The sequence below is a fragment of the Mobula hypostoma genome, chromosome 8 (assembly GCF_963921235.1).
Source record: "Mobula hypostoma chromosome 8, sMobHyp1.1, whole genome shotgun sequence".
Taxonomy (NCBI): domain Eukaryota; kingdom Metazoa; phylum Chordata; class Chondrichthyes; order Myliobatiformes; family Myliobatidae; genus Mobula; species Mobula hypostoma.
The window spans coordinates 29,356,217-29,500,395 of NC_086104.1; the positions used below are offsets into that span (position 1 = coordinate 29,356,217).

Genomic DNA, 144,179 nt, shown 5'->3' on the forward strand with positions numbered 1-144,179 from the left:
AGGTATCTCAGTGATATAAATTCTGATTCTGAAGATCCTGCTCTACATATTCTTGATTACATAACTGTTCCAGTTGTTATAGCAGCTCAGAGGACATTTCCATCCATCAAAAGTGGACTGCTGGAAGGACAGATAAAGCTGTCATAATAAAAAACAGAACAGCAGCATCACTTCGCAAACTTGCCCTTTGAAAGGTAAATTACCATCATTGGTCACACAATTTACAGCACCTGCTAATTTAAAATTCTTTGACTTGTGCTTTTACTTACCGTACTTCAGGTCGTTTCTTTGTAAATACACGGACTACAAAGTCTCCATCTTTATTTGGCTCAAAAGTGGATGGTACAACAAGGTACTGTCCGGGTGGAAGAGCACATCGGATCATGACCTCTCGCTGGTGGGTGACGGTTTCTGATTCAGCACGGAGTGGGTGGGTTGTGAAAAATTCTTCCTTCAGCTGAATATTAGTTTGGTCTTTATTTTAATTCATATAAATGAAAGAAAAACGTGATTTGGCTATGCTTTTGAAATATTATTTCAGCATAGCATGTAAAATATCTCATATTTAAGACATGGGCTATAATCTGCAAGTCATCAGTATAATACATCAATCTACAATGACAGCATTACCAACAGACAAGAAACAGAACAGTACAGAAGACTGGCATTATCCTTGTCCTTCTCACTGTTTAAACTTGTCTTCTGTCGCATTGGAAAATTTAATTAGAGATGCACAAGAAAATGCCAATTTTCATCCAATTTGTGTTATAAATGCATGCACTGGACTGTCTTAGCAAGCATCTAAGGAGTTGACTTTTACTGCGGAATACTGGATTAAAAGAAAAAAAACATGGCATTTATAGTGCAAACTTTACTTAACCAGAACATCTCATGGTACTTTACAGTCTACAACATACTTTTGAACTGTATTAATTCTGTTAACACAGGGAAGAGACAAAAAAAATCACAGCAAATTCTGAATTGAATAATGTTTCAATAAATAACAGTATTGGGAATACTATTTAAAAAAATTAAAAAGACTATTAAGTGAAGTCATTAAATGTAGAATGTAATGTTGGATTGTCATGCAAAAAGCTGGTATTTCAGCTGTCAACGATACAATTTGTCTGACGCACAATTCTTTTCCTTCTTTCTTTTCAAATCTTTTTATTGTTATATTATACAGAAAAATTAACCTGAGTACATTTAAGTAACAACACTTACAATGTCTCAAAAAAGACATTATCTTAAAGATTGAAAAAAAATTCTGCGATAACAAAAAAAACCTAAGTAGAAAAGTGAGAAAAAAAAGAACCCATTAGCAAGAAAAGAAAATATACTAAAAAATTTACAATTAGATCGTGGAAAAATTATATCAATTAGCTCAAATGATAATAACGAGCAAATGAGCCCCATCTTTTCTCAAAATCAAATAAAGGTTCAAAGGTTCGACTTCTAATTTTCTCCAAACTAAGACATAGCATCACTTGAGAGAACCATTGTGACAAAGTGGGAGCTGATGTATCCTTCCACTTTAACAAAATGGCCCTCCTAGCTATCAATGTAACAAATGCAATAACATGTTGGTCAGACACAGAAATACCATGAATATTTTGAGGAATTATTCCAAAAAGCACAGTTAATTTATTAGGTTGTAGATTAATTTTAAGTGCTTTAGAAATTGTTGAAAAAACCGACTTCCAGAACTGTTCCAATATAGAACAAGACCAAAACATATGCGTCAGTGTAGCTATCTCAGTTTTACATCTATCACAATGACTATCAACATTAGAAAAGATTTTAGAAAGTCTCTCCTTCGTCAAATGATAACAATGTACAATTTTAGATTGAATCAATGAATGGCTAGCACAAATTGAAGAAGAGTTAATCAACTTCAAAATCCGCATCCAATCCTCCGTCATAAAAGTCAAATTAAGTTCCTTTTCCCAATCCTGTCTAATCTTAGATAAAGGACACTTATCCCATTGTAATAATAAATTATAAATTCTTCCAGTAGAACCCTTAATCAAAGGATTCATACTCACAATAGTATCTAACAGGTCAGCCTCCAATATGTAAGGAAAATTACTTAAATATTTTTATAAAAAATGTCTAACGTGAAGGTATTGCAGAAAGTGTGAATATGAAAGAGAATATTTATCAATTAATTGTTCAAAAGACATCAATCTATCTTCTTTAAATAAATCCAAAAAAGAATTAATACCTCTATTTTCCCAAAGTGAAAAAATTGGATCACTCGAAGAAGGCCTAAAAAGGTAATTTCGATAAATTAAACTACAAAGTTTAAATTTTTTAAGAATAAAAAATTGCAGAACCGGAGCCAAATTTGTAAACAATACTTAATCACAGGATATAGGTTTAAATTAACAACTTTAACTAATAGCATAGGTAAAGCAGCTTCCAATAACGAAGTTAAATAAAACTGTTTTACAACTTTCAGTTCCAGGTCTACCCAAATTGGCCGATCACTCTTATCAACCCAGTATAACCAAAAAGACATGTATCACACATTAACAGCCCAATAGTACATTCTTAGATTAGGCAAAGCAAGACCTCCATACTTTTTCAATTTTTGTAAGTGACATTTACTAATTCTTGGTCTTTTATTATTCCAAATAAAAGATAAAATAATAGAATCAATCCGATCAAAAAACTTCCTAGTCAAAAAAACAGGAATATTCTGAAATAAATATAAAAATTTTGGTAAAATTATCATTTTAACTATATGAATACGACCAACAAGTGAAAATGTAAGTGGACTCCATCTACCAAATAAATACTTCATAGAGTCTACTAAAGGAACAAAATTGGCTTTATAAAGATCCTTATATTTTTTTAGTAATTATAATACCTAAATATCTGAAAGAGTCTGTGACTTTAAAAGGAGTATTATCATATATAGAGGCAGAATCATTTAAAGGAAACAATTCACTTTTACTAAAATTTATTTTATATCCTGAAAAACCTCCAAATTCATTAAATAATTTTAGAAAGGCAGGAATAGATTCATCAGGGTTAGATATATAAACCAATAAATCATCAGCATAAAGAGAGATCTTATGCATGGTCTCATTCACAAAAATCCCATGGGTATTTTTAGCCTCACGAAGAGCAATAGCAAGGGGTTCTAATATTAAATTAAACAACAAAGGACTTAATGGACAGCCTTGCCTTGTCCCCCGTGAAAACTGAAAAAAAGGAGACCTACAATTGTTAGTGACAACAGTAGTAATAGGGGCTTTATATATCATATTAATCCAATTATTAAAATTAGCACCAATGCCAAATTTCTCTAAAACATTGAATAAATATTTCCATTCGACTTGATCAAACGCTTTTTCAGCATCCAAAGATACAACACATTGTGGAGTTTTAAAAGAGGAGGAATATATAATGTTAAGTAGTCTCCAAACATTTGAAAAAGAATAGCGACCCTTTATAAAGCCTGTTTGATCTTTTAAAATAATTTTACCCAAAATATTCTCCAAGTGATTGGCCATTATCTTTGACAGAATCTTAGCGTCGACATTCAGTAATGAAATAGGTCTATATGGAGCACAGTCAGTGGAATCTTTATATTTTTTAAGAATTAAAGAAATAGAAGCCTCATAAAAAGTGGAGGGTAATTCACCTTTCACAAAAGAATCCTTAAACATTTCCAACATATACGGAGAAAGCAACTTTACAAATTTTTTATAAAATTCTACAGGATAGCCATCAAGTCCCAGGGATTGCATTGAAAAAATAGCTTTATGAATTTCGGCTTCAGTGATTTGAGCATCAAGAGTTTTTTGATCCTCAGCCGAGATTTTAGGAAAAACAATCTTTCGTAAAAAAAGCATTCATTTCAGAGGAATCTAACAGACATTGAGATTTATAAAATTCGGCATAAAAACCTTGAAAAAGCATATTAATTTCTTCATATTCCTGAGCTAAGGTGCCATCTTTCCTACGAATTTTCATGATTTGCCTTTTGGTTGCAGCCATTTTTAATTGAGATGCGAGCAGTTTATTATTTTTGTCTCCAAACATATAAAATTGGCTCTTTAACTTAAGCAAATATCCTTCAACGGGATGAGTTAATAACAGGTTATATTGTGATTGAAGTTCCACCCTTTGTTTAAATAAATCAGTATTGGGGGAAATCGCATAGATATTATCTAAATCTTTAATTTGTAATAATTCTATCTAATTCTGTCCTGACAAAGGGTCTCGGCCTGAAACATCGACTGTACCTCTTCCTAGAGATGCTGCCTGGCCTGCTGCGTTCACCAACAACTTTGATGTGTGTTGCTTGAATTTCCAGCATCTGCAGAATTCCTGTTGTTTACGTAATTCTGCTTTAGTTTGTTTTTTAAGTTTAGCTGAATAAGAAATAATCTGACCACATAAAAATGCTTTAAATGTATCCCATATAACTAATTTAGACATACTCTCTATATCATTAAAAAGAAAAAAATCTCTTATCTGGGTTTCAATGAAACTGACAAAGTCAGCGTTTTGCAATAATGTCTGAGACATGCGCCAAGGTGGGCGGACAAGAATTACATCATCAAATTCAAAAGACAAACTCAGAGGCGCATGATCAGATATAGCAATAGCATCATATTTGCAAGTTTTAACACTAAGCAAGAAGTGGGGATCAATTATAATATAATCGATCGTCGAATATTTTTTATAAACATGTGAGAAGAAAGAATATTCTCTATTATCGGGATGGAGATATCGCCACAAATCAATCAACCCAAAATCAATCAAAAAGGAATTAATAAATGACGTGGATCGATTTGGAAGTCGCTGATTGATTGAGCTCTTATCAATCATAGGATTTAAGCAGCAGTTAAAATCCCCGCCCATTATCAGCATATATTCATTTAAATCAGGCAGTAAAGCAAATACCTTTTTAAAAAAAGAAGGATCATCTAAGTTAGGACCATACAAATTAACCAAAACAACTTTTCTGTTACAGATTGTTCCTTTAACAATTAAAAATCTACCATTAGAATCTGATTCAATATCCTCTTGAATAAATATATTAGGTTTAATAAAAATAGACATGCCTTTTGTTTTACTCTGAGAAGTACAGTGGAATTGCAAACCATTCCACTATCCAAAAAATCTATTTTGATCTCCCGCTCTGATATGTGTCTCTTGAGCAAAACTTATATCAGGTTGGAATCGGTTAATAATTTTAAAAGTCTTTTTTCATTTAATAGGATGATTCCAACCACGTACATTCCAATTTATTATATTAATCCATTTAAATACCATACTATAATTTTATTCTACTTTATACATGCACAGAGCACATACCAATACGGGATAATCAAAAATGGTGGCGATGAAGAATACAACCACATAAAAAACACGCATGCTCCGGAACCACCCAATGGGAAAAAACTCCTAACTCTAAACCCACCCACCCACACCCGGAAGCCCGAAAAAGGCAAGCGATCTACAATAGAGTTCAAAGCTACTGACCGCTCTGTCTGTGTTTTCTTTCCCTCCCCCCAGTTAGTAAAAAAGTAGAGTGACCTTGTGAAAAAAACAATAAAATATCAGCAAAAAAAGGTATTTACATTCCATCGACTAATAAACAAGAAAGAACCAAAATAATGTTATCTCTTAGAGAGAAAAACCAGTGCCATCTTTAAGTTTAATATTAATTTCCTAAAAAAGCTTTAAATTCAATTATAAAATGTTATAATAAAACATAAATAATATATAAAAAGCCCTATTAGTAGTTAAAAAACTACCAATTAGCTGATTAAAAAAAGAAACAAACCAAGTATTAAATTAAAGGAACAAATCCCCTTATCTTCTTCTCTCAGTTGAATGTTCAGATGATCATTTAGACAGACATACTTGAGCCATAAATCTTTCCAAAGGAAAACCAACAATATGCAATAATGAACAACTCTCCTTGTCTTCTTTAATTAGTCTCTCAATGAAATACACAAATGACCTTCATAAATCTTCTTTCCAAAATGTGAATAATATACAGATAGCCAAACAGCCTTTCAGATAGTTCATTCAGCAGCAGCATCAGTAACAGCGGCGGGTATAGCCTGAACAAAATCCAGTACAGCTTTTGGATCAAAAAAAGTACGAGGAGGAGAATTAGCAGGAAAAGCTTTAATTCTTGTCAGATATCTCAAAGAGGGAGAAAGTTTTTTATCATATGCTTGTTTCATTACCAGGGAAAATTTTGATCTTTGTTCCATTATCTCTCTTGGAAAATCTTCGTAAAAGCGGAGCTCAGATTCCATAAATCTAAAAACTCTCTGTTTTCTTGTCTGTCGTATTATTTGATCTTTAATTTTAAAGTGATGAAAGCAAACCAGAACAGATCTTGGTTTACTAGAATCCTTCGATTTCGAGATAAACGCCCTGTGTGCCCTTTCTATAGCAGGCGGCTTTGACAGAATGGTAGGAAATAAAGTATGGAAAAGCTTACCAAAGTAAGCAGTTAAATCTCCATCTTCAGCTCCCTCTTGCAGCCCAACAATTCGTATATTCTTTTGTCGAGACCTAGTTTCCAGGTCTATAATCTTATTTTGATACCTTTCCAAACGAGTTGTAGCTTCAGACAACTTTTGCTTAGTTATCTTCAATTTCTCCTCATGTGTAATAACTTGAGTTTCCAGATCTTGAAGTTTTCCCAGAAATGACTTCATTTCATTACTATTCTTTTTCAGTTGGTCTTTAACTGATCCATTCTGATCCTTAATTGAATTCAGTGTCCGAATGACATCTTCAGCCCGCGATGGCATTTCATCAGATCTTTCCTTTTGCACCTTTCCTTTCCCATTACCTTTATCACTAAGTTCAGGTAAATTCTTCCCACTTCTCGTAGACATAGACATATTGTTCCCCCTCAAGAATCAGCAAGTAAAAATTTTAAATTCAAAGTTTAAACTAGGGGGAGAGAAAAAAAACTAAGAGCAGCACAAAAATACTGCTACTTCATTTGCAGACAGGGGCGGTCCTCCCACATGATTCCATTGAACAAAGCAGAATTCTAGTCCTCAGTGATTTCTGAACTAATTAACTTTAACTTTAGAACTAAAAGATAAAAGTAGATGCTTAACAGAAAACCTCAAAGTTATTGGTTTCTTCTCACCCAAGGATATAAATTGCAAGTTCATGGACACAATCGCCCACACCTTTACTCCATCCACACCAACATTTACAGACATAGAGACTATCAGATCCACCCTCATGAACTGTCTGGCCAGTGACACAAGGAGCGTTACTGGAAAAAGGCCACTTACCTGATGCTTCATCCAGAGTATCATATGGAAGGGATATAATAATAATTCTTCAGTAGCCCTCTCAGGATCAGTTTGAATATCAATTGTGCAATATTCAATGAGTTATTATGAACTAACTGAATGGTGCCTACATGTAAAAATCTGGTTAAATGTGTATCTTTGTAACATAATCCAACGTACCTCATCAGGGACCTGCAAAATACAAAGACGGGTAAATTAGCATTAAGGCTTTCATAAAAAAGGCTACAAAAAGTGCCTGAACTATACAAATTAAGCACGACTAATAGTCCGTGAGCCAGTAGGGTTGGTCGGTACCATCTGAGGGGAATAATGCTCGTAGTGATTTTTGGCAAGGTATATATCTCTAGAGTTAGAAAATATGGGATAGTATTGCACCACTGGTAGCTTTATTACTTCAAATAAGTAATCACTTTTTGTATATATTCCGTATTAACATCAGTACAGCAGAAAATGTTACCTCAACCCCCAAAAGGTAAAAAAACCTCATTTGGAGAGATTTCTGGAGTTTCATCAATGTCATGATATTTTCCATATTGTTGTATCAAATCAAAACAATCTTAAGCTTTTGTCATAGCATATAGAATTACAGTACAATAGTTCAAATGTGGGGTTCCACACGGCCATAACCTAGGCCCCATTTGGTTGTAAAAATGAATATATTAAATCAAAGACTGGTTTCCATACTTTGTTTTCCATACTTTCATAACCTAGTAATAATCATAATAATCTTACAAGTCTTCCACATCTTCATCTGAGCTTTCCACACTCCTGAGGGGGATGCCTGGTTCTCACAGTCTGCCAGTCTACACATGTCAGTACTGTACACCTGAGGCCATTTGCAACACACATACATCTTGGGAGTGAACAATTTTTTGGACGGTTACAGGCCAGTAGATCCAGGATGGCATTGGGTGCTGGCTGGCCTTCCATCCAGTGCACCACTAACTGTTCAGCTTCCTCTTCTCTCTCCATCTTCCATCCTCTGCCAACAGGGCTTGGCACTTGTGGGTCCTTCTCCAAACATCTTCTCCATATACCAGCCTGGTAGTTGGCTCGCTGTGCATGTTTTGTTAAGCAGTCCTTGCATGATGGGAGTTGATGACTTTCAATTTCACCTTTTTTGGCACAGAAAAGCTCATTGACCTTGGTGGTTGATGCTTTTGGGGCATGCAGGAGACATGTAAATGCCTCCAGTTTGTCCATCAGTTCTGAGGAGAGGTCCCATTCCTGACCCAACTCTAAGAATGTGTCCTGAGTTTCCCTGTTGCTGGTCAGAAGTTTTAGGGCACTTGTCTTCCCTTTGCCTGCAAAAGTGCTTACAGTGTCACATCCTGTATATGCATGCAACTCGATGAGAGCCCTGCAAACCTCTATGCCAACAGTGGCAGCAACCTTCCTGATGTCTACAAGCCTTGTATGGGTTCTAGTGTCACACTTCTGGAACAATGGGGACTCAATCTTGTCACAAAATGCGAAAGACATGATAAAGACATCTGCGTCTTCTGAGCAGATCACTACAGATTGGTATCCCTCTCTTGTGGCATGGGCAGCATGGAGAAGTAGGCGGCCATCTGCTTCTTCTCGTTGACACTGAAGAGCTGACACCTCCTCACTGTCTTGAGATGTGATTCTGTAACATTTGTCATTCACAGTTGCACACAGAATCTTTTCCTGTAGCTTTGCTCTGTACTCCGCCTTCCCCCATTCATGGACTATGAAGCTAATGAGACTATTTTTGTTACTGACTTTGGTCAGGAAGCTCCTCCACTTCCTCACCATCTGTGTGCCTGTGATACCTTGCAACTCATGACCAGTCTCTTCACCCCGTAGAGATCTTTCACTATTCTTGATAGAGTTCTCTTTGTATGTGTCGAACACAACATCTATTCTGCTACCCTGACTGCCTTCCCTCAGAGTCATACCCAGAATTGTTGTGGCAACATCTCTGAAAGTAATTTGATCACCTTTCACTCTTTGGACCAAGTTCATTCCATCAACCACTGTAGCAGAGTTTCCTGGGAGTTGCTCTTCTACTGCTACATTTTTCTGCAAGGTTGTGGCTAAAGTAGCTTTATTTGTCTTTCTCAGCAATCTTTCTGGTGTGGACAGGGCCCAGGGCAACAGTCCAAGGGGATGAGAAAGGATATCCTCCATATGTAGATTGCGCCCTTGTGCCATCACTATGATGCGTCCAAACAAAGACCTGTTTGCTTTCAAGATGATCGCCCTCCCATTTGATTTCACTTCTCTCTTCTTACACATATCACTGAATGTTTTTAGCTTGTTGGTTTTCATTGGGTCAGGGAATTTCTTTGCTGGTGGGTCTTCCTCTAGTCTCTCATCCTTGAAGATTGCATAGCATTGCTCACCAATCTCATATGCCTTCATCAAGTCAGAGGCAATGTCCTTGGGGGCTGCCTTTGCTGTAGAGATGCTAATGAAGTCCCGCTTCTCTGCAAATGGGTTGACCCATTCCTGTATGAGGCTAACCACTCCTGAAACTGTTTCCTCATCTTTCTGGATTCTTGGCCACTGTAGCTCCGCATGACAAAGGTCTGATTTGTTGCCTTGCACCATCTCCCTTAACTGTCCCAGGAATGCACTGCGGTGCTCAGCTGTTGTGTAGTAACGCTTGATAGCTCCAGCGTGATGTGCCTCCAGGAGTCTGTGTGTCTTTATTCACTGTGGCTTCAATAGCCTGGTCCACAGGGACCTGCCCAAAGTGGTTGTTACTTGACAGCTGCACTGAGAATTGGCCTGTCTTGAAGGCCTCACACACAGAAGGATTCTTCTCTGGGAAGTTCATCATCTGAGCAAAGTAAGGGGACAGGTACCTGGCATAATTCATCTTATCATAGGAAAAGCACCATGGGATCATGGTTCTTATAGTATGGAGGCTACCATGTGAGTTACCACCACACAAGCTACCACCGCTGCAATGCTATTGCATATTTTCTAGCTCTAGGGGTGTATACCTTGTCAAAAATCACTGTAAGAATTATTCCCCTCAGGTGGTACCATTGGCCCAAATTTGGGGTTCTGGCTCACAATAGACAATAGGTGCAGGAGTAGGACATTCGGCCCTTTGAGCCAGCACCACCATTCACTGTGATCATGGCTGATCATCCACAATCAGTATCCAGTTCCTGTCTTGCGTTTGGCATAAGGCCTCAGTTCCTCCCCTTCCACGACTCTTAGCCAACCTTGTTAAAGAAAGTCTTGACTTGGGACAGGACTGGGTCCCTCTCTGTCCACTGCTTGATCTGGGTCACCTTTACAGGTGTCTCTGACAGTCTCTCCAGTTAAAACACAGTCTCTGGAGGCACATATGTTGTAACAGGCGTCTCAGGTAAAGGTAGTCGACTCAGTGCATCAGCATTTGCATTATCCCTACCCGCTCTGTACACTATAGTATACTGGTAGGCTGACAATGTAAGAGCCCAACGCTGTATCCTGGCTGACGCTAGCGGTGGGATGCATCTAGTCTCAATGAACAGGCTCATCAGTGGTTTATGGTCCGTATAAATTGTAAATACGCGTCCATAAAGGTACAGATGAAAGCGTTTGACCGCAAAAACAATGGCCAGGCCTTCTTTGTCCAGCTGTGAATATCCCTTCTCAGCAGCTGTCAGGGTACGTGAAGCAAAACCAATAGGCTTCTCTGAACAGTCCTCCATTACATGTGAGAGAACTGCCCCGACTCCATAGGGCGAGGCATCGCATGCCAGGGTGATCTCCTTGTCTGGGTCATAGTGAACAAGCAGCTTCGCTGAGTGGAGGAGTTCTTTCACTTCCTTGAAAGCTTTCTCCTGCTCTTCACTCCACTGCCACTTATTGTCATTGTGAAGCAGCTTATACAGTGGGGTCAAAACCCTTGAGAGGTCAGGAAGAAACTTGCCATAATAATTCACAATGTCCAAAAATGATCTGAGTTCCGTGACGGTCTTAGGGCTTAGGGCCTCCTTAATAGCTCTCACTTTGTCCTCCACAGGGCAAAGCCCCTCAGCTGTGATCTCGTGTCCCAGGTAAGTCACACTCGATGCCAGGAACACACATTTTCCACGTTTCAATTGCAGCCCTGCGTCTGAGAGCCTCTTCAGCACCCATTGTAAATTAGCCAGATGCTCCACCTCCGTAGCCCCCGTGATCAAAATATCATCAAGGTACACTGCTACGTGCAGAATCCCCTGCAGCAAAGTGTCCATTGTCCTTTGGAAAATGGCAGGGCTGGACGCCACTCCAAACACCAGGCGATTGTACTTGAATAATCCCTTGTGCATATTAATTGTGACGTACTCCTTTGAATCCTCGTCGAGCAGCAGCTGTTGGTAGGGGTGGCTCATGTCCAGCTTTGTGAACAGCTTACCCCCTGACAGGGTCGCAAACAGGTCATCCATCCATGGCAATGGGTACTCCTCCAGCCTAGAGACCTGATTCACGGTCAGTTTATAATCCCCACATATCCTCACTGTTTTGTCTGCCTTCAAAACTGGAACAATGGGAGCTGCCCACCTTGAAAACTGGACGGGCTCAATAATGCCCAGCCTCTGTAAACGTTCCAGCTCCTCCTCGACTTTGCCTTTCATGGCACAGGGCACCGACCTGGGCTTAAAAAAACGTGCTGTAGCCTCAGGGTCGACATGGAGTTTCACTGTCACACCCTTTAGTGTTCCCAGCTCATCCCTGAAAACGTCACTGTACCGCTGCAGAATGTCTTCCGTCATGTGTGCATACTTAATTTCATGCCAGTTTAGCCAGATTTTGCGAAGCCAATCGTGACCCTAAAGACTAGGCCCCCTGCCCTTAGCTATCACTAGCCTGGCTTCAGCCTCCTGACCTCCAGCTGAAATGTCCACATATAACACCCCTAAATGAGGTATGGGCTGCCCCGTATAGGACTTGAGTTTGAGCTTTGACAGTCTGATGGGAGGCAGGTTGGACCCCCATGTCCTCCTGTAGGTCTCCTCACCAATGACCGATGCAGTAGCCCCTGAATCAATCTCAAACTTAATAGACAATAGACAATAGGTGCAGGAGTAGGCCATTCGGCCCTTTGAGCCAGCACTGCCATTCACTGTGATCATGGCTGATCATCCACTATCAGTATCCAGTTCCTGCCTTATCCCCATAACCTTTGATTCCACTATCTTTAAGAGCTCTATTCATCTCTTTCTTGAAAGCATCCAGAGACTTGGCCTCCACAGCCTTCTGAGGCAGAGAGTTCCATATATCCACCACTCTCTGGGTGAAAAAGTTTTTCCTCAACTCCGTTCTAAATGGCCTACCCCTAATTCTTAAACTGTGGCCTCTGGTTCTGGACTCACCCATCAGCAGGAACACGCTTCCTGCCTGCAGCGTGTCCAATCCCTTAATAATCTTATATGTTTCAATAAGATCCCCTCTCAGCCTTCTAAATTCCAGAGTATACAAGCCCAGTCACTCCAATCTTTCGACATATGACAGTCCCGCCATCCCGGGAATTAACCTTGTGAACCTACGCTGCACTCCCTCAATAGCAAGAATGTCTTTCCTCAAATTTGGAGACCAAAACTGCACACAGTACTCCAGGTGTGGTCTCACCAGGGCCCTACACAGCTGCAGAAGAACCTCTTTGCTCTTATACTCAATTCCCCTTGTTATGAAGGCCAGCATGCCATTAGCTTTCTTCACTGCCTGCTGTACTTGCATGCTTGCTTTCAGTGACTGATGTACAAGAACACCTAGATCTCCTTGTGCTTCCCCTTTTCCTAACTTGACTCCATTTAGATAATAATCTGCCTTCCTGTTCTTACCACCAAAGTGGATAACCTCACATTTATCCGTATTAAACTGCATCTGCCATGCATCTGCCCACTCACCCAGCCTGTCCAAGTCACCCTGCATTCTCATAACATCCTCCTCACATTTCATACTGCCACCCAGCTTTGTGTCATCGGCAAATTTGCTAATGTTACTTTTAATTCCCTCATCTAAATCATTAATATATATTGTAAACAGCTGCGGTCCCAGCACTGAACCCTGCGGTACCCCACTGGTCACCGCCTGCCATTCCAAAAGGGACCCGTTAATCGCTACTCTTTGTTTTCTGTCAGCCAGCCAATTTTCAATCCATGTCAGTACTCTGCCCCCAATATCATGGGCCCTAATTTTGCCCACTAATCTCCTATGTGGGACTTTATCAAAGGCTTTCTGAAACTCCAGGTACACTACATCCACTTAATGTCCTTTCCCCTGACAGTGACTGTGGCATAATATGGTTCAGGTGGTTCCTCATCTGTTTCCACTCCAAACATGTTGTAGGCACACGCTGCCTCTGCATCTGCTTCTGCTAGATGGCTGCCTGAGCCTGTTGAGCTTTTCCCTGCCCAGGCTTAACCTTACCCTTTGAACTTCTGCACTTTTTTAGCTAAATGTCCCTTTTTGCTACAAGCATGGCAGACAGTGTCTTTGAATTTGCAATCATTTGTATAGTGCGTCCCTCCACACCGAAAACATTCCACCCGCTTTGCCTGTTTACCAGTCTCCCTCCTGACTTGGTGCACTGCCGCCGACTGCGACCCCACATGTCCTTTCTGGATATCCTTGACATTATTAGCAGCCATCTCCATGCCTTGGGCAATCTCTAAGGCTTTCTTGAAAGTCAACAGTGGGGTTTCCCCTAACAGGTGGCATTGTATGCCGTCATTATTAATGCCGCATACCAATCTATCACAGAGCATGTCTTCCAACACCACTCCAAAATCACAATGCTCCGACAGCTGCTGAAGCTCGGCCACAGACTGACCTGGCTTCCTGATACGGCTGTGAAACTTACACCATTGGACTATCACAGAAGGTTTCAGATTGTAGTGGTTCCCTACAAGCCTGATCAGTTCATCATATGGAGTGTCCCCCGGTTTCCGCGGTGTGGCTAAATTCCTTATTAGCTTTTAAGTCTTTGCCCCACACACACTCAAGAGAATACAGCGCTTCTTAGCCTCCTCAGTAATTCCATTAGCACAGAAAAAGTGTCCCAGTCTTTCCTCATACTCCAGCCAGTCTTCCATTGCCTCCACAAATTCAACGATAGTTGCAAACGTAGCCATCCGAACATGAGGCGCCTTATCAACGCTGCTGCTCCCGTTTGAAACGCGCCGACACGTCCACAAAACCAGTTCACCTCGTCGCCAAAAATATGTAGTAACTTCTACTTTGAAAAAGGCACACTCGACAAATTCATGCCCAAAGAAACCACTTTATCTCAAACGTCAAAACCGATATGTATATACGGAGGCTTTCACAACCCGTACGGCATGGCAGGAACACTATATACAAAGCACACCGGAAGTAAAAGGAACAGAAGTAAAACCCCACATTATCCTAATTAGTATTAACTTACTTTTAATAATGCTCACATTACAACAGGGTTAGTATAAATAGGTACTCAGACAGTGCAGGCACTGTAGACCCCGTTCCTGTGCTGTATGACTCCAAACCTCATTCTGGAATTTTGAGTGCCAAATACAACTGTACCAAAAATATATCATGGCTTAACGGTTTGAGACAACAACAGATCCCAGACACTTCATGCTGCATCACTGAATAAAGGAACCAATAAAATTAAAGTAAACTTCTTTGAATGATGGAGGCAGGGTAATAATAAAATAATCGGGTACAGACCAGTGTAATGATAGGTCCAATACAACATTGAAATTCAGACTGAAAACATTTTGAATATAGTTCTTCACTGTACAACTTACAAATATACAAATTAAGTGCAGGAGTAAACACTTGAGCCCATTTGAAAATTCAGTCTTTCATTATCAACACTAGCAATATCTTTGGTAATTTTTTGTGTTGAATTTGTAAATTCCAGAAATGTGTTCTATTGGACTTCATTCATCTTTTAATTTATACAGCAATACCAAGCAAAACGTTGAAACTTGCCTCATAGATAGCACCCCATTTTCTGTTGTTGCCGTCGACGATTCTTCTGAATCACCTCAACTACAAAACTGCACAACCCATCTTCACCTGGTTCATTCAGAATGATCTTAAATTGAGGATTTGTCCAAAATGTCACTGTGAATGGAAACCAGGAAAGATTGATAAGATGAAATATGCAACAACTGATGAATGTGCACAAAACAGAACAATGCAGATTCGCAAACATGAGAAAATCTGCAGAAGCTGGAGATTCAAAGCGACACACACAACATGCTGAAGGAACTCAGCAGGCCAGGTAGTGTCTATGGAAAAGAGTAAACAGTCGACCTTTTGGGCTAAGACCCTTCTGAAGATTAGTTTCATTTTCCACTCTAATCTGAAAATGTCTGGGTAACGTGGGATATGAAGGCATAATTATTATGTACTGGGATAGACTGACAATCCAGAGAACTGGGCTATCAATCTGGAGCCACAAGTTCAAATTCTGCAATGGAAAAAGGGAAACATTTCTGCAGATGCTGGAAGTCCAGAGTAACACACACAGAATGCTGGAGGAACTTAGCAGGTGAGGCAGTCTCCAGGGAAAGAAATAAAGACTCGATGTTTCAGGCCAAGTCTCTTCATCAGGACTGGAAAGGAAGGAAAAATAAACTAGAATAAGAATGTGGGAGAGGGAAGAAGAACAAGGTAGAAGGTGATAGGTGAAGACAGATTAGGGAGGAGATAGGTTAGAGAGGGAGTGGGGGATGAAGTGAAAAGCTTGGAGGTGAAACGTGGAAAAGGTGAAGGGCTGAAGAAGATGGAATCTGATAGGACAGGAGAGTGAACTATGGGAGAAAGGGAAGGAGGAGGGGCACCAATGTAAGGTGAATGGTAGGTGAGGAGAAGAGAAAAGTTAGAGGGGAGCTCGTATGGGGAATGGAAGAAGTGAGGGGGGAAGAAATTACTAGAAGTTAGAGAAATCAATGTTAATGCCATCAGGTTGGAGACTACCCAGATGGAATGAGTTCTTCAAAGTTGCTGGTGAACGCAGCAGGCCAGGCAGCATCTCTAGGAAGAGGTACAATCAACGTTTCGGGCCAAGACCCTTCGTCAGGACTAACTGAAAGAAGAGCTAGTAAGAGATTTGAAAGTAGGAGGGGGAGGGGGAGATGCAAAATGATAGGAGAAGACAGGGGAGGGAAGGATCTTTCTGCACTGTTTGATTATGTTTTAAATAATTGTTCATATTAATAGCTCAGCAAAGGGCCTTTTTCTGTATTAGGTTTAGAGAGATATGGGCCAAATGCAGGCAAATGCTGCTTGGATGGGAATCTTGGTTGGCGTTGACCAGCTGGGCCGATCAATAAACTTGACATCATATAAGACTATGGTAATAAGCCTGATTTAAAAGGGCCTATTTTAATGCTCCAAGAATCTAAGTAACGGGAGAATAGAAGTATTGTCTTACTAATGAGAAAATAGGATAAACAGGAATGTCATTTAATAAAGCCAACAAAAAAAAGCATTTATAAATAAACTGAGTCTTGAAACAGAAACCACACCAAAAAAATAGTTTTCTTGTCACTAAATTATCTTTAGCTGAAGCAAAAAGAACATATTAGCAAGTAGAAGTCTTTGCAACAGTCTGGTTCCAGGAAAGTGTTACTAAGGAATACACTGGATTCTACAGAATTACAATGATGAGGAAAATTGTAATTTTATACTCGGGTAGTATTGACATCCCCCTGCAGAAGATCCAGTTCTCCAGGACCCATTGTGAACAATCACGTTCCATTTATGAACTTCATCGCTGGCAAGTGTGTCAGGGGTGAGACTGCAGATTTCCAATTCAGAGAAATTCCATAGAAATTCGGAAAATGCCATCCTGGATTGTGGAGGTGTAACAAAACAAAACTGAAGCCTTCTCAGGATAAAGAATTTGCAGTGTTGTTAAAGAATTGCAGACATTTATGAATTGACTTGTTCCTTATGCATTAAACAAGGTGGATCGACATACATAAGTTACAACATGGGAATAGTTATTCCACCCATCTGTTCTGGTGCATGTTTGCCACATGGGCAATAGATTTTACCCCGTTTCCCACTCTGTTACTTATCTATTAATCGTCGACATGATGCTCTTTAAACTCACCAATTCCCACCCTGCAATACATCTCTTAGTTTGTCTATCTCCACTGTATCTGCTCTAATGACAAGAATTTTCCCATCACTTTTTTTAAGGTTTCCTTTTTTTTTTCATGCTTAACCCTCTACCACTGTTGGCAGGGCTATCAACCTCATCTCTACTTCCTGTACTTCTTCCCTCACCCCCTCTCAGCCAGAACAAGGATCAGAATATTTTGACTTTGCCTTCACATTCAATGGATCACCCTCCATAATTTCTGTCAGCTCCAACAGTCTGCAAAGGCAGCTCCCAGGGCTGAAATGGCGAGCACGAGTGGGCACAGTTTTAAGGTGATTGGAAGTAGGTACAGAGGAGATATTAGGGGTAAGCAAAACACACAAAATGCCGGTGGAACGCAGCAGGTCATCTATAGGAAGAGGTACAGTCGACGTTTCGGGCCCGAAACATTGACTGTACCTCTTCCTATAGATGCTGCCTGACCTGCTGTGTTCCACCAGCATTTTGTGTGCGTTGCTTGAATTTCCAGCATCTGCAGATTTCCTCGTGTTTGTGTCAGGGGTAAGTTTTTTTAACGCAGAGAGTGGTGAGTGTGTGGAATGGGCTGTTGGTGGCGGTGGGGGAGGCAGATACGATAGGGTCTTTTAAGAGACTCCTGGATAGGTACATGGAGCTTAGAAAAATAGAGAGCTATGGGTAACCTGAGGTAATTTCTAAGGTAAAGACATGTTTGGCACAGCTTTATGGACCGAAGGGCCTGTATTATGCTGCAGGTTTTCCATGTTTCAATGTTTCAAAATACCAGTTTTCTCCCAGAGAACTGCCGCTTACTGGATTTTTTTTTTTGTTTTTCACACCATTGTCTATAAACTCTAGAGAGTGCCGTGTGTGAAAATTCCAGAAGATCAGCAGTTTCTGAGAAAGACAAACCACCCTGTCTGGCACCAACAATCATTCCATGGTCAAAGTCACCAAAATTACATTTCTTCCCCATGCTGATGTTTGGCCTGAACAACACCTGAACCTCTTCACATTGTTTTTATGCGTTGAGTTGTTGCCACATGATTGACTGATTAGATGTTTTCATTAACGAGCAGGTGGACAGGTGCACGTAATAAAGTGGCCACTAATGTACCTCTCATTTGGCATGGACACATTGGGCCAGAGGGCTTTTCTCCATTCTGCACAATACTACAAATCCATGACATTAACTCATCTACTCACATTAGATCTGTTTCATTTTATTTCTGGCCTTCCTGAGTGCCTGTCTAAATTTCTATTAAGATTTGATTTCATCCAATTCCATCAGCAGCAGCAAATTCCAAATATAAACTCTCTGTACAAAAGACATTATTATCAAATCCCATTTTCAACTCCTTCCTTTCACTTTGAGCCAATGCCCTTTTATTTTTCATGCCCTAACTATAGGAAAACAGATTCCGGGATTCTACACCTCTCATAATCTGATACCCCTCAAGGAGAATCTCCTTGGATCAACAGAAAACAAGCTCACCCTAACCAACTTCTCCTCATAATTGATGTCCAAGCATCATCCTGGTGAATCTGTTTTGCACACTCTCCAGTACAAACCACATCCTTCTGATAAAGTGGCAAGCAGAACTAGAATGGCCTAACTGGTGTTTTAACCTCCCAACTTTTATATTTTATGACCCAACCTATGAAAGCAATTGTCTTTCATCTCCACCCTATCTACCCAAGATTCCACTTTCAAGAACTATGAACCTGAACCACAAGGTCCCTCTGTTAGTCACTATTACTCAGTGTCCTTACCATTTAGTGTATATAATCTATTTCTACTTCACTTCACATTGCACTTGTTGGGAATAAATTCCACCTGCCCACATTTCACTCAACTTTTCATCTCAGCTACTCCCTCCTGCAGCCTCAGACAAACTTTCCTGCTATTCACACCACCAAACACTTCAATTTCATCCACAGACTTAGTTATAATAATTACAAAATTTAAGTCTAGATTTCCACCCAAATTGTCATTTTTTAAAAAATGCCAAATAACAAGAGTCCCAACACTGGTCCCTGCGCTGTAAAATTGGTTGCAGGCTCTCAACAAGAAAACCATCCTTCCACAACTATCCCCTGCACCTTTCACCAATCCAATTTTGGATCTAATTAGCCAGCTTAAGTTGCATCCAATGTGCCTTAACCTTCTGGAACAGCCTACCACATGGGACTAGTCAGCTATAATTAAGATTCCTCGACCCAGAGCAAGGGATACCACGTGACCTTCAGAATTCTTTCAGCATTCTGCTTTTCTTTTATTTCTCTGTCATCTGCAGCTCTTTGTTCCTGCTACTATATCAATGTGGAAGCCAAGGTTTCAATTCCAAACCCTTTCACATGCTTCTTAAAAAGGTTTCTTTGGATCAGAGCTTTATAGCACTCACATTTAATCTTAAACTATAAAAACTCACTTGCTGGATTTCATGGGTCCCAGATAATCCAGCAGATTTGTAATCTAATATTGCCTCCATGATTCACCAACTGCCTTCCCTTCAGTATCAGTTACTGCAGTGTTCCTATTTGTAAAGTGCCCGAGAACCAAGGTTTTACTGTTCTTATGGCTTCTTGATTCAGAATCCTGAGTTAATAGCCTCACCAATTCCAACCACATCCACAGCCACCACCAACTACGGTCTTAAAATTATATAATTATACAACAGGGAAATAGGCTATTCAGCCAAAATTGCCCGTGCCGACCTGATTGTCTACTTGAGCTAGTTCCAATTGCCTGTATTTGGTCCATATCCCTCTAAACCAGGGGTTTCCAATCTTTTCCACTCCATGGATCAATGCCATTAAGCAATGGTTGGGAACCCCTGCTCAAAATCTTTGTAATCCATATCCCTATCTAAATGTCTTTTAAAATTTTCAATTGCTGCTTCTGCATCTTATTCTAATGCTATATCTACTCAACACAAGGAACAGTGATTTCCAGTCTTGTGACAATCATCCCCTCCACACATTCAGTCTAGATTCAAACTTGTGCTGGGTGGCTGTGATGAACCCCTAGGTTTATCTTACCGTGGACTGTCATTTTTAAGAGAGAATGCCTGAGTGACGTCAGCCGCTGGCTTTCTTGGCTCCTGTTTGATTCTTACTAAGAGAGCAAGGGGCAGAGCCATGGGACTCTGCAGCTTGTTTTGATTTAAGCAAGGACATTCACTCACACACAGTCAGTCGCAGTTGGAGTCAGACAATGGAAGGAAGTCAGTGACTAAGGGGTCACTGGTGGGAACTTTCGAGTGCCCACAAGGGTGGGTTGAGTATCGATCCAGCACATCGCTAAGTGGCTATCAGGTTGTGTGATTGGGGCAACCTTGTGGAATCTACCTATGTGTTAACCCTTGCCTGGGTGGTAGTTCCCTTTAAAGATGGTACCCTTGTGATAAGCTACTATTGGTGATAATTCGTAAGTGGATTTGGAACGACGATGGGTAAAACCTACGGTGATTGTTATCCTGTTTACCACTGTGGAACCTGTGGAATACAACATAAAGGCCTTCTCTCGACATACACCTTGGATTACATATATCTCTCTCACATCATTTAAACTGTGGATGAACTGAACTTTCATACCTTATCATCTCAAGATTTTAAGCCTGGTGCCCCACCCCCGCCGAGCTCAATAGTTTGGGAGTTATATTTAGTCATATGTATACTCATAACACTGTTAAATTTTGATTATTCTTGTTTAAGTTGCTGTATTAAGTAGATACTAATAAAGATAGTGGTTTTAACATCAAAACCAGACTCCAGGTGTAGTCTGTTGCTGCCGGTTCATTTAAACCATTACGGGTACGTAACAGTGGCCTTCTATCTTTCACTGCTCTTAAATTTAAATCTAATTTGCTTATACTAAATCCTGCACCAATTCCCAATTATTCATCATCCCAGTTCTTGGATTGCACTCAGTTCCGAATCTCTCAAAATTTAAAAATCCATTGCATGTTTAAATGCTTTAACGATCTTATTAATCATACTTGCAAAATTTCTCAAACTTCAAAGACCTTTCTCTTTCAAATCCACCCATTCACCCTTCCTCCTTCAGCCCTTTTGTATTCCTTCATCCTTTCCTCCAGAATACAAAGCTTGCATGTGCCTGTCAGAAGAAAACGCAAAGATAACAAGTGTAGGAAACCTTGGTTTTCAAGAGATATTCAGGCCCTGGTTCAGATAAAAAGGGAGTTATATAGCAGCTATAGACAGGTAGGAACAAATGAGCTGTTTATGAAGTACACAAAATGCAAGAGAACACAAGAAAGAAATCAGAAGGGCTAAAAGAATGCATGAAGCTGGACCCGCAGACAAGGTGAAAGATCCTAAGGGATCCTACAGATATGTTAAGAGCCAAAGGATTGCAAGGGACAAAGTGGGTCCTCTGGAAGATCAGATTGGTAATCCATGTTTGGAGTCAAAAGAGATGGGGAAGATCTCTTACTAACTCTTCCTTCAGTTAGTCCTGACAAAGGGTCTCGGCCTGAAATGTCGACTGTACCTCTTTCTAGAGATGCTGCCTGGCCTGCTGCGTTCACCAGCAACTTTGATGTGTGTTGCTTGAATTTCCAGCATCTGCAGAATTCCTGTTGTTTGGGGAAGATCTTAAACTTTTTTTTGCATCTGTATTTACTCAGGAGGTGGACACAGAAGCCATAGAAGTAAGGCAAAGCAGCATGAACTTCATGGACCCTATACAGAGGAGGTCATCTTTGCTGTCAGATCAGGGTGGATAAATTCCCTGGGCCTGACAAAGTGTTCCCTCAGACTCTATGGGAGGCAAGTGCAAAAATTGCTGGGGCCCTAGCAGATATATTAGAGACAGGAAATGTAGCAGCGTATTGGAGCATGGCCAATGTTGTTCCACTGTTTAAGAAAGTCTCTAAACATAAACGAGGAAATTATAGGCTGGTGAGTTTGACATCAGCTGTGGGAAAGTTTTTGGAAGGTATTCTAAGACAGAGGTCCCCAACCTTTTTTGCACCATGGACCAGTTTATTATTGAGAATATTCTTGCGGACCGGCCGACCGGGGGGGGGGGGTGGGCGGGGAGGTGGAGGTGGGGGTAGGATTACAAACGGACAAGAGTAGCAGTCAAATACGTTGTGTTTACCCCGAGAAAAGACTACCATGACCATGAAGCCTTGCGCGGGCACCAGTGCGCATGCATGACTTGTGCATGCATGTACGTGCCGATTTTTTTCTACAAATCGTTTTTGGCGATTCTGTTTGGGGGGGGGGCGGAGGTTGTTAATCACGGCCGGAATTTAGGTGATAAGTGGCTAATACACTCAATTTCGTTTCTAAAAGGGTTTATCTAACAAATTTAATATTAAACACACAGCACATATTTTCCTCGCATGAATATAGTGATAAGTCAATTATAAGTCACTTATAAGTCAATAGCATCATAACATTTTAAGTAACGTTTAGATATTAAACACACAGCACATATTTTCCCCGTATGAACATATAAGATCATTGCAACACACCAATATCACTAAATCAGTGGGAGCCCTGGGCTTGTTTCCCTGCAACAAGACGGTCCGATCGAGGGGTGACGGGAGACAGTGATACTCGAGGGGGGTTCCTTATGTCCAGTCTATTCCGCAACTTAGTTTTCGTTGCATTCATTGCAGAGATATGTTGGAAATGGAAGCAACGTTTTCAGTGCTTTCGTGGCTATCTCAGGATATTTAGCCTTGACTTTGATCCAGAATGCCAGCAGAGATGTTATGTAAACATACTTTTAAGCCCGCCGTCATTTGCAAGCTGGAGGAGTTGATCTTCTTCCCGCACTGACATGGATGACGCGTGCGTAATGACCTCGCGTGTGTTCAAGCTCAACAGTGGCCGTGACAGGGAATGAGGAAAGGTGCAGCTGACTCATATCGCCAAATCATTTCGTTTCCTTGCAGCCCGGTAGCACATGCTTTGCGGCCCGGTGGTTGGGGACCGCTGTTCTAAGAGACCGGATATATAAGTATTTGGATAGACATGGACTGATTAAGGATAGTCAGCATGGCTTTATGCATGGTAAGTCATGTTTAACCAATCTAAAAGAGTTTTTGAGGAAGGTACCAGGAAAATGGATGAAGGCAAGGCAGAGTTTGTTATCTAGATGGGCTTTAGCAAGGCATTTGACAAGGTCCCACATGGGAGGTGGTCAGGAAGGTTCAGTCGCTCAGCATTCAATATGAGGTAGTAAATTGGATTGGACGTTGGCTTTGTGGTAGATGCCAGAGAGTGGTAGTAGATGATTGCCTCTCTGACTAGAGGCCTGTGACTAGTGGAGTGCTGCAGGGATCATGCAGGGTCCATTGGTGTTTGTCATCTATATCAACAATCTGGATGAGAATGTGGTTAAGTGGATCAGCGGATTTATGGATTACACGAAGATTGGGGGTATAGTGGACAGTGAGGAAGAATATCAAAGCTTGCAGGGTAGGAGCATGGTTGAACAAAGGGATCTGGCAATACAGGTCCATAATTCTTTGAAAGTGGTATCACAGGCAGACTGAGTCGTAAAGAAAGCTTCGCCTTCGTAAATGAAAGTACTGAGTACAGGAGATGGGAAGTTATGTTAAAGTTTTTTTTAAGGCATTGTTGAGGCCTAATTTGGAATATTATGTGTAGTTTTGGTTACCTACCTACAGGAAAGATGGAAATAATGTTGAAAGAGTACAGAGAAAATTTACAGGGATGAGGACCCAAGTTATAAGGAACGATTAAATAGGTTAGGACTTTATTCCTTAAATTGTTGAAGATTGAGAGAAGATTTGATAGAGGTATACAAAATTATGAGGTGTATAAATAGGATTAATGCAAACAGGCCTTTTCCACTGAGGTCGGGTGGGACTACGTCCAGAGGTCATTGGTGGGGGGTGGAAGTTGAAAAGTTTAAGTGGAACATGAGGGGAAACGTCTTCGCTAAGAGGATTGTGAGAATGTGGAACGAGGTGCCAGCACAAATGGTGCATGTAAGCTCGATTTCAATGTTTAAGTGAAGTTTGGATAGATGGGTGGATAGTAGAGCTATTGAAGGCTATGCTCCTGGTGCAGGTCGACAGGAGTTGGCAGCTTAAATCGTTTTGGCATGGACTAGAAGGGCGAAAGGGTCTGTTCCTGTGTTCTACTTCTCCATGATTCTATTTGCGATGCTCCCTTCAGCTACCCAGCTCCATTTTCTGAAATTCCATTCAAAGCTCTGCTACTTTACTTTTTTATTAAATCTTTAAGACCCAATTTACAATCTACTTCACACAGTACACCCCCCCATCCCCGTGTTTCCTTCTTTGACTCACCATTTACTTTTGAATTACCATTCTATCAAGCACTTTGGGATATCTTGCTACATTAAAAACAGTAAAATCAATGCAAGCTATAGTACCCATAGTGTGTAACTACAATGCACTAATTCTATTTTTATACTAGTTGCATGGAGACAAACTAACACAGTGGTTTCTCTCTCTGTGGGCAGTATATTTTACATTATTGCATTGTCTTGTTATCTTCCACATTATAGCCTGTTCAACAGTAACATTTTCCAATTCTAACATGAGGTACATTGATCTAAACAATTAGCCTTACTTCCATCTCCACAAGCTGTCATACTGAGTACTTATAACATTTCCAGTTTTACTTTAGGCTTCCACCTGTTCGCTTTGGTAGCCACTAAGCAAGTTATACAATCAAGACAGGCAGAGGAAGAATTTCAATTTTACCAGAATTCTCCATTTTCCGAGTTGACATGAAGGTGCTTTCTTTCTTCATCGGGGATCTCTTTCCACTCTGGTGCACTGGAATTAGATGAAAAATGTAAAAGGGTAATTATGCTGTTGCTATTTACAGGAATGGCACATGAACAGAAACATCATCCTTTCTCAATGGGAGCTCCATTATTTTCCAAGATCTCAAAATTACCTAATTATATGCATAACAATTTAAATACCTAGGAACAACTTAACCAATCTTGCCAAATTTTCAGTAATCTACTTAGTTCCCTTAAAAACCAAGACTCAGACTTCAGTCTGGTTGCAATGTGTAACTGGAATTTCAAAAGTGGCTTGAAAAATGATTTGAAGCTACACAAAATGCTGCAGGAACTCAGGAAGTCAGGTAGCATCTGGGGAAATAAGTAAACAGTTGACACCTTGGGCCAAGATTCTTTTTCAGGAGTGAGAAGGAAGGGGGAAGATGCCAGAATTAAAAAGGTGTGGGGAGGGGAAGGAGGCTAGGTGGAAGGTTATACCTGAAGCAAGGTGAATAGTAGAAGGGTGGGGGGGGGGATATTTTATTTACTGGAAGCAGAAATCAACATTCATGCTATCAGGTTGGAGGCTATCCAGATGGAATATGAGGTGTTGCTCCTCCAACCATGAAGGTGGCCTCATCTTGGCACATGAGGAGGCCATGGACTAACATGTCAGAACGTTATTGGGAATTGGAACTAAAATATTTGGCCACCAGGAAGTCCTGCTTGTGGTGGATGGTGCGGAGGTGCTCGACAAAGGGGTTCCCCAGTTTACAATGGGTCTCATCATTGAAGAGGAGGTTGCATCAGGAGCACCGGACACAATAGACAACCCCAGAAGATTCACAGGTAGAAGTGCTGCCTCACCTGGAAGGACTGTTAGGGGCCCTGAATGGAGGTGAGGGAGGAGGTGTATGGGCAGGTGTGGCACTTAGGCTGCTTGCATGGATAAGTGCCAGGAGGGAGATGAAGCAGAAGGAATGAATGGAGGGAGTGGTTCCTGTGGAAAGTGGAGAGAAGTGGGGAGGTAAAGATATGTTTAGTGGTGGGATTCCTTTGGATATGGCAGAAGTTGCAGAGGATGATGTGTTGGATGCAGAGGCTGATGGGGTGGTAGGTAAGGACAAGAGGAAATCTATCATTGTTAAAGCAGCATTAAGATGGAGTAAGTGTGGGTGTTCAGGAAATGGAGGTGATACAGGTGAGGGCAGCATCAATAGTGGAGTGAGGGAAACCCCGTTCTTTGAAGGAGGACATCTCTGACTTTGCATAAAATTATATTTCCTTAATTTAGGTCTTCCATAACCCAATGAGCCCTTTTATAGAAGAAAATTATGTACTTCTGATGTCCTGGAGTGGAAAGTAGTGTCCTGGAAACAGATAAAGTGGAGACGAGAAAAGAGAATAGCATTTTTACAGCAGATAGGGTGGGACGAGGTATAGTCAGGAAAATAACAAAAATAATTTGTTGTTTACATCATTTATCAAAAGCTTCTCAGTTTGCACCAGGGAGAAACAGGAGAAAGGATACAATTAGAGACAAAGCAAAGAAAGAATAAGTTTGCAGTTGTTCACTTCGGAGTTCATAGAATGTAATCTGCATGTGTGTCGTACTTCATTATGCATGCAGTTTAAAACTACAGACAGTCCCCAGGTTATGTAAAGATCCCATTACCAAGAACCGTCTGCTAATCGAAATTTCCAAGTCAGAAATGAGGGTTGCTTAACAAGAACATTTATCATTTTCCCTACATAATTACAATGATACAGAGGTCCTACGTCCAATTGGCAAGATTTGATGATCTTTAAGCATGAAATATATTGTTTGATATTTTCCAAATATCAATTGAAGAGATTGTCTTGTTTGTTTCCATAGCAAATCTCTTATGCATGTGACCCAGGAGCTGCATTGTAATTACTGCAAGGAAGTTAAATGTAAGGAATTTGTTTGAAACTGATTGTCCTTTTCGATTATGGCTACTCCTATTCCATAATTCTTGAAGATGTTTGCATTTCTGTAGCTAGCTTTCCCATCTTGAAAAATGCTTTTTTTTGGAGAATATGCATAAAATTAGATTTCCATAAGTTAGGTCTTCCATAACCCAGTGAGCCCTTTTATAGAGAAAATAATGCACTTAGTTAATGCTAACAATTAGTCATCCACTTATTTTTGAGATAAATGTGATGAATCTCTGGAATTGTTGGCCATGGACGGCTGTGAAGATTACATTGTCCAGAACTCCCACTTGAATGTCAGCACAGTAATATTCACTCCAGGATGCCAAAGCTCCTCTTGATAACTAATCAGAGGCAGGTCCATTGCCCTGCTCACTTGTGGTTGAATGCTTCATGACGTCACTGCTTTTGGGAAGAGAGGTCTTGGCTTGTTACATAAATAACTATCTATTAACATAGGTCAGCAGAATTCAAAAGAATGTATTAAGGATCATAAACAATTGATAACCATCAACATAAAAATTACACAAAATAACCTACTTGTCAGACCAGCTTCCAGTCCACTTTACTTGACCCCAAGGATTCCTGACTCGGATCAATTTCTCTTTATCACCTTGATAGCTCACCTACAAGATTAAAACTACATCCTCAATTTGTTTCTACATTATTCATCTCTAAGGCCACAGTTATTCAGTGCATCTACAGCAAAAATCTGCATTCATTAAGTATCTATAATACAGAAAATTGTTTCAAAGTGCTTCAAGAATTTCAACGAATAAAACTTGGCATGGACAAAGCAGGTGTTACAACATTCATGCAAAACTTGTATAAAGGGGAAATTTTTATGAATCCCTTAAAGCAGGGGTTCCAAACCTGGGGTTCACGGACCCTCTGCTTAATGGTATTCGTCCATGACATAAAAAAGGTTGTGAACCCCTACCTTGAAGTCAGAAAACAAAAAAACAAGAAGCAGGAAAGCATTTTGGGAATGGGGAAGGGCATATCAGTGAAGAAATTTGGAAAAAGAAGTTTAAAATATACAGCAGGTGCTATTAAACTGGGAAGCAAATCATATTTTTTAAGATGAGGTGTGACTGGTGAAAAGAACTTACTGTGGGTCAGACAAAGGCAGAAGAGTTTTGGTTGACCCGAAGTTTATGGAGGATGGTAAATGGCAAGCTGGTCAGGAATGTATAGTTCTTTGTAGATGGGAAGATGACATGTTACTGTGGTCAAAAGCTCAGGGTCAAATAGGACACCAAAGTTGGTTCACCATGTAGGTTGCTGAGGACAGGGGCTGGGGAAGTGTTTGTTGCAGGAATTAAAGACAGTAGATTCACATTGTACAGTTAGATGAAATTCTTGATCCACATACTCTATTTACTACTGAACAAACAGGCTGACAATTGAGAGTGGCAGTGAGCGATAGTGTGAAATTGAGAATGAACATTAACATGCTCCCTGTACTAGAAATAGCACATAGGAGCAGAGTAAGGCCATTCGACCCATCAAGTCTGCTCTGCCATTTCCATTTCCCTTTCAACTAAGTTCTCCTACCTTCTCCTCATAACGTTTCACGCCTAAACTTATCAAGAATCTATCAAGCTCCGTTTTAATACACCCAATCACCCGGCTTCTAGAGCCCTCACTGGCAATGAATTCCAGAGATTCATCACCCTTTGGGTAAAGAAATTCCTCCTCATCTCCGTTCTAAATGGATGTCTATCTATTCTGAGGTTGTGCCCTGTAATCCTAGACTTCCCCACTATTGGAAAATCTTCTCCATAGCCACTCTATCTAGGCCTTTCAACATTCAATAGGTTTCAATGAGATTCTTCCCTCATTCTTCTAAGTTCCAGTGAGCACAGGCTCAGAGCCATCAAACGCTCTTCATATGAGGAGGGTCAGGACTGACCTTAGAGTTTTTTTTTAAATTTAAAAGTAGAGAGTAAAGGGGATTTGAGAAGCAAGTTTTTCCACCCAGAGGGTGGTGGGTATATGAAAAAAGCTGTCAAGAGGAAATAGTGGGGGTGGATATAATTATAACATTGAAAAAACATTTGCACAGGTACATGAATATTAATGTTTTATACAGCTGCAACATGACTTTCTGATTCTCTATTCAAGGCCCTGACTGATGAAGGCAAGAATGCCATATGCCATGCTTTACCTTTCACCTTTCCTACTTGTGATGTCGCTTTCAAGGAACTATATCCCAATGCACTTTACTGCTAATGAAATACATTTTGATGTGTACTCACTATTGTCTAAACTCTGAAGGCAATTCACATTCCCACCAAATTTCCTCAAACTGCAATATGGCAGTGACTAGTGTTGCTGATTAAATGATACAAATTGTCTGGGACACCCACGATAACTCCACTGCTTGCTTTCAACACAAAGTGATTTATTCTCCTTTTGGAAAGCACACAGAGCTGGAATACGTATCTGATCTTAAAGATGGCACTCTGATGGTGTAGTGTTCCTCGGTATTGCAAAGAAATATTAGTCTGGAATTTATACTTTAAGGATACACCTGATAACAGAGATGAGGCAGCTTCAATTTCATTCCAGGGTAGCCCCAGGACGTGTCGAGCCAGATCGAGCAACAAGTACATTCAAGTTTGTGACAGGTGGACCCAATGATATGATGCAGCACTGTAAGGGTTTTTCTGGAGAGAGGAATTTGCAAGTCATATGTGAAGGAATATATGAGAAAAAATGCCAGATAGATGAGAGAGTTTGCAGGGAGAGCTGTGCTTGACTGTTTTGGCAACAAATAGAATGCCATAGGCTCGCTGTACTTGTGTAACGACTTAAAAGGGAGAGGAGGATAAAACAGTGATTCCACTGGGAAACTGCAGAGAAATAGTGCCTCACCCTTTCAGGAAACACTAGAATTAGGAGTACAAGTTAATAGGACACTTGGTTTCAGACTTACTGTTTCTGCTCCAGTTACAGAGTATGTGTTTTGACCAGATCGTGCGAAGTATACTTCTTTTTTGCTGAGCTCTTAGTGTAATGCATAAAACAACAGTAAACAGACAAATAAGTCAGTATTAATTAATCGACATTCATTTAACATAATATCTTGTGCTACTTTATTCTTCCATGAGTAGTACCATAGATTTTTGCAAATAAAATTACACGAGGCATCTTATGTTTAAGAAACACCACAACAACTCATTTATTGCACTTCAAAAACTGAACATGAAGTGCAGTAACACGAACCTCATGTAACTAGGCCATCTTGTCAGACCAGCCTCTTAAAGTGAATCCCAACTGAATGTTGGTGGTTGTGAATTATGCATGTTTCCACCGGTTACATTACCCTACACAGGCCCATCCAGAAGGCTGTTGACAGGCTCATGGTCATGCCTTGACGGCAGGGGCATGGTAGCGGAATCCTTCAAAACTTGGTGGGCTAGTTTAAGGCAAGCTACCGAAACACATTCAGGTTTGCAGCTCTTATCTATGATAAAAATCTTTACTCTCTGTTCCGAAACGCAGGATGAGCCATTGTAAGGGGGCCTAAGGGGATGCTGGTGTGCATCGTGGCAGATGGAAACAAATAAGGCAGAATGCAAGTCAACGAGAACCCAAGAGTTCTGTACACCATGGTAGGAGGTAGGGACAGGTGCCAAGCAATTGAATTTACTGAGGAGGGTGGAACTCCGTTGATAGGTAGTCATAGCATCAGGAATAAAATCACCTGGCACTTGTAATGGCCACCTTTCTACCAATTCATCTGCAGAAGACTACAGGTCCTCTTTTGGAGCTATTCTGAACCCCAGCAGGGCCCCTAGAAGATGATTATGCCAACAGTCATCCACCAGGGAAGCCCTCAGAGCAGCCTTTAAGGATTGGTGAAACTGCTCACATAGGCCATTGGACTGTGGGTGATACGCTGTGATGTGATATAGCCCAATGCCGAGGTTCTGGGCCATCTCAGCCCAGAGGTCTGATATGAATTGGGGACCACAATCAGAGGAAATATCAGATGGGGTGCCAAACCGAGCAACCCAAGTGCTGATGAATGCCCGAGCCACTTCTGAGGCCATCATCGATGCTAGAGGGACAACCTCTGGCCACCTACGGTTCACCATGGTAAGGAGATGCATGAAAGCATATTGGGGGGGGTGGGTGGAAGAGAAGGGGACCAACAAGCTCCACATTGATGTGGTCAAACCATTGCTCCGGGACCTCAAAAGTTGCCAATGTCATGACGGTTAAGTTTTGCCTGCTGGCACTCCACAAAGGCTGCAATCCAATCACACACATCCTCATGAAGGCCACGCCACACAAATATTAGTGCAACCAGCTTCTGTGAGGCCTTCCAGCCTGGATATGAGAGGCCATGCATGGAGTTAAAAACAGTCCGTTCCAGTTTGTGGGCACTATAGGGCGATGGTGATCGGCTGAAGCTTCGCACAGGAAAGAAACCCCAGCTTCCCCAAACTTAACGTCAGCCAACCGCAGACCCACCATTGCTGTATAGTAAGCCTGGACCTCTGGGTCAGTAGCTTGGTTGGCTGTAATGCCGGCAAGGTCAACCCCTATGCATACAGCCTCAAAGGCTAGCCATGACAGGCAATCAGCCATGGTTTTATTTCTCCTTGATATGTTGTACATCAGTTGTGACCTCTGATATGTGGGCCAAGTGGAGATGCTGCTGTGCAGACTGTGGGTATTTTGGCCATCATGTACACAAGGGAGTTGTGGTCAACGGACGCTGTGAAGTGGTAACCCTCCAGAAGAAAATGAAAATGTCAGACAGGTAAGAGTCAGAGTAGCTCACAGTCAAACATACTATACTTCCTTCCGGTGGGATGGAGCTGCTCGCTGAAGAAGACGAGTGGCTGTCACACACCTCGAACCAACTGTTCATACACAGCACCCACAGCATGGTCCGAGGCATCTTTAGTAATGGCTCGAGGCGTGTTGCGAAGCAGGTGCACCAACAGGGTTGTGTTAGAAAGAGCTCTTTTGGCATCATCATATGCCCTGGTCATGTCTGCTGACCAGTCAAGTATGTGATTAGGTGTATTGTCTTTAAGTGCACTATACAGGGAAGCACAAGTTCAGCAGCTTGAGGAATGAAGTAGTGATAGGAATTAATCATACCTAAAAACTCTTGTGGTTTTTTTGTAGAGCGGGGCAGTGCGGAGAGGAACAACAACAATCTAAGAAAGGATGAGCTGTGTACTTGGATTTTCAGAAAGTCTTTGACAAGGTGCCATACATGAGGCTGCTTAACGAGCTAGGAGCCCATGGTATTACAGGAAAAATACTAGCATGGATAAAGCAGTGGCTGATTGGCAGGAGGCAAAGTGTGAGAATAAAAGGAGCTTTCTTTGGTTGGCTGCCAGTGACTAGGGGTGTTCCACAGCAGTCTGTGTTGGGACCACTTCTTTTTACGTTATATGTCAATGACTTGAACGATGGATTGATGGGTTTGTTGCAAAGTTTGTAGATGATATGAAAACAAGTGGATGGGCATGTAGTTTTGAGGAGGTAGAGAGGCTACAGAAGGACTTAAACTGATTAGGAGAGTGGGCAAAGAAGTGGCTGATAGAATACAGTGTCAGGAAGTATATGGTCATGCACTTTGGTAGAAGAAATAAAAGGTTAGACTATTTTCTAAATGGGGAGAAAATTCAAAACTCAATGGTGCAAAAGGACTTGAAGTAGTATTCTACAGGGAGGATGAGGCAACTATGGCTGACAAAGGAAGTCAAAAACAGCACAAAAGCAAAAGAGAGGGCATAGAATATAGCAAAAATTACTGAGAAGATTGAAGATAGGGAAGAGTCTAGAAACCTAACAGGAGGCAACTAAAGAAGCAATAAGGAGAAAAATGTGAGGCAAGCTAGCCAATAATATAAAAGAGGATAACATAAGTATTTTCCAGATATATAAAGAGTAAAAGAGAGGCGAGAGTATATATCAGACTACTGAAAAATGATGCTGCAGAGGAAGTAATGGAACAAGAAGAAATGGCAGACAAACATAATAAGTATTTTGTGTCAGTCTTCACTGTGGAAGATGTCAGCAGTATATCAAAAATTCCAGTTTCGGGACAGAAGTGAGTGTAGTTGCTATTACTCAGGAGAGGTGCTTGCAAAGGTAGACAACTCACCTGGACAAGATGGACAACACTTCAGGGTCCTGAAAGAGGTAGCTGAAGAGATTGTGGAGGAATTACTAATGATTTTTCAAGAACCACTAAATTCTGGGAAAGTTCCAGAGGACTGGAAAATTGCAAAAGTCACTCTACTTTTTAAGAGGGGAGGGAGGCAAATAAAAGGAAATTATAAGTTAGTTAGCCTGACTTCAGTGGTTGAGATGATGTTGGAGTCCATTATTAAGGATGAGCTTTCAGGGTACTTGGAGGTACATGATAAGATAGGCCAAGGTCACCATGGTTTCCTTCAGGGGAAATCTTGCCTGACAAATCTGTTGAAGACAAATGAGAATCAGTGCATGTTGTTTGCTTGGATTTTCAGAAGTCCTTTGGCAAGGTACCCCATGATGCAACTAAATGAGAATAAGAGCCCGTGGTATTACATGAAAGATACTAGATAGAGGATTGGCTGACTGGCATCGAGTGGGAATAACAGGGGCCTTTTCTGGTTGACTGCAGGTGACAAGTGGTGTTCTGCAAGGGTTGATGTTGGGACCACTTCTTTGTACATTGTATGTCAAATATTTGGATGGCGGAATTTTATGGACAAGTTGGCAGATGATACAAATACAGGTGGAAGGGCAGGCAGTGTTTAGGAAGTAGGGAGTCTGCAGAAGGACTTGGACAGATTAGTAGAGTGGGCAAAGATGTAGCAGATGGAATACAGTGTCGGGAAATGTATGGTCATGCACTTTGCTAGAAGGAATAAAGTCATAAACCATTTTCTAAATGGGGAGAAAATTCAGAAATCAGAGGTGCAAAGGAACTGGAAAGATCTCATGCAGGATTCTCTGAAGATCAATTTGCAGGTTGAGTCAGTGGTAAGGAAGGCAAATGTAATGTTAGCATTCATTTTGAGAGGATTAGAATATAAACGCAAAGATGTAATGCTGAAACTTTATAAGGCATTGGACAGACCACACTTGGAATATTGTGAGTAGTTTTGGACCACTTCTCTAAGAAAGGAGGTGCTGGAATTGGAGAGGGTCCAAAGGAGGTTCACAAGAATGATTCCCGGAATGAACGGGTTTAAGTATGAGGAGCATTTGATGGCTTTAGGCCTGTCCACGCTGTAGTTTCAAAGACTGAGGGGGTTCTCACTGAAACCTATTGGATCTTGAAAGGCCTAGATCAGGAGTCCCCAGGTACCGGGCCACGAGGAAACGATATGATTTGGGGATATGAGTCAGCGGCACCTTTCCTCATTCCCAGTCACGGCCACTGTTGAGCTTGAATGCACACGGGGTCATTACCCGCACGTCATCCAAGTCAGTGCGGGAAGGAGATCAACTCCTCGAGCTTGCAAATGACGATGGGCTGAAAAGTATGTTTGACATAACATCTCTGCTGGCATTCTGGATTAAAGTCAAGGCTGAATATCCTGAGATATCCACGAAAGCACTGAAAACGTTGCTTCCATTTCCAACATATCTCTGCAATGAATGCAACGAAAATTAAATTGCGGAATAGACTGGACATAAGGAACCCCCTTCGAGTATCGCTGTCTCCCATCACCCCTCGATCGGACCGTCTTGTTGCAGGGAAACAAGTATTCAGCCCAGGGCTCCCACTGATTCAGCGATATTGGTGTGTTTCAATGATTTTATATGTTCATACGGGGAAAATATGTGCTATGTGTTTAAAATCCAAACGTTACTTAAAATGTTATGATGCTATTGACTTACATAACCATATAACAATTACAGCACGGATACAGGCCATCTCTGCCCTTCTCGTCCGTGCCGAACGCTACTCTCACCTATTCCCACCGACCTGCACTCAGCCCATAACCCTCCATTCCTTTCCTGTCCATATTCTTACCCAATTTTTCTTTTAAATGATAATATTGAACCTGCCTCTACCACTTCTACTGGAAGTTCATTCAACACTTACTTCAAGCTACCCTGATAATTGACTCATCACTATATTCATGCGAGAAAAATATGCGCTGTGTGTTTAATATTAAATTCGTTGGATAAACCCTTTTAGAAACGAAATTGAGTGTATTAGCCACTTAATCACCTATATTCCGGTCATGATTAACACCCCCCCCGGACAGAATCACCAAAAATTTGTTTATTGGCACGTACATGCGCAGGTCACACATGCGCACTGGGGCCCGCGCAAGGCTTCATGGTCATTGTAGTCTTTCTCAGGGTGAACAACGTATTTGACTGCTACTCTTGTCCTTTGGCAACCCTACTTCCCCCCACCCCCGGGTCGGCCGGTCCGCAAGAATATTGTCAATATTAAACTGGTCCGCAATGCAAGAAAGGTTGGGGACCCCTGACCTAGATAGAGTGGATATGAAGAGTATATTTCCTATGGTGGGGGAGTCTAGGACCACGGGTACAGCCTCAAAATAGAAGGATGACCCTTTAGGATCAGATTCAGAATCAGGTTTAATATCACTGGCTTATGTCATGAAAATTGCTGTTTTGTGGCAGTGGTACATTGCTATACATTATAATACAAACTATAAATTACAACAAAGTATATATAAAAAAGAAAATTAAAGTAAATAAGTAGTGCAAAAAGAGAGGGTAAAAATAAACTGAGAAAGTGTTCATGGGTTCATTATCCATTCAGGAATCTGATACTGGAGGGAAACAAGCTGTTCCAAAATCATTGAGTATGAGTCTTCAGGCTCCTCTACCACCTCCTCAATGGTAATAATAAGAAGAGGGCATGTCCTGGGTGATGGGGTCCAGAGTGATGGAAGCCACTTTTTTGAGGCATCACCTTGTGAAGGTGTCCTCGATGCTGGGGAGGCTCGTGCCCATGATGGAGCTGACTGAGTTTACAACTTTCTGCAGCCTTTTCCGAGCCTGTGCAGTGGCCTCTCCAAACCAGATGGTGATGCAACCAGTTAGAATGCCCGCCACGATACATCTGTAGAAATATGCGAGTGTTTTGGTGGCATACTAATTCTCCTCAAGTTCCTAATCTGTCTCTAACCTGAATTGGAATTGCATTTTCGCCCTTAAAATAGACTTCTGTAGGTTGTACCTAGACTTCTTGTATAGGTCTGGATCACCGATCTTGAATCCCACAGATCTAGCTCTCAGCAGACTACAAATTTCCTGGTTCATCCATGGTTTCTGGTTTGGGTAGTCGAAGGCACACACTAATTCACACAGGTCTTGGTGAAGTCAGTGACAACCGTGGCATATTCATTCAGACTCAAAGATAAAGCCCTGAATATTGCCCAGTCCTTCGACTCAAAGCAGCCCTGTAAGCAATCCTTCGTCTCCCTTGACCGCAAAGATGAGGAGGAATTCCTGTAACTAGAGGTTGGTGAATCTGTGGAGTCATTGCCACAGACTGCTATAGAGGCTAAGTCAATGGGTATACTTAAAATGGAGGCTGACAGGTTCTTGAGTAGTACGTGGCCAAGTGGTTAAGGCATTCATCTAGTGATCTGAAGGTCGCTAGTTCGAGCCTCAGCTGTGGCAGCGTGTTTATGTCCTTGAGCAAGGCACTTAACCACGCATTGCTCAGTGTCTGTGCGAGGAGTGGCACCCCACACAGACTTCCAATCTGTGCCTTGTAAGGCATGAAAATGCCCGACGCAGGCCTCTCATGGTCTGAGTCAACGTTCCCTCCCCTCCCTGAGTAGTAAAGACATCCGGTTACAGGGAGAAGGCAGAAGAATGGGGTTGAGAGGGACAATAAATCAGTCATGATGGAATTGCAAAGCAGAAATGATGGACCTAATAGCCTAATTCTGCTTTTGTGTCTTATGATAATATGGAGTTGGCAAAAACTTTAAACCAAAATGTAAACCAAGGATGATGAGCTCTGGATTAAGATGATACTCACTTCAAGAGAACAGCCAAGTAGTGACCCACTTCTTAATGCCTTTTGTATGATCTTAAAGAGATTGCTTGGTGCTTTATTTAGTTCATACCGCTCTGAAATTCCTCCTGTAAAATCTTCAAACCCCTCAGTCACGAATCCCCCTATTAGTGCTTCGTAGGACCCATTTAACCCGGAAAATGAATATTACAATTAATCCTTCGTGAGAACATAAGACGACAAGAAAATTGGTGCAGGAATAGGTTCCTCAGCCCACAATCCTGTCCCACCGTTTGACATGATCATAACTGATCTGGTCCATCTCTTCTTCTATGCCAATTGAATAACTAAGACAGCATTTCACTTGCAAGGCTCAATCCAGCAGGAGAAACAAATTCCTTATTGGGGAAATGAAAGCTGCTGAGAAATAGTAGAAAAAAAACATTCAGACTTGGTGCTGGTGGTGGTGGCTAGGGACAGGAGCTGTGGATCAGTCTGCAAACAGGCATTTCTGGAGCCTGAAGACACACGTTCAAAGTTTTAGCAACAGCTTCTACTCTCCACCATTATATTTCTGGACCGACGATGAACTAACCGATGCACATTACCTCACTATTTTTTTGCTTTTTTTGCAGTACTTACTGAATTTATTTTAAATATATACTTATTGTAATTTACAGTATTGTACTGTAATGCTGCCGCAGAACAACAAATTTCATGGCATATGTCAGTGCATATGTCAGTGATACTAAACCTGATTCTGATTCCCAGCTCTCAGAGTGGATGGCAAAAATTCAACAGTATGAAGACCATAAGACCATAAGACAAAGGAGCAGAAGTCGGCCATTCGGCCCATCGAGTCCTCTCTGCCATTTTATTATGAGCTGATCCATTCTCCCATTTAGTCCCACTCCCCCGCCTTCTCACCATAACCTTTGATGCCCTGGCTACTCAGATACCTATCAATCTCTGCCTTAAATACACCCAATGACTTGGCCTCCACTGCTGCCTGTGGCAACAAATTCCATAGATTCACCACCCTCTGACTAAAAAAATTTCTTCGCATTTCTGTTCTGAATGGGCGCCTTCAATCCTTAAGTCATGCCCTCTCGTACTAGACTCCCCCATCATGGGACACAACTTTGCCACATCCACTCTGTCCATGTCTTTCAACATTCGAAATGTTTCTATGAGGTCTCCCCTCATTATTCTAAACTCCAAGGAATACAGTCCAAGAGCGGACAAACGTTCCTCATATGTTAACCCTCTCATTCCCGGAATCATTCTAGTGAATCTTCTCTGTACCCTCTCCAACGTCAGCACATCCTTTCTTAAATTAGGAGACCAAAACTGCCCACAGTACTCCAAGTGAGGTTTCACCTGTGCCCTATAGAGCCTCAGCATCACATCCCTGCTCCTATTCTCTATTCCTCTAGAAATGAATGCCAACATTGCATTCGCCTTCTTCACTACTGACTCAACCTGGAGGTTAACCTTATGGGTATCCTGTATGAGGACTCCCAAGTCCTGTTGCATCTCCAAACTTTGAATTCTTTCCCCTTTTAAATAATAGTCTGCCCGTTTATTATTTCTGCCAAAGTGCATAACCATACACTTTCCAACATTGTACTTCATTTGCCACTTCTTTGCCCATTCTTCCAATCTATCCAAGTCTCTCTGCAGACTCTCCGTTTCCTCAGCACTACCAGCCCCTCCACCTATCTTCGTATCATCAGCAAACTTAGCCACAAAGCCATCTATTCCATAATCCAAATCGTTGGTGTACAATGTCAAAAGAAGCAGCCCCAACACGGACCCCTGTGGAACACCACTGGTAATCGGCAGCCAACCAGAATAGGATCCCTTTATTCCCACTCTCTGTTCCCTGCCAATCAGCCAACGCTCTATCCATGTATGTAACTTTCCCATAATTCCACGGGCTCTTATCTTGTTAAGTAGCCTCATGTGTGGCACCTTGTCAAAGGCCTTCTGAAAATCCAAATATACAACATCCACTGCATCTCCCTTGTCTAGCCTACTGGTAATTTCCTCAAAAAATTGTAATAGGTTTGTCAGGCAGGATTTTCCTTTAAGGAATCCATGCTGAGTTCTGCCTATCTTGTCATATGCCTCCAGGTACTCTGTAAACTCATCCTTGACAATCGACTCCAACAACTTCCCAACCGCCAATGTCAAGCTAACAGGTCTATAATTTCCTTTTTGCTTCCTTGCCCCCTTCTTAAATAGCGGAGTGACATTTGCAATCTTCCAGTCCTCCGGAACCATGCCAGAATCTATTGACTTTTGAAAGATCAGCGCTAATGCCTCCGCAATCTCCACAGCTACTTCCTTCAGAACACGTGGGTGCATTCCATCTGGTCCGGGAGGTTTATCTACCTTTAGCCTATTTAGCTTCCTGAGTACTTTCTCTGTCGTAATTGTGACCGCGCACACTTCTCTTCCCTGCCACCCTTGAATGTCCGGTATATTGCTGATGTCTTCCTCAGTGAAGACTGATGCAAAATACTCGTTTAGTTCCTCTGCCATCTCCCTATCTCCAATTACAATTTCTCCAGCATCATTTTCTATCGGTCCTATATCTACTCTCACCTGTCTTTTACTCTTTATATACTTGAAAAAACTTTTAGTATCCTCTTTGATATTATTTGCTAGCTTCCTTTCATAGTTTATCTTTTCCCTCTTAATGACCTTCTTGGTTTCCTTTTGTAAGGTTTTAAAAACTTCCCAATCCTCTGTCTTCCCACTAATTTTTGCTTCTTTGTATGCCCTCTCCTTTGCTTTAAGTTTGGCTTTGACTTCTCTTGTCAACCACAGTTGCATCCTTTTTCCATTAGAAAATTTCTTCTTTTTTGGAATATACCTGTTTTGCATCTTCCCCACTTCTCACATAATCTCCAGCCACTGCTGCTCTGCCATCTTTCCCGCCAGTGTCCCTTTCCAGTCAACTTTGGCCAGTTCCTCTCTCATGCCACTGTAATTTCCTTTACTCTACTGAAATACCGACACATCAGAATTCGGCTTCTCTTTTTCAAATTTCACAGTGAACTCAATCATGTTATGATCACTGCCTCCTAAGGGTTCCTTCACCTCAATCTCTCTAATCACCTCTGGTTCATTGCACAATACCCAATCCAGTACAGCCGATCCCCTAGTGGGCTCAACAACAAGCTGTTCTAAAAAGCCATCTCGCAGACATTCTACAAATTCTCTCTCTTGAGATCCAGTGCCGACCTGATTTTCCCAATCCACTCGCATGTTAAAATCCCCCACAATTATCATAACACTGCCCTTCTGACAAGCCTTTTCTATTTCCTGTTGTAATTTGTAGTCCACATCCCTGCAGCTGTTTGGAGGCTTATAAATAACTGCCATCAGGGTCCTTTTACCCCTGCAATTTCTTAGCTCAACCCATAAAGATTCTGCACCTTCCGATCCTATATCACCTCTTTCTAATGATTTAATATCATTTCTTACCATTAAAGCCACACCTCCCCCTCTGCCTACCTTCCTATCCTTCCGATACACCGTGTATCCTTGGACGGTCAGCTCCCAGACACATGCATCCTTTAGCCAGGTCTCTGTGATGGCCACAATATCATACCTGCCAATCTGTAGCTGTACGACAAGATCATCCACCTTATTCCTTATGCTGAGTGCATTTAAGTATAACACCTTAAGACCAGTATTTGGTACTTTTCGCTTTGATTTCACTGCAACTTTATTGCACTGCAACTCATCCCAATGGCTACAAATTTGCCCCATCACCTGCCTGTCTTTCCTGACATCTTTAGTGCTATCTTAGATTTATTTCTGTTTTCCTCTTCCTCTGCTCTGTCATTCCGGTTCCCATCCCCCTGCCAAATTAGTTTAAACCCTCCCTAACAGCTCTATTAAACTTTCCTGCCAGGATATTGGTCCCCTTCGGGTTCAGGTGTAACCTGTCCTTTTTGAACAGGTCATACTTCCCCCAGAAGAGATCCCAATTATCCAAGAATCTGAAGCCCTGCCCCCTGCACCAGTCTCTCAGCCACGCATTCATCTGCCTGATCCTACTATTCTTGCCCTTGCTAGCACGTGGCACAGGTAGCAATCCCGAGATTACTACCCTGGAGGTCCTGCTTCTCAGCTTCCTTCCTAACTCCTGGAAATCTCTATTCAGGACCTCCTCCTTTGTCCTATCTATGTCTTTGGTACCAACATATACCAAGACAACTGGCTGCTCACCTTCCCCCTTCCGAATATTCAGGACCCGATCCGAGACATCCCGTACCCTGGCACCTGGGAGGCAGCACACCATGCGGGTATCTCTATTAGGCTCACAGATTCTCCTGTCCATTCCCCTGACTATGGAATCCCCTATGACAACTGCATTTCTCTTCTCCCTCCTTCTCTCCTGCACAACGGCGCCAGGCTCAGTGCCAGAGACCCGGTCTCCGTGGGCGTCCCCTGTCAGGTCATCCCCCTCAACAGCATCCAGAACAAGATATTTGTTGCTGAGGGGGTCAGCCACAGGTGTGCTCTCCACTATCTGGGCATTTCCCTTCCCTCTCTTGACAGTGACCCAGTTTTCTGACCCCTGTAGCCTAGGGATGACTACCTCCCTGTAGCTCCTGTCTATCACCTCTTCACTTTCCCTGATAAGCAGTAGGTCATCAAGCTGCAGCTCCAGATCCCTAACACGGTCTCTGAGGAGCTGCATCTCAGTGCACCTGGCACAGATGTGGCCATCAGGGAGGCTGGAGGTCTCCCAGGATTCCCACATCTGACACCCTGAACAAAGCACTAACCCTGCAGGCATGCTATCTAATTCTACAGGAATGAAACAGGAAAAATAAGACTTCATTGGACCCCAGGGAGCACTTGTGGCTCTTGTTGCTGAAGGAAATATTAAAAGTTGATAACAATGACACTTTTGGGCCTCATCATGTCTCCCACAGGTTTCAGCTTCATGGGAAGCTGCTGGGGCTTCCAGCTCAGGCCACCGAAATAAAATTGGAATTAGGATCAGACTAGTCCATTTAACTGCTACAAATCTAAAATGGTCAGCTCCCAACAATTCCAAAATGATGACTGAACAATAACACTACAATGCAAGAAATGTTACAGGAAAGGAAGATGAGCTTAGGGCATGGATCAGCATGTAGAGTTATGACATTGTAGTCATTAGTAACCTCCAAGAGGATCACAACATTATTATGATTTGGAAGCTTGTGTGGGACAATGACCAGGAGAGCTATGTTGGCTTTATGCTTTCGGTCCTGAGGGGACTACCCATGCCAAACAGGTCAAAGGGTAGAGGCCAGACGAAAAGTGGTCCATTGGTTCTCCAGGCTCAGGGATTCAGCTCAGAGTTAACAACCCTGACTGGTCAAACAAACCTTATGGAAACAGCAAAGACGAATCCTATTATATCTGTGCGTGATGGTATTCCTAAGTTTCCTCCCAAGATGTGCATGGCGAACAGCAGTGAAAACCAAGAGGAAGCTACTGGGCACAGTGAAGGAAGCACTGAACACCACCAAGTCGAAGATCAAATGGCCAAGGACAGACAGAGATGGAGGACCTTCACTGCTGCCCTAAATGTCAACGGCATAATGGGCAGCAAGTAATTAAGTCATTAGTAACACTTGGTTGCAGGAGGGGCAGGACAGGCAGCTCAATGTTCCAAGGTTCCATTACTTTAGGCACAATAGAGTGGGAGGGATTAAAGGGGGAGGGTGGCACCATTAGTCAGGGAAAATGTCAACAGCAGCAGTCAGACAGCACAGACTGGAGAGCTCATCTACTGAGGCTACATGGATGCAACTGAGGAGTAAGAAAGGGATGACCACCTTAATGCAATTCTCTTTTAGGCCACCCAACACTGTGAATGATTTCGAGGAGCAAATTTATAGAGAGATCACAGACTGTTGCAAGAAACATAAGTTTGTGATCATGGGTGATTTTAACTTTCTATATATTCCATATACTGGGACACCCACACTGCAAAAGGGCAGAATGGGAAAGAATTTGTCAAATGTGTTCAGGAAAATTTCTTTAATCTGTACATAGAGGTCCAAGTGTGGATTGGGAAGGTTGTTTTCTGGCAAAGGTGTACTTGGCAAGTGGAAGGACTTGAAAAGCGAAGCTTTGAGAGTACAAAGTTTGTATGTTCTGGTCAGAATAAAAGGCAAGGTTAACAGTATTGTAGCATGGATGAAATCACCGGAGAGACAGAGTCACTGGTAGACACAAAGCAGCTTCCTTATTCGACACAAGAAGGTACAGCAGGCATCATACGGATGGAGACGCTTTCGGTTGAAAGGTCTGCTAGCCCAATGTGGGCTCGATATTTATATACTAAACACAAAGGCAATCGCTACTTAAAAAGTGATAGACAATGCATAGACAATGCTTTCTTTTGAAGCTACCTACAAACATTACACCTTCTGGCTTCATCCTTTTCTTCCAATGCCAACATGTCTGGGTTGGTATTCACAGCCATTAGGAATGCAAGTTAAATCCACAATACATTTATTTGGCATTTTACGTGCTAACATAGAAGACAATTAATATTTATAAAGTATAGATAATACTGTCTTCGAAACTACAGCATCTGGTCAAACTACAGCACCAGAAGCATCTGGTATTCACACCTTTTTAGGAAGCGCATTGTTGTGGACTCAATCCACAATACTTTGTCAAATAGAAGTCTGGTGGCCAAAGTCATTTAAGTGTAAATGAATCATCTACCCAAAAAAACTCACTCTAGCAAACAGGTTTAGGGAGCCTTGGTTTTCAACTGATATCAAGGCGCTGGTTAAGAAAAAGAAGGAGATGTCTCACAGGTGTGGACAGGAAGGAGCAAATGAGGTACTTGGAGTATAAGAAATCCAAGACAATACTTAAAAAGGAAATCAGGACCGCTAAAAGACATGAGGTTGCTCTAGCAGCCAAGGTGAAGGAGAATCCCAAGGGGCTTCAACAGATATTCTATGTTTTACAAAGCAAGTACCTGGGTGACTATCAGGAGAGGGAAAGGAAATAGGCAGCCAGTGCAAAAGTGCCCCTGTGGGTGTTCCCCTCAATAATAAGAATATCGTATTGGACACTGTTCAGTGAGACACAATCTACCAGACGAAGCCGCAGTGACTGGGTCTCTGGCAACGAGTCTGGTGCTGTGGCTCTGAAGGTAAGGGTGGTGGGGGGGTGGGGGTAAGAAAAGGTCTGCAGTAGTTATAGAGGATTCACAGTTAGAGGAGTAGAGACAGGATTCTGTCCATGTGAAAGAGATGGATAGTATGTTGCCTCCCAGTTGTCTGGGTTAGTGTTGTCTTGGATTGAAGTTCATGGCATTCTAAAGGGAGAGGGTGAGTAGCCTGAAATCTTGTTACATATTGGCACCAATAACATAGGTTGAAAAAGGAATGAGGAACTGAAGAGAATATATAGGGAGTTGGTAGAAAGCTAATAAGCAGAACTGCCAGGGTTGTAATCTCTGGATTCCTACCTGTACCACAAATCAGTAAGGATCAGAATAGGGAGATTTGGCAGATGAATGCATGGCTGAGGAACTGGTGCAGGGGGCAGGGCTTCAGATTTCTTGATCATTGGGATCTCTTATGGGGAAGGTATGACCTTTACAAAAGGGATAGGTCAGACCTAAACCCAAGGAAGACCATTATCCTTGTGGGCAGCCTTGCTACGGCTTTTGGGGAGGGTTTAAACTAATTTGACAAGGGGATGGGGAAGTTGGTATACAAATAGCTGGAGTGTGCAGTTGAGACTGTCAGGAAGGACAGGCAGATGATAGGGCAAAATTGCAGTCAGTGGGATGAGTTCAAAAAGGTTGAGAGGTTCATTAAAAGTATGCATGTAAATACAACTCTGATATTTGTCTACTCCAGATAGCCATGAAATACAGAAAAACCATGGGTGCTGATGGAAGAAAATACATCAAATCCCCAACCCCACCAACCAGCACAAGAAAGAAAAGAAACAGAACTCACAGACCCCCAAAACCACCCTCCCTCACAGCAAAAATAGCAATAACAGTCCCCAATCCCCTCACTTGCAGAAAAATGTGACAGTAACAATCCCCAACCCCCTTGCATGCAGAAAAGAACAGCGACAGTAGCACCAAACCCCCAACTCCACCACCCCCCACACACAAAACTTAACAGATCACCCAACTGCCAATCCTCCACAAGAAAGGATACACTGAAAAACTGAAGGAAACCAATATACAGTACAGTCCAATAGTCACATGAATTTCAGAATATAAAAAACAATGTAACATAGCAATAAAATAAAAAAGGTGATGAATACGGACTGAAGGTGTTATATCTGAATGTATGCAGTATAGAGAATAAGGTAGACGATCTTGTAGCGCAGCTAGAACTTAGTAGGTAAAAATTTTGTGGGCATCACTGAGTCATGGCTGAAAGAAGATTATCGTTGGGAATTAACATCCAAGGATACATGTTGTTTCGAAAGGACAGGCAGGTAGAGAGATGGCGTATGTTGCCTCTGTTGATAAAATATGAAATTTAATCCTGAGAAAGATGACATCGGATCAGAGGATGTAGAATACTTTTGGTTAGAGTTAAGAAACTGCACAGTAAAAAGACCCTGGTGGGAGTTATATACAGGCCTCCGAACAGTAGCCAGGATGTGGACTACAAATTACAATGGGAGGTAGAAAATGCATATCAAAAGAATAATGCTATAATAGTCATGGGGGATTTCAATATGCAGGTAGATTGGGAAAATGAGGTTAGTTTTAGATCCTAAGAGAGAGAATTTTAGAATGAGTACGAGATGGCTTTTTAAAGCAGCTTGTGGTTGAGCCCACGAGGTGAATGGTTATTCAGGATTTGGTGCTGTGTAATCAACCAGATTAAATTAGGGACCTGAAGGTAAAGAAACTCTTAGGAGACAGTGGTCATAATATGATAGACTTCACCCTGCAATTTGAGAGGGAGAATCTAAACTCAGATGTTTCTGTATTATGGTGGAGTAACTAGAATTATAGAGAGAACAGCTGGCCAAAGTTGATTAGAAGGGAACATTCAACTTTAGCAATAACTGGAGTTTCTGGGAGAAATTTGGAAGGTGCAGGATAGATACATTCCAAAGAAGTAGTAGTATTCTAAAGGCAGGATGTTGCAACCGAAGCTGACAAGGGACAACAAAGCCAACATAAAAGCCAAAGAAATCGCATATAATAGAGCAAAAATTAGTGGGAAGTTAGAGGATTGGGAAGCTTAAAAACCAACAGAAGACAACTAAAAAAGACAAAAAGAAGGAAAAGATGGAGTATGAAGGTATGAAGGTATGCCAACCAATAATATCAAAGAAGATACCAAAAGTATTTTTTTCCAGATATAAAAAGAGTAAAAGAGAGGTGAGAGTAGATATCAGACCACTGGATAATGATGTTGGAGAGGTAGAAATGGGGGATAAGGGTTGAGCTAAGAAATCGCAGGGGTAAAAGGACCCTGATGGCAGTTATATATGGGCTCCAAATGGTAGTGATCTGGACTACAAATTACAACAGGAAATAGAAAATGCTTGTCAGAAGGGCAGTATTATGATAATTGTGGGGGATTTTAACATGTGAGTGGATTGGGAAAATCAGGTCGGCACTGGATCTCAAGAGAGAGAATTTGTAGAATGTCTGTGAGATGGCTTTTTAGAACAGCTTGTTGTTGAGCCCACTAGGGGATCAGCTGTATTGGATTGGGTATTGTGTAATGAACCGGAGATGATTAGAGAGATTGAAGTGAGGGAACCCTTAGGAGGCAGTGATCATAACATGATTGAGTTCACTGTGAAATTTGAAAAAGACAAGCTGAAATCTGATGTGTCAGTATTTCAGTGGAGTAAAGGAAATTATAGTGGCATGAGAGAGGAACTGGCCAAAGTTGACTGGAAAGGGATACTGGCGGGAAGGACGGCAGAGCAGCAGTGGTTGGAGTTTATGCGAGAAGTGAGGAAGGTGTAAGACAGGTATATTCCAAAAAAGAAGAAATTTTCTAATGGAAAAAGGATGCAACCGTGGCTGACTAGAGAAGTTAAAGCCAAAGTTAAAGCAAAGCAGAGGGCATATAAGGAAGCAAAAATTAGTGGGAAGACAGAGGATTGGGAAGTTTTTAAAAGCTTACAAAAGGAAACTAAGAAGGTCATTAAGAGGGAAAAGATGAACTATGAAAGGAAGCTAGCAAATAATATCAAAGAGGATACTAAAAGCTTTTTCAAGTATATAAAGAATAAAAGACAGGTGGGAGTAGATATAGGACCAATAGAAAATGATGCTGGAGAAATTGTAATGGGAGATAAGGAGATGGCGGAGGAACTAAACGAGTATTTTGCATCAGTCTTCACTGAGGAAGACATCAGCAGTACGCCGGACACTCAAGGGTGGCAGGGAAGAGAAGTGTGCGCAGTCACAATTACGACAGAGAAAGTACTCAGGAAGCTGAATAGTCTAAAGGTAGATAAATCTCCCAGACCAGATGGAATGCATCCTCGTGTTCTGAAGAAAGTAGCTGTGGAGATTGCGGAGGCATTACCAATGATCTTTCAAAAGTCGATAGATTCTGGCATGGTTCGGAGGACTGAAAGATTGCAAATGTCACTCCGCTATTTAAGAAGGGGACTAGGAAGCAAAAAGGAAATTATAGACCTGGTAGCTTGACATCGGTGGTTGGGAGGTTGTTGGAGTCGATTGTCAAGGATGAGGTTACAGAGTACCTGGAGGCATATGACAAGATAGGTAGAACTCAGCATGGTTTCCTTAAAGGAAAATCCTGCCTGACAAACCTATTACAATTTTTTGAGGAAATTACAAGTAGGCTAGACAAGGGAGATGCAGTGGATGTTGTATATTTGGATTTTCAGAAGGCCTTTGACAAGGTGCCACACATGAGGCTACTTAACAAGATAAGAGCCCATGAAATTACAGGGAAGTTACATACCTGGATAGAGCATTGGCTGATTGGCAGGAAACAGAGAGTGGGAATAAAGGGATCCTATTCTGGTTGGCTGCCGATTATCAGTGGTGTTCCACAAGGGTCCGTGTTGGGGCCGCTTCTTTTTACGTTGTACATCAACGATTTGGATTATGGAATAGACGGCTTTGTGGCTAAGTTTGCTGATGATACGAAGATAGGTGGAGGGGCCGGTAGTGCTGAGGAAATAGAGAGTCTGCAGAGAGACTTGGATAGATTGGAAGAATGGGCAAAGAAGTGGCAAATGAAATACAATGTTGGAAAGTGTATGGTTATGCACTTTGGTAGAAGAAATAAACGGCAGACCATTACTTAAATGAGGAGAGAATTCAAAGTTCTGAGATGCAACGAGACTTGGGAGTCCTCGTGCAGGATACCCTTAAGGTTAACTTCCAGGTTGAGTCAGTGGTGAAGAAGGCGAATGCAATGTTGGCATTCATTTCTAGAGGAATAGAGTTTAGGAGCAGGGATGTGATGTTGAGGCTCTATAAGGCACTGGTGAGACCTCACTTGGAGTACTGTGGGCAGTTTTGGTCTCCTTATTTAAGAAAGGATGTGCTGACGATGGAGAGAGTACAGAGAAGATTCACTAGAATGACTCTGGGAATGAGAGGGTTAACATATGAGGAACATTTGTCCACTCTTGGACTGTATTCCTTGGAGTTTAGGAGAATGAGGGGAGACCTCATAGAAAAATTTCGAATGTTGAAAGGCATGGACAGAGTGGATGTGGCAAAGTTGTTTCCCATGATGGGGGAGTCTAGTATGAGAGAGCATGACTTAGGATTGAAGGGCGCCCATTCAAAACAGATGCGAAGGAATTTTTTTAGCCAGAGGGTGATGACTCTATGGAATTTGTTGCCACGGGCGGCAGTGGAGCCCAAGTCATTGGGTGTATTTAAGGCAGAGATTGATAGGTATCTGAGTAGCCAGGGCATCAAAGGTTATGGTGAGAAGGCAGGGGAGTGGGACTGAATGGGAGAATGGATCAGCTCATGATAAAATGGCAAAGCAGACTCAATGGGCCGAATGGCTGGCTTCTGCTCCTTTGTCTTATGGTCTTATGGATAAGGAAATGGCAGATGAATAAATAGATATTTTGCCATGGGATCAATGTCCAATTAGAAGTCGGATGGCAGAGAGGAAGAAGCTGTTCCTGAATCGATCTGTGTGTGCCTTCAGGCTTCTGTATCTTGTTCCTGATGGTAACAATGAGAAGAGGCCTAATTTGGAATATTGTGTGAAGATTTGTTCACTTACAGGAAAGATGTCAATAAAATTGAAAGCGTGCAGAGAAAATTTACAAGGAAATGAGGATCTGAGTTATAGGGAAAGATTGAATAGGCTAGGACTTAATCCTTAGCATAAAGCATTGGAGAATGAGGTGAGATTTGATAATCATGGGTGATCCCGGGTCCCATTCAACCCCATACGTCTGCCTTCTCACCATATCCTTTGATTTCCTGACACATCAGGAAATGATCAACTTCTGCCTTAAATATACCCACAGACTTGGCCTCCACTGCAGTCTGTAGCAGAGCATTTCACAGATTCACTCTTCTTTGGCTAAAAGAATTCCTCCTTACCTCTTTTCTAAAAGGTTACCCCTCTATTTTGAGGCTGTGCCCTCCAGCTCTGGATACCCACACCGTAGGGAACATCCTCTCCACATCCACCCTAACTAGTCCTTTCAACATTCAGTAGGTTTCAATGAGATTTCCCCACATTCTTCTAAATTTCAGTGAGTACAGGCCCAAAGTTGCCAAACACTCCTCATGTGTTAACCCCTTCATTCCCAGAATCACCCTCGTGATCCTCCTCTGGACTCTCTCCAATGACAACACATCTTTTCTGAGATATGGTGCCCAAAACTGTTGGCAATACTCCAAGTGTGGCCTGACAAGTGCCTTATAAAGCCTCAGCATTATCTCCTTGCTTTTATATTCTATTCTCCTTGAAATAAATACCAACATTGTGTTTTCCTTCTTTACCACAGACTCAACCTGCAAATTAACCTTCTGGGAGTCTTGCACAAGGACTCCCAAGTCCCTCTGTACCTCTGATTTTTGAATTTTCTTTCCATTTAGATAATAGTCTGCATTATTGTTCCTTTCACATTATCATATACTGTATTCCATCTGCTACTTTTTTCCCCATTCCTTCAATTTGCCCAAGTCCTGCTGCAAATATTCAATGAAATTCGAAGGGCAGTGTAATCATAATTGGTACCCTGAGTAATGAAAAGGTTTCGGGGAGTTATTAAAAAATCATTTAATACAGAATATTCAATTTGTCTTCTCTTTTTTTTACCTGTAGTACAGTTAAGGTTTTCGCAATAGCGATCTGCAGGATATTGTGGAAGTGGAATTTGGCATTGCCGTTCAATGTGAAAGAGGATTGCCACTGGATATCAAAGTAAGATGGCCGAATTCTTTCTGACTGGATAAGGTCAATGCCATGCACCTTGGCATGCTTGAGTATTACTTGTCATCCATCAGGCATGGCCTGGCTCTTATCCAGGTCATTGTTCATACAACTGTAACTTCTTTGGTTTACCAAAAAGCTGTGCATGGAACTGAACACTACAGGGTGATAATATCTTAGTGTATTTTGAAACAACTTTTGTGATACAGGAGAGTAATTTGCTCTCCTATATGAAATATTGCTATTAACGGTGCTAGCAACAACAGTAGGCATTCTTGGATTTGACTTAGTAGAATAGCACACTGTGAATTTAATCCAGGGAGAAAAGACAAAGCTATTGATAAATAGCTATTAAAGCTGTTTTGTCAGGGTGTGAAGGGATACAGGGAGAAGGCAGCAGATTGGGGCTGAGAGGAAAATTGGATCACCCACGATGAAATGGTGGAGCAGACTCGATAGGCCTAATGGCTTAATTCTAATCCTATATCTTACAGTCTATGATTTATTCAGAGTTGCTGAACTCAGGGTGAGCTCATCAATTCAATCAACTTGTCTTTAGCTTCCAATCTGCACTTAAATTCAGTTGATCCATTTCTGGCACCTCTCTACTCTTTCTCATTCTGTCTGGCTCCAACTCTGGAGACAGGTTATCTACTGTTCTCTCTTATAAACTACTGACATTCACAGCTATCTTGACTACCTCTTTACATCCTGTCACTTGTAAAAATGCCATTCCGTTTTCTCAGTTCCTCTCTTTCTGCTATTCATTTTCCCAGGAGGCTTTCCTTTCGATCTGATCTAATGAGACATCCTCCTTCTTCAAAGAATAGGGTTTCCTTACCTCCATCATTGATGCTGCCCTCACTTGCATCTCTTCCATTTCCTGGACATCTGCCCTCATCAAATCTTCCCTCCACTATCACAGAGATTTCCTCTTGACCATGAACCTTTGAATCCAGTACATCATTCTCTGCAATCTCTGCCATTTTCATTGGAATCCTACCACCAAGCACACTTATACCTCCTACCCCCACTCTCTGCTTTCCATGGAGATCACTCTTTTCGCGATTCCCTTGTCCATTTGTCCCTGCCCACTGATCTCCCTCCTGGCAAATCGCTACAAGTGGAACAAGTCCTACACCTGCCCATTCTCTTGTCCCTCAACACCATTTAGGGCCTCATAGAGTGCTTCCAGGTCAGGCAATAGTTCACATGCTTGTCTGTCAGGGTCACCTATATATCTGTGCTTAGTGCGGCCTCCTCCACATCGATGAGACACAACATAGATTGAGGAATCCCTTTGTTGAACACCTTTCCCCACAACAAGGAGGAATTCCCAGTCGCCAAACACTCCCCATTCCCATTTTGACATGTCAGTCCATGGTCTCCTCTAGACCTGCGATGAGACCATTCTCAGGTTGGAGGAGCCTGGGTGGTAGGATTGCTTGGTGGTAGGATTCCAATGAAAATGGCAGAGATTGCAGAGAATGATCCAAAGGCTCATGGTCAAGAGGAAATCCCTGTTATGGTGGAGGGAAGATTTGATGAGGGCAGATGTCCAGGAAATGGAAGAGATGCAAGTGAAGTGAAATTACCTCATGTTCCTTTTGGGTATCCTCTATCCAGACATTGATCTCTCCAAAGTCTGGTAATTTCTCAACCCTTCCCCTTCTCTCCTTTTCCATTTCCCTTTGCTTCTCCTCACGAACCAATCATTCCCCCTCCGGAGCCCCTCCTCCTTTCTTTTCCCCCATGGTCGACTTTCCTCTCCTATCGGATTCCTTCTTCTTCAGCTCTTTACCTTCTTCACCAATCATCTCCATGCTTTTCACTTCATCCACCCTCCCTCACCCACCTACCTTCCCTCTCACCTTCCAGCTTGTACTCCCCCCTTCCCCCAACTTCTTATTCTTGTTTCTGACTCCTTCCAGTCCTGATGAAGAGTCTTGGCCCAAAACGTCAAGTCTTTATTCTGCTTCATAGATGCTGCCTGACCTGCTGAGTTCCTCCAGCATTTTGTGTGTGTCACACTAGATTTCCAGCATCTGCAGAATTTATTGTGCTTATGATTTATTCAGTGATTTTTGTGACTCTGTAATGGCAGGCATTTTGCAAGTGTTACAATGCAGGAAATGCAGGAGCCAATTTGTGCACTTAGAGCTTCCACACATACTTGGATAACCTGTTTTAGTTCTAGGCTAAGTATTTGACTAGCCAATGTTGGTCTTAGAAATAGTTCTCTATGTTATCAGCCACTTATGAGAGCAGTTATAGACTTGTGTTAACATTTCTTTAAATACTACCTCTGATAATGCAGCACCACCCCAGTTCCACCTGGCATGTCAAATCAGTCTTGAGATCAGCTCACTGGAATTTAATCCACAACTCCCCAATTCAGCCAGAAGAATCCCTGAACAACTGAGCTGTACAAATATTAAAAATGAACCGAATAAAGCAAAAAAGTTATGGGTTGTGGTAAACCATATATATATGTTGTAACTGGGTTACCTGTCTGGACACACCCCTCTGCTGACTGCCCTTGTGGCTCCTCCCACAGACCCCTGAATAAAGGCGATTGGGCCATGGCTCCTCTTCTCAGTCCAGGGGCAGACACTCAGCATGCTGGAGGTCACATTTTACTGCTAATAAAAGCCTTTCAGTATTTACTCTACTTCCAGTCTTTTGGAGTTATTGATGGTGCATCAATTTTATTAGCAGTAATTTTAAAGCATGGAACGTTCTCTGAGACTTGACAAGTTAGACCTCAACCCACAAACACCTGAAGCTGGAAACACTTTCGAACCCTGGCTGGCTTGCTTTGAATCATACCTAGAGGAGATTAAAGCGACCGACCCCGCAGTGAAGCGCAGAGTTCTCCTTTCCAAGGTCAGTCCACGGGTCTGCTCGATGATCAGAGACCAGCCGAACTACGACAGCGCGATGAGTGCCCTCAAAGGACAATATCTGCGGCCGGTAAACACCATCTACGCGCAGCATCGCCTAGCGACCTGGCACCAGCGAGTGCTGAGTTTGTCTGGGCACTACAGACGCTCATGCAGACCTGTGGCTGCCAAGAACTGACAGCAGAACAGCATGCAGGGCTCCTAGTGAGAGACACTTTTGTTACGGGGGTCAGTGTATGTGCGCCAGCGGCTGCTGGAAAAAGCTGAGCTTACCTTACGTTCTGCTATTGAGCTGGCCGACACGCTGGAGGCCGCTCTGCACAACTCTGAGGCTCTCCAGGCATGCGATCCCCCAATGACCTTGTGGGTGCCGCAGACCCCGCAACCCGCTGGCGAATCGACCTCGGCTGCTGCCAGTCGCGAGTCCGCGAAGTGGTACTTCTGCGGACTCGAGAAGCACCCTCAGAAACGCTGCCCAGCCCGAGAAGCTACCTGCTCCAGCTGTGGAAAGAAGGGCTGCTTCGCCAAGGCCTGTAAGTCCAAACAGCGAGCGGGATCGAGCAGCGCCACGTGCGGGGCATGGTGGTCGCCATCTTCCCTGCACGCTGCCACCACGTGCGAGACATGGGGGCGGCCATCTTGATCGGCACCACCTCCCACCGCCTACAACCAATGGGTGCTCACGGGGCACCCCACCATGCTGGACCAAGACAGCGACTCAACCCTGGCCTCCGTGACCCTTGACCAAAGTGCTCCCCACCAGCTCGCAAGGTCAATGATGGATATCCTGGTGGAGGGGCGCAGAACAAGCTGCCTGTTTGGCACGGGCAGCACAGAGAGTTTTATCCACCCGGACATGGTGCAGCATTGAGGATTCGTGATATGGCTGGTAAGTCAGAGGGTCGCCATGGCTTTCGGGTCGCATACAACAGACATCCGGGGGAGGTTGTGTAGCGACGCTAGTGGTGCAGGGCACAGAATATCGAGACTTTACGTTACTGGTCTTGCCTCAACTGTGTGCCCCTGTGCTGTTGGGGTTGGACTTCCAGAGCCACCTGAAGAGCGTGACAATGGAGTATGATGGGCCCCTCCCACCAATCACTGTTGGAAATCCTCAGTTTTGTAGGAATACGTCATATGCCCCGCTACTGACCACCCACACACACCAACCCGCACATCCCACCCAACACCATGCCAACAGCCGCACTACCAACACCACTTGTGTCCTCTCCACCCTCAAGATCCCTCCCCCACCGCTGTTTGCCAACCTGACCCCGAACTGTAAACCTGCGGCAACTAAAAGCAGGAGGTACAGCGGGAGGGACAGCGCCTTCATTAAGTCGGAGGTGCAGCGGCTGCTCAGGGAGGGGGTCATTGAGGCAAGCACAAGTCCTTGGAGGGCGCAGGTGGTCATTGTTCGGAACGGGGAGAGAAATAGGATGGTCGTGGACTATAGCCAGACCATCAATAGGTTCATGCAGCTCGAAGCGTACCCTCAACCCCGCATCGCGGATATGGTCAATCAGATAGCACAGTACAAGGTGTACTCGACCATAGACCTAAAATCCGCTTACTATCAGCTCCCCATCCACCAGGAGGACCGCCCTTACACCGCCTTCAAGGCGGACGGCAGGCTTTATCACTTCCTGCTCATCCCCTTCGGTGTCATGAATGGTGTATCTGTCTTCCAGAGGGCAATGGACCGGATGGTGGACCAGCGCCAACTGAAGGCCACGTTCCCATATCTGGATAACATCACCATCTGCGGTCACGACCGGCAGGATCACGACAACAACCTCCAAAAATTTCTCCAAGTTGCCAAAGCTTTCAATCTCACCTATAACAAGGACAAGTGTGTGTTCGGAACCACCCCACTTGCTATCCTTGGGTGTGTCGTGGAGAATGGAGTCATTGGCCCTGACCCCGACCGTATGCGCCCCCTGTTGGAACTCGCTCTTCCCAACACCCTCAGAGCCCTCAAAAGGTGCCTGGGCTTCTTTTCATATTACACCCAATGGGTCTCTAACTACGCAGACAAGGCCCGCCCCCGGTCAAGTCCACCACATTTCCCCTCTCAGCCGAGGCCCCCGCGGCCTTCAACCACATAAAAGGGGACATTGCCAAAGCAGCAATGCATGCAATGGATGAGGCCATTCCCTTCCAAGTAGAGAGTGACGCTTCCGAGTTTTCACTGGCTGCTACCCTCAACCAGGCGGGAAGACCGGTGGCGTTCTTCTCCCGTACCCTTCAAGGCCCTGAAATTCGGCACTCCGCGGTGGAGAAAGAGGCCCAGGCCATAGTGGAAGCTATTAGGCACTGGAGGCACTATCTCGCCGGCAAAAAGTTCACCCTGCTGACTGACCAGTGCTCAGTCGCATTCATGTTTAGTAACCAACAGCGGGGCAAAATCAAAAATGATAAAATTCTGAGGTGGAGAATCGAACTCTCCACCTTCAACTATGACATCATGTATAGGCCCGGGAAGCTCAACGAGCCCTCCGATGCCCGAGCCCAGGGAACGTGCGCCAGTGCGCAGATCGACCGGCTGTACGCCTTACATGTAGATCTTTGCCACCTGGGGGTCACCCGGCTTTTCCACTTCATGAAAGCCTGGAACCTGCCTTACTCCCTTGAGGAGATCAGGACGATGACCAGGGACTGCCAAGTCTGTGCAGAGTGCAAACCGCACTTCTACCGACCCAAAAAGGCACCACTCATCAAGGCCGCCCGCGCCTTTGAGCGATTGAGTGTTGACTTTAAGGGCCCCCTTCCCTCCACCGACCGCAATGTGTACTTTCTTAACGTTATTGACGAGTACTCGCGGTTCCCCTTCGCCATCCCCTGCCCCCGATACCAGTACCACATCATTTATAAAACCCCTGCGCAAGCTCTTCAGTCTGTTCGGATACCCATGCTATATCCACAGTGATGAGTGACGAGCTGCGCCAATACCTGCTGGCTAGGGGTATTGCAACTAGTAGGACCACGAGCTATAATCCCCGGGGGAATGGACAGGTGAAGAAGGAGAATGCCACAGTGTGGAAGGCCACACTCTTAGCCCTCAGGTCAAAGGGACTGCCGGTCTCCCGCTGGCAGGAGGTCCTTCCCGAGGCACTCCACTCCATCCGCTCCCTGCTATGCACGTCCACCAATGCCACCCCTCATGAGCAACTCTTTTCTTTTCCCAGAAAGTCGACCACTGGGACCACCCTACCAACTTGGCTGATGTCCCTGGGGCCAGTGCTGCTCCAGAAACATGCGAGGAGCAATAAATACTCCGCGATGGTCGAGAGGGTTCACTTACTTCATGCGAACCCCCATTATGCGTATGTGGTTTTACCTGATGGGCGGGAGGACACGGTCTCCATCCATGACCTGGGGTCCGCAGGAGCACCGGACCCCTACCTTGAACACTCCATGGTGACTATTAATCCCGTAAGCACCGATATATATATACCCACCTGACACCGTGCACTCCAAGCCCTACACAGACACCATACGACACTCCCATACCAGGCGCGATGCACACGCATGAGGGATTACCGACGCCTAACGTGCTGACACCTCAAGTCAGGCCGGAGCCAGCACAACCGCCATCGCCGGTGCAATCACCACCGGTGCTACGTAGATCACAGCGACGGACTCGACCGCCTGATAGACTTAACCTGTAAATATACTTGTTGTAAATATTGTCAGTCACTTCACCCCGCGGGACTCTTTTTAAAAAAAGGAGGGGTGAATGTGGTAAACTATATATATATATATATATATATATATATATATATATATGTATGTAACTGCGGCTGGACATGCCCCTCTACTGACTGCCCCTGTGGCTCCTCCCACAGACCCCTGAATAAAGGCGATTGGGCCATGGCTCCTCCTCTCAGTCCAGGGGCAGACACTCAACATGCTGGAGGTCACATTTTACTGCTAATAAAAGCCTTTCACTATTTACTCTACCTCCAGTCTTTTGGAGTTATTGATGGTGCATCAGGGTGAAAATGCAACTTTCTCTTGCTGCTCTTTTTACGATACTTACTTTGAATAGGCTTTCTCCAGAAGAGCACTCCAGAACACATTCCCTGTAGCTGACTTCGCAAACATCAGCTCATCGTTCTTTGTGGGAAGCCTGTCATCGATCACCACATCTACCCATTCTCCGTACTGCCAGAACTACACCGGAACATCAGAGATTACTAATGGCTTGCCACAATTTCAACAATGACAAAAAACCTCAAATTTCAAATAAATTCAGTTTTAAAAAAAATCAGGCCACTGATTATAACTTACTTTAGCAACATTCTACTTACTATGCACACATTGGAGAAAGTTTTGTTGGAAGAATCTTCAGTGTGTAAAACTATCACGTGATGAACAGAATAGACACAAGTTGTTATGTTTAATAACTCCAAAACACAACTAATTGAAAGAAAACAGAGAGTTGGGAAAGCCTGTCTTAGTTTCAGCTTAACTCTAATTGAGGCATGCACACTTAAGGCATTGTTGGGAGTAGGCCAGTGGTGAGAGTAGGAGTGTCAGGCTTTGACTCGAAAGAGGCTTCATCTTGAAAGGGGCATTGGCTCTGGGTAAGCTTTTGTTAAGATTCCTAGTGTAATAAATGGCTGTTGTGTGTTCTTCATGCTCAATGTTGGATTCCTGTGAGACCCAGAGTCTCCCAAGGAACTGCATCTGCATGAAGTTTATCTGGCTGCAGCTAATTCAAGACTGTGTTAGGGATCTGACCTCCCAGGAAATGCCACGGAGACTGGGATACGGGCACTGAGTATAGGTCCATGGTGCAGAAGGGTAAGAGGGAGAAGAGGGCAGCAGTAGTGATCGGGGATCCAATAGTCAGGGGAACAAACAGGAGATTCTGTGGATGTGAAGAGGACATGTGGATGGTATGTTGCCTCCCAGGTGCCAGGGTCAGAGAGTGTCTCAGATCATGTCCACAGTATTTTGGAGAGGAAGGGAAGGCAGCCAGATGTCTGGTATATGTTGGTACCAATGACATAGGAAGGAAAAGCAAAGAGGTATGAAAAGAGAATTTAGAGACATGGTAGAAAGCTGAGAAGCAGGATCTCCAGGGTAATAATTTCTGGATTGCTGCCTGTGCCACACGCCAGAGAGGGTAGAAACAGGATGATTTCACAGATTAATGCATGGCTGAGAAGCTGGTGCAGGGGGCAGGGCTTCATGTTCTTGGATCTTTAGGATCTCTTCTGGGGGATGTATGACCAGTTCAAAAGTGACAGATTGCTCCTGAACCCAAGGGGGATCAATATTCTCATGGTAGGTTTGTTAAGAGTTGTTGAGGAGGATTTAAGCTAATTTGGCAGGGGAGTGGGAACCAGAGTGAAGGGACTCAGGAGAGGACAGATAGTGAAAAAAACAAAGATAGCATGCAGTTAGACTGTCAGGAAGGGCAGGTGGATGATAGGATATCATTGCAGCCAGCAGGGTGAGTATCAGTGCATTAGGGATGCAGAATCAAAAAAGGGTAACAAATGCAGCACTGAAAGTGTCATAACTCCATGCACGGTGGATGATCTTGTTGCACTATTACCGATTGTCAGGAATGATGTTGTGGCCATCACTGAATCGTGACTGAAGGATGGTTGTAGTTGGGAGCTGAAAGTCCAAGGTAACACGTTGTATTTGAGGGATAGGAAGGTAGGCAGAGGGGGAAGCATGGCTTTACTGGTAAAGAATAGCATCAAATCAGTAGAAAGATATGACATAAGATTGGAAGATGTTGAATCCAATGTGAGTTGAGTTAACAAACTGCAAGGGTAAAAGGACCCTGTTGGCAGTTATACACAGGCCTCCCAACAGTAGCTGAGATGTGGACCACAGGTTACAACGGGAAATAGAAAAGGTGTATGAAAAGGGCAATGTTATGAGAGTCATGGGAGATATCAACATGCAGGTCAAGTTGGTAATTGATTTCAAGAGAAAGCATTTGTTCAATGCCTATGAGAAGGCTTTTTATAACAGTTTGTCATTGAGCTGACTAGGGATCAACTATACTGGATTGGATGTTATGTAATGAACTGGAGGTGATTAGGTGCAAACAACCCTCAGGAGGCAGTGATCACAATATGAGTTCAACTTGAAATTTGACAGAAAGAAAGTCAAGTGACATAGCAGTGTTTCAGTGGAGTAAAGGAAATTACAGTGGCACGAGAGAGGAGTTGGTCAAAGTAAATTGGAAGGAGCTGCTGACAGAGGTGACAGCACAGCAGCAATGTCATGAGTTTCTGGGAAAATTGAGGAAGGTGCAGGACAGTTGTATTCTAAAAACAATGAAATACTCAAATGGCAAAATAGTACAACCATGCCTGACAAGGGAAGTCAAAGCTAATATAAAAGCAAAGGAGAAGGCATACAACAACATACATACATAGAATAGTACAGCACAGTACAGGCCTTTCGGCCCACAATGTTATGCCGACCCTCAAACCCTGTCTCCCATATAACCCCCCACATTAAATTCCTCCATATGCCTGTCTAGTAGTCTCTTAAATTTCACTAGTGTATCTGCCTCCACAACTGACTCAGGCAGTGTATTCCACGCACCAACCACTCTCTGAGTAAAAAACCTTTCTCTAATATCCCCCTTGAACTTCCCACCCCTTAACTTAAAGCCATGTCCTCTTGTATTGAGCAGTGGTGCTCTGGGGAAGAGGCGCTGGCTATCCACTCTATCTGTTTCTCTTAATATCTTGTACACCTCTATCATGTTTCCTCTCATCCTCCTTCTCTCCAAAGAGTAAAGCCCAAGCTCCCTTAATCTCTGATCATAATCCATACTCTCTAAACCAGGCAGCATCCTGGTAAATCTCCTCTGTACCCTTTCCAATGTGTCCACATCCTTCCTATAGTGAGGCGACCAGAAAGGGACACAGTACTCCAAGTGTGGCCTAACCAGAGTTTTATAGAGCTGCATCATTACCTCACGACTCTTAAATTCTATCCCTCGACTTATGAAAGCTAATATCCCATAAGCTTTCTTAACTGCCCTATCTACCTGTGAAGGAAATTTCAGGGATCTGTGGACATGTACCCCCAGATCCCTCTGCCATTTACTTTGTACTCTGCCTTGGAGTTTGTCCTTCCAAAATGTACCACCTCACACTTCCCTGGGTTGAACTCCATCTGCCACTTCTCAGCCCACTTCTGCATCCTATCAATGTCTCTCTGTAATCTTCAACAATCCTCTACACTATCTTCAACACCACCAACCTTTGTGTCATCTGCAGACTTGCCAACCCACCCTTTTACCCCCACATCCAGGTCATTAATAAAAATCACGAAAAGTAGAGGTCTCAGAACCAATCCTTGTGGGACACCACTAGTCACAACCCTCCAATCCGAACGTACTCCCTCCACCATGACCCTCTGCTTTCTGCAGGCAAGCCAATTCAGAATCCACCTGGCCAAACTTCCCTGAATCCCATGCCTTCTGACTTTCTGAATAAGCCTACCATGTGGAACCTTGTCAAATGCATATAGATCACATCCACTGCACTACCCTCATCTATATGCCTGGTCACCTCCTCAAAGAACTCTATCAAGCTTGTTAGACATGATCTGCCCTTCACAAAGCCATGTTGACTGTCCCTGATCAGACCATGATTCTCTAAATGCCCATTGATCCAATCCCTAAGGATCTTTTCCAACAGCTTTCCCACCACAGACATAAGGCTCACTGGTCTATAATTACCTGGACTATCCCTGCTACCTTTTTTGAACAAGGGGACAACATTCACCTCCTTCCAATCATTTGGTACCATTCCCATGGACATCGAGGACATAAAGATCCTAGCCAGAGGCTCAGCGATCTCTCTCCTTGCCTCTTGGAGCAGCCTGGGGAATATTTCATCTGGCTCCGGGGACTTAACTGTCCTAATGTATTTTAACAACTCCAGCACCTCCTCTCCCATAATATCAAAATGCTCCAGAACATCAATCTCATTCATATTGTCCTCACCATCATCAAGTTCTCTCTCATTGGTGAATACCAAAAAGAAGTATTCACTGAGGACCTCGCTCACTTCCACAGCCTCCAGGCACATCTTCCCACCTTTATCTCTAATCGGTCCTACCTTCACTCCTGTCATCCTTTTGTTCTTTTTTTTATATAATTTTTATTGAGTTTTCAAAGTGATACATGAGAAAAAAGAATCTACCCTCCCCCCTCCCCTTAACCCTCCCCCCCGATATATACTCCTACCTAAAAAGAAAAGAAAAAAAGAAAAAAAAGGAACCGCTTGAATATTGGAAGGTTTGCACATGCTCCATGGGATAAAAATAAATTTAATATATATTTGTTACTTTCCCGCAAGGAACCAAGATCTTCATCATCGGAGCTATAAATAAGGGCTCCAAATATTCAAAAATGTTACGTATTTATCTCTTAAAATCTAAAACATTTCTTAGCTTCTCAACTCTCATAGTTCCCTGGGGCATCTCTTTGAACTTCACCATGTTGCCATGTGTTTCCCTCCCAATCATCCAGGCAAAAAGAAAAAAAAGATAGATAAGATACAAAAAAAGAAAAAACAAAATACCCCCCCACTAATGTTGTGAATGAAAAGATACACAACACTACCCCCCTCCATTGTGCGGGTCGTGGCTATTGCCACGCTTGCACACATGAATAACGTAGCGATTGGTCAGTGTTTCTTCCAGCTCCCCCATAACAAAAAATTATATATATATAGAAGAAAAATTAATGTTATTCCCAGCTAATATTCCTCAAATTTTAACCTTTCTTCCCCTCCCTCATATAATTAATAATATATTTATATATTCATCCGCCTAAAAATTCAACAGGCCTAATCCTTGATCCAGTCTTCATCTTCGATCCATCTCGCTCCCCTAAGTTTGTTCTTGTATCTGGTGAATATTCAAAGAATCTCGCACAAACTCTTCTGCTTTCCGGTAATGGTCAAAAAATCTTTTTTCTCCACCAGGCAAAAAAATCTTCAAGGTTGCAGGATAACGCAATATAAATTGATAACCGTGATCCCATAGGGCTTTATTCACTGGATTAAACTTCTTCCTTCTTTTCAAAAGTTCATAACTTATGTCAGTGTAGAAAAAAATTTTCTTCCCTTCTATCATCAGTGGCCCTTTTCTCTTCTTGGCAGCTTGGGCAGCCACCTGTAGAATCCTTTCTTTGTCTTGAAATCTTAAGAATTTTATTAAAATTGATCGTGGATATTGGTCATCTTGTGGTTTTGGTCTTAGAGCTCTATGTACCTGCTCAATTTCAATTGATCGGTCTTTCTCTTTCATTTGCAAGGTTTTCAGGATCCATCTTTGAAAAAATTCTATTGGATTATCTCCCTCTATACCTTCTTTAAGACCAACAATTTTAATGTTATTACGTCTACTAAAATTTTCCAACACGTCCACTTTCTCCAAGAGTCGATTTCTTTCCGTGTTCCAGACAAGCACATCATTTTCTGTTTTTTCCACTCTATCGTTAATATGCTCCATTGTTCTTTCCATCTTCTGAAGTTTCTTATCCATTTTATCCTGTCTTTTCATAGCTTTATCATAGCACATCTTCACGTCTCTAAGCTCTGTTCTTAATTTTCTTAGTTCAGCCGTTAATTGCAATAAAGCCTCTCTTATGTCTCCGTCGTCTCCTTTACTTCCAGTCTCTTCCAGTTCTTCCTCCTCTTCTTCATCTGTATTCTCTACGATATCCAATTCTGACTCTGAGTCACTTTCAGTTGCAGTGGCCGTCGGTTCTTGTAGTTTAAGTTGTGTCAATTTGCGCATGCGTACTTCTTTGCGCATGCGCAATTCCGGCATCTTCTTCTGAGAGACCACTACCGCCGCCATCGCTCCCTGTTCTTCTACGCCAGAGATAAAATGCGTCTCCTCTGAAGGAGATCCAACCTGAATCTGAGGCTCCATCGCTGCAGTAGGCCCTTTTTTCTTCCCATCTCGCGGCGACTTCACAACAACAGACTTTTTCTGTTGTGGTTTACGAGGCATATCGTAGAGTAGTCTTACGAAGTTTATATGTAGTTTTCAGAAAGTATTTATTAACTTTACTTTGTTTAAACGGTACTTTGCTGATTTTTTACGGGAGAGCTGGATTTACATGTCTCAATCCTACGTCATCACGTGACGCCCCCCCATCCTTTTGTTCTTCACATAATTGAAGAATGCCTTGGGGTTTTCCTTTACCCTACTCGCCAAGACCTTCGCATGTCCCCTTCTTGCTCTCTTCAGCCCCTTCTTAAGCTCCTTTCTTGCTACCCTATATTCCTCAATAGACCCATCTGATCCTTGCTTCATGCTGCCTTCTTCCACCTGACTAGATTTTCCACCTCACTTGTCACCCATGGTTGTCACCCTACCATTCCTTATCTTCCTCACCAGGACAAATTTATCCCTAACATCCTGCAAGAGATCCCTAAACATCGACCACATGTCCATAGTACATTTTCCTGCAAAAACATCATCCCAATTCACACCCGCAAGTTCTAGCCTTATAGCCTCATAATCTGCCGTTCCCCAATTAAAAATTTTCCTGTCCTCTCTGATTTTATCCTTTTCCATGAATATGCTAAAGGCCAGGGAATGGTGGTCACTGTCCCCCAGATGCTCACCCACTGAGAGATCTGTGACCTGACCTGGTTTGTTACCTAATACTAGATCTAGTATGGCATTCCCCCTAGTTGGCCTGTCAACATACTGTCACAGGACTCCATCCTGGACACACTTCACAAACTCTGCCCTGTCTAAACCCTTGGAACTAATCAGGTGCCAATCAATATTAGGGAAGTTAAAGTCACCCATGATAACAACCCTGTTACTTTTGCACCTTTCCAAAATCTGCCTCCTAATTTGCTCTTCGGTATCTCTGCTGCTACCAGGGGGCCTATAGAATACTCCTAATAGAGTAACTGCTCCTCTCCTGTTCCTGACTTCCACCCATACTGACTCAAAAGAGGATTCTGCTACATTACCCACCCTTTCTGTAGCTGTAATAGTATCCCTGACCAGTAATGCCACTCCTCCTCCCCTTTCCCTCCCTCTCTATCCCTCTTAAAGCACTGAAATCCAGGAATATTGAGAATCCATTCCTGCCCTGGTGCCAGCCAAGTCTCTGTAACAGCCACTACATCATAATTCCATATATGTATCCAAGCTCTCAGTTCATCAACTTTGTTCCTGATGCTTCTTGCATTGAAGTACGTGCACATTAGCCCTTTTACCTTATTACCTTTACACCCTTTATTCTGCTTCTCTTTCCTCAAAGCCTCTCTATATGTTTGATCTGGCTTTACTCCATGCACTTCTTTCACTGCTCTTTCGCTCTGGGTCCCATCCCCCTCGCAAATTAGTTTAAACCCTCCCGAACCATGCTAGCAAACCTACCTGCAAGGATATTGCTCCCCCTCGAGTTTAAGTGCAACCCATCCAATCTGTACAGGTCCCACCTTCCCCAGAAGAGATCCCAATGATCCAAAAATCTAAAAGCCTGCCCGCTGCACCAACTCCTCAGCCACGCATTCAACTGCCAACTCCTCCAATTCTTACCATCACTATCACGTAGCACTATCACGTAACAAGGCAAAAATAAGTGGTAAAACAGGATTGGGAAGCTTTTGAAAACCTACAGTAAGCAACTAAAAGAATCATTAGGAAGGAAATATGAAAGCAAGCTAGCAAACATCAAAGTGGATAGTAAAACCTTTCTCAAGTATGTAAAAAATAAAACAGAGATGAGAGTGGATATAGGACTGCTAGAAAATGAGGCCGGAGGAATAATAACGGGGAACAAGGAGATGGCAGATGAACTAAATGTGTATTTTGTATCAGTCTTCACTGTGGGAGACACTAGCAGTGTGCCAGATGTTGAATGGTGCTAAGGAAGAGAAGTGAGTGCAGTTACTATAACGAGGGAGAAGGTGCTCAGAAAGCTGGAAGTCATCTGGACCAGATGAACTGCATCCTAGGGTTCTGAAAGAGGTAGCAGTAGAGATTGTGCAGGCATTAATAACGATCTTTCAAAAATCATTGGACTCTGGCATGGTGCCAGAGGACTGGAAAATTGCAAATGTTACTCTGCTCTTTAAGAAAGGAGGAAGGCAGCAGAAAGGAAATAATAGACCAGTTTGCCTGACCTCAGTGGTTGGGAAGATGTTGGAGTCCATTGTTAAGGACGAGGTGATGGAGTACTTGGAGACACAGGATAAGATAGGACAAAGTCAGCATGGTTTATTTAATTTCTTGCCTGACAAACCTGTTGGAATCCTCTGAGGAGATTACAAGCAGGATAGATAAAGGGGAAGCAGTGGATGTTTTATATTTAGACTTTCAGAAGCCCTTTGACAAGGTGCCACACATGAGGCTGCTTGCCAAGTTAGGAACCCATGGTATTACAGAAAAATTACTGGCATGGTTAGAGCCCTGGTTGATGGTAGGAGGCAGCAAGTGGGAATAAAAGGATCCTTTTCTGGTTGGCTGCCAGTGAGTAGAGGTGTTCTACAGGGGTCAGCGTTGGAACCACTTCTTTTTATGCTGGAATATCAATGATTTAGATGGTGGAATAGATAGCTTTGTTGCCACGTTTGCAGATGATATGGAGATTGGTAAAGGGGAAGGTAGTGTTGAGGAAACAGGTAGGCTGCAGAAGGACTTGGGCAGATTTGGAGAATGGACAAGAAAATGGAAAATAAAATACAATATTGGAAAATGCATGGCTATGCACTTTTGTAGTAATAAATGTGCAGACTATTTTCTAAATGGGAGAAAATCCAAAAAATTAAGATGCAAAGGGATTTGGGAGTACTTGTGCAGAACACCCTAAAGGTTAACTTGCACGTAGAGTCGGTGGTGAGGAAGGCAAATGCAAGGTTAACGTTCATTTCAAGAGGTCTGGAATACAAGAGGAGGAACGTGATGCTAAGGCTTTATAAGGCATTGGTGAGGCCTCATCTTGAGCATTGTGATCAGTTCTGGGCTCCTCATCTAAGAAAAGATGTGCTGGCATTGGAGAGGGTTCAGAGAAGGTTCACAAGGATGATTCCAGGAATGAAAGGATTATAATACAAGGAACATTTGATAGCTCTGGGTCTGTACTCACTGGGAATTTAGAAAGATGAGGGGGATTGAGTTCAACTTTCGAGAGGTAATGTTACAGCTACATAGGACCCTGGTCAGACCCCACTTGGAGTACCGTGCTCAGTTCTGGTCACCTCACTACAGGAAGGATGTGAAACCATGGAAAGGGTGAAGAGGAAATTTAAAAAGATGTTGCCTGGATTGAGGAGCATGCCTTGTGAGAATAGGTTGAGTGAACATGGCTTTTTCTCCTCGGAGCAACAGAGAGTGAGAGGTAACCTGATAGAGGTGTTTAAGATGTTGAGAGGCATTGATCATGTGGATAGTCAGAGGCTTTTTTCCCAGGGCTGAAATGGCTAACATGAGAGGGCACAGTTTTAAGGTGTTTGGAAGTAGGTACAGGGGAGATGTCAGGGGTAAGTTTTTTTTAACGCAGAGAGTGGTGAATGTGTAGAATGGGCTGCTGGCGACGGCGGTGGAGGCAGATAGAGACTCCTGGATAGGTACATGAAGCTTGGAAAAATAGAAGACTATGCATAACCCTAGGTAATTTCTAAAGTAAGTACATCTTTGGTACAACATTGTAGGCTGAAGGGCTTGTATTGTGCTGTAGGTTTTCTATGTTTCTATGTAAGGGGGCACAGCCTCAGGATGGAGGGGCATTTATTTAAAACAGAGATGGGGAGAGCCATACCAATTTGATTGATTTTTTTGACAAGGTGACGAGAGATTGATGAAAGTAGGGTAGTGAATGTTGTCTATGTGGGTTTTAGTAAGGTGTCTGACAAAGACCCTCATGGGAGGTTTATCCAAAATTTAAGATGCATGGGATCTGCAGCACATTGGCTGTTTGGATTCAGAACTGGCACGCACATAGAAGACAGAGGATAGTGGTTTAAGGGACTTTCTTCAGCTGAAGGTCTGTAATTTATGGGGTTTTTTTTAAAAAGATCTGTGCCAGGACCTCTATCGTTTATGAAGTATATAAATGACCTGGATGAAAATGTTAAGGACAAGATCCTTAATGATGTTGCTGAGCAGAGAGATCTTGGGATCCATGTTCATAGTTCCTTGAAGGTGGCTACTCAGGTGAGAAGACTCACTGAATGCATGATTTTATTAGTTGAGGCATTGAGTTCAGCAGTCAGGAGGTTAGCTTGCAACTTTGTAAAACTCTGGTTGGGCCATATCTGGAGTATTGTATACAGTTCTGGTTGCCCCACTATAGGAAGGATGTTGAGGCTTTGGAGAGGGTGCAGAAGAGGTTTATCATGATACTGCCTGGTTTAGAGGGCATGTCTTATCAGGAGAGGCTGGATAAACTTGGGTTGTTTTCTCTGGAGTGCCGGAAGCTGAGGGGAGATCTGACAGAGGTTTACAAGATTACAACAGGTATAGATAAAGAGGATAGCGTGCATCTGTTTCCCAGGGTTGAAATGTCTAATACTAGAGAGCGCTGAAGATGAGAGGGGGTAGGTGCAAAGGGGAGGTGAGGAGCAAGTTTTTTTTTAACTCAGATGCCTGGAATGTGCTGCCTAGTATGGGGGTAGAGGAAAATACATTGGAGGCAATTAAGAGATGTTTGGATAGGCATATAGATGTAAGGAAGATGGATGGATATGGACTAGGTATAGGTAGGAGAGATTAGTATTTGGGTGTTTTTAATGTCCCTTTTAGCTGGTTCAGCAAAACGTTGCATGCTGAATGGTCTGTTCTTGTGCTGTACTGTTCAATGTTCTATGTTCTAATATCACATGAAGAAGAAAGTGACACTGACTGTTTTAGCCTGAATCCATGTTCTAACATCTTTATTAAAAAAAAATCCCTTAGATTGTTGTATGCCCCAATTGTCAACCTCCCTTCTCAACCGTAACACAAAATATTTTCTCAGCCTTTCCTGTCTCCAATGCCTTTCCTCTTCCCCTCCCATCAATTTCTTTATGACTCCTAGCACTTTTACCCCCTTATGTGTATCCAAATCCTGACATGCACTTTGACTAGACAAAGCTTCACATAACTTATGTTGCCTGGATTGGGGAGCATGCCTTATGAGAATAGGTTGAGTGAACTCAGCCTTTTTTCCCTGGAGCAACAGAAGATGAGAGGTGATCTGATAGAGGTGTACAAGATAATGAGAGGCATTCATCATGTGGATAGTCAGAGGCTTTTTCCCAGGGCTGAAATGGCAAGAACGAGAGGGCACAGTTTTAAGGTGCTTGGAAGTAGGTACAGAGGAAATGTCAGGGGTAAGTTTTTTTATGCAGAGAGTGGTGACTGCATGGAATGGGCTGCTGGCGATGGTGGAGGAGGCCGATACGATAGGGTCTTTTAAGAGATTCCTGGACAGATACATGGAGCTCAGAAAAATAGAGGGCTATGGGTAACTCTAGGTAATCTCTCAGGTAAGGACATGTTTGGCACAGCTTTGTGGGCCGAAGGGCCTGTATTGTGCTGTAGGTATTCTAACTCTTTGCTCATTGTAAAGAAGGATTCTTCAATTCAACCTGCTCCATTACAATAAAATTTTAAAGTAGAAGTCATTTGATTTACCCGGAAATGGAAAATTCCTTTATAATCAGAGCCAAAATCTTGTCCTTCAGGTACCACTCTGCTTAAAAGCTCTTTGTTCAGGGTCAGTGATGCAATAGCAGCCAAAAGCCAGCAGTCACCTATATAGTAAACAATAGACAACATCAATTCCACTTTTTCAGATATCAGTTTTATTTATCGCAAAGTTCCAGAGGCGTCCCTGTGTAAAAGAATAGGGTTTCAGGATTGGCTTATACACAATTGACTGAGTTGGGAGAACCTCTGGGTGAGGTGAGGGTGAGGATTGAGGATGGATGGAAGTGCTTGCAAGGCAGAAAAAGGCAATTAAAGACTTGTGAACAATCTCCTAATAAGAACATGAAAAAATAACATTCATAAGAACATATGTGATAGAACAAGTAGGTTTATCCATCACTTGTACCTGCTTCACCATTCAATAAAATAATTTTCTGAGTATCACCCTCCTACATTGATTACATTTCCTCCAAAATCCTTAATATCAAAAAATCTTTCTCTGTTTTACATAGATCAATCTTAGTCTGCCTTTAGACAGTGATCCATCCTTATCTACTTAAGTTGAATGTGATCAACTTACACATTTGTGTTTATATCATGCTCATCCTAGTGCAGGAGATTTTATTATTACGTGGGTAAACAGCACGGTGGAAAATGTGTTCTGTTCACACCTTGTCCATAGTTTTGCTTATACTGTATTCTTAAACTTTCTTATATCATCCATAGAGAGCAATCAGTATTTGGACAATTCTTCCTTTCAGATACTTACATAGCAAAAGCTATTAATTAACATCAATTAATTGTGAAATCTAATCCATAATTCTGTTCTTGCAAAGTGTGATTTTTGACACAATTCTATTTCTGATTTCTCTTTCTGTGCTTTCAGTGTCAACAACAGTTCTTACGCTTTCCAGGCAAAAGACCACAGGCTAATTAGATGGCCAGGTTTCTGAAACAAGAACAAGGGATGGATTTCTATCTGCTCTGTAGCTCATGGTTTTATTAAATGAACTCTGAGCTGCCACCAGAAGCACAGCTTTTATTCTTATTTTTGACGGAGGTTGTGGACATTAGCAATGCCAGCATTTGTTGTATGTCCACACAGGAAGCAGTTAAGAATTAACTATATTGGTATAACAGGTGCTACATTTGGGCCACACCAGGTATGTATGGCAGATATTCTACTCTGCAGGGCATTAGTCAAAGCTTTTACAAAATGCAGTAGCTTTATGGTCACCATTATCATCAGGCTTACCATTATCTCCTTTCCTTTTATTTAAATTCAAGTCATTACATAAATGCGTGTGTGCATACTAATGCCAGAGACAGAGAGATAGAGAGACATAGACTGCACCACTAAGTGCCATTCTTTTCTGGATTTACAAAGTGTCAATGTTGGACATGTAACTCTCTCACCAGAGGCTCATAATGCATTAGCTATTACTGTGAATACAATTAACAGGAACATAATTCCATAATGCTTGGGAATTATGATGTAAATACCATTACCAGTAAATAAACAAAGTCTATGATGGATATGATTTGGGCAAAAACAAAGCATTAAAGTTTGAATGCTTCTTCTGAGGGAAAATAAGACAATTAGATTATGAGGACACTCAGTCCTCGTTTATTGTCATTTAGAAATGCATGTATTAAGAAATGATACAATGTTCCTCCAGAGTGATATCACAAAAAAAAGGAAAAACCAAAGACTGACACTGACAAGACCACATAATTATAACATATAGTTACAGCAGTGCAAAGCAATACCATAATTTGATAAAGAGCAGACCATGGGCATGGTAAAAAAAAGTCTCAAAGTTCCGATTGACTCCTGATACTGTAGTCCCGATAGCAGGCGGCAAAAGGGGGAAACTCTCCCTGCCATAAACCTCCAGGTGCCAACAACTGCCGATGTTTTGGAAGCACCCGACCACAGCCGACTCTAGGTCCGTCCGAAAACTTCGAGCCTCCGACTAGCCCTCTGACACCGAGCTCCAAGCACCATCTCTGCTGAGCACTTCGACCCTGCCCCAGCCGCCGAGCAACAAGCAAAGCCAAGGACTCGGGGCATTCTCCTCCAGAGATTCTGGATCACACAGTAGCAGTGGCAGCGAAAAAGGTATTTCAGAAGTTTCTCCAGATGTTCCTCCGTTCTCTCACGTCTGTCTCCATCAAATCAGGATTGTGCATGGCACCCTACTTGACAGATTACAGATATCATTACTGGAGTGGCCGCTGTGCACTGCATCGCGCTGCCATCTTCTGTATGAATACTGGTAACCCATGCAAATTTACTGTTGGGCAGGAAGCAGTAATAAAGCTCACACCAGTAGGAACTCAGATTGAAATTTTATTGAAAGATATTTTAAACTATAACAAACAAATAAAGATATTTTACACACACACACACACATATATATATACTCGTTGGATCTCATTGTTGTGTAATTAATCCAGTTTGCTTCAGAATTATGTTTAATATATCATATATCATGAAATTTGTTAACTTTGCAGCAGCAGTACAATGCAATACATGATAAATATAGAAAAAAACTGAATCACAGGAAGTATAGACAGTATATATATATATTAAATCTGTAAATTAAGTAGTAAATAAGCAGAACTTTTTAAAAAATGTAGTGAGGTAGTGTTTATAGGTTCAATGTCCATTTAGGAATCAGATGGTAGAAAGGAAGAAGCTGTTCCTGTATCGCTGAGCGTGTGCCTTCAGGCTACCGTACCTCCTTCCTGACAGTAACAATGTGAAGAAGGCATGTTCTAGGTGGGTGATGTGGGTCCTTGATGATGGAAGCTACTATTCTGAGGCACAGCTCCTTGACGACATCTTGGATACTATGGAGGCTACTCAGTTCTTTTACTCACAGTAGCAAAATGGACCTGTCCTGAAGAACCAGTCCAAGCACAAGAAGAAGATCCATACAAAATCTAAGGAAAAATGCGTTGAACTTCCTCCGATGTTGTGTGCTTGCTGGCTAACTGCAAGTTATCTGCATATTCTCCGTGAAACCCATAGTCTGCATGAGGATTTTCGGACATCTGTATCTGTCCTTCTAAATTGGGTTCTGTGAGCGTTTCATCATCTTCTTCCTCCCTGTTTGCTGTCTGTTCTTTTCCTTTGGCTTTGTTTTTAGAAATTTCTTTGACCCTGTGCTCTCTAGAAAATGTCTATCTCTTTTCTCTGACGTCTTTTTGGCCAAAATGTTAACAAGGCAAATACCATAGGTTAATTCAACAAGCCTAACTTAATCAAATGATTTTTTAATTTTAAGCAGCAAAATAAAATACCAAAGTGAAACTGTATATTATCAAGTGTAAAATGCAATGAAAAGAACTCTTTTATAGATTTGCATTTTGAGATAATCTGCAAGAAAAATAAGTAAAATTCCCAACAGCTGAACTGTATTAATAAAATAAAGCATGGTCTTAAAACAGGGTATTATATGCAGATGAAAATGGATAGGAAAAATGGAGAAATTAAAGAGATGAAAGTCTAGCTCAACAGAATTACTGTACTTTGAGGATATATGGGTGTATGTGACATTTAGGGATAGAATTCCAGACAAAAGTCTGTATCACTAGTGATGGAAATGAGGTTTGGTGAAATTTAGAATGAAAACATAGAGCTGCTGTTATAAATTAAAACAGTGTAATGTTCAGCATATGTGGCATCATCCAATATAAGCCAACTCCTCAGATTTAACTACTGCTCAAAGAAAGTTGACTGAACTGCCCTCATATTCCTTACCAGATATTATTCCAGAACGAAACAGTATAATAGATTCTCCATTGATACAAAATATTTCAATCTTTCCTGTGATTCTGTAAAGTTAATATTCATTTAACCTACCTTTAAAAAATGATTTAAGCTGGTAGTGAGACTTCATTTTGTATTAGAGGTATGAGTAGAAACATAGACTAATTAAATGATGATGCTTCAAACTTGTATTAACGTACTTAGAGTCATAAAGTCATAGACACCACAGCTTAGAAGTAGACCCTACAGCCCTCTAGATCACGCCGAACCGATAATCTGCCTAATCCCATCGACCTGCATCCAGATCATAGCTCTCCATACCCCTCTCATCCATGAACCTATCTATATTTCTCTTAAATGTTGAAATTGTATACAGATCCAGAATTTACACAGGCAGCTAGTTCCACCCTCTCACCACCCTTTGAGTGAAAAAGCTCCCCTTCAAGTTCCCCTTAAACATTTCACCTTTGACCTCTAGTTGTAGTCTCGCCCAACCTCAGTGGAAAAAGCCTGCTTGCATTTACCCTATATATACCCCTCATAATTTTGTACATCTCGATTAAATCTCCCCTCAATCTTCTATGTTCTACATAATAAAGTCCTAATGTATTCAACCTTTCCCTATAACTCAGATCAACTCCCAGCAACTCCCTTATAACATTTCTCTGCACTCCTTCAATCTTATTTATATCTTTCCTGTATGTAAGTGACCAGAACTGCACACAATGCTCCAAGTTAGGCCTTATCAATGTCTGCAACTTCAACATAACATCCCAACTCAATACATTGATTTATGAAGGCCAATGTGCCAAAAGCTTTCTTTATGACCCTATCTACCTGGGACACCATTTTTAAGGAATTATGGAGCTGTATTCACAGATACCTCTCTTCTACAGACTCCTTAGTGTCTTACCATCTAAGACATACCCTGGCTAGTTCTCCCCAAGTGCAACACATCACACTTGTCTGCACTAAATCCCATCTGCCATTTTTCAGGCCATTTTTCTAGCTGGTCCAGATCCCACTACAAGTTTTGCCAGTCTTTCTTACTATCCACTACACCAACAATCTTGGCATCAACCGCAAATTTGCTGATCCAGTTTACCATATTATCATCCAGATCATTTTTATATATGACAAATGACTAGACTCACCACCCATCCCTGCAGCACACCACTAGTCACAGGCCTCCAGTCAGAGAGGCAACCATCTACTACCATTCTCCCACAAAGCCAATGTCTAATCCAATTTACTACTACATCTTGAATGGAAAGGGACTGAACCTTCTTGACTAAACTCCCATGCAGGACTGTAATGCAAGGGGTTGGTTTACTTGTTATTTGAAAGCTGCTACCACCATGCCAATCATTAATTAGCCTGTTCAAAGGACACAGCAACTCTTTCTCATTGGTTGCTTTGTGAGCCATGGCACTGGTGTCCAATTCCTGGCACCTCAGGCATATAAGAATAGCACTTTCTGGTTTACTGTTAAATTTTTAGGAATGTGGTTTGATAAAAGACCCACATGATCGACACATATTAAGGAAATAATAGTCAAAATTAAGAAAGTGCTAAATGTTATGAGGTGATTAACAGGAAGGGAATGAATGGGGAGCTGACAGAGAATCCTTGAGGGCAATTTATATAAGTCAACAAAATCAATACTGGACTATGGAAGGATGATATATGGATCAGAGAGTTGATGGCATCAGAGGAGAGAGGAGGGTTGTAGTGTTCAGGGAAAGTGGGGTGGAAGGAAGACCCAAGAAATGACGGTGGAGCCTGAGAGAGTGGTGGTGGGGGGAGGGGGCACGGGGGGCCCACAGCAGAGAGGAAAATCTCGACTTGGAGGTGCTGGTGGTTGAGGTCCAGGCTGGAACCAATGCTAGAGGCCATGCAGTTTGCAGTCTAAAGGCATCCGGGGTACAGGAACCTCCATTAATGATGGTGGAATCTGGGGTTTCGATCTGCTCAGGGTCAATAGAATCCAGGTTGGCACCAATTATATCACCAGTCCAGAGGGGTCCAGGGCCATCGGAGTTGGAAGGATCTGTGCTCTGGGGGCATCCAATTGAATCAAGGTCCAAGTGGGAGACAGCAGGAACTACGGTCTTGTGGTGTCCAAGGCCAAAGTTGGAGATAGCGAGATCCATGGTCTGGACAAAGTAGATTTTTAGATCTTTACTGGAAATGAGGAAGGTGAAGAACCAGCATTTGAAGGCATGGGTCTGGTGGAAGCTGAAGTGTCCGTGAGGTCCATGACAGATGGAGAAGTGAGAGGTCTGGAACTGTCATGGAGACTGAAATAATGTCACCAGGTATTTCTGCATAGCAAAGAGGGAGGCGCATTGAACTCGGAGGGAGATGCAGTCAATCAGACATGAGTACCCGGGATTCTTGGTGGGTCCAAACCGATAGACCTGAAAACGGATCTGGAAGACATGTGGAAGAAGAATTCCTAGGAAGGAGATGAGGCTGTGGTAGTAAATATAGGTGAGTACATGAGCGAAGAGATGGAGGGCGGCACTGATCACAGAGGGGGAGCAGTGAGAGAGGGTCTCACTGAACTCCTGTCAAAGAGAAGATTTAAATTTCTTCTGAGTAGGTCTCCCTCAAAGAAACTTCGCAGGAGAGCAGCAGATCACAAACACAAGCTGATGCTGGAAATCCAAACTAACACACACAAAATACTGGAAGAGCTCAGCAAGTCGGGCAGACTCTATGGAAACAAATAAACCGTCAACGTTTCAGGCCGAGAGCCTTCTTCAGGACTGAAAAGAAAGGAGGAAGACACCAGAATAAAAAGGTGGGGGGAGGGGAACGAGGATAGCTAGAAGGTGACAGGTGAAACCAGCTGGGTAGGAAAGATAAACAGTTGGAGAGGAAGGATTCTGATAGGAGAGGAGAGTGGATAATAGGAGAAGGGGAAGGAGGAGAGGATCCAGGAGGATCTGATAGGCAGGAGAGAAGAGGTAAGAGACCAGAGTGGGAAATAGAAGAGGAGAGGGGGCGAGATTTTTGTTACCAGAAGGAGAAATTGATATTCATGCCATCAGGTTGGAAGCTACCCAGAAGTAGTACAAATTGTTGCTCCTCCACCCTGAGGGTGGCCTCATTGTGGCACAAGAGGACGCCATGGATTGACATGTCAGAATGGGAATTGAAATTAAAATGTTTGGCCACCGGGAAGTTGAGATGTTCAATGATGAGGTCGCCCAATTTACGATGGGTCTCACCAATGTAGGAGGCCGCATAAGGAGCACCAGACACCAATCGACCACCCCAGCAGATTTCCAGGTGAAGTATTGCCTCACCTGGAAGAACCGCTTGGGGCCCTAAATGGAGGTGAATGAGGGGATGAATGGCAGGTATAGCACTTTGGCTGCTTACAGGGATGTGCCTGGAGGGAGATTAGTTGGGAGCGCTGAATGGACAAGGGAATCATGAAGTGAGTGATCCCTGCTGAAAGCGGAAGTAAGGATATGTTTGGTAGTAGGATCCCTTTGGAGATGGATGGATTGGAGGATGATACTGGTGGGGATGATGGCAGAACAGAGATGGCTGAGGTTTTTGGAAATAGTTCACAGGGCACAGGATAAATATGTCCCACAGAAGAAGTTGTTCTTAAATGGCAGGGATAGGCATCTGTGGCTGACAAAGGAAGCTAAGAACTGCATAAAAGCCAAGGAAAAGGGCATATACTATAAGGTAGCAAAAGTGAGTGGGAAGTTGGATGACTTGGGAGCTTTAAAAATCCAACAAAAGGCAACTCACAATCTATAAGAAGGGAAAAGATGATATGTGAGGGCAGATGAGGCAATAATATAAAGCAGGATACCAAAAGTTGTTCAGTTATATAAAGAGTAAAAGGGAGGTGACAGTTGATATTGAACCACTGGAAAATGATACTGGTGAGGTAGTAATGGGGGGCAAAGAAGTGGCAGATGAACTTAATGGGTACTTTGCATCTGTCTTCACTGTGGAAGACATTAGCAGTGTGCCAGAGGTCTGGGAGTGTCAGAGAGCAGGAGTGAGTGCCATTGCTATTTCAAAGGAAAAAGTGCTCGGCAAACTCAAAGGTCTTAAGGTGGATAAGTCACCTGGGCCAGATGGACTACATCCCAGAGTCGTGAGGGAGGTTGCTGAAGAGATAACAGATGCATTGGTCATGATCTTTCAAGAATAAATTGATTCTGGCATGGTCCCGGAGGACTAGAAGATTGCAAATGTCACTCAAATCTTTAAGGGAGAAAGGCCAAAGAAAGGAAACTATAGGCCAGTTAGCCTAACCTCAGTGGTTGGGAAAGTGTTGGAGTCTATTACTAAAGATAATGTTTTGAGGTACTTGGAGACTAATGATAAAATAAGTCAAAGTCAGCATGGTTTCTGTAAAGGGAAATCTTGCCTGACAAATCTGTTGTTCGAGGAAATAACAAGCAGGGTGGACAAAGGAGAGGCAGTGGATGTCATTTACTTGGAGTTTCAGAAGGCGTCTGATTAGCTGCCACACATGAGGCTGCTAACAAGATAAAATCCTATGGCATTACAGGAAAGATACTGGTATGGATAGTGGAATGGCTGACAGGCTGGAGGCAGCAAGTAGGAATAAAATGGGCCTTTGCTGGTTGGCTGCCAGTGACTAGTGGTGTTCCTTAGGGGTCAGTATTGGGACTGCTGCTTTTCATATTGTTTGTCAATGATGGAATAGATGGCTTTGTGGCAGAGTTTGTGGATGATATGGTGATCGGTGGAGGGGTAGGTAGTACTGAGGAAGCAATGCGATTGCAGCAGGACTTAGACAGATTGGAAGAATGGACAAAAAAGTGGCAGATGGAATACAGTGTTGGGAAATGTATGATAATGTATTTTGGTAAAAGGAACAATAGCGTGGCCTATTATCTAAATGGGGAGAAGGTTCAAACATCAGAAGTGCAGTGGGACTTAGGAGTCCACGTGCAAGACTCCCAGAAGGTTAATTTACAGGTTGAGTCTGTGGTAAAGAAGGCAAATGCAATTTATTTCAAGGAGAATAGAATATAAAAGCAAGGAGATAATGCAGAGCTTTTATAAGACACTAGTCAGGCTGCACTTGGAGTATTGTCAACAGTTTTGGCCCCCATATCTCAGAAAGGATGTGTTGTCCTTGGAGAGGGTCAAGAGGAAATTCACGAGGATAATCTGGGAATGAAAGGGTTAATACATGAGGAACAATTGGCAGCTTTGGGCCTGTACTCACTGGAATTGAGAAGAATACGGGGGGATCTCATTGAAACCTACCGAGTGTTGAATGGACTAGGTAGGGTGGATGTGGAGAGGATGTTTCCTATGGTGGGGGTATCCAGAACTAGACGGCACAGGCTCAAAATTGAGGAGCATCCCTTTAGAACAGAAGTAAGGAGGGATTTATTTAGCCAGAGAGTAGTAAATCTGTGGAATGCTCTGCCACAGATTCTAGTGGAGGCCAAGTCCCATGCGTATATTTAAGGCAGGTTGATTGTTTCCTTATCGGTCAGATCATCAAAGGATATGGCGAGAAGGCAGGTGTATGGAATTGAGTGGGATCCGAGATCGGCCATGATGGAATGGCGGAGCAGACTTGATGGGCTGAATGGCCTAATTCTTCTACTATGTCTTACGGTGGAAGCTGCTGAGAAGATGTTTTGCATGCAGAGGCTCATGGGGTGGTAGGTAAGGACAAGACAAACTCTATCCCTGTTAAGACAGTGGAAAGATGGGGTGAGTATGGATGTTTGGGAAATGAAGGCAATGCGGGTGAGAATAGCATCTATGGTGGAGGAAGGGAAACCCCTTTCTTTGAAGGAGGAGGATATCTTTGATGTCCTGGAAAGGAAAGCCACATCCCGTGAACAGATGTGGACATAGATGGAGACTGAGAGATCGAGAAAGGGAAGGGTGTTGTCAGAAATGGACCAGGTGAACTTAAGGGCAGGGTGGAAGTTAGAGGCAAAGTTGATGAAATTGACAGGCTTAGCATGGGTGTGTGATTCAGCACCGATGCAGACATCAATGTAGCAGAAGAAGAGCTAGGGAGCATTACCAGGGAAGGCTTGGAGCATGGACAGTTGCCAGCGATGCCAACGAATAGGCAGGCATAGCTGGAGCCCATGTTGGTGTCCATGGATACCCCTCAAGTCTGGAGAAAGTTGGGGGGGGGTAGCCAAAGGGAAAATTGTTGAGGGCGAGGACCAGTTCTGCCAGACAGAGGAGAGTGGTCGTGGTGGAGGGAAACTGGTAGGTTCTTTAGTTGAGAAAGGAACAGACAGCTTTAAGGCCTTCTTGATGGGGGAATAGAAGTACATAGGGACTGAACATCCATGGTGAAAATGAGGCGGTCTGGGCCAGGGAGTTGAAAGTTACTGAGGAGATAGAGACCATGTGAAGTATTGCGGATGTAGGTGGGAAGAGACTGAACTGAGTAGAATGGAATTGAGATATGAGGACATAAGTTCAGTCAGGCAGAAGCCGGCAGAAACAATAGACCTACAGTCAGTCAGATCTGACTGGAGGTAGAGGCAAGCAATGCGGGGTAAGGGAACTGTGAGTTTGGTGGGAGTGCATGCAAGTTCTCCTAAGTTGATGCAGATAGTGATGGTGTTGAAAGCAGTTTTCTGATGATCTGGAGTGGGGTCCTCTTCAACAGGTAGGTATGAGGAGGTATCTGACAGTGTCTGTGAGTCTGATGGTAAGGTTGGGATTGCTGCGGAGAGGGAGTAAGGTTCAAGGAGAGAGGTGTGCTTAAGTTGAGGCAGTTGATGTCTTGTCAGCAATTCAAGATGAAAAGATCCAGAGCAGGCAGAAAACCAGAGTGGTGTGTCCAAGAAGAGGAGGGTTGGAAACAGGAGACGGGGTCATCAGTGTGCCAAAGAATTGGGCTCGGAGACGGAGCCAACGAAAGAAGAAATTGACGTTGTGGTGGGTGCGAAATTCACTGAGCTGTGGCTGGAGGGGGACAAAGGTAAGGCTGAGGACAGAATATTCTGCATCAGAGAGGGAAAGGCTGGAAAGAATGATGAAGACAGGACAAGGATTTGAGTTGGGAGCAGAGAGGGGAAGAGCTGTTGGTGGCAGAGGGTAGAGAAAGGATGGGGTGTTCAGTTAAGGTGGGGTTGAAGAAGATAGAGGCTCCAAGAACTCAAAAGGTGATGGTGAATCCTGAGTGACACAGGGTTGGAGAGTGGTGGTGGGGGAAGGGGAGCCTGGAACGCCTGTGGCAGCGAGGAAAGTCTTGGCCTGCAGCTGCTGGTGGTCGGGGTCCAATCCTAAAATCCTAAAAGTTGTTATTTTTGTTATTTATGCCCAAGTGCCCAGTGACTAATCAGGAGCAAGTGAGTTTGTGTCTCCCTACAAAAAGAATGGCAAATAGTGGATGCTTACTGTGGTGATGATGACACTGAATTGTGGTGGGAGGTCCTATAGTACCTTCCTGCAGATGGTGTTTGAATATACAACTGGAACAGTATGTCAGATTGCTGGATTTGTATGATAATTCCTAATCACACTGCAGAAAGGATGCCATTAATATCTATCCCTTTTGATGACAAGGAAAAAGATTATTGGGAGAAATTGTCCAACTTCTTGGGTTTTGACTTCTGTTTTGGGGAAAGCTAGGAGGGAGTAATCGATTTCAGCCAACCTCGCCCCATAGTATAGTAACCTCCTAAGGAACTTAAGCATTAGTGATTCCTGGTGGAGAAAGTACCAAAAGGGCTAGTATTTCCCCAGGTATGATTTGTTTCGTTCAAAGACCTAAACTCTGAAAATGGTTCCCCAGCTGACAGGGAAGGGAAAGAAATGTTGGTGCAGGTGGGATACAGTGAATGTGAGCAGGAGCAGTATCCTGGGACAACTGTGTCTATGCCTTGAAGGTGGGCACTGCTTAGACACTGAACGGTACTTACAGGATATGCAGCTCCCAGTGGCGCCCCACGGAGAGGTACGGCTGCTGCTATCTGGCATATGCCGAACATACACCACCTCAGTGCCCTGGATGTCAGTCGAAAGCCACTTCTACCATGCCACTTGTCGACTGGCCTGTTCAAAGGATGTAGCGGCTCTTTTCCATTGTTTGCCTTGTGTACCATGGCACTGGTGTCTGGTTCCCGGCACCTCAGGGGTATAAGAATAGCATGGGCGAGAGACTGGCTGGCATTTCTTTGTCTCGAGCGGCTCATCTTCACACTCAGGTTGCAACCAGTGCTGAAGAACCATTGGGAATGCATACTGCAGATGTAGGAGGGTCCATCCCACCTGCACACTTAGCCAAGTATTTGTTGAACGTTTAGTTTTGTAGTTTTGTAACTTGGGGAAACTTAATGAAGTACCAGTTGAATTTCAAGTGTTACTGAATGTTTAGTGTTGTAGTTTCTATAAGTTAGGGTGACTTAGATGTTTGGTTGGAAGTACAGTTTGTTAGAAAATGTCTGTAAATAAATGGTTAATGTGCTTATTTGTCTTCTGTCTCACTTGCCAAATCTATGAACCTGCTTCCACAAAACAAGGACCTTGTCAAAGGCTTTGCTAAAGTCCATGTAAACAACATATACTGTGTTACCTTCATCAACTTTCCTGGTAACTTTCTCAAAAATTTCTGTAAGATTGGTTAGACAAGACCTACCATACATAAAGCCATGTTGACAATCCCTAACCACCCTCTGTCTATCCAAATACTTATATATCCAGTCCCTTAAAATACTTTCCGATAACATTCCCACTATGGATGTCAGGTTCATCGGCCTGTATTTTCCTGGCTTATTCTTAGAAGCTTTTCTTAAATAACAGATCAACAGTCCTCTGGTACTTCAACCATGGCTCAGGATGTTTTAAATATTTCTTCTAGGGCCTCTGCAATTTCTGCACTTGCTACCCATAGGGTCCGAGGTAAGACCTTGTCAGGTTGTGGGGATTTATTAATCTTAATTTGTATCAAGACAGCAAACACCTCCTCCTCTATAATCTGTATAGTGCTGCTTTGCCTCACTTCTATAGACTATGTCCACCTCCCAAGTAAATACAGATGCAAAAAAATCCATTAAAGATTTCTCCCATATCTTTCAGCTCCATGCATAGATTACCACTCTGATCTTCCAGAGGATCAATTTTGTCCTTTTCTATCATTTTATGCTTAAAATATCTGCAGAAGCCCTTGAGATTCTCCTTCACCTTTTCTGCTAGAGCAACCACATTCCATCTTTTAGCCCCTCTCTTGCATTTCTTATACTCAAGAATCTCATTTGTTCCTACCTCCCTATACCTGCTATGCAACTCCTCCTTTTTATTAACTCTATATTCTCAAGGTTTCACTTTTAAAGTCCTCCCACTTACCAAGTACCCCATTGCCAGAAAAATAACTGTCCCAATCCACACTTGCCAGGTCCTTTCTGATACCATCAAAGTTGGCCTTTCTCTAATTTAGAATCTCAACCCAAGGACCAGATCTATCGTTTTCCACAATTACCTTGAAACTAATGGAATTATGATTACCAGATGCAGAGTATTCCCCGACACAAATACTCGTTACCTTCCCACCTGCCCTGTCTCATTCCCTAACAAAGAATCTAGTTTCACACTCTCTAACTGGGACTTCTAAAAGATTCCAAGTTCAAAGTAAATTTATTATCAGAGTACATATATGTCACCATATTTAACCCTGAGATTCATTTTCTTGTGGGCATACTCAATAAATCCATTATAGAATAATAACCATAACAGAATCAATGAAAAGCTGCACCAACTTGGGCATTCATCCAAATGACAACATATTGCAAATACAAAAATAAATAAATAGTAATAATAAACAAAAAGACAATAAATATCAAGGACGTGAAATGAAGAGTGCTTGAAAGTGAGTCAATAGTTTGTGGGAACAGTTCAGCAGTGGGACGAGTGAAGTTATCCCCTTTCAAGCGCCTGGTGGTTGAGGGGTAATAACTGTTCCTGAACCTGCTGCTGTGAGTCCAGAGGCTCCTGTACCTTCTTCCTGATGGCAGAAGAGAGCATGTCCTGGGAATTGGGGTCCCTGATGATGGATGCTGCTTTCCTGTGACATTGTTTTGTGTAGTTGTGCTCATTGATGGACTGGAATGTGTTCACTACTTTTTGTAGGATTTTCTGTTCAAGGGCATTGGTGTTTCCATATTACGCTCTGATGCAGCCAGTCAATATACTCTCCAGTACACATCTATAGAGGTTTGTCAAAGTTTTTGATGTAATGCCAAATTTTCGCAAACTCCTAAATAGAGGCACTGCTGTGCTATCTTCGTAATTCCACTTACGTGCTGGGCCCACGATAGGTCCTCTGAAATAATAACACCAAAGAATTTAAAGTTGCTGACTTTTCACCTCCGATCCCTGGGTACAAAGGTGGTGATGAATCAGAAGTACAAAGGCTGTGCCCCTTTGTACTTCTAGGTACTGTACTGCTTAAGGAAACTTTATTGAACACATTTGACAAATTCTTTTCCCTACGGCCCTGGGAGTCCGAGTCAATATGTGGAAATTTAAAATCACCTACGATCACAATCTTATATTTCTTACAATAGTCTGCAATCTCTCTGCACAGTTGCTCCTCTAAATCCTGCAGACTGTTGGGTGGTTCATAATATAATCCCATTAACGTGATCATACATTTCTTATTTCTCATTGCTAACTATAAAACCTCACTGGATGAGCTCTCCAGTCCTGACCAAGCAGTGCTATGACATTTTCCCTCACTAGTAATGTTCCCTCTTTAATCACTCCCACTATATGACGTGTAAAGCAACAGAGCCCCGGAACAGTAAGCTGCCAGTCCTGCCCCTCCAGCAATCAAGTCTCACTAATAGCTACAATGCCATAATTTCACATGCTGATCCATGCCTTAAGCTCATCCAACTTTCCTACAATAACCCCTTCATTGAAATATACGCAGCTCAGAACATTAGTCTACCATGCTCAACCTTTTGATTCCTGATTTTGTATGTAGGTTTAACAGCATTTTTCTCCACAACCCCCTGCAATTCTAGTCTTAGTAACCCCCCCACACACACCTGGCAGCACTAGCAAATTTTCCTGCTTGGGTGATAGCACCCCTCCCCCCTCCCAGTTCAGGTGCAAACAGTTCCTTCTGTACAGGTCCCACCTTCCCTGGAAGAGAGCCCCATGATCCAAAACTCTGAAGCCCTCCCTGCACCATCTCCTTCGTTACCTGTTAAATTGTATGATCTTCCTATTTCTGGTTTCTCTAGCACGTGACGTGAATCTTGAGATCACAACCCTGGATGTCCTGTCCTTTAACTTAGCACCTAACTCACTGAATTCACTTTGCAGGATCTCTTCACCTTTCCTACCCATGTCATTGGTACCAATGTGGACCACAATCTCTGGCTGCTCACTCTCGCAGTTAAGAATGCTCTGGATTCCATCTGAGATGTCCCGGACCCTGGCAGCAGCAAGGCAACATACCACCCGGGAATCTCATTCTCAACACAGAACCTCCTTTCTGTTCCCCTAGCCAACATAAATCACTCTTCTTCCCTCTTCCCTTCTGAGCCACAGAGCCAGAATCAGGGCTAAAGACCCAACCTCTGTGGCTTTCCTCTTCTGGATCACCCCAGCACTTTTGTTACTCACTAGAAAATCTGGATTCTGTAAACATGCAACTCCTGTGTTAATTTAGAAGAAAAACACAATGAATGGAGTAATTTTAGGTATACAAAAATTGAATAGTTATAATTAAGGAATCAACAACCAAACCTGCCACTCGAATGGATTGTGTTTTTGTAATGAATGTGGAGTTTTGCAATTACAGAAGTTGGAGACCTTCAGTTAGAGAACAAAATGGCAAAATTAATGCCACATTCACTACAGATTTACAGTGGTGTTCTGATTAACATTGGACATTTTAAAATGATATTTGCAGAAATAACACTGGATTGGTAAAGTACCATTTTAATGTAATGGGGTGGGCCAAAAGAAAGTGACCAGTGAGTTATAGTGGTACTACTTTGATGTAACACACAGAAAGTGCTGGAGGAACTCAGCAGGCCGGGAAGCATCCATCGAAAAGAGTACCGTTGACTTTTTGAGCCAAGGGTGTTCAGCAGGACTGGAGAAAAAAAGATGAGGAGTCAGAGTTGAAAGGTGGGGAGAGGGGAGGGAGAAATACAAGGTGATAGGTGAAAACAGTTGGGGGAGGGAATAGGGTGAATTAAAAAGCTGGGAAGTTGATTGGTGAAAGAGATACAGGGCTGGAGAAGCCCTCCCTCTCCTTTCTCAACCTCTGGAGACAGTTTATCTACTAATGTCTATTATAAACCCACAGACTCTCACAGCTACCTGGATATACCTCTTCCCACCCTGTTACTTGTAAAAACACCATCCCCTTCTCTCAATTCTTCTGTGTCTGCCATATCTACTCTCAGGATAAAGCTTTTCATTCCAGAATGAAGGAGATGTCCTCCTTCTTCAAAGAAAGGAGCTTCCCTTCATCCACCATCAACTGCATTTCTTCCATTTCACACATGTCTGCTCTCACCCCATCCTCCTGCTACCCTACCAGGGAAAAGGTTCTTCTTGTCCTCACCAGCCTCTGCGTCCAGCACGCAATTCTCTGTAATTTCTGCCATCTCCAATGGGATCCCACCAAGCACATCTCCCCCCCACCCCCCACTTTCTGCTTTCCGCAAGAATCGCTCCCTACACAAGTCCCTTATCTATTCTTCCCACCCCACTGATCTCCCTCCTGACACTTAATTTTGCAAGCCGAACCAGTGCTACCCCTGCCCTACACATCCTCCTTCACTACCATTCAGGGCCCCGAGTAGTCCTTCCAGTTGAGGTGGCACTTCACCCTGTGAGTCTGTTGGGGTTATCTACTGTATCTGGTGCTCTGGTGTGGCCTCCTGTATATCAGTGAGTCCAGAGCAAATGGCTGAACAGGATGAAAGTTTGAAGATGGGCAGAAGAACTTTGGGTAATTACACGGTTTCTGGAGAATAATAAAAAAAATGGAGGCAACTAAAGAGTGTACAGGTGTCGCCTGCTTTTCGAACGTTTGCTTTACGAAACCTCACTGTTACGAAAGACCTACATTCGTACCCTGTTTTCGCTTTCAGAAGGTGTTTTCACTATTACAAAGAAAGGCAGTGCGCGATAAAAAATCAGCGTGCGATAAAAGGCAGCGTGCGCCCCGAGCAGCCGCTTTCTCCCGGATTCGGAACGGCATTGCTTTAACAGGTTGCATTGAGCAGCCGTTAGCAAGATGAGTTCTAAGATGTCGGAAAAGCCTGAAAGAGTAAGGGTGTTACACTTAGCGTAAAACTAGACATAATTAAGCGTTTCGATCGTGGTGAACGAAGCAAGGACAAAGTGAGTTTGGCTTGTGGAAGTTGACGAAGATGATGTTGAAGAGGTTTTGGCATCCCATGTCCAAGATCTGATAGATGAAGAGCAGATACAATTGGAAGAGGAAAGGATAACAATCGAAACCGAATGCAACCGAATGCAGAAAGTGAAGCAACTGCGTGAGATTTTCGCTGCAATGATAAAGTACGACTTTAATTTTGAAAGGGTACGTAGGTTTAGGGGATATTTGCAGGATAGTTTAAGTGCTTACAAACAACTGTATGATAGAAAAATGCGCGAGGCTCAGCAGTCACGCAAGCCTTCCACATCAGCCACAGCCACAGCAGACGACAAACCTCGACCTTCGACATCGAGGCGGGCAGTCATAGCAGAAGATGAGCTGTCTGCCCCGATCGACGATGAGATGACACCCCCGTGTCCCACCTGGGCCCTAGACAGATTCTGTACCGATTCGCGAAGAACGCAGCGGTAGCTGGGAGGCACACAGCACATCTTTAAGAAAAAAGCTGAAATAAACATGCTAATTAATTAGGTGCTGCCTAGCATCTAATTGTCGGCCCAGATCAGAGGCGATTAATTAGCATGTTTATTTCGGCTTTTTTCTTAAAGATGTACTGGGTGCCTCCCGCCTACCGCTGCGTTCTTCGCGGCAATGTATCGGGTCGGCGGCCCGGACGGTTGGGGCCACTGCACCACCCAGCCTGCGACGACTCAGTCTAACACACCATCATCAGTAGCTCAGGTTGGAGGAACAACACCTTATATCCGTCTGGGTAGTCTCCAACCTGATGTCATGAACATTGACTTCTCAAACTTCCGCTAATGCCCCACCTCCCCCTCGTACTCCATCCGTTATTTATTTATATTCACACATTCTTTCTCTCTCTCCTTTTTCTCCCTCTGTCCCTCTGACTATACCCCTTGCCCATTCTCTGGGTTCCCCCCCTCCCCCTTTTCCTTCTCCCTGGGCATCCTGTCCCATGATCCTCTCATATCCCTTTTGCCTATCACCTGTCCAGCTCTTGGCTCCATCCCTCCCCCTCCTGTCTTCTCCTATCATTTTGGATCTCCCCTCCCCCTCTCACTTTCAAATCTCTTACAAGCTCTTCCTTCAGTTAGTCCTGACGAAGGGTCTCGGCCCGAAACGTCGACTGTACCTCTTCCTAGAGATGCTGCCTGGCCTGCTGCATTCACCAGCAACTTTGATGTGCGTTGAAGGAACGGGCAAGACCAGTCCCACCCATCACCTTGACACAAAGGTAATTGATGCATTCAATCATTTCAACACCTGCAAGCTGAACAAGGAGGGATCGATTACCTTCATCACATTCACAGAATGGCTTTGATCAGCACCATTTATGTACTATTGTAGGTCTTCACAAATAAAATGGCAGAGGCGTTTTATGTTTCAGAAAAGCCATAGCAACTCATTTATTGAACACCAAAAAACTGAACTCAAAAGCACATCAAAAATCTTTATGTAACAACGTCATTGCGCCAGACCAGCCTCTTAAAGCGAAACCCCAACTCAATATCAGTGATTGCGAATTACGTACATTTTGCCCAATTACATGACAGGCTACCACATGGTAATTACGTACTCTAAATATAATTAATGCAGAGCAAGATAAAAATAAAAAAGATACTTAGGTCATTGAGGGTTGATGAAGGGTGGGCTAGGGTGCAAGCAATGACACACAAAGTTGTCCAAATGGCTCAGTTCTGAACTTTACATTGTATATTACTGTATCAAATATGCATCCCAAATAATCATTTGTAAATGTAACTTACCAAGCTTCCCCTGGCAGATATCTGTACGTGATGCTCTTATAATTATAAATTTAGGGTTTGCACATAGATTCTAAAAATAATAAAAAGGAGATGTAGAAAAGTGGAGAAAAGACCACATTTCTTTCTTTCTTTTTAAATCTTTTTATTGAGTAAGTATACAAAAAAGGTAAGCCATATAAACATTAATACAATGTTAAAGTACAATAAAATTCCAAAAGATAACAATACCAAAAAGAAAATACTACAAACAATGTAATTTAAGCATAAGAAACCAAGATAACATAATAGTATACTAGATTTTATATATATCAATGGAAAAAAAAAGAAAAAAGAAAAAAAAAACCCCCCAAAAAAAAACCCACCGTGCAACTACCTAAAAGCAAAGCAAAGCAATGGGCTAACTTGAAACCAAACAGAGTTAAACTTAAAATCACGTCCTCAATCCCGACCTCCATTAAAACAGTGAAAAAAAAACAAGAAGGGTAAATATTACATTAAATGAAAATATCGAATAAAAGGTCCCCAAATCTGTTCAAATTTAAATGAAGAATCATAAAGGTTACTTCTAATTTTCTCCAGATTCAAACATAAAATCGTCTGAGAAAACCAAAAAAAGGTAGTTGGAGCATTAAGCTCTTTCCAATGTTGTAAAATACATCTTTTCGCCATTAAAGTAAGAAATGCAATCATTCTACGGGCTGAAGGGGAAAGATTACTAGAAATTTTAGGTAGTCCAAAGATAGCAGTAATAGGGTGAGGAGAGATATCTATATTTAATACCTTAGAAATAATATTGAAAATATCTCTCCAAAAAGTTTCCAAAGTAGGGCAAGACCAAAACATATGAGTTAAAGAGGCTATCTGCCCCGAACATCTATCACAGAAAGGATTAATATGCGAGTAAAAACGCGCTAACTTATCTTTGGACATATGTGCTCTATGAACCACTTTAAATTGAATTAGGGAATGTTTAGCACAAATAGAGGAAGTATTAACTAATTGTAAAATCTGCCCCCAATCATCCACAGAAATGGTAAGCCCCAATTCCTGTTCCCAATCTACCCTAATCTTATCAAATGGAGCTTTCCTAAGTTTCATAATAATATTATAAATCATAGCCGATGCACCTTTCTGACATGGATTAAGGTTAATTATCGAATCTAAAATATATATAGGAGGAAGCATTGGAAAGGAAGAAAGTATAGTACTTAGGAAATTTCTAACTTGTAAATATCTAAAAAAATGTATTCTTTATATCAATCAGAGTCTCCTCGAGATTCTAAATATATGAATGATTTTTTAGATAAGTTAGACTTCCCTCAGATTTCACAGGATATGTCTTCTTTATTAGATACTTCCATTACAATGGATGAGATTAAGAATGTTATTTTTTCTATGAATCTGGGGAAAGCTCCTGGCCCTGATGGGTTTACCGTTGAATTTTATAAATGTTTTGCTTCTTTATTGATTCCTTGGCTCTATAAGGTTTTTGAGGCTTCTTTGAAACTTGGTAAACTTCCGGAATCTTTTAATAGAGCATCAATTTCTTTAATACTAAAGAAGGATAAAGACCCTGCTCAATGTGCATCTTATAGACCAATATCTTTATTAAATGTTGATTCTAAAGTTTTTTCCAAGTTATTAGCAAATAGACTAGAAAAAGTACTTCCTTCTATTATTTCGGAAGACCAAACGGGTTTTATTAAAGGTCGTTACTCTTTTTATAATATTCGTACATTGTTAAATATCGTTTATACTCCCTCACAAAATGTTCCTGAGTGTGTTATTTCTTTAGATGCCGAGAAAGCTTTTGATAGAGTAGAATGGCCTTATTTATTTAAGGTGCTTGAAATGTTTAATTTTAGCTTGAAATTTATATCCTGGATTAAACTGTTATATCACTCCCCTGTAGCCTCGGTTCGTACTAACTCCTTAAACTCACCTTTTTTTCCTCTCTTTCGTGGTACTCGACAAGGCTGTCCTCTTAGTCCCCTATTATTTGATATTGCATTAGAACCTCTTGCAATTGCTATTCGAGAATCTTCAAATATTACTGGGATAACTCGGGGATTAAAGTCCCATAAATTATCACTCTATGCTGATGATTTACTTTTATATATTTCTAATCCTGAGAGATCCATTCCTGCTGTTTTAGAGTTATTAGCACAATTTGGTCTTTTCTCAGGTTATAAATTAAATCTTAGTAAGAGTGAACTTTTTCCGATTAATAAACATCTTCCCTTATATTATAAATTTCCATTTAAATTGATTAATAATTACTTTTCATATCTTGGGATTAAAATTACTTGTAAACATAAAGATTTATTTAAGACTAACTTTTTACCATTAATAGACCATATTACTCAACTTTCATCTAAATGGTTTCCCTTATATTTAACTTTGATTGGTCGTATTAATGCAGTTAAGATGTTTTTTTTGCCAAAATTTTTATATGTGTTTCAGGCATTACCAATTTTCGTTCCTAAATCTTTTTTTGATAAAGTTGACTCTAAAATTTCTTCATTTATTTGGCAGAATAAGAATCCGAGACTGGGTAAAATACATTTACAGAAAGCTAAGAGAGATGGAGGTTTAGCATTACCTAACTTTAGATTTTATTATTGGGCTATTAATATTCGACATATGAAATTTTGGTTACTTGACCGGGACATACTATCTATTCCTAAATGGGTAGCATTGGAATTACAATCTGTTCAGGGTTATACACTTGGTTCTATTTTAGGTTCCTCTCTTCCTTTTGATTCGAAACGCCTTAAGCAGGTCTCTAACCCGATAGTTAAATATGCTTTGCGCATTTGGTTTCAATTCAGAAAATTTTTTGATCTTAATCAATTCGGGTTAGCGATTCCTATTTTAGGTAACATATTTTTTCCTCCCTCTTTTACGGATCGCGCTTTTCAAACTTGGAAGACTAAGGGTATTTTACGGTTTTTGGATTTATTTTTAGATGGTTCCCTTATGTCTTTTGAACAATTATCTAATAAATATAACTTATCAAGACCACATTTCTTGAGCAAAGCAAACTGACAGCACAAAATAGCAGATTACTGATTACATAGTCATTGAAACTGCACAGAGACAGACATTTCAACCCATCACATTCATACTGATCTTGTTGCCAATTTGCCCACAACAGATTCATATCTATCCAACCCTTGCCTATTTAAGTACTTGTATAAATGTCTCCTATGCAACATGATTGTATCTGATTTCATCACATCCTCTGACAGCAAGTTCCAGATTTCGACCATTGTATTTAAAAAAAAGCTTTCCTCTCAAATTCCATTTAAAATTCCTTCCACACATTAAACTCATGCCCTTTTCTTCTGATATGCCTGTTGTGAGAAAAGGATTCTAGACCAACTCATCCTCTATGCCTCTTATCAATTTTATAAACCTCTGTCAAGTTCTCCTCAGCCTCCTTCACAACATAACTAGAGAACACCAATCTTGGTGAACCTCTGCACTCTCTCCAGCTGATTAATTCCATTCCTCTAGTGTGGCAACCAGACCTGCACAGAATACTCCAAATACAATCTAGCTGGTGTTTTGTAATGTTACAGCATTGCCTCCCAGCTCTCATATTCTATGCCTCATCTATGAAGGAGGCATGCTATATGGGTTCTGCACCAGAGTTGACACTCTCAGGGAACTATCAACCCAAATAGAGGGACCTTGAAGTTCATTAGCATTTTGTAGATAGACCTTACCATTTCCATCTCTTCTCATTTGATTGCTTCACCTCACATTCGTCACAATTAAATTCTATTTACTAATCTTGCACACAGCTTTCCAGCTGATCCACATTCAGCTATAGCCTTAAACAATTTTGCAGTTCCACATAATTAATACACAAAATTACAAAACAGGGATCCTTCATTAATCCCTGCAGTACACCATTGGTCTCTGACTTCCAATGAAAAGCATCCTTCCACCAAGCCAATTTTGGATTTAATCAGTCAGCTCAATTTGGATCCCAGGTGCTTTAACCTTCTGGGGAAGCCTTCATGTGGGACCTTACTGAAGTCCATGAAGATAACGTTACCATCTTGTCTTCAATCAATCTTCTTAGTTACCTCCTTAAAATCACTCAGATTAATGAGGTTGAATATTACCTACACAGAGCCATGCTGATAGTCCATGCTTGGTCCTTGCATATGCACATGTATAAAACTTTATCAATTAGAATTTTTCCAATAATTTCAGTATTGTATATCAAATTTATTGATCATTGCTATCTAATATACACAATGCCAACACTTGAGCATTCCACATTAACCATAAAAAGCAACCTACTTTCGACATTAGTGACTCTGTGTAACCATGCTGTCAATTCTACAATTGACATTTTTGAAGTAAGTTAGTATTCATTAGGAATGCGACTGTGACAGCCTAATTTTAAATGGGAATCTTCTGGCTATCAAATTTTGATTCTGGGTTATTATATCACATCAGAAATATCATATGAAAAGGATCCAAACCTTACTTTTAAATACAAAATTGACTTCTAACATTAACGTTCAACATTCTCTTATCCAACATTGGGTTAACCTGTACTGGTTGGCCCAGAAGTTTCCAAGGGAAGAGCTGGCCTTCCATCTATTCCCACATACCTGGGATACAGCTTGACCTCTACAGTTCTAGACACAATACTTTTGCATCTGTCACTCCACATCATCACTGGATTCCCCATGAAGTCCAATGACAGAGTCCATCTGAACAGGTTCTTTGACTGGGGTATCAGCCTTACCAATTCTAGATACATATTAGACCCATGTCTCATTCACTTCAATTACATTATCTGCCTAAGGAATAGGCAAGGCCATTTTTGTTTAAAGTATTTTGTTTAGCTTTGATGTAAATCTTTCAGAATATTATTAATTATATCAAGATTTTTAAAATGTTTCAGAACACTGCCAACGTCTAAAAGTTGTAAGAAAACCTCAGTGGCTTTAGTGAGGAGATAAGGCCCATTACTCAATCAAAATCCCTCAGGGCATCCCAGGAACTGGTCCTCAGACAAGCACCATGCGAGCCCTCAGATTTTTCAGCATGGCAGCGAGTCAGCTTAATCAACCTTTAACGCATCCACAAAAATCAATTCTGGATGGGGTAATTTCAATGTAATCAAGGTAGTTAATGTGCTCTTGAACACAACAATTTTCAGAAACTTATACAACTCAGCAAGCTCATCAAGAATGCTGTCCTTGCTGGCACACCTGCAAAATGGAAAAAGAAAACGAAATCCCATCATTTTCCCAGTGCCCCACCAAAATGCAAAACTAATTTCACTCATACACATGGGTAAAAGTCTAAAAGTTTGGCAAGTGAAGTCCCTTATAATCCAATTACTGTTCAGAGTGGATAATACTGTGTGCTTACAAGTTCAGTTCTTAGTTAAAATATTTTGAAATAAAAACTCCTGATGTTATTGAAAACTATGAAGCTACATTTTTACTGACCATGAATCAGGGATATCTTAATCATTATTTTTTATTATGACTGCAATTTCAAAATTAAACAAAGAACTCCAGAAACAGACAGTGTGTTGCATGGTACAAAAGTCTGATTTGTGCAAATAGCTTATTAAGAGTTAAGTGAACATCATCTAATCAATTCACACCCCCTTGGTGTATTAATGTCACCAGTCTTCATTAAAAAACTTGTTGTTGTTGTTGTTCCTTTTTGCTCCTTGTGGCACATTGGGCGACATTTTTGCCGCTTCCTTAATATTAGTTTTTTTTAAAGGAGGTTGAGTGACCGAATCGAACACTCAACCCAACATGAATGGGAAGTGTGCAGGGTCTGGCCAGATTTAAACCTGGGACCATTCAACCTCACAGTCCAGTGCTGATGCCACTACACCAACGGCTGACTTCATTAAAAAAGTAGTCAGCACTTTTTATGAAGGTGAAATTGCATATGGAAATTCCCCTGCTGCATCTGCTCAAAACAAAAAGGCTACAAGACTGCCAGTTCTTTTTTTAATATATATTTTAGATGTCTTGTCTGATATTTCCACCATCATGCGTTGGAAGTAGGTACAGAGGAGATGTCGGGGTAAGTTTTTTTACGCAGAGAGTGGTGAGTGCGTGGAATGGGCTGCCAGCGGCGGTGGTGGAGGTGGAAATGATAGGGTCTTTTAAGAGACTCCTGGATGGCTACAAAGAGCTTAGAAAAATAGAGGGCTATGGGTAAAGCCTAGGTAGTTCTGTCACATACACCATGACGGGTTAAAGATCCAGCAGAAATGGAAAACACCTTGGAGTCTGGTATTGCTATTAACTAATACTCGTTTATTAGTAACTACGCAATACAGTAATAAAATTCAGATAAATCAAACAGGTTAGCAATGATTACATATATAAGTGTGGAAATATAAAAACCAAACTTCTTCAAGCCTAGGGGTAAATGATACAGTCTTACGGTGATGAGTAAAGTTCAGTTCAGTTCGTGGTATTGAGTTGAATAGTGATGGAGAGAGAGAGGGGTGTTGTGGTTGTTCGAGTAAGCTGATGCCGTCGATTCTTCCCGTTGTCCTCCGAAATCCTTTAGAAGTCACTGAATGTGACCACAACAAGGGGACCGTTTTATGTGGTGGAGTTATCAACCCAGGTGAGGGTTGGACACACTAATAACTTCCCACCGGTCACACCTGTTCCACACTGCGAGAGTCATTGATCGATTCTCCAGATCGATCCTCCAAAAGCTCACCTTTCTGAGGGCACAACAAAGCTCATCCAGTGTCCAAAATCATGAGTCTGTCTGTCTACTAGCTGACTTTGTATTTATCTCGCCATGCTGAACACCAGCTGTCCTCCTTTCTCTCTCTGAAGGAACTCAGAAGCCGGCAGTGTCCTTGCAGAAATTCCATACAAACTGTGAGCAGTTTTCACCTCCTTCTCTCTTAATAAAAAGCCGTTTGTGTTGTACAGCTCTCTCTCTCTCTCTTTAAAAGCACAGTTCATAAGGGATAATTCACGATCCCATCACAGTTCTGAGGTAGGGACATGTTTGGCACAGTTTTGTGGGCTGAAGTATTGTGCTGTAGGTTTTCTAAGTTCCTGTGCTAAGAGGATACAGTGGCACATCTGCATCACAGTTTTAGTGCCTGGGTTCTATCACTTACTCCAACTCAGTCTTCATTCTCCTTTTTTAAGAGTTTGAGGAGATTTGGTATGTCACCAAAGACTCTTTCACATTTCTACATAAGTATGGTGGAGAGCTTTCTGACAGGTTGCATCACAGGCTGGTGCAGAGCCTGGACGCACAGAATGACAAGAGGTTGCATTGGGCTGTCAAAATCAGCCTGATCCATCTTGGCCACAATGCTCCCCCACAACTCAGCACATCCTGGAGAGACAGCAATGTCACTGGGGACCTTCATCATTTAGTGTATTGTCTCCTTTCTTATCAGGGAGGGGGTGGCACACAAGCTTGAAGAGCCACACTCAAATGATTCAGAAACTGTTTTTTACTCTACACCCACCGTCAGTTTTCTGAACAATCCAAGAATATCAATCTCAATATTCATTTTGAATAAAAGAATCCAAGAATCTCAAAATTCATTTTTGTACTATTTTTTGTAATTGTATGGTTTTGTGCTGTACTGCTGCAGCAAAACAAATTTCTCGGCACATAAATCAATGATATGAAGTCTGATTCTGATCAGAGTGGAGTTTACATGTTCTTCTTATTACCAAGTGGGCAAAATTGAGCAGGTTAATTATCTATAGTGTGCAGGAAGTGATATATTTGGGGAGAATAAAGTTCCGTTAGTTAAATAAGTGCTTGGTGGTCAGGGTTGACCCGATGGGTCGAAGAGCTCTTTTCCGTGCGACATGACGGAATTGTCCCACATTAGACCAAGGCTCGACCTCTCCGCATCCCCAAAATGTCTGTTGGCTATAGCTGGCGAGAGGAGAGGTTACTGCAGTGGTCTGGGTCCAAAATTGAGTCGTCACTCAAGAATTCCCCACGCGTAAGTCATCCCAAGAAAAAAGTACCGAACGTATACGGTACAGTAAAATAATCTTTTATCGCGCTTTTATAATCGCCAACGAGGTACAAAGGTAACTATATCATATAAAAGTAAAATTGGAATGGAATGGGGAGTGGACAGGCACAGGAAACTCGAAACAGAAAGTGAAATTCTATTTTTTGCAGTTTTACCGATGAACTGCGAATTGTTTTATTGCAATATAAATTACTGCTGCACCTTGCATCAACCTCCGCTAAGTTCAGCCTTTCCCTGAAGTAGTTCAAGATTCAAGTACGTTCATTGTCAAAGAATAAATTATACAACCTTGAGATTTGCTTGCTCACAGGTAGTCACAAGAGGACCGATTTTAAAGAAAAAGAAAAAAATAGAAACTAAAGACTAACACTCGATGCGCAAGAGAAAGGGAAAATAAAATACAAGTTATGCAAACAATTGAAGCGACCAACAGCATTCCGAACCGAAAATGAAGCAGCAGCCGGGGCAGTCTTCGTGGCCTCAGTGCCATGGAGAAGACCATCGCGGAGAAGGAGGGAAATCAGTTCTTATACCGACCGACACTTTGTCTTTTCCGTCTAGCTGGGCCGGCGTCTAACATGACCCACGACGGAATAGAGAAAGCAGAGAATTTTGTAGTTATCATCACCCCCCGCCAAAGAATTTAGAGCAGGGAGCTGCTCCGTTCGTTTGATATCGGGATTGCAGTAAGGATAAAAGTTGAGCTTCCAGGAACACGGCCCTGCGAAGAAGTCACCTGTACATAAATGTACATTCAATTGTTCATGTTATAAATACGTTCAGATTAGTTTATCACATACACCGAGGTGAAATTAAAACTCTTGCTCGCACGAGTTCACAAAGTATACTTTGACATATACCTTGAGATTTTATATTTAAGCCTTTTACTGGCATTTATAAGATATCAAGTTTTTAAACAAACATAAAAAGTAATTTGGTTAGGGGATGAGAATCGGAGCGATAGAGCTGAGGATAGGGCAGCTGGTTCACAAACTGTAGTGAGGATGCTAGCAAGGGTTGGGCAAAATTGCAGTAGACTGGATGAGTTGCAATGTAAAATGGGGACAAAATCAAAAAGGGTTATGAACGTAGGGCTGCAGGTGTTATATTTGAATGCACTTAGTATATGGAATATGGTAGATGAACTTATAGCACAGTTGGAGATTGGTATATATGATGTTTTGGGCATAACTGAATTGTGGGTGGAAGAATATTATGGCTGGGAGCTTAACATCCAAGGATACACATTGTTTAGTTTTACATTCAAGGAAAACACAGGCAGGGAGGCAGAGGGGCTGGGGAGTATGTGTTGGCCAAAAAAATAAAATAAAATCCTCAGAAAGAGGTGATATTGAATCGGAAGGTGTAGAATCCTTGTGGGTAGAGTTAAGAAACTGAAAGTGTCAAACAACCTGATGGGAGTTATAAGTAGACTGCAGACCAGTAGCAGAGGTGTAGGCTACAACTTACAACTGGAGATAGAAAATGCATGTCAAAAGGATATACATTGCGATATTTATGGGGGAATTTCAATATGCAGGTAGATTGCGAAAATCAGGTTGTTGCTAGATCCCAATTGGGGAATTTGTCGAATGATTACAAGACAGCTTTTTAGAGCAGCTCATGGTTGTGCCCAACCAGAGTTTTGTAAAGCTGCAACATAACTTCCTAACTTTTGAACTCTGTGCCTCAATTAAAAAGGGCAAGTATGTGACATGCCTTCTTAATCACTCTATCAACTTGTATAGTCACTTTCAGGGAGCTATGAACATCCCTCTACTTTTCAACACTGTTAAGGATCTTGCCCTTAACAGTGCAAATCTCTTTACATTTGACCTACCAAGGTGCAAGACTCCACATTTGATTTATTCTTTGTTTATAGATTCAGTACGGAACAGGCCCAGAGGCCCTTTGAGCCGTGACTCCCAGCAACTAACCTATTGCAAATAGATTGGAAAATTCAGGTTGGTGCTGGATCACAAGAGGGGAAATTTCTAGAATGCCTGCGATGGCTTCTTAGAACAGCTCATGGTTGAGCTCACTAGGGGATCAACTGCTCTGGATTGGGTGTGGTGCAATGAACTAGAATTGATTAGAGAGCTTAAGGTAAAGGAACCCTTAGAGACCAGTTATCATAATATACAATTTCAAAGGGTGAAGCTAAAGTCAGATGGACCAGTATTCCAGTGGAGTAAAGGGAATTACAGGGGCATGAGGGAGGAGCTAATTGGAAGGGGACACTAGCAGGGATGACGGCAGAGCAGCAATGATTGGAGTTTCTGGGAGTAATTTGGAAGGCGCAGGATAGATACTTCCCAAAGAAGAGGAAGACAAAATGATGCAAACATGGCTGACAAGGCAAAATCAAAGCCAATGTAAAGGCCAAAGGGAGGGCCTATAATAGAGCAAAGATTAGTGGGAAGTTAGAGGATTGGGAAGCTTTTAAAAACCAACAGAAGGCAACTGAAAAAGTCGTAAGGATGGAATATGAAGATAAGCTAGACATTAAAGATAATGTCTATAGATATTAAAGAGGATACCCGAAGATTATTCAGATATTTAAAGAGTAAAAGAAAGGTGAGAATAAATATTGGACCAATGGAAAATTATGCTGAAGAGATAGTAATAAGGGACAAGGAGATGGCGAACGAACTCAATAAATATTTTGCATCAGTTTTCGCTGTGGAAGACACCAGTAATAGGATGGAAGTTCAAGAGCATTAGAAGTGAGTGAAGTTGCCATTATTAGGGAGAAGGTGTTTGGGAAACTGAAAGGCCTGAAGGTAAATAACTCACCTAGACCAGATGGCTTACAGCCTAGGGTTCTGAAAGAGGGCACTGATGAGTTTGTGTAGGCATTAGAAATGATCTCTGCAGAATCAATAGATTCTGCCATGGTTCTAGAGGAATGGAAATTTGCATGTCACTCCAATCTTCAAGAAGGCAGGCAGGCAGAAGAAGGGAAATTATAGCCAGTTAGCCTGACCTCAGTGGTTGGGAAGATGTGAGAGTTGATTGTTAAGGATGTGGTTTTGGGTTACCTGGAAGCACATGATTAAAAAAAAGCTGAAGTCAGCATGGTTTCCTTAAAGAAAATTCTTTCCTGACAGATCTGTTGGAATTCTTTGAAAAAACAAAAATCAGAATGGACAAAGGAGAATCAGTGAACCTTGTGTACTTGAATTTTCAGAAGGCCTTTGACAAGATGTCACACACCAGGCTGCTCAACAAGATAAGAGCGTATGGTATTACAGTAAAGATACCAGCATGGATAGAACTTGGGCTGATTGGCAGGAAGCAAACAGGAATAAGTGGAAGCTTTTCAGATTAGCTGCCGCTGACTAGTGGCGTTCGACAGAGGACTGTGTCGGGACAATTCATTTTTCATATTATATGTCAATGATTTGAATGATGAAATTGATGGCTTTGTGGCCAAGTTTGCAGATGATATCAAGATAGGTGGAGGGGCAGTGGTGCTGAAGAAGCAGAGTGGCTGCAAAAGGACTTAGATTCGGAGAACGGGCAAAGAGAAGGCACATGGAATATAGTGTTGGGAAATGTATGGTCATGTACTTTGCTAGAATAAATAAATGGAGAGAAAATTTAAAAAAAAACGTAAGGTGCAATGAGACTTGGAGGTCCTTGCGCAGGATTTGCTAAAGGTTAATTTACGGGTTGAGTTGGTGGTGAGGAAGGTAAATGCAATGTTAGCATATATTTCGGGACGACCAGAATATAAAAGTAATGATGTAATGCTGAGGCTTTATAAGGCATTGGTGAGGCCTCACTTGGAGTGAGCAGTTATAGCCCCTTTATCCAAGAAAGGATGTGCTGCCATTGGAGAGGTTTCAAAGGAGGTTCACAAAAATGATCCCGGGATTGCAAGGCTTAACATTTGAGGAGCGTTTACTGCCTCTGCGCCTATATTCACTGGAATTCAGAAGAATGGAGTGGGGGGGGGGAGATCTTATTGAAACCTACTGAATGTTGGAAGGTTTCAAAAGAAAAGATGGGGAGAGAATGTTTTTCCACTGGTGGGGGAGTCTCAGACCAGAGGACGGAGCCTCAGATTTGAGGGATGCTTATTAAAGACAGATTTGAAAAGGAATTTCTTCAGCAAGAGGGTGGTGAATCTGTTGAATTCATTGCCACAGGTGGCTGTGGAGGCACAAGTGGTTGGGTATATCAAGGCAGAGGTGATAGATTCTTGATTATTCGGGGCATGAAGGGTTACGGGGAGAAAGCAGAAGACAGGCGCTGAGAGGGAAAATGGTTCAGCCACCGTACAAAGCAGACTCGAGGGACCAAATGGCCCAATTCTGCTCCTATATCTTATGGTCTAAAAAGTTTTGCGGGTACAGCATTGTCGCAGTACTTAGCGGAACGGGGAATTCTCCGATTCTCCGACATATCCTAGAAGCAAACTCCATGGGTGCACCAGTTACGCATAATTTCTACTTAATGAGACAAACAAGTTGTAGTAAGTACTGTAGTCCTCTCGTATTAGATTGCAAACAGCAAAAAAGATAACTGAAACAAATTAAGACATTTAAGAGCAATAATGTATTTTAAAGGAAAATTCATACTCCCGAGCGTTTCCATTCCACGTCTTTCGTTTTGTCAGGTCCGAGTTTATTGTAGCCCAAGGATGAAGGACAAGCGGGGAAAGACTCATCACAGAACAGGCTTCCCGTCTCCAAGCACTGCTGACGGAGCGCTTCTTAATCTTATTTGAGAAATTTCACAGGTTGCTCCCAGGAGCCGATTTTGGCAGCTCGGTTCCTACACTTCTTGACACGAGACGCCATTCCTGACTTTAGGAGAGCCAATCTCCGGGGGCACACTACTCAGTTGGGAAATGCGTAGAAATCTGCCTTCACTGGAAGGAAAGTGAAACTTTTAAAGCCGATTTTGCAATATCTGCGGCAGTACCTGCAGCAATAACAGAGGTTCTTGCACTTTCGATTTTCATAAACCAACCTACCGCCCGTTGCCGAATATTATCTCAGCCCAATCAGAATGTGAAAAGAGAGATGGAATTAAAGCTTGGCCGGCAGGATGAATTCAATTGACAGGATGAATCTTCTTACCATTCATTTCACCCACCACATTGTCTTGCAAAAGAGATTAAAGTCTAATGCCAGAGACTAAAATAATTGTGGAAACCACAACAAGGATATTGCTGCCTGTGACACATGCCATTGAGGGCAAGAATAGGATGATTTGACAGAGGCTGAGGAACTGGTGCAGGGAGCAGGGTTTCAGATTTATGGGCCATTCTGATCTCTTCTGGGGAAGATATGACCGATACAAAAGGGCCGGTTTGCAGTGTAAAACGGGAACAAAATTGAAAAAGGTGACAAATATAGGATTGGAGGTTTTGTATCTGAAAGCATGCAGTATACAAAATAAGGCAGATGATGTTGTAGTGCAATTAGAGATTGGCGGGTACGATGTTGTGGGTATCACGCAATCTTGGCTGAAAGACGATTATGGGTGGGAGCTTCATGTCATGGTCCGGTCCGTGAAGTCCGCATTCCGGTTCACGGTCCGGACCATGGACTCAGGACTCCGGGTCTTCCAGCTGTCCTTGTTTGACTAAATCACTGGCTGCTGGCTGCTGGCTGCGTTTTGCTTGATGCGTGAATGTGGTTTGGAACCTGTTGAGGGAAAGAGAGTGGGGAAGGAACGGAAATTGCTGGGAGGGGGTCGTGTGGGTCCGGTAATGGCGGACAAGATAAGAGGCGGGGTTGAGGGAAAGAAAGTGGAGAAGGAGAGGGATAGAGACTTAGGACCAGAGGTAGGCAGCTGGGGAGAGGTGGATTATTGTGAAGGGAGAAATAAAGGGAATGAGGAGGTAGTGAGAGGTCGGATGAATAAAAACCGAGACAAAGGGAATAAAGGAGTAAGAAATGATAGTGGAGAAAGCTCTGAAAGTGAGGAAGATGAACAAGCTCAGAGAGGAGGTGTTGTTATAATTAGGTTTAATGAGAAGGCTCAGGGACATATGAAGAAAATTAACCTGTTTGTGCTAACAACAACTCTGACAAATAAGGTAGGGGAAATAGTATTTGCAAAAGGCCTTAATGATGGCAACTTATTGGTAAGGTGTGTGAATGAGGAACAACTTGAGAAAGCACTCAAGCTAAAAGAGATAGGAAAATGCAAGGTGGAATACACTGGGAGGGTGGGAGCACAAAACAGTGGTTGTAAAGGAGTGATCATGGGGATACCAGTGAGTATAAATATGGAGGAGATAGAGGAATATCAAAGGAGGGAAAGTAATGAATGTTCAAAGACTGAAAACAACAAAGGAGGGAGTGAAAAAGGAAAGTGGATCAGTATTGATTGAATTTGAAGAAGAAAGAGTGCTAAGGAAGGTGTTCCTGGGTTTCATGAGTTACCCAGAAAGGGTGTATGTGCCAAAGCCATTGAGGTGCTATAATTGTCAAAGGTTTGGACACGTGGCTAAAAGCTGTAAAAGGCAGAGGAGATGTGCTAGATGTGGGGGTGATCATGAATATGGAAAGTGCAGAGCAGGAGTGCAAACAAAATGCTGCAATTGTGGAGGAGCTCATAATGTTGCATATAGTGGGTGTGAGGTTGTCAGACGGGAGACTAAAATTCAAGAAATAAGAGTGAAAAGAAAGATCACTTATGCAGAAGCTATAAGAATGTCAAGAGAACAGAATAATGCTCCTAATGAACAGGGAGCAATAGGGATACAAGAGATGCAACAAAAAACAAATGACAGGATTTATGTAGACAAAAAGGCTCTAGTAATATTCATTGCAGGAGTGATTAATAGTACGGCTGAGGTAAAGTCAAAAAGTGACAAAATTCAGCTGGTGGTAAAAGCAGCAGTAAACCATTTAGGGTTAGTAGGACTGACATGGGAGGAAGTGAGGGAGAACCTCAGTAATCAGTCAAGCCAGGAAGTGTCATGTGTTGGTTAATACTAATTATGGTGATTCTTTTACAATGGAATGCAAGGAGCTTATTGGCCAATAGCCAGGAATTCAAGCTCTTTATCAAAGAAATGGTTGTAAAACCGGATGTAGTGTGTATTCAGGAAACTTGGTTGAAACCAACTTTAGACTTTGTGGTATATGGGTATACAATGATAAGGAAAGATGGAAATCTAGGGGGAGGAGGGGGTTGTGCTATGTTAATCAAGTAAGGTATACCATATAGGGTACTGGAGAAAGGAGATGATCAGGAATACATAGTGGTGGAAGTGTGGGAGAGAGGGGAGGGAGTGGTTATAATTAACTACTACAATCCATGTAAAAGGTTGGATTTGGACAGCCTATTAAAGATACAAGGACAAAACAGACAAAGTAGTGTGGTGTGCAGATTTCAATGCTCATAGCACAATATGGGGGGATCAGATTACAGATCCAAATGAAAAGGTAATTGAAGATTTGATGGAAGAAAGGGATTTGGTGTGTATGAATGATGGTAGTGGCACAAGGATAGATATAACAACAGGAACTGAGTCAGTGTTGGATATTACGTTATTAATACCTTGGCTGGCATTAGTAACTGGGGAGTTTGGACTGCTTCAACAGTAGGCAGTGATCACTACCCAGTTTTGGGTTCAGTGGGTGAAAGAGTTGAAGTAAGACCAGGTGGCGGAACCCCAAAGTGGGTGTTTGAAAAAGCTGATTGGGCTAAGTTCCAGAAGTTGAGTGAAGAAGGGTTGACAAAGATTGATATTTCTGGAAATGTAGATGAATTAAACAGTCAGGTGACTTCAGCAATTATCATGGCAGCAGAAGGATCTATACTTAGGAGTAAAAATAGGATGAATAGAAAACTGGTACCATGGTAGACAGAGGAATGTTGTCAGGCTGTAAAAAACAGAAATAGAGCATTCACGCTAGTTAAAAGAACCCATAATATGCAGCATTTGGTTCAATATAAGAAAGCACAGGAAGTGGTGAGAAGAACTATACATCAAGCTAAAAGGGCAAGTTGGAGGAGTTTTTGCGACAAGGTAGGAAGAACAACACCTGTGGGAGAGATATGGGGAATGATTAAGAGGATGGGAGGAGATAGAAGGGAATGGGAATATCCAGTAATGATATCTGAGGAGGAAACTGCAGTCTCCAGTAGGGATAAGGCTGAGGTCATGGCCAAGTCATTTGTACTGATACACAGTTCAGAAAATTTGTCCTGAAGAAGGGAAAGAATAATGAGCCAACACCCAGGTGTGTTAAGCAGGAGGGAAGGAACAGATGATATAATTGAAGATCCATTTACATTAGCAGAAATGGTGAGAGCAATAAAGAGATCGAGACCAACATCCCCAGGGAAAGATCTGATGTGCTCTGTGATGCTAAAAAATCTAGGAGAAGGAGCGCTCTTGAAGTTGCTGCATTTTTATAACAGAGTGTGGGAGGAGGGAAGATTACCAAGTGCATGGAAAGAAGCAGTAGTAATTCCAATAAGGAAGCCTGGCAAGGATCCGTCAAAACCCACTAGCTACAGACCAATTGCATTAACATCGAGTATATGTAAGATAATGGAAAGGATGATAACAGAAAGGTTATCACATGAGCTTGAGAAAAGGGGAATGCTGGCAAGTTATCAGAGTGGTTTTAGAAAGGGACGGAATTCCAGGGACTCGGTGATAATGTTAGAGACTGAAATAAGGAAGGCCCAGGCAAATAGAGAGTCAGTAGTGGCAGTGTTCTTTGACATTGAAAAAGCCTATGATATGATGTGGAAGGAAGGATTATTAATTAAACTGCACAAGATGGGGGTTGATGGGAGTTTTTAATTGGATTAAAGATTTCTTTTGGTTTGGTAGAAAAATTCAAGTTTGGATTGGATCAGAATTATCAAAACAGTACATAGTGGAAAATGGCACACCTCAAGGTAGTGTGATTAGCCCGTTACTTTTCATCATTATGATCAATGATGTCTTCACAAAGGTACCAGTGGATATAGGTAGGTCACTGTTTGCGGATGATGGGGCCTTGTGGAAAAGAGGCAGGAACATGAACCATATAATCAGGAAACTACAAGAAGCAATTGATGAAGTGGTGGAGTGGGGTTATGATTGGGGATGTAGATTTTCAGTAGATAAAACTCAAACTGTATTTTTTACCAGGAAAAGGGTTGAGGTAGGGAAGAAGTTAAGGATGTATGGGGTTGAATTAGAAGGGGTTGCATCATTTAAATTTCTGGGAGTTGTATTTGATTCACGATTAACATGGGTAGACCATATCAGGAAAGTTGAGGAGAAATGTAAAAAAGTAATAAATGTGATGAGATGTTTGACTGGTAGGGAATGGGGAGCCAGTTGTTCAGCTTTGAAGAGAATGTATGTGGCTTTAGTGAGATCTGTATTGGATTATGAAAATATAGTATATGGATCAGCAGCTAGGTTTCTTATAAGGAAACTGGATGTGATTCAGGCTCAGGCCTTGAGAGTGTGCAGTGGGGCTTTTAAAACGTCACCAGTGTCAGCCCTACAGGTAGAAATGGGAATAATGCCTTTGGAACTAAGAAGGATGCAACTGATGGCAAACTACTGGGCTAACTTGCAGGGGCACAATGATTCTCACCCTACTAAAGGAGTGTTGCAGGAGTGCTGGGAAAATGGGAGGTTTCAGAGGGATACCTTTAGTCGGGTAGGGAATGATATCACGAAAGAATGTGGAGTGTTTGATCTGAGGATAAGTCCTTCAGTAGTTTATCTGGTTGTAGCTCCATGGAAGCTTGTATGGCCTGACATAGACTGGCATTAGTTAGAGGTGAAAAGGAAAGAAAGATATAAAACAGATTTGGTAAATGCATTTAACTGTCATGTGATGGAAAAGTATAGTGATTATACTCACATTTATACAGATGGTGCGAAGGAACCTGAAACAGGAGTGACAGGGTTTGGGGTGGTAATACCAGCAAAAGAAATTGGAATCAGTAGAAAAACATCTAATAAGTTAGGGGTGTTTACAGTGGAGATGCTGGCAGTGTTGGTTGTGTTGCAATGGGTGCAGAAAGCCAGACAAGCCAAAGCATTGATATGTTCAGATTCATCCTCAGTTCTAGCAAGTTTAAGGTCTTTTCACACAAACAGTCGGCAAGATGTACTTTATGAAGTCCTTCAGTTAGTTACAAGAATTGCAAATCAGGGAGGTCAGGTAAAATTTCTATGGGTTCCAGCACATGTAGGGGTGAAGGGGAATGAGAGGGTGGATGAGTTGGCAAAGAGGGTGTTAAAGAAAGAAAATGTGGAAATGCACATTAGTATCAGTAAAGCAGAGGTTAAGTGTGTAATCTGGGAAAAAGTCAACTGAATGTGGCAAGAAAGATGGGACAGGGAGGGGAAAGGGAGACATTTATATCAAATACAAAAGAGTGTTGCAGTTACTAGGGTAGGTAATGGAAACGAGAGAGGAAATTGTGTGGACTAGGTTAAGGCTGGGGCATTGTGCATTAAACAAAACATTGAAAATGATAGGGAAACACCAGACAGGATTGTGTGAGGAATGTCAGGAAGAGGAGTCAGTAGAACATGTAGTTTTGTGTTGCAGGAAGTATGGGATACAGAGATGATGAGAAATAAATTGAGGGAGTTGGGGATGCAGGAATTCACATTAAAAGGGTTGCTGGGCATGGGTGAGAGAGCACAAGTCCGGGTATTTTTAGCGTTTTTAAGGAGTACAGGGGTTTTTTATAGGATATGACGAATAAACAGGAATAGGATTCCGGAGCAGAGGGTGGTGGTAATGCACCATTAAGCTGGATGCCAACTGCCGTAAAACAAGATACAGACAGATAGTGTGGGCTGCTGGTTTGTCTTGTCAGTCCCTCTTGAAGCAACCTGCAGATGAAACCATTTGTGATCTCTAGGCCTGTTTGGAGGACCACTGCTTCATGGAGCCTTGTTGCCACTTGTAGGAGTGGTCTTTGTGGTATGGATTTGGCTGTTTCCTGGGCCAGCTGAGAGGCTGCCAGTCGCTCTGAGCTAAGTAGGGATCTGGCTGTTTCTGTAGCCAGCTGTGGTTGCTGGTTGAACTGAGACTTGGAGCTACCCTGGAGCAGAGAAGGAACTGTCTGTTCTTTGGTGTTTGTCTCTTCTTGTCCTTGCCTCTGTCGGGTAAATCAGGCTATCTTGCTGTTGCCCTGTGGGGGGGAGGGGGGGGGAGTCATGTCTTGTCTTTGCCTCTTGGGTAAGTCTGGCCGTCCTGGCGTTACCCAAGGGATGGACCTGTCCCACCTTGGAGAAGTTGAGTCCTGGCTCGTCTGAGGATAAGTCCTGGCTGTATGTTGATGTTTAGTTCAAGGTCTGTCTCCAAGCTCCAAGGACCCGAGGATCCCGCGGCCAAGCTCCAAGGCATGTCATGTCCGAGCCCGAGGCAAGACCCAGGTTCTGGGTCCTTGTCCAGTCTCTGGCTTGGAGTTCAAGCCTTGTCTCCTAGTCCATGGTTCCTAGTCCAGGTCCCGCTTTCCCTAGCCCAACTCTGCGTTCTTGTCCCTGCTCCTTGCCTGATGCCTGTCATGTCTCTACTCTACACCCACAACATGCTGGAGGAACCCAGCGGGTCGGGCAGCATCCGTGGAAAAGATCGGTCGACATTTCGGGCTGGAACCCTTCCGATGAAGGGTTCCGGCCTAAAACGTCGACTGATCTTTTCCACGGATGCTGCCTGACCCGCTGAGTTCCTCCAGTGTTGAGTGTTGCTTTGACCCCAGCATCTGCAGATTATTTTGTGTTTACGTCCCTACTCTAGTCAAGTCCTGTTCCTTGTATTTCAGTGTCAGTGTCTTGCATTTGGGTCTGTTTCCAGCACCCCACTGTGATACTTAATATCAAGGATACACAACCTATCGCAAGGCCAGGCAGGTAGGCAGAGGAGGAGGAGTGGTTCTGCTGGTTTAAAAAAAAAGAAATCAAATCTTTCGAAAGAGGTGACATAGGATTGGAAGGTGTTGAATCCTTGTGGTTGGAGATAAGAAACTGCGAAGGTAAGAAGACCTTGGCGGGAGTTATTTACAGGCCGGTATGTACCCAGTATGTGGTCTACAAATTACAGCAGGGGATAGGAAAAAGCATGTCAGCAATGTTATGTTAGTCATGGGGATTTCAATATGCAGATAGATTGGGGAAAATGAAGTTAGTGCTGGATCCCAAGAGAGAATTTGTGGAAGCAACACTCACAACACTCTGGAGGAACTCAGCAGGTCGGGCAGCATCAGTGGAAAAGATCGGCCGACGTTTCGGTTTGGAACCCTTCGTCAGGACAGTCCTGATGAAGGGTTTCGGCTTGAAACATCGACTGATCTTTTCCACTGATGCTGCCTGACCTGCTGAGTTCCTCCAGAGTGTTGAGTGTTGCTTTGACCCTAGCATCTGCAGATTATTTTGTGTTTAAGAATTTGTGGAATATCTCGGAGATGACTTTTTGCAGCAGCTTGTGGTTAAGCCCACTAGGGGCTCAGCCATTCTGGGTTGGGTGTTGTGGAATGAAGTGGAATTGATTACATAGAAACATAGAAACATAGAAACATAGAAAATAGGTGCAGGAGTAGGCCATTCGGCCCTTCGAGCCTGCACCGCCATTTATTATGATCATGGCTGATCATCCAACTCAGAACCCAGCCTTCCCTCCATACCCCCTGACCCCTGTAGCCACAAGGGCCATATCTAACTCCCTCTTAAACATAGCCAATGAACTGGCCTCAACAGTTTGCTGTGGCAGAGAATTCCACAGATTCACCACTCTCTGTGTGAAGAAGTTTTTCCTAATCTTGGTCCTAAAAGGCTTCCCCTCTATCCTCAAACTGTGACCCCTCGTTCTGGACCTCCCCAACATCGGGAACAATCTTCCCGCATCTAGCCTGTCCAATCCCTTTAGGATCTTATACGTTTCAATCAGATCCCCCCTCAATCTTCTAAATTCCAATGAGTACAAGCCCAGTTCATCCAGTCTTTCTTCATATGAAAGACCTGCCATCCCAGGAATCAATCTGGTGAACCTTCTTTGTACTCCCTCTATGGCAAAGATGTCTTTCCTCAGATTAGGAGACCAAAACTGCACACAATACTCCAGGTGTGGTCTCACCAAGGCCTTGTACAACTGCAGTAGTACCTCCCTGCTCCTGTTCTCGAATCCTCTCGCTATAAATGCCAGCATACTGTTCGCCTTTTTCACCGCCTGCTGTACCTGCATGCCCACTTTCAATGACTGGTGTATAATGACACCCAGGTCTCGTTGCACCTCCCCTTTTCCTAATCGGCCACCATTCAGATAATAATCTGTTTTCCTATTTTTGCCACCAAAGTGGATAACTTCACATTTATCCACATTAAATTGCATCTGCCATGAGTTTGCCCACTCACCCAACCTATCCAAGTCACCCTGCATCCTCTTAGCACCCTCCTCACTGCTAACACTGCCACCCAGCTTCGTGTCATCCGCAAACTTGGAGATGCTGCATTTAATTCCCTCATCCAAGTCATTAATATATATTGTAAACAACTGGGGTCCCAGCACTGAGCCTTGCGGTACCCCACTAGTCACCGCCTGCCATTCTGAAAAGGTCCCATTTATTCCCACTCTTTGCTTCCTGTCTGCTAACCAATTCTCCACCCACACCAATACCTTACCCCCAATACAGTGTGCTTTAAGTTTGCACACCAATCTCCTGTGTGGGACCTTGTCAAAAGCCTTTTGAAAATCCAAATATACCACATCCACCGGTTCTCCCCTATCCACTCTACTAGTTACATCCTCAAAAAATTCTATGAGATTCGTCAGACATGATTTTCCTTTCACAAATTCATGCTGACTTTGTCCGATCATTTCACCGCTTTCCAAATGTGCTGTTATCACATCCTTGATAACTGACTCCAGCAGTTTCCCCACCACCGACGTTAGGCTAACCGGCCTATAATTCCCCGGTTTCTCTCTCCCTCCTTTTTTAAAAAGTGGGGTTACATTAGCCACCCTCCAATCCTCAGGAACTAGTCCAGAATCTAACGAGTTTTGAAAAATTATCACTAATGCATCCACTATTTCTTGGGCTACTTCCTTAAGCACTCTGGGATGCAGACCATCTGGCCCTGGGGATTTATCTGCCTTCAATCCCTTCAATTTACCTAACACCACTTCCCTATTAGAGAGCTTAAGGTAAAGGAATCCTTAGACTCCTGATTATAATATGATCTTCACCCTGCATTTTCAGAGAGTGAATCTGAAATCAAATTTATCAGTATCATGAATGTATCAGAGTGAAGGGAATTAGAGGCATGAGAAAGGAGCTGGCTAAAGTTGATTGGACAGGGACACTAGCAGGGATGATGACAATGATTGGAGTTTCTGGGAGCAATTCAGAAGGTGCAGGATATGTACAGCCTTTAAGAAGAGGCAGTAATTTAAGGCAGGATGATGCAACCATGCTGACAAGAAGTCAAAACCAACATAAGCAAAAGAAAGGGTGTATAATGTAACAAAAATTAGTGGGAAGTTCGTGGATTAGTAAATTTTTAAAAAAGTAACAGGAGGCAACTAAAAAACCAAAAGGGGGGGCATGATGAAATGTGAAGGGAAGCTAGCCAATATTATCAAAAATTATGCTAATAGTTTTTTTTTGTCAGATAGAGGCAAGAGTAGATATTGGACACCCTGGGAAATGACACTAAAGGGATAGTAATTGGGGAGAAGGAAATGGCAGACAGACTGAATAAGTATTTTGCATCAGTCTTCACTGGGGAAGACACGACACTATGCTGGAAATCTGTGTTGGGGGTAGAAGTGAATGTAGTTGTAATTACTAGGGAAATGGTGCTTGGGAAACTGAAAAGTCTGAAGGTAGATAAGTCACCTGGACCAGATGGTCTACACCCAAAGGTTCTGAACAAGGTGGCTGAAGAGATTGTGTAGGCATTAGTAATGATATTTCAAGAATCTATAGATTCTGGCCTGGTTCTGGAGGACTGGATCATTGCACATGTCACTCCACTCTTCAAGAAAGGAGGGAAGCCAATTAGTCTGACTTCAGTGGTTGGGAAGATGTTGGAGTTGATTGTTAAGGATGTGGGATACTTGCAGGCACATAATAAAACAGGCCAAAGTCAGGATGGTTTCCTTGAGGGAAAATCTTTCCTGACAAATCAGTTGGAATTCTTTGAAGAAATAACAAGCAGGATAGACAAAGAAGAATCAGTGGATGTTGTGTACTTGGATTTTCAGAGGGGCTTTAACAAGGTGCTGCACATGAGGCTGCTTAGCAAGATAAAAGCCCAGGATATTACAGGAAAGATATTAGCATAGATAGAGCATTGGCTGATTGGCTGGAGGCAAGAATGGAAATAAAGGGATCCTTTTTGGATTGGCTGCCAGTGTTCCACTGGTGTCTGTGTAGGAACCACTTCTTGTTACATTGTATGTCAACAATTTCAATGATGGAATTGATAGTTTTATGGCCAAGTTTGTGGATAATACAGTGGTAGGTGGAAGAGCAGGGAGCGGGAGGAGGATGAATGCTACAGACTGACTTAGACAGATTTGGAGAATGGCCTAAGAGGTGGCAGATGAAAAACAGTCAAGACGTACATGGTCATGCACTTTGGTAGAAGAAATAAAAGCATAGTCTATTTTCTAAATGGGGAGAAAATCCAAAAGAGGTGCAAAGAGATTTGGGAGTGCTCATGCAGGATTCCATAAATGTTAATTTGCAGGTTGAATTGGTGGTGACTAAGGCAAGAGCAATGTTAGCTTTCATTTCAAAAGGACTAGAATATAAAAGCAAGCATGTAATGCTGAGGCTGTATAAGGCACTGGTGAGGCCTCACTTAGAGTAGCAGTTTTGGTCTCCTTATTTAGGAAAGAATGTACTGACATTGGGGAGGGTTCAGAAGAGGATCAGAAGATTGATTCTGGGAATGAAAGGGCTATCATATGAGCAGCCATTGAAGGATCTGGGCCTATAAGTTACGATGGTGCTAAACGGCAACTCCTTTGCTTGCATCTTTGGAAACAGCTCTATTTCCATCTTTAATGTCTTTATTTTTCCATTTTGGGGTTCTTTTGAAGACCCTGACCTGGAGTTACACAGACTTTGGTTCTTTGCAGGAATGGGACCCATTCTTGGGGTTTCAAGACTGGCCGTTGTTCAGCACGCCAAGGATTCTGCCTGAGAGTCTGGATCAAATTCAGAAACCTAAGATCTCAGGGTTCTGGAGATGGGCAGATTGAGGGTTGGTGTCATGGTAGGAAACCTGAGTGTTAGGGGAGTCGGGATATCTGCTGAGGGCCCAAAGACATGGGATTTTTGCGATCTTCAGGAACAGAGCTCGAAAAAAGTGACGTAACAGACTTTTAACATCGTAAATCAGTGAGTTGTTTGTCTCCCTGCTTGCTGGGAAAATGGAGACACCTTTTTCTCCCTTATTAGGGAGAGAGAATCTGCAGTATGCTGAATGCCAGGTGTAATGTAAAGTCTTGGGGGTAACTGCAAGTATGTGTCTTTGCTATGCTTTGCTCCTGCTTGAGTGCTCGGTGGTGGTACAGATGTTTTTTTTTGCTGGTGGGGGAGGGGACTCTGGTGGGGCTCACTGCCACTTATGCATGGGAGGGGGGAGCTGGGGAGGGACTTTGGGGTTCTTGCACTCACCTGTCATTCATTCTTTGGGACACTTCTCTTTTTGTGGATGTTTGCAAAGAAAAAGCATTTCAGGGTGTATATTGTATACATTTCTCTGACATTAAATTGGACCTTTGCACCTTTACTCACTGGAATTTAGAAGAATGAGGGGTGATCCCATTGAAACCCATCAAATGTTGAGAGGCCTGGATAGAGTGGATGTGAAACTAATGTTTCCTTTGGTGGGGGAGTCCATGATCAGAGGGCACAGCCTCAACATAGAGGCATGTCCATTTAGAAGAGAAATGAAGAGGAATTTCTTTAGTCAGATGGTGGTGAGTCTATAGAATTCATTTCCATAGATGGCTGTGGAAAGCCAAGTCACTGGGTGCATCTATGGCAGAGGTTGATAGGTTCTTGATTAGTCAATGGCCTAATTCTACTCCTATGTCTTGTAGTTTTTAACATTTCTTCCAGGTGCATTGTCATTTTAATAACATCTATGTTTATTATAGAGATACAGTGCAGAGTTCAGATTCTATGTCCATACTTGGACTTTGTCAGCTGAGTGACTTTGCCTGAAGATAAGCTGAGCTATTGTCAGCTAAGCAATACTAACACCAACTTGGTAACACTAAGTCAGTAAATTGGTTTATTATTGTCATTTGTACTGAGGTACAGTGAGAAACTGTTTTATCTGCAGTCTGTACAGGTCATTTCATAACAAAACTGTGTTGAGGTAGCAATTACCCATTCCTTCACTTTGTCCATATTTTCAAGTAGACTGTTGGGGTGGTAACTAGTTAAGTTGGATTTGTCCTATTTCTTGTGAGCAGAATGTGCCTGGGCAATTTGCTATGCTGTTGGGCATATGCTAGTGATGGACCTTGTTGTTCCCTCATAGTCACTATGGTCTAAATATTGTAACCAATTGCCTCTAAGCACTTACATCTCCTGAACTGCAGCAGTGGAAGAACCTGGTGCAGGACAGGGCTTCAAGCATACGGATCACCAGGCTTTCTTCCAGACCAGGTGGGACCTATACAGAAAAGGCTTGAAGGGATATCAATATTCTTCTAGAGATGTTTGCTAGTTCCATTTGGGAGTGTTTAAACTTGAGTGGTAGGAGAATAGAACCAGATCAGCAGGTCAGAAGGTGGAAGAATTGATGGGAAGATAGGATAGGCAGGGGCAGGTTAAGGAAAATCATGCGGCTGATGGGCTTAGGTATGTTTATTAGTGCAAGGAGTATTAGAGGTATGGTAAAGCCAGAATCAGAGCATGGAACAATGATGCTGTGGCCAGTAGAGAGGGACAGGACTTGCAGCTTGACATTCCAGGATTTTGATGTGGTTATTGTGACAGAAGTAAGAAGCAGAGGTGTTGCATTACTGATTAGGGAGAATGTCACTACTTCATTTAGAGGGGCATATTGGTGATCTCATCTTCTGAGGCAATGTGCATAGAGCACAAATACAGGAATGGTGCAATCCCTCTGATGGGATTATACTCCAGGCCTCCCAATAGCCAGGTGGAGATAGAAGAACAGGTACATATGGAAAGATCAAAAAGCTACAGGGTAATTTTAACTTGACCAATATTGGCCAGGTCTCCCTTAATGCAAGAGGCTTAAGCAGGGCAGAATTTGTGAGCGAGTCTGAGAGGGTTTCTTGAAATTGAAGCACCTAGAAGAGGGGTAATATTGGACCTTGCATCAGGAAGTGAGCCTGGCCAAGTGACTTGTGTTTCAGTAGAAGAGGTTATTGGAAAAAGTGATCACAACTTTAGCTTTAAGATACCTATGAATAAAGAAATCTAGAGCAAGAGGAAAGTATTAATTTGGGGCAGGACAGTTGCAGCATTATTAGACAGGAGCTTGGGAAAGTAAATTGGGAGCAGCTGTAATTTGTATCACCTGACATGAGTCATTTAAAGATCAACTGATCAGAGTTCAGGGCAGTAAGGGAAAAGGGCAAAGATGGTAAGGTAAGGGAACCTTGGATGACAAGAGGTTAAAAATTTAGTCAAAAAGAAAAAGTAGCACATGTAAGAAGCTGAAATCAGACAGATTCTTTGTAGAATATAAAGAAAACCAGAAAGAATTTAAGCAAGGAATTACGAAGGCCAAAAGAGGACATGAGACATCTGTGGCAAGTAGGATTAAAGAGAATCCAAAAGCATTTTTGCATGCACTAGAAACAAGCGAGTAACTGGGGAGAGGGTAGGATCACTCAAAGATCAAGGACATACTTTATGCTTGGAGTCAGAAGATATTGGCAAGGGAATAGAGAGTATTTTGTGTCAGTATTCACTGGGGAGAAGGACATAGAGCATAATGAGATTAATGTGGGGAATTCTAATATGCTAGAGCAAGGGTGGCAAATATTTTGTTGGCACATGGCTTGCAGTGCTGTCCCTCAATTCTTTAAATCCCACCCACAGTAAAAAGATGTATACCGAATGAAGCAGAATATTATTTTTACAACTTGAGCACAGACCTGATGCACAGCAATATTTGTTTAGTAAACAGTTACGATAACAATACTATTTAGAAATGATATTTTTCAATTGCCTTTTTAAGATTAATATTAACACATTTTGAAAAGGCTTTCTAAAATGCTTCATTCACCTCAATCTCCGTTGCATTTTAAAACAACAAATATACATAAATGAGCAAAAGGACTTAAGTTTTTTCCTAAAATAGGCCATTTGTTTATAATTAATTGATAATCTTTGCTCACATTTACCTTAGTTTTTTTTTAGAAGATTATAACCAATTTGGGTACATGCTCTCAAAGGTTCACCACCCCTGTGCTAGGGCATTTTGAGACCTAGATGATTTTGGGTCTCTTGAAACCCATTAAGGTGGATAAATTCTGAGGGTCTGATAGGATCTGTACAGGTTATTGAGAAAGATGAGAGAGGTGATTGCTAGGCCTTTGACAAAGATCTTTGCATCCTCTCTAGCCATGTGTGAAGTACTGAAAGTAATGAGTAGCCAATGTTATCCCTTTGTGGAAAAAGAAAAGTAGGGATAATTCATGAAATTATAGGCTGCTGAACCTCATCAGTGATTGGAAAACTATTGGAGAGGGTTCTTGAACAAAGACAAAGGTCTCACTTTAAGAAAGAACTGAAATACTATTTTAAACAAGGTGGGACAGTGGAAATCTGAGGACTAACCAATCAGGAAGGATGGACGATGGGAGTTCAACATATACCACCATATTAGACAGGCCTAGGCATCATTCTGATGAAGGTCGCAGAGTCTGCATTGAAACATCAGTTAAAATCAATACCTTGAAGAGAAGAGTTCATGCATCATATACACCAGGAAAGCACTAGGTCCCTTGTCAAGACAGTAATTATCCAGTGATTCATGTAAGGTAGAATGTTTCCTTAAATGTCTAATAAACAATAGATAAAAGTTATCTCAAAATGATGAACAAATAGACTAATTAAATTTAGTTTCAGTATGGGATTTACAAGGCTCCCAATTGGTCTTTTACAATCTTCACATCAAGACAAGCATTTAACCTTCTAAATGGGCTAATATGTGGAATATTACAAATATTCTTCAGGAATTACTCAATTGAAGATTAAGACTTTAATATTTGGAGTTTGGAAGAAAAAGGTGATCTTCCTGAGGAACAAATATTGAGGTCTCCACAGAATGGATGCTAATTGATGGAGTAGGGGACATAGTTTCAGGCTAAGGAGTCTTTCATTCGAGATTGAGATGAGGAGAAATTTCTTCTGTCAGTCATTAATATTTGGAGTTCTTTACAATAAGGAGCTACAAAGGCTGTCATACAGCATGGAAACAGGCCATTGAGCCATTAATCAATACAGGGACGAAGCGACGCATCCTTCTTGACAAAAGAAATCGGCGCCCACCGGAGAGGATGAAGGTCAAATAATGCCCGCTGCGAGGGACTCACTAATGTATTTCTCCATAACCTCTCTCTCCGGTCGGGATAAGTTATAAAGATGACTGGTGGGTAACGAGGTGCTGGGGAGAAGGTCGATAGCACAATCATACGAGCGGTGTGGATGCAGGGAAAGAACCCATTGTTCGCTGAATACCTGTCCCAGGTCATGGTATTCTGCGGGGACTCTGGACAAGTCAAGAGGTTCCAAGACAGGCAGGGTCGCGGTAGCCTCCCTAGGGGATGGAACTGACTGCAGACAAGTGGCATGGCAAAATGGGCTCCAGCTGGCTATCCTCCCGGTAGACCAGTCGATGTAGAGGTTGTGGCGGTTCAGCCAGGGATATCCTAGAACTACGGGGTTTAAAGAGAATGGTTGAGATTAAATCGTACCTCCTCTCGATGGTTTCCGGACAGAGTCGAGGTCAGGAGTGGCATACAGTGGGTAACCTGAGCCAGCAGTTTTCCATCCAGTGCCCGGGCCTCCAGAGGGGTACATAACGGCTCCCGAGGTATTCCAGCCCGTGGGGCTTGGTCCTCATCCAGCAGATTTCCCTCGGCACCGGAATCCACCAAGGCGGATAGGGACAGGGACTGTTGTTGATAATTCACAGTAGCCGGGATCTGCATCTGGGTCTGGGGGATTGAAAGGAGTGTTGTCCGGCTCACCAGAGTCCCCCTTTCTACTGGTGAGCCCTCCCTTTTGGCCACAGAGGACAGGTATCCCGGAAATGTCCCGGTTGGCCGCAATAGTAGCAATCCCCAGCTTTCCGTCTCCAAAGTCGTTTGGCATGGGAGAGACGGTTCTATCCCAGCTGAATTGGTTCCTCCCCCAGGGTAGTGGGGACGGTTGGAGCAGGAGCTATACTTGGAGCGGCTGGGGAAGGGAGGCTGGCTGAAGATGGCAAGGTGGGACGTGGGCTGACCTGAGGAGCGGGGCGACTGGTCTTTTCTCTCAGACGCTCTTGAAGTCGATTATCGAGCCTGGTAGCGAAAAACATCTGAGTCCAGGCTGTCCGCGTCATCCCTTACTGCCAGTTCATCTTTTATCTTATCAGAGGCCCCGTCGGAACACTTCCTGTAGTGCCTTGTCATTCTTTCCAGAGTCGGCCACTAATGTTTGGAACTCGATGGAGTATTTTTCTACGCTTCGCAAACCCTGACAGAGTTAACAAGCGCTTAGCGGCATCCTTACTGTGAATGGGCTGTTCAAAGATCTTCCTCATTTCAGAGATGAAAGAGGGGAAGGAGGAGCAGACCTCTGGTCGGTTGTCCCAGATCGCAGTGGCCTATGCCAAGGCATCCCCTCGTAATAGCCCCATGATGTATGCAATTTTTGATCTGTCCGAGGTGTACGTACGTGGCTGTTGCTCAAAGACCAAAGAGCATCGTAATAAGATGGCCCAGCACTTCCCTAGATCCCCAGCACAGGGTTCCAGTTCAGGTACGTACAGCTCTTGAGGGGATTGTGTTGCCGATCCAAGGGGCGTAGCCATCCTAGGCTGGGCGGTTTGGTCAGTTAGGGTTCTTGGAAGGGACGGAGTAAGGGAAGCGGATACCCAGGCAACCTACTCAGACCTTCCTCACACTCGTGGGTCAGCACAGAAAGGTTTTCTGTGACCCCTCTGAGCAACTGGTCGTGGGCACCCAGTAGGTAGCCTTGGCTGGCGAGGGCCTGTTGCATGGGGGTCCGTGTCCACTGGGTTCATTCTTGTCCAGTTCATTCTGTTGCAAGGACGAGGCTGAAGACAACCCAAGTGCAGGACACAGGCATGGAGACAGTCGTGAGGCGTTAGCACTGCCGCAAACAGGGAACCGGTATCCAGGAGAGTCTTTACACAGAGACAAGGTTAACAGGGAGTATCCAGGAAATGATGCGGAGCTTAGAACTGACAGTCCCAAGGAATCAGGAAACAAGGTTCAACCAACAAACTGGCAAAGTATGTCTGTCTGTCTGTATCTTGTTTTACGGCGGTTGGCATCCAGCTTAATGGTGCATTACCGCCACCCTCTGCTCCAGAATGTGCACTAGACATACATTCTAAATACACACACACACACACACCTACACTTCACCCTCCCATCTTTGACCATCCTAGTATCCTATTCCTGTTTATTCGTCATATTCTATAAAAAACCCCTGTACCCCTTAAAAACGCTAAAAATACCCGGACTTGTGCTCTCTCACCCATGCCCAGCAACCCTTTTAATGTGAATTCCTGCATCCCCAACTCCCTTAATTTATTTCTCATCATCTCTCTCTGTATCCCATACTTCCTGCAACTCAGAACTACATGTTCTACTGACTCCTCTTCCTGACATTCCTCACACAATCCTGTCTGGTGTTTCCCTATCATTTTCAATGTTTTGTTTAATGCACAGTGCCCCAGCCTTAACCTAGTCCACACAATTTCCTTTCTTCTGTTTCCATTACCTACCCTAGTAACTGCAACACTCTTTTGTATTTGATATAAATGTCTCCCTTTCCCCTCCCTGTCCCATCTTTCTTGCCACATTCAGTTGACTTTTTCCCAGATTACACACTTAACCTCTGCTTTACTGATACTAATGTGCATTTCCACATTTTCTTTCTTTAATGCCCTCTTTGCCAACTCATCCACCCTCTCATTCCCCTTCACCCCTACATGTGCTGGAACCCATAGAAATTTTACCTGACCTCTCTGATTTGCAATTCTTTTAACTAACTGAAGGACTTCATAAAGTACATCTTGCCGACTGTTTGTGTGAAAAGACCTTAAACTTGCTAGAACTGAGGATGAATCTGAACATATCAATGCTTTGGATGGTCTGGCTTTCTGCACCCATTGCAATGCAACCAACACTGCCAGCATCTCCACTGTAAACACCCCTAACTTATTAGATGTTCTTCTGCTGATTCCAATTTCTTTTGCTGGTATTACCACCCCAAACCCTGTCACTCCTGTTTCAGGTTCCTTCGCACCATCTGTATAAATGTGAGTATAATCACTATACTTTTCCATCACATGACAGTTAAATGCATTTACCAAATCTGTTTTATATCTTTCTTTCCTTTTTACCTCTAACAAATGCCAGTCTATGTCAGGCCATACAAGCTTCCATGGAGCTACAACCGGATAAACTACTGAAGGACTTATCCTCAGACCAAACACTCCACATTCTTTCGTGATATCATTCCCTACCCGACTAAAGTTATCCCTCTGAAACCTCCCATTTTCCCAGCACTCCTGCAACACTCCTTTAGTAGGGTGAGAATCATTGTGCCCCTGCAAGTTAGCCCAGTAGTTTGCCATCAGTTGCATCCTTCTTAGTTCCAAAGGCATTATTTCCATTTCTACCTGTAGGGCTGACACTGGTGACATTTTAAAAGCCCCACTGCACACTCTCAAGGCCTGAGCCTGAATCACATCCAGTTTCCTTATAAGAGACCTAGCTGCTGATCCATATACTATATTTCCATAATCCAATACAGATCTTACTAAAGCCACATACATTCTCTTCAAAGCTGAACAACTTGCTCCCCATTCCCTTCCAGTCAAACATCTCATCACATTTATTACTTTTTTACATTTCTCCTCAACTTTCCTGATATGGTCTGCCCATGTTAATCGTGAATCAAATATAACTCCCAGAAATTTAAATGATGCAACCCTTTCTAATTCAACCCCATACATCCTTAACTTCTTCCCTACCTCAACCCTTTTCCTGGTAAAAAAAAATACAGTTTGAGTTTTATCACTGAAAATCTACATCCCCAATCATAACCCCACTCCATCACTTCATCAATTGCTTCTTGTAGTTTCCCGATTATATAGTCCATGTTCCTGCCTCTTTTCCACAAGGCCCCATCATTCGCAAACAGTGACCTACCTATATCCACTGGTACCTTTGTGAAGACATCATTGATCATAATCATGAAAAGTAATGGGCTAATCACACTACCTTGAGGTGTGCCATTTTCCACTATGTACTGTTTTGATAATTCTGATCCAATTCGAACTTGAATTTTTCTACCAAACAAAAAATCTTTAATCCAATTAAAAACTCTCCCACCAACCCCCATCTTGTGCAGTTTAATTAATAATCCTTCCTTTCACATCATATCATAGGCTTTTTCAATGTCAAAGAACACTGCCACTACTGACTCTCTATTTGCCTGGGCCTTCCTTATTTCAGTCTCTAACATAATCACTGAGTCCATGGAATTCCTTCCCTTTCTAAAACCACTCTGATAACTTGCCAGCATTCCCCTTTTCTCAAGCTCATATGATAACCTTTCTGTTATCATCCTTTCCATTATCTTACATATACTTGATGTTAATGCAATTGGTCTGTAGCTAGTGGGTTTTGACAGATCCTTGCCAGGCTTCCTTATTGGAATTACTACTGCTTCTTTCCATGCACTTGGTAATCTTCCCTCCTCCCACACTCTGTTATAAAAATGCAGCAACTTCAAGAGCGCTCCTTCTAGATTTTTTAGCATCACAGAGCATATCAGATCTTTCCCTGGGGAGGTTGGTCTCGATCTCTTTATTGCTCTCACCATTTCTGCTAATGTAAATGGATCATCAATTATATCATCTGTTCCTTCCCTCCTGCTTAACACACCTGGGTGTTGGCTCATTATTCTTTCCCTCCTTCTTCTCCCTTCTTCAGACAAATTTTCTGAACTGTGTATCAGTACAAATGACTTGGCCATGACCTCAGCCTTATCCCTACTGGAGACTGCAGTTTCCTCCTCAGATATCATTACTGGATATTCCCATTCCCTTCTATCTCCTCCCATCCTCTTAATCATTCCCCATATCTCTCCCACAGGTGTTGTTCTTCCTACCTTGTCGCAAAAACTCCTCCAACTTGCCCTTTTAGCTTGACGTATAGTTCTTCTCACCACTTCCTGTGCTTTCTTATATTGAACCAAATGCTGCATATTATGGGTTCTTTTAACTAGCCTGAATGCTCTATTTCTGTTTTTTACAGCCTGACAACATTCCTCTGTCCACCATGGTACCAGTTTTCTATTCATCCTATTTTTACTCCTAGGTATAGACCCTTCTGCTGCCATGATAATTGCTGAAGTCACCTGACTGTTTAATTCATCTACATTTCCAGAAATATCAATCTTTGTCAACCCTTCTTCACTCAACTTCTGGAACTTAGCCTAATCAGCTTTTTCAACACCCACTTTGGGGTTCCGCCACCTGGTCTTACTTCAACTCTTTCACCCACTGAACACAAAACTAGGTAGTGATCACTGCCTACTGTTGAAGCAATCCAAACTCCCCAGTTACTAATGCCAGCCAAGGTATTAGACACTAACGTAATATCTAACACTGACTCAGTTCCTGTTGTTATATCTATCCTTGTGCCGCTACCATCATTCATACACACCAAATCCCTTTCTTCCATCAAATCTTCAATTACCTTTCCATTTGGATCTGTAATCTGATCCCCCCATATTGTGCTATGAGCATTGAAATCTGCACACCACACTACTTTATGTCTGTTTTGTCCTTGTATCTTTAATAGGCTGTCCAAATCCAATCTTTTACATGGATTGTAGTAGTTAATTATAACCACTCCCTCCCCTCTCTCCCACACTTCCACCACTATGTATTCCTGATCATCTCCTTTCTCCAGTACCCTATATGGTATACCTTGCTTGATTAACATAGCACAACCCCCTCCTCCCCCTAGATTTCTATCTTTCCTTATCATTGTATACCCATATACCACAAAGTCTAAAGTTGGTTTCAACTAAGTTTCCTGAATACACACTACATCCGGTTTTACAACCATTTCTTTAATAAAGTGCTTGAATTCCTGGCTATTGGCCAGTAAGCTCCTTGCATTCCATTGTAAAAGAATCACCATAATTAGTATTAACCAACACATGACACTTCCTGGCTTGACTGATTACTGAGGTTCTCCCTCACTTCCTCCCATGTCAGTCCTACTAACCCTAAATGGTTTACTGCTGCTTTTACCACCAGCTGAATTTTGTCACTTTTTGACTTTACCTCAGCAGTACTATTAATCACTCCTGCAATGAATGTTACTAGAGCCTTGTCTACATAAATCCTGTCATTTGTTCTTTGTTGCATCTCTCGTATCCCTATTGCTCCCTGTTCATTAGGAGCGTTATTCTGTTCTCTTGACATTCTTACAGCTTCTGCATAAGTGATCTTTCTTTTCACTCTTATTTCTTGAATTTTAGTCTCCCGTCTCACAACCTCACACCCACTATATGCAACATTATGAGCTCCTCCACAATTGCAGCATTTTGGTTGAACTCCTGTTCTGTACTTTCCATATTCATGATCACCCCCACATCTAGCACATCTCCTCTGCCTTTTACAGTTTTTAGCCACGTGTCCAAACCTTTGACAATTATAGCACCTCAATGGCTTTGGCACATACACCCTTACTGGGTAACTCATGAAACCCAGGAACACCTTCCTTGGCACTCTTTCTTCTTCAAATTCAATCAATACTGATTCACTTTCCTTTTTCACTCCCTCCTTTGTTGTTTTCAGTCTTTGAACATTCATTACTTTCCCTCCTTTGATATTCCTCTTGATCTCCTCCATATTTATACTCACTGGTATCCCCGTGATCACTCCTTTACAACCACTGTTTTGTGCTCCCACCCTCCCAGTGTATTCCACCTTGCATTTTCCTATCTCTTTTAGCTTGAGTGCTTTCTCAAGTTGTTCCTCATTCACACATCTTACCAATAAGTTACCATCATTAAGGACTTTTGCAAATACTATTTCCCCTATCTTATTTGTCAGAGTTGTTGTTAGCACAAACAGGTTAATTTTCTTCATATGTCCCTGAGCCTTCTCATTAAACCTAATTATGACAACACCTCCTCTCTGAGCTTGTTCATCTTCCTCACTTTCAGAGCTTTCTCCACCATCATTTCTTATTCTTTTATTCCCTTTGTCTTGGTTTTTCTTCATCCAACCCCTCACTACCTCCTCATTCCCTTTATTTCTCCCTTCACAATAATCCACCTCTCCCCAGCTGCCTACCTCTGGTCCCAAGTCTCTATCCCTCTCCTTCTCCACTTTCTTTCCCTCAACCCCACCTCTTATCTTGTCCACCATTACCGGACCCACACAACCCACTCCCAGCAATTTCCATTCCTTCCCCACTCTCTTTCCCTCAACAGGTTCCAAAACACACTCACACATCAAGCAAAACACAGCCAGCTTCCAGCAGCAGCCCACACTCCCCTGGCAAAGTATGTCTGTCTGCATCTTGTTTTACGGCGGTTGGCATCCAGCTTAATGGTGCATTACCGCCACCCTCTGCTCCAGAATATGCACTGGACATACATTCTAAATCCACACACACACACACACACCTACACTTCACCCTCCCATCTTTGACCATCCTAGTATCCTATTCCTGTTTATTCATCATATTCTATAAAAAACCCCTGTACCCCTTAAAAACGCTAAAAATACCCGGACTTGTGCTCTCTCACCCATGCCCAGCAACCCTTTTAATGTGAATTCCTGCATCCCCAACTCCCTTAATTTATTTCTCATCATCTCTCTCTGTATCCCATACTTCCTGCAACTCAGAACTACATGTTCTACTGACTCCTCTTCCTGACATTCCTCACACAATCCTGTCTGGTGTTTCCCTATCATTTTCAATGTTTTGTTTAATGCACAGTGCCCCAGCCTTAACCTAGTCCACACAATTTCCTCTCTTCTGTTTCCATTACCTACCCTAGTAACTTCAATACTCTTTTGTATTTGATATAAATGCCTCCCTTTCCCCTCCCTGTCCCATCTTTCTTGCCACATTCGGTTGACTTTTTCCCAGATTACACACTTAACTTCTGCTTTACTGATACTAATGTGCATTTCCACATTTTCTTTCTTTAACGCCCTCTTTGCCAACTCATCCACCCTCTCATTCCCCTTCACCCCTACATGTGCTGGAACCCATAGAAATTTTACCTGACCTCCCTGATTTGCAATTCTTGTAACTAACTGAAGGACTTCATAAAGTACATCTTGCCGACTGTTTGTGTGAAAAGACCTTAAACTTGCTAGAACTGAGGATGAATCTGAACATATCAATGCTTTGGATGGTCTGGCTTTCTGCACCCATTGCAACGCAACCAACACTGCCAGCATCTCCACTGTAAACACCCCTAACTTATTAGATGTTCTTCTGCTGAATCCAATTTCTTTTGCTGGTATTACCACCCCAAACCCTGTCACTCCTGTTTCAGGTTCCTTCGCACCATCTGTATAAATGTGAGTATAATCACTATACTTTTCCATCACATGACAGTTAAATGCATTTACCAAATCTGTTTTATATCTTTCTTTCCTTTTTACCTCTAACAAATGCCAGTCTATGTCAGGCCATACAAGCTTCCATGGAGCTACAACCGGATAAACTACTGAAGGACTTATACTCAGATCAAACACTCCACATTCTTTCGCGATATCATTCCCTACCCGACTAAAGGTATCCCTCTGAAACCTCCCATTTTCCCAGCACTCCTGCAACACTCCTTTAGTAGGGTGAGAATCATTGTGCCCCTGCAAGTTAGCCCAGTAGTTTGCCATCAGTTGCATCCTTCTTAGTTCCAAAGGCATTATTCCCATTTCTACCTGTAGGGCTGACACTGGTGACGTTTTAAAAGCCCCACTGCACACTCTCAAGGCCTGAGCCTGAATCACATCCAGCTTCCTTATAAGAGACCTAGCTGCTGATCCATATACTATATTTCCATAATCCAATACAGATCTTACTAAAGCCACATACATTCTCTTCAAAGCTGAACAACTTGCTCCCCATTCTCTACCAGTCAAACATCTCATCACATTTATTACTTTTTTACATTTCTCCTCAACTTTCCTGATATGGTCTGCCCATGTTAATCGTGAATCAAATATAACTCCCAGAAATTTAAATGATGCAACCCTTTCTAATTCAACCCCATACATCCTTAACTTCTTCCCTACCTCAACCCTTTTCCTGGTAAAAAATACAGTTTGAGTTTTATCTACTGAAAATCTACATCCCCAATCATAACCCCACTCCACCACTTCATCAATTGCTTCTTGTAGTTTCCTGATTATATAGTCCATGTTCCTGCCTCTTTTCCACAAGGCCCCATCATCCGCAAACAGTGACCTACCTATATCCACTAGTACCTTTGTGAAGACATCATTGATCATAATCATGAAAAGTAATGGGCTAATCACACTACCTTGAGGTGTGCCATTTTCCACTATGTACTGTTTTGATAATTCTGATCCAATCCGAACTTGAATTTTTCTACCAAACAAAAAATCTTTAATCCAATTAAAAACTCTCCCACCAACCCCCATCTTGTGCAGTTTAATTAATAATCCTTCCTTCCACATCATATCATAGGCTTTTTCAATGTCAAAGAACACTGCCACTACTGACTCTCTATTTGCCTGGGCCTTCCTTATTTCAGTCTCTAACATAATCACTGAGTCCATGGAATTCCTTCCCTTTCTAAAACCACTCTGATAACTTGCCAGCATTCCCCTTTTCTCAAGCTCATGTGATAACCTTTCTGTTATCATCCTTTCCATTATCTTACATATACTTGATGTTAATGCAATTGGTCTGTAGCTAGTGGGTTTTGACAGATCCTTGCCAGGCTTCCTCATTGGAATTACTACTGCTTCTTTCCATGCACTTGGTAATCTTTCCTCCTCCCACACTCTGTTATAAAAATGCAGCAACTTCAAGAGCGCTCCTTCTCCTAGATTTTTTAGCATCACAGAGCATATCAGATCTTTCCCTGGGGAGGTTGGTCTCAATCTCTTTATTGCTCTCACCATTTCTGCTAATGTAAATGGATCATCAATTATATCATCTGTTCCTTCCCTCCTGCTTAACACACCTGGGTGTTGGCTCATTATTCTTTCCCTCCTCCTTCTCCCTTCTTCAGACAAATTTTCTGAACTGTGTATCAGTACAAATGACTTGGCCATGACCTCAGCCTTATCCCTACTGGAGACTGCAGTTTCCTCCTCAGATATCATTACTGGATATTCCCATTCCCTTCTATCTCCTCCCATCCTCTTAATCATTCCCCATATCTCTCCCACAGGTGTTGTTCTTCCTACCTTGTCGCAAAAACTCCTCCAACTTGCCCTTTTAGCTTGACATATAGTTCTTCTCACCACTGCCTGTGCTTTCTTATATTGAACCAAATGCTGCATATTATGGGTTCTTTTAACTAGCCTGAATGCTCTATTTCTGTTTTTTACAGCCTGACAACATTCCTCTGTCCACCATGGTACCAGTTTTCTATTCATCCTATTTTTACTCCTAGGTATAGACCCTTCTGCTGCCATGATAATTGCTGAAGTCACCTGACTGTTTAATTCATCTACATTTCCAGAAATATCAATCTTTGTCAACCCTTCTTCACTCAACTTCTGGAACTTAGCCCAATCAGCTTTTTCAAACACCCACTTTGGGGTTCCGCCACCTGGTCTTACTTCAACTCTTTCACCCACTGAACACAAAACTGGGTAGTGATCACTGCCTACTGTTGAAGCAGTCCAAACTCCCCAGTTACTAATGCCAGCCAAGGTATTAGACACTAACGTAATATCTAACACTGACTCAGTTCCTGTTGTTATATCTATCCTTGTGCCGCTACCATCATTCATACACACCAAATCCCTTTCTTCCATCAAATCTTCAATTACCTTTCCATTTGGATCTGTAATCTGATCCCCCCATATTGTGCTATGAGCATTGAAATCTGCACACCACACTACTTTATGTCTGTTTTGTCCTTGTATCTTTAATAGGCTGTCCAAATCCAATCTTTTACATGGATTGTAGTAGTTAATTATAACCACTCCCTCCCCTCTCTCCCACACTTCCACCACTATGTATTCCTGATCATCTCCTTTCTCCAGTACTCTATATGGTATACCTTGCTTGATTAACATAGCACAACCCCCTCCTCCCCCTAGATTTCTATCTTTCCGTATCATTGTATACCCATATACCACAAAGTCTAAAATTGGTTTCAACCAAGTTTCCTGAATACACACTACATCCGGTTTTACAACCATTTCTTTAATAAAGTGCTTGAATTCCTGGCTATTGGCCAGTAAGCTCCTTGCATTCCATTGTAAAAGAATCACCATAATTAGTATTAACCAACACATGACACTTCCTGGCTTGACTGATTACTGAGGTTCTCCCTCACTTCCTCCCATGTCAGTCCTACTAACCCTAAATGGTTTACTGCTGCTTTTACCACCAGCTGAATTTTGTCACTTTTTGACTTTACCTCAGCAGTACTATTAATCACTCCTGCAATGAATGTTACTAGAGCCTTGTCTACATAAATCCTGTCATTTGTTCTTTGTTGCATCTCTCGTATCCCTATTGCTCCCTGTTCATTAGGAGCGTTATTCTGTTCTCTTGACATTCTTACAGCTTCTGCATAAGTGATCTTTCTTTTCACTCTTATTTCTTGAATTTTAGTCTCCCGTCTCACAACCTCACACCCACTATATGCAACATTATGAGCTCCTCCACAATTGCAGCATTTTGGTTGAACTCCTGTTCTGTACTTTCCATATTCATGATCACCCCCACATCTAGCACATCTCCTCTGCCTTTTACAGTTTTTAGCCACGTGTCCAAACCTTTGACAATTATAGCACCTCAATGGCTTTGGCACATACACCCTTACTGGGTAACTCATGAAACCCAGGAACACCTTCCTTGGCACTCTTTCTTCTTCAAATTCAATCAATACTGATTCACTTTCCTTTTTCACTCCCTCCTTTGTTGTTTTCAGTCTTTGAACATTCATTACTTTCCCTCCTTTGATATTCCTCTTGATCTCCTCCATATTTATACTCACTGGTATCCCCGTGATCACTCCTTTACAACCACTGTTTTGTGCTCCCACCCTCCCAGTGTATTCCACCTTGCATTTTCCTATCTCTTTTAGCTTGAGTGCTTTCTCAAGTTGTTCCTCATTCACACATCTTACCAATAAGTTACCATCATTAAGGACTTTTGCAAATACTATTTCCCCTATCTTATTTGTCAGAGTTGTTGTTAGCACAAACAGGTTAATTTTCTTCATATGTCCCTGAGCCTTCTCATTAAACCTAATTATGACAACACCTCCTCTCTGAGCTTGTTCATCTTCCTCACTTTCAGAGCTTTCTCCACCATCATTTCTTATTCTTTTATTCCCTTTGTCTTGGTTTTTCTTCATCCAACCCCTCACTACCTCCTCATTCCCTTTATTTCTCCCTTCACAATAATCCACCTCTCCCCAGCTGCCTACCTCTGGTCCCAAGTCTCTATCCCTCTCCTTCTCCACTTTCTTTCCCTCAACCCCACCTCTTATCTTGTCCACCATTACCGGACCCACACAACCCACTCCCAGCAATTTCCATTCCTTCCCCACTCTCTTTCCCTCAACAGGTTCCAAAACACACTCACACATCAAGCAAAACACAGCCAGCTTCCAGCAGCAGCCCACACTCCCCTGGCAAAGTATGTCTGTCTGCATCTTGTTTTACGGCGGTTGGCATCCAGCTTAATGGTGCATTACCGCCACCCTCTGCTCCAGAATATGCACTGGACATACATTCTAAATCCACACACACACACACACACCTACACTTCACCCTCCCATCTTTGACCATCCTAGTATCCTATTCCTGTTTATTCATCATATTCTATAAAAAACCCCTGTACCCCTTAAAAACGCTAAAAATACCCGGACTTGTGCTCTCTCACCCATGCCCAGCAACCCTTTTAATGTGAATTCCTGCATCCCCAACTCCCTTAATTTATTTCTCATCATCTCTCTCTGTATCCCATACTTCCTGCAACTCAGAACTACATGTTCTACTGACTCCTCTTCCTGACATTCCTCACACAATCCTGTCTGGTGTTTCCCTATCATTTTCAATGTTTTGTTTAATGCACAGTGCCCCAGCCTTAACCTAGTCCACACAATTTCCTCTCTTCTGTTTCCATTACCTACCCTAGTAACTTCAATACTCTTTTGTATTTGATATAAATGCCTCCCTTTCCCCTCCCTGTCCCATCTTTCTTGCCACATTCGGTTGACTTTTTCCCAGATTACACACTTAACTTCTGCTTTACTGATACTAATGTGCATTTCCACATTTTCTTTCTTTAACGCCCTCTTTGCCAACTCATCCACCCTCTCATTCCCCTTCACCCCTACATGTGCTGGAACCCATAGAAATTTTACCTGACCTCCCTGATTTGCAATTCTTGTAACTAACTGAAGGACTTCATAAAGTACATCTTGCCGACTGTTTGTGTGAAAAGACCTTAAACTTGCTAGAACTGAGGATGAATCTGAACATATCAATGCTTTGGATGGTCTGGCTTTCTGCACCCATTGCAACGCAACCAACACTGCCAGCATCTCCACTGTAAACACCCCTAACTTATTAGATGTTCTTCTGCTGAATCCAATTTCTTTTGCTGGTATTACCACCCCAAACCCTGTCACTCCTGTTTCAGGTTCCTTCGCACCATCTGTATAAATGTGAGTATAATCACTATACTTTTCCATCACATGACAGTTAAATGCATTTACCAAATCTGTTTTATATCTTTCTTTCCTTTTTACCTCTAACAAATGCCAGTCTATGTCAGGCCATACAAGCTTCCATGGAGCTACAACCGGATAAACTACTGAAGGACTTATACTCAGATCAAACACTCCACATTCTTTCGCGATATCATTCCCTACCCGACTAAAGGTATCCCTCTGAAACCTCCCATTTTCCCAGCACTCCTGCAACACTCCTTTAGTAGGGTGAGAATCATTGTGCCCCTGCAAGTTAGCCCAGTAGTTTGCCATCAGTTGCATCCTTCTTAGTTCCAAAGGCATTATTCCCATTTCTACCTGTAGGGCTGACACTGGTGACGTTTTAAAAGCCCCACTGCACACTCTCAAGGCCTGAGCCTGAATCACATCCAGCTTCCTTATAAGAGACCTAGCTGCTGATCCATATACTATATTTCCATAATCCAATACAGATCTTACTAAAGCCACATACATTCTCTTCAAAGCTGAACAACTTGCTCCCCATTCTCTACCAGTCAAACATCTCATCACATTTATTACTTTTTTACATTTCTCCTCAACTTTCCTGATATGGTCTGCCCATGTTAATCGTGAATCAAATATAACTCCCAGAAATTTAAATGATGCAACCCTTTCTAATTCAACCCCATACATCCTTAACTTCTTCCCTACCTCAACCCTTTTCCTGGTAAAAAATACAGTTTGAGTTTTATCTACTGAAAATCTACATCCCCAATCATAACCCCACTCCACCACTTCATCAATTGCTTCTTGTAGTTTCCTGATTATATAGTCCATGTTCCTGCCTCTTTTCCACAAGGCCCCATCATCCGCAAACAGTGACCTACCTATATCCACTAGTACCTTTGTGAAGACATCATTGATCATAATCATGAAAAGTAATGGGCTAATCACACTACCTTGAGGTGTGCCATTTTCCACTATGTACTGTTTTGATAATTCTGATCCAATCCGAACTTGAATTTTTCTACCAAACAAAAAATCTTTAATCCAATTAAAAACTCTCCCACCAACCCCCATCTTGTGCAGTTTAATTAATAATCCTTCCTTCCACATCATATCATAGGCTTTTTCAATGTCAAAGAACACTGCCACTACTGACTCTCTATTTGCCTGGGCCTTCCTTATTTCAGTCTCTAACATAATCACTGAGTCCATGGAATTCCTTCCCTTTCTAAAACCACTCTGATAACTTGCCAGCATTCCCCTTTTCTCAAGCTCATGTGATAACCTTTCTGTTATCATCCTTTCCATTATCTTACATATACTTGATGTTAATGCAATTGGTCTGTAGCTAGTGGGTTTTGACAGATCCTTGCCAGGCTTCCTCATTGGAATTACTACTGCTTCTTTCCATGCACTTGGTAATCTTTCCTCCTCCCACACTCTGTTATAAAAATGCAGCAACTTCAAGAGCGCTCCTTCTCCTAGATTTTTTAGCATCACAGAGCATATCAGATCTTTCCCTGGGGAGGTTGGTCTCAATCTCTTTATTGCTCTCACCATTTCTGCTAATGTAAATGGATCATCAATTATATCATCTGTTCCTTCCCTCCTGCTTAACACACCTGGGTGTTGGCTCATTATTCTTTCCCTCCTCCTTCTCCCTTCTTCAGACAAATTTTCTGAACTGTGTATCAGTACAAATGACTTGGCCATGACCTCAGCCTTATCCCTACTGGAGACTGCAGTTTCCTCCTCAGATATCATTACTGGATATTCCCATTCCCTTCTATCTCCTCCCATCCTCTTAATCATTCCCCATATCTCTCCCACAGGTGTTGTTCTTCCTACCTTGTCGCAAAAACTCCTCCAACTTGCCCTTTTAGCTTGACATATAGTTCTTCTCACCACTGCCTGTGCTTTCTTATATTGAACCAAATGCTGCATATTATGGGTTCTTTTAACTAGCCTGAATGCTCTATTTCTGTTTTTTACAGCCTGACAACATTCCTCTGTCCACCATGGTACCAGTTTTCTATTCATCCTATTTTTACTCCTAGGTATAGACCCTTCTGCTGCCATGATAATTGCTGAAGTCACCTGACTGTTTAATTCATCTACATTTCCAGAAATATCAATCTTTGTCAACCCTTCTTCACTCAACTTCTGGAACTTAGCCCAATCAGCTTTTTCAAACACCCACTTTGGGGTTCCGCCACCTGGTCTTACTTCAACTCTTTCACCCACTGAACACAAAACTGGGTAGTGATCACTGCCTACTGTTGAAGCAGTCCAAACTCCCCAGTTACTAATGCCAGCCAAGGTATTAGACACTAACGTAATATCTAACACTGACTCAGTTCCTGTTGTTATATCTATCCTTGTGCCGCTACCATCATTCATACACACCAAATCCCTTTCTTCCATCAAATCTTCAATTACCTTTCCATTTGGATCTGTAATCTGATCCCCCCATATTGTGCTATGAGCATTGAAATCTGCACACCACACTACTTTATGTCTGTTTTGTCCTTGTATCTTTAATAGGCTGTCCAAATCCAATCTTTTACATGGATTGTAGTAGTTAATTATAACCACTCCCTCCCCTCTCTCCCACACTTCCACCACTATGTATTCCTGATCATCTCCTTTCTCCAGTACTCTATATGGTATACCTTGCTTGATTAACATAGCACAACCCCCTCCTCCCCCTAGATTTCTATCTTTCCGTATCATTGTATACCCATATACCACAAAGTCTAAAATTGGTTTCAACCAAGTTTCCTGAATACACACTACATCCGGTTTTACAACCATTTCTTTAATAAAGTGCTTGAATTCCTGGCTATTGGCCAGTAAGCTCCTTGCATTCCATTGTAAAAGAATCACCATAATTAGTATTAACCAACACATGACACTTCCTGGCTTGACTGATTACTGAGGTTCTCCCTCACTTCCTCCCATGTCAGTCCTACTAACCCTAAATGGTTTACTGCTGCTTTTACCACCAGCTGAATTTTGTCACTTTTTGACTTTACCTCAGCAGTACTATTAATCACTCCTGCAATGAATGTTACTAGAGCCTTGTCTACATAAATCCTGTCATTTGTTCTTTGTTGCATCTCTCGTATCCCTATTGCTCCCTGTTCATTAGGAGCGTTATTCTGTTCTCTTGACATTCTTACAGCTTCTGCATAAGTGATCTTTCTTTTCACTCTTATTTCTTGAATTTTAGTCTCCCGTCTCACAACCTCACACCCACTATATGCAACATTATGAGCTCCTCCACAATTGCAGCATTTTGGTTGAACTCCTGTTCTGTACTTTCCATATTCATGATCACCCCCACATCTAGCACATCTCCTCTGCCTTTTACAGTTTTTAGCCACGTGTCCAAACCTTTGACAATTATAGCACCTCAATGGCTTTGGCACATACACCCTTACTGGGTAACTCATGAAACCCAGGAACACCTTCCTTGGCACTCTTTCTTCTTCAAATTCAATCAATACTGATTCACTTTCCTTTTTCACTCCCTCCTTTGTTGTTTTCAGTCTTTGAACATTCATTACTTTCCCTCCTTTGATATTCCTCTTGATCTCCTCCATATTTATACTCACTGGTATCCCCGTGATCACTCCTTTACAACCACTGTTTTGTGCTCCCACCCTCCCAGTGTATTCCACCTTGCATTTTCCTATCTCTTTTAGCTTGAGTGCTTTCTCAAGTTGTTCCTCATTCACACATCTTACCAATAAGTTACCATCATTAAGGACTTTTGCAAATACTATTTCCCCTATCTTATTTGTCAGAGTTGTTGTTAGCACAAACAGGTTAATTTTCTTCATATGTCCCTGAGCCTTCTCATTAAACCTAATTATGACAACACCTCCTCTCTGAGCTTGTTCATCTTCCTCACTTTCAGAGCTTTCTCCACCATCATTTCTTATTCTTTTATTCCCTTTGTCTTGGTTTTTCTTCATCCAACCCCTCACTACCTCCTCATTCCCTTTATTTCTCCCTTCACAATAATCCACCTCTCCCCAGCTGCCTACCTCTGGTCCCAAGTCTCTATCCCTCTCCTTCTCCACTTTCTTTCCCTCAACCCCACCTCTTATCTTGTCCACCATTACCGGACCCACACAACCCACTCCCAGCAATTTCCATTCCTTCCCCACTCTCTTTCCCTCAACAGGTTCCAAAACACACTCACACATCAAGCAAAACACAGCCAGCTTCCAGCAGCAGCCCACACTCCCCTGGCAAAGTATGTCTGTCTGCATCTTGTTTTACGGCGGTTGGCATCCAGCTTAATGGTGCATTACCGCCACCCTCTGCTCCAGAATATGCACTGGACATACATTCTAAATCCACACACACACACACACACCTACACTTCACCCTCCCATCTTTGACCATCCTAGTATCCTATTCCTGTTTATTCATCATATTCTATAAAAAACCCCTGTACCCCTTAAAAACGCTAAAAATACCCGGACTTGTGCTCTCTCACCCATGCCCAGCAACCCTTTTAATGTGAATTCCTGCATCCCCAACTCCCTTAATTTATTTCTCATCATCTCTCTCTGTATCCCATACTTCCTGCAACTCAGAACTACATGTTCTACTGACTCCTCTTCCTGACATTCCTCACACAATCCTGTCTGGTGTTTCCCTATCATTTTCAATGTTTTGTTTAATGCACAGTGCCCCAGCCTTAACCTAGTCCACACAATTTCCTCTCTTCTGTTTCCATTACCTACCCTAGTAACTTCAATACTCTTTTGTATTTGATATAAATGCCTCCCTTTCCCCTCCCTGTCCCATCTTTCTTGCCACATTCGGTTGACTTTTTCCCAGATTACACACTTAACTTCTGCTTTACTGATACTAATGTGCATTTCCACATTTTCTTTCTTTAACGCCCTCTTTGCCAACTCATCCACCCTCTCATTCCCCTTCACCCCTACATGTGCTGGAACCCATAGAAATTTTACCTGACCTCCCTGATTTGCAATTCTTGTAACTAACTGAAGGACTTCATAAAGTACATCTTGCCGACTGTTTGTGTGAAAAGACCTTAAACTTGCTAGAACTGAGGATGAATCTGAACATATCAATGCTTTGGATGGTCTGGCTTTCTGCACCCATTGCAACGCAACCAACACTGCCAGCATCTCCACTGTAAACACCCCTAACTTATTAGATGTTCTTCTGCTGAATCCAATTTCTTTTGCTGGTATTACCACCCCAAACCCTGTCACTCCTGTTTCAGGTTCCTTCGCACCATCTGTATAAATGTGAGTATAATCACTATACTTTTCCATCACATGACAGTTAAATGCATTTACCAAATCTGTTTTATATCTTTCTTTCCTTTTTACCTCTAACAAATGCCAGTCTATGTCAGGCCATACAAGCTTCCATGGAGCTACAACCGGATAAACTACTGAAGGACTTATACTCAGATCAAACACTCCACATTCTTTCGCGATATCATTCCCTACCCGACTAAAGGTATCCCTCTGAAACCTCCCATTTTCCCAGCACTCCTGCAACACTCCTTTAGTAGGGTGAGAATCATTGTGCCCCTGCAAGTTAGCCCAGTAGTTTGCCATCAGTTGCATCCTTCTTAGTTCCAAAGGCATTATTCCCATTTCTACCTGTAGGGCTGACACTGGTGACGTTTTAAAAGCCCCACTGCACACTCTCAAGGCCTGAGCCTGAATCACATCCAGCTTCCTTATAAGAGACCTAGCTGCTGATCCATATACTATATTTCCATAATCCAATACAGATCTTACTAAAGCCACATACATTCTCTTCAAAGCTGAACAACTTGCTCCCCATTCTCTACCAGTCAAACATCTCATCACATTTATTACTTTTTTACATTTCTCCTCAACTTTCCTGATATGGTCTGCCCATGTTAATCGTGAATCAAATATAACTCCCAGAAATTTAAATGATGCAACCCTTTCTAATTCAACCCCATACATCCTTAACTTCTTCCCTACCTCAACCCTTTTCCTGGTAAAAAATACAGTTTGAGTTTTATCTACTGAAAATCTACATCCCCAATCATAACCCCACTCCACCACTTCATCAATTGCTTCTTGTAGTTTCCTGATTATATAGTCCATGTTCCTGCCTCTTTTCCACAAGGCCCCATCATCCGCAAACAGTGACCTACCTATATCCACTAGTACCTTTGTGAAGACATCATTGATCATAATCATGAAAAGTAATGGGCTAATCACACTACCTTGAGGTGTGCCATTTTCCACTATGTACTGTTTTGATAATTCTGATCCAATCCGAACTTGAATTTTTCTACCAAACAAAAAATCTTTAATCCAATTAAAAACTCTCCCACCAACCCCCATCTTGTGCAGTTTAATTAATAATCCTTCCTTCCACATCATATCATAGGCTTTTTCAATGTCAAAGAACACTGCCACTACTGACTCTCTATTTGCCTGGGCCTTCCTTATTTCAGTCTCTAACATAATCACTGAGTCCATGGAATTCCTTCCCTTTCTAAAACCACTCTGATAACTTGCCAGCATTCCCCTTTTCTCAAGCTCATGTGATAACCTTTCTGTTATCATCCTTTCCATTATCTTACATATACTTGATGTTAATGCAATTGGTCTGTAGCTAGTGGGTTTTGACAGATCCTTGCCAGGCTTCCTCATTGGAATTACTACTGCTTCTTTCCATGCACTTGGTAATCTTTCCTCCTCCCACACTCTGTTATAAAAATGCAGCAACTTCAAGAGCGCTCCTTCTCCTAGATTTTTTAGCATCACAGAGCATATCAGATCTTTCCCTGGGGAGGTTGGTCTCAATCTCTTTATTGCTCTCACCATTTCTGCTAATGTAAATGGATCATCAATTATATCATCTGTTCCTTCCCTCCTGCTTAACACACCTGGGTGTTGGCTCATTATTCTTTCCCTCCTCCTTCTCCCTTCTTCAGACAAATTTTCTGAACTGTGTATCAGTACAAATGACTTGGCCATGACCTCAGCCTTATCCCTACTGGAGACTGCAGTTTCCTCCTCAGATATCATTACTGGATATTCCCATTCCCTTCTATCTCCTCCCATCCTCTTAATCATTCCCCATATCTCTCCCACAGGTGTTGTTCTTCCTACCTTGTCGCAAAAACTCCTCCAACTTGCCCTTTTAGCTTGACATATAGTTCTTCTCACCACTGCCTGTGCTTTCTTATATTGAACCAAATGCTGCATATTATGGGTTCTTTTAACTAGCCTGAATGCTCTATTTCTGTTTTTTACAGCCTGACAACATTCCTCTGTCCACCATGGTACCAGTTTTCTATTCATCCTATTTTTACTCCTAGGTATAGACCCTTCTGCTGCCATGATAATTGCTGAAGTCACCTGACTGTTTAATTCATCTACATTTCCAGAAATATCAATCTTTGTCAACCCTTCTTCACTCAACTTCTGGAACTTAGCCCAATCAGCTTTTTCAAACACCCACTTTGGGGTTCCGCCACCTGGTCTTACTTCAACTCTTTCACCCACTGAACACAAAACTGGGTAGTGATCACTGCCTACTGTTGAAGCAGTCCAAACTCCCCAGTTACTAATGCCAGCCAAGGTATTAGACACTAACGTAATATCTAACACTGACTCAGTTCCTGTTGTTATATCTATCCTTGTGCCGCTACCATCATTCATACACACCAAATCCCTTTCTTCCATCAAATCTTCAATTACCTTTCCATTTGGATCTGTAATCTGATCCCCCCATATTGTGCTATGAGCATTGAAATCTGCACACCACACTACTTTATGTCTGTTTTGTCCTTGTATCTTTAATAGGCTGTCCAAATCCAATCTTTTACATGGATTGTAGTAGTTAATTATAACCACTCCCTCCCCTCTCTCCCACACTTCCACCACTATGTATTCCTGATCATCTCCTTTCTCCAGTACTCTATATGGTATACCTTGCTTGATTAACATAGCACAACCCCCTCCTCCCCCTAGATTTCTATCTTTCCGTATCATTGTATACCCATATACCACAAAGTCTAAAATTGGTTTCAACCAAGTTTCCTGAATACACACTACATCCGGTTTTACAACCATTTCTTTAATAAAGTGCTTGAATTCCTGGCTATTGGCCAGTAAGCTCCTTGCATTCCATTGTAAAAGAATCACCATAATTAGTATTAACCAACACATGACACTTCCTGGCTTGACTGATTACTGAGGTTCTCCCTCACTTCCTCCCATGTCAGTCCTACTAACCCTAAATGGTTTACTGCTGCTTTTACCACCAGCTGAATTTTGTCACTTTTTGACTTTACCTCAGCAGTACTATTAATCACTCCTGCAATGAATGTTACTAGAGCCTTGTCTACATAAATCCTGTCATTTGTTCTTTGTTGCATCTCTCGTATCCCTATTGCTCCCTGTTCATTAGGAGCGTTATTCTGTTCTCTTGACATTCTTACAGCTTCTGCATAAGTGATCTTTCTTTTCACTCTTATTTCTTGAATTTTAGTCTCCCGTCTCACAACCTCACACCCACTATATGCAACATTATGAGCTCCTCCACAATTGCAGCATTTTGGTTGAACTCCTGTTCTGTACTTTCCATATTCATGATCACCCCCACATCTAGCACATCTCCTCTGCCTTTTACAGTTTTTAGCCACGTGTCCAAACCTTTGACAATTATAGCACCTCAATGGCTTTGGCACATACACCCTTACTGGGTAACTCATGAAACCCAGGAACACCTTCCTTGGCACTCTTTCTTCTTCAAATTCAATCAATACTGATTCACTTTCCTTTTTCACTCCCTCCTTTGTTGTTTTCAGTCTTTGAACATTCATTACTTTCCCTCCTTTGATATTCCTCTTGATCTCCTCCATATTTATACTCACTGGTATCCCCGTGATCACTCCTTTACAACCACTGTTTTGTGCTCCCACCCTCCCAGTGTATTCCACCTTGCATTTTCCTATCTCTTTTAGCTTGAGTGCTTTCTCAAGTTGTTCCTCATTCACACATCTTACCAATAAGTTACCATCATTAAGGACTTTTGCAAATACTATTTCCCCTATCTTATTTGTCAGAGTTGTTGTTAGCACAAACAGGTTAATTTTCTTCATATGTCCCTGAGCCTTCTCATTAAACCTAATTATGACAACACCTCCTCTCTGAGCTTGTTCATCTTCCTCACTTTCAGAGCTTTCTCCACCATCATTTCTTATTCTTTTATTCCCTTTGTCTTGGTTTTTCTTCATCCAACCCCTCACTACCTCCTCATTCCCTTTATTTCTCCCTTCACAATAATCCACCTCTCCCCAGCTGCCTACCTCTGGTCCCAAGTCTCTATCCCTCTCCTTCTCCACTTTCTTTCCCTCAACCCCACCTCTTATCTTGTCCACCATTACCGGACCCACACAACCCACTCCCAGCAATTTCCATTCCTTCCCCACTCTCTTTCCCTCAACAGGTTCCAAAACACACTCACACATCAAGCAAAACACAGCCAGCTTCCAGCAGCAGCCCACACTCCCCTGGCAAAGTATGTCTGTCTGCATCTTGTTTTACGGCGGTTGGCATCCAGCTTAATGGTGCATTACCGCCACCCTCTGCTCCAGAATATGCACTGGACATACATTCTAAATCCACACACACACACACACACCTACACTTCACCCTCCCATCTTTGACCATCCTAGTATCCTATTCCTGTTTATTCATCATATTCTATAAAAAACCCCTGTACCCCTTAAAAACGCTAAAAATACCCGGACTTGTGCTCTCTCACCCATGCCCAGCAACCCTTTTAATGTGAATTCCTGCATCCCCAACTCCCTTAATTTATTTCTCATCATCTCTCTCTGTATCCCATACTTCCTGCAACTCAGAACTACATGTTCTACTGACTCCTCTTCCTGACATTCCTCACACAATCCTGTCTGGTGTTTCCCTATCATTTTCAATGTTTTGTTTAATGCACAGTGCCCCAGCCTTAACCTAGTCCACACAATTTCCTCTCTTCTGTTTCCATTACCTACCCTAGTAACTTCAATACTCTTTTGTATTTGATATAAATGCCTCCCTTTCCCCTCCCTGTCCCATCTTTCTTGCCACATTCGGTTGACTTTTTCCCAGATTACACACTTAACTTCTGCTTTACTGATACTAATGTGCATTTCCACATTTTCTTTCTTTAACGCCCTCTTTGCCAACTCATCCACCCTCTCATTCCCCTTCACCCCTACATGTGCTGGAACCCATAGAAATTTTACCTGACCTCCCTGATTTGCAATTCTTGTAACTAACTGAAGGACTTCATAAAGTACATCTTGCCGACTGTTTGTGTGAAAAGACCTTAAACTTGCTAGAACTGAGGATGAATCTGAACATATCAATGCTTTGGATGGTCTGGCTTTCTGCACCCATTGCAACGCAACCAACACTGCCAGCATCTCCACTGTAAACACCCCTAACTTATTAGATGTTCTTCTGCTGAATCCAATTTCTTTTGCTGGTATTACCACCCCAAACCCTGTCACTCCTGTTTCAGGTTCCTTCGCACCATCTGTATAAATGTGAGTATAATCACTATACTTTTCCATCACATGACAGTTAAATGCATTTACCAAATCTGTTTTATATCTTTCTTTCCTTTTTACCTCTAACAAATGCCAGTCTATGTCAGGCCATACAAGCTTCCATGGAGCTACAACCGGATAAACTACTGAAGGACTTATACTCAGATCAAACACTCCACATTCTTTCGCGATATCATTCCCTACCCGACTAAAGGTATCCCTCTGAAACCTCCCATTTTCCCAGCACTCCTGCAACACTCCTTTAGTAGGGTGAGAATCATTGTGCCCCTGCAAGTTAGCCCAGTAGTTTGCCATCAGTTGCATCCTTCTTAGTTCCAAAGGCATTATTCCCATTTCTACCTGTAGGGCTGACACTGGTGACGTTTTAAAAGCCCCACTGCACACTCTCAAGGCCTGAGCCTGAATCACATCCAGCTTCCTTATAAGAGACCTAGCTGCTGATCCATATACTATATTTCCATAATCCAATACAGATCTTACTAAAGCCACATACATTCTCTTCAAAGCTGAACAACTTGCTCCCCATTCTCTACCAGTCAAACATCTCATCACATTTATTACTTTTTTACATTTCTCCTCAACTTTCCTGATATGGTCTGCCCATGTTAATCGTGAATCAAATATAACTCCCAGAAATTTAAATGATGCAACCCTTTCTAATTCAACCCCATACATCCTTAACTTCTTCCCTACCTCAACCCTTTTCCTGGTAAAAAATACAGTTTGAGTTTTATCTACTGAAAATCTACATCCCCAATCATAACCCCACTCCACCACTTCATCAATTGCTTCTTGTAGTTTCCTGATTATATAGTCCATGTTCCTGCCTCTTTTCCACAAGGCCCCATCATCCGCAAACAGTGACCTACCTATATCCACTAGTACCTTTGTGAAGACATCATTGATCATAATCATGAAAAGTAATGGGCTAATCACACTACCTTGAGGTGTGCCATTTTCCACTATGTACTGTTTTGATAATTCTGATCCAATCCGAACTTGAATTTTTCTACCAAACAAAAAATCTTTAATCCAATTAAAAACTCTCCCACCAACCCCCATCTTGTGCAGTTTAATTAATAATCCTTCCTTCCACATCATATCATAGGCTTTTTCAATGTCAAAGAACACTGCCACTACTGACTCTCTATTTGCCTGGGCCTTCCTTATTTCAGTCTCTAACATAATCACTGAGTCCATGGAATTCCTTCCCTTTCTAAAACCACTCTGATAACTTGCCAGCATTCCCCTTTTCTCAAGCTCATGTGATAACCTTTCTGTTATCATCCTTTCCATTATCTTACATATACTTGATGTTAATGCAATTGGTCTGTAGCTAGTGGGTTTTGACAGATCCTTGCCAGGCTTCCTCATTGGAATTACTACTGCTTCTTTCCATGCACTTGGTAATCTTTCCTCCTCCCACACTCTGTTATAAAAATGCAGCAACTTCAAGAGCGCTCCTTCTCCTAGATTTTTTAGCATCACAGAGCATATCAGATCTTTCCCTGGGGAGGTTGGTCTCAATCTCTTTATTGCTCTCACCATTTCTGCTAATGTAAATGGATCATCAATTATATCATCTGTTCCTTCCCTCCTGCTTAACACACCTGGGTGTTGGCTCATTATTCTTTCCCTCCTCCTTCTCCCTTCTTCAGACAAATTTTCTGAACTGTGTATCAGTACAAATGACTTGGCCATGACCTCAGCCTTATCCCTACTGGAGACTGCAGTTTCCTCCTCAGATATCATTACTGGATATTCCCATTCCCTTCTATCTCCTCCCATCCTCTTAATCATTCCCCATATCTCTCCCACAGGTGTTGTTCTTCCTACCTTGTCGCAAAAACTCCTCCAACTTGCCCTTTTAGCTTGACATATAGTTCTTCTCACCACTGCCTGTGCTTTCTTATATTGAACCAAATGCTGCATATTATGGGTTCTTTTAACTAGCCTGAATGCTCTATTTCTGTTTTTTACAGCCTGACAACATTCCTCTGTCCACCATGGTACCAGTTTTCTATTCATCCTATTTTTACTCCTAGGTATAGACCCTTCTGCTGCCATGATAATTGCTGAAGTCACCTGACTGTTTAATTCATCTACATTTCCAGAAATATCAATCTTTGTCAACCCTTCTTCACTCAACTTCTGGAACTTAGCCCAATCAGCTTTTTCAAACACCCACTTTGGGGTTCCGCCACCTGGTCTTACTTCAACTCTTTCACCCACTGAACACAAAACTGGGTAGTGATCACTGCCTACTGTTGAAGCAGTCCAAACTCCCCAGTTACTAATGCCAGCCAAGGTATTAGACACTAACGTAATATCTAACACTGACTCAGTTCCTGTTGTTATATCTATCCTTGTGCCGCTACCATCATTCATACACACCAAATCCCTTTCTTCCATCAAATCTTCAATTACCTTTCCATTTGGATCTGTAATCTGATCCCCCCATATTGTGCTATGAGCATTGAAATCTGCACACCACACTACTTTATGTCTGTTTTGTCCTTGTATCTTTAATAGGCTGTCCAAATCCAATCTTTTACATGGATTGTAGTAGTTAATTATAACCACTCCCTCCCCTCTCTCCCACACTTCCACCACTATGTATTCCTGATCATCTCCTTTCTCCAGTACTCTATATGGTATACCTTGCTTGATTAACATAGCACAACCCCCTCCTCCCCCTAGATTTCTATCTTTCCGTATCATTGTATACCCATATACCACAAAGTCTAAAATTGGTTTCAACCAAGTTTCCTGAATACACACTACATCCGGTTTTACAACCATTTCTTTAATAAAGTGCTTGAATTCCTGGCTATTGGCCAGTAAGCTCCTTGCATTCCATTGTAAAAGAATCACCATAATTAGTATTAACCAACACATGACACTTCCTGGCTTGACTGATTACTGAGGTTCTCCCTCACTTCCTCCCATGTCAGTCCTACTAACCCTAAATGGTTTACTGCTGCTTTTACCACCGGCTGAATTTTGTCACTTTTTGACTTTACCTCAGCAGTACTATTAATCACTCCTGCAATGAATGTTACTAGAGCCTTTTTGTCTACATAAATCCTGTCATTTGTTCTTTGTTGCATCTCTCGTATCCCTATTGCTCCCTGTTCATTAGGAGCATTATTCTGTTCTCTTGACATTCTTACAGCTTCTGCATAAGTGATCTTTCTTTTCACTCTTATTTCTTGAATTTTAGTCTCCCATCTCACAACCTCACACCCACTATATGCAACATTATGAGCTCCTCCACAATTGCAGCATTTTGGTTGAACTCCTGTTCCGCACTTTCCATATTCATGATCACCCCCACATCTAGCACATCTCCTCTG

At 42.3% G+C, this 144,179-nt stretch overlaps 1 protein-coding gene across 1 annotated transcript; it reads right to left on the reverse strand.

Moving 5' to 3' along the window:
• Positions 1 to 265: 265 nt before the first annotated feature.
• On the reverse strand, positions 266 to 100,870 carry LOC134351141 (calpain-2 catalytic subunit-like). Its single transcript, XM_063057255.1, is given in 13 exon segments — positions 266 to 457; positions 1,608 to 1,651; positions 15,255 to 15,377; positions 16,949 to 17,109; positions 25,125 to 25,199; positions 27,650 to 27,735; positions 30,051 to 30,079; positions 35,575 to 35,584; positions 37,068 to 37,284; positions 57,473 to 57,606; positions 69,079 to 69,197; positions 88,025 to 88,094; positions 100,649 to 100,870. Coding segments are annotated over 13 exon segments (1,482 nt in total).
• Positions 100,871 to 144,179: the final 43,309 nt, after the last annotated feature.